At 40.5% G+C, this 144,179-nt stretch overlaps 2 protein-coding genes across 2 annotated transcripts in view; both read left to right on the plus strand.

Annotated features, from left to right (window-relative positions):
* Positions 1-1,131: 1,131 nt before the first annotated feature.
* On the plus strand, positions 1,132-116,781 carry LOC307118062 (solute carrier family 24 member 2; the record flags this gene model as incomplete). Its single annotated transcript, XM_079803416.1, has 11 exons — positions 1,132-1,971; positions 61,013-61,051; positions 71,023-71,131; positions 74,889-74,903; positions 89,612-89,662; positions 94,053-94,133; positions 96,756-96,838; positions 113,644-113,778; positions 113,880-113,969; positions 115,359-115,525; positions 116,532-116,781. The coding sequence occupies 11 exons, from the start codon at positions 1,132-1,134 to the stop codon at positions 116,779-116,781; spliced, it is 1,860 nt and encodes a 619-aa protein (XP_079659542.1).
* A 24,615-nt stretch (positions 116,782-141,396) lies between these two features.
* arhgef40 (Rho guanine nucleotide exchange factor (GEF) 40) overlaps positions 141,397-144,179 on the plus strand; it is a gene marked incomplete at its 5' end in the record, with an annotated part of 69,062 nt that continues 66,279 nt past the window's right edge. Inside the window, one exon of the mRNA XM_079803429.1 lies at positions 141,397-141,633. Coding sequence (XP_079659555.1) covers positions 141,397-141,633 — 237 coding nt within the window. The remainder of the gene's footprint in view (positions 141,634-144,179) is intronic.

Below are 144,179 nucleotides of genomic sequence, written 5' to 3' on the forward strand. Positions count from 1 at the left end.
AGTAAGGGGTTTGGAGAAATACGTATGTTTATTTATTTATCTACATATGTCCAAATATCAGTATACAACAAATTAAACCAACTCCCATTTTTAATTGTTGTAAGGCTATACTTATTAATACAACTATTAATAATATTAATAATAATACTATGTATTATATAAAACAAAATTAAGGCAGACTTAGAACAGCTAACTAATCATACTTACCAACTGACTGAACACATCCAGTTTCTGTCCTGCACTTTCTCCTGCACTATATTTTCTGGATTTTTCTATTTTTTAAACAACTCTTAGCCCTTCATTTATATGTTTTCCAGCTACTAAGCCCATAATTGCTTCAATACAATTTATGGGCTAAGTCACTTTAATATGATTAAAAGAAAATATGACATACATGTAAATATAAGACCTTTTTTTAATCAGACTACATGACTTTCATTCATTCTAGTATTCTAATTGCATGATCATTGAGAAAGGAATAGTGCTGATATAGCCTAGTGAGGAAGAGGAGACTTTGAAATGTGTTGCAACACCGGCAGGAGTAGATCTGAAATGAGAGATCCATAGTGTTTAGAAGCATTGCTATGTGGCACTCTAATAATTTAATGCCTTCAAAAAAACATTTGTATAGATAATAAGGAAAACATGTTTTGTGGCAGTCAGATTTGCCAGTAGTATCGCTGTTGCTGAATTTGAGCTCTTATTTAGGTCTTATTTTTGGTTATATAAGATGCATGCTGTGAAACTGCTGCGTAGGGCATGAGAGGGATGCAGACATGCTTTTGACATTGTGCTGTTTCACTGTGACCTTGAAAATGCAGACGCAGCTGTGAGTAAGAGCAAGTCAGCAATCGCAGATGCTCACAGATTCACACGTGCACACACACACACACACCATTTACTTAGTGCCCTCGTACATGCTTAGGGCACGGACACTGACCTGGCTGCATAGATCTTGTTGGATTTGTGTGGTGTGTGATTAACCCCCACCCCACCCTTTCTCTGTGATTATTTTTCTCAGGCTAATATGAGGAAGCCTCTGGTGTGCTGAAGGACATCTGGATTCCACAGATTTATTGTCTAACCGTAGCGTAACAAGAGCACATGAGCGTTGAAACAGAGAGAATGGCCATGGCCTCCGACGTGCAGCACTGTCAGGTTGTCTGTGCCCGCCAGCGCTTGTGGAGAAAACTCAGGCCTGCGCGGGTGATCAGCCTCCTCATCAGTCTCGTAGCAATAAGTGCAGTGGCCTCCTCGTGGCACTCTACTGCTCAGTGGGAGGGGCTACAGAGCCACGCCCCACACAGAACACTGCTATCCACACACCTGGGTTACCTCAGTAACCTCACGGAGGACACACCAATAGCCATGCGCTCGTCCGCAGAGTTAAATGAGAGCCAAGGGGACTATCCGACTGACCTGTTCAGCCTGGAGGACCGCCGGCGCGGTGCTGTTGTTTTACACATGTTCGGCATGATCTACATGTTCATTGCCCTCGCCATCGTTTGCGATGAGTTTTTTGTCCCCGCACTCACAGTTATCACAGAGAAACTCAAGATCTCAGATGACGTGGCGGGCGCCACCTTCATGGCGGCCGGGGGCTCGGCTCCTGAGCTCTTCACCTCTGTCATCGGCGTATTTATTTCCCACAGTAACGTGGGCATCGGAACCATAGTCGGCTCCGCTGTGTTCAACATCTTGTTCGTCATTGGAATGTGTGCTGTGTTCTCGAAAGAGATCCTGAACCTGACGTGGTGGCCTCTTTTCAGGGACGTCACCTTCTACATAATCGGCCTCATTATGCTCATAGTTTTCTTCCTGGATAACTACATCACGTACTTGGAGAGTATCAGCATGCTGCTTGTCTACGCCACCTATGTGGTCTTCATGAAGTTCAATGGGACGGTAGAGACTCTTGTCAAGGGCATCACAAACAGAAACCAGGTGGTGGAAGTGGAAGCCCAGCCAAAGGTGAGTTGACATTCCTTGCTCTCTTGATCTCTTCCTTGCTCTGACTGTCCAACCACTGTAGACTCCCCTTTTTGAATCTGGGACTGGTTGAGAAGATTGAGTAATTTGGCCTCTGGTCTGATTGTAGAGAGTGATTTCTGGCCAGGATTACTGCAGTAATAGGAGATATAACAATGACCTAGCTGGGTTCCCATAATCAAAAAGACAAACATTTGAAGACGAGAAAAATACGAATGATTATTGTAGCATAGTTAGTAGTTCATGGACGAAGGAGGCGGGGACCGGCGAACATTTGACTAATTAATATATAAATAATCACATCACGGACAACTGCTGCACTCACATAACCAAAACATAACATAAATAGTCCAGACATGGTCCTCTCTCGTCCTTCACTGTCGTCGCTCCTCCTTTTATGCTTCTGGAAATCTACTGTATCCCCGCTAGAAATTTTACATTCCCAGAACGTCCCTGCTGGTGTCAAGGACGTCGCCTAGTAACGTTCCCAGAAAGTTCTGAAATGGTTGAAATGTGGAGTTCTTTTAAGGGTTCGGGGACGTTATTTGGCAGACCTTTACATAACATTCAGGATGTTCTCGGAACGTTTAGGGGACCATATTTTATTTGGACATTTGATGGTGGAGGGATGCAGAAAAAAACTGTCAAGGAACACAGAAGAGTCGGCTAAGTATTTATAGGCCTACTCTTATTCTGATTGGGTTGATCATTTGAGCGTCCTCCTCCTGAACTTTGTTAATTAACATTTGGTTAATAAGTGGACATGAATGGAAACATTATTTTACCGGACAGCAGGATTGTGGGGAAGAGCAGAACATAGAGTGGTCGGCATGCACAAGAGATCCTGAGGATGATGAAGAGACATATAAATTCTAAATACACAATTCTGGACCCGAGTCAGCACTCTAATGTTGCCAGGCAACAGGTAGAAGTTGTCTTTATGGGATACACTCAGACACGTATGCATATATTCATGCATGACTGTGAATATAGTTTTCCTGCAGTTTCCTGTGTTTTGGTTGTCCATGTAGGCATAAGCTCTTCATTTGTGATACGGTAGCCATGGATGCAGCTGAAATAATCCTACAGGCTTTATGTAGCGTAATCCATTGTCTCCGCTACTGCAACGAGGCCTCGACTAACAATAATCATGATCTAATACCTCAGTTGAACCTTGAGCCTAATCCCTAACCACTGCAGCTTTCAAAGAATCTTCGAGCACCAGACGAGAAGATTCACAATTTCTAAAGGAACTTCCATTAAAATAGTCTGCTATGCAGGTTGCTTTATTAATCACAAATGTCATTTGGTGTTTAAGCAATGTGCCAGCAAATTTACAGAAAATGTTGCTCCCTGCAATCTAAGAAGTATCGCGGAATCGCACAAAATCGCACTTCCGGTAGCATGCCGGCAGGTGCATTTGGCATTGTGATTTCGGCTTTTTATCTGAAGAATGTTGCCATGTGGTGCCTATCGGTTTCGGATGGAGCATTATTTGTTACATCTTTTACATCTGCACTCGTCCAGGCCCTTCATCTCAAAACACAATCCCGATGCCGGAAAATTCATTATCATCCTATGTCTGTTATTGTCAGGTGACATTCACACATGTCCAGGTCCTAATGGGTAGTTTGTCCTGGCTCGAACAAAGGTCGAGTTTTGCTAGTGCTTGGCAGAACGAAATATTGCTGTTGTGCAGGTATGAGTATCAAGCAGAGATATGGAGCCAAATATTATCATCAGGTTTAATAACATACCTTACCTTTGTATGGATGACAGCGTGGTTGGGATGCGTGCTGAGTTGGCTACAGGGTCCAGTTTGGAGAGGGGAGTTAGTCATGGCGGGCTATCGGGGAGTGGTGTGGAGAATTTGTTGTGGATCGGAAGCAAGCTGAGGACACAGAGGGATCAGCGGTTGAAGAGACTTTTTACTGCATCAAGTGGTTTGGACGATTTGTTTGAAGACTATTTTAATGTAAAAGGTTTACATTTGTGCTGGGCCTGTTGCGATAATTAAATAACCGTCCGATCACGGTTCTTTGATCTAACTGCGGTTGTTTCATACAACCTTGATTATTATGCTATTTTATAGGCCTATGGCACAAGGGGGAGTTATATATACCAAAAGAAATAGACAAGCACCAATTAAGTTTTCGTGCACTATATTCAAAGCCATTCCATAGCTTATGTGAGTGACAGAAGAATATTTACATCGTTAAATTAAAGTTCATGGTCTTTCCTCCGCTGCTTCTGTCAATCATTCTCTGTTCAGCATTCAAACAACGCATCCCATTCTGTTACGACCGTCAGCAGCAAGGTAAAGCTCTCTCCAAAATGATATATTCCCATTATAATACTTGATATGATATTACTTTATCTTGTTGGGTCATGTCATATTACCGGGTGTCTATGTAAGATCACACAACACCAGGACTACTAATTGACATCAAATGCACAATAACTGGAATTTAAAACTGCGGAGAAACAAATGATCAATTAATCTGTTGGACAGATACATTAGGATTTGTGCGCTCTACATTTCTTCTCTTTGAGCCGTGAACTTTTCAATACGCACTTGCGCAGCTCTGCGCACTGAGACACGATGTTGCTTTAAAGGGTTAGTTCACCCAAAAAAGAAAATTCAGTTATTAATTACTTACCCTCATGTCGTTCAACACCCGTAAGACCTCCGTTCATCTTCGGAACACAAGTGAAGATATTTTAGTTGAAATCCGATGACTCAGAAAACATTGGCACAATGTTCTTTACACTCTCAAGACCCATAAAAGGTAATAAAGACGTCGTTACAAAGTCCATCTCACTACAGTGGTTCAACAATAACTTTCTGAAGCGACGAGAATAGTTTTTGTGCGCAAAAAAATTATATAGTGATGACTGATTTCAAAACATTGCATCATGAAGCTTCAAAGCGTTATGAATCAGTGAGTTGATTCAGCAGTTTGGATCGCCAAAGCGACGTGATTTCAGCAGTTTGGCGGTTTGACACGCGATCCGAATCATGATTCGACTCGCTGATTCATAACGCTTCGAAGCTTCATGAAGTATTCAGTATTATTATCTTACGCCAACAAAACCTACAAAAAATTAAATTAATTAAAATTAATGAATGAAGCACAACAAAAATGGTATGACAAAGCCTCAAAAATGGTATGACAAAGCCCTAAAACAGACAATTAATCGTCATAAATGCCAAAGCCCTTAAAACTGGCAGTTAATCTTCCACCATTATTTTTTAGACAATTAATCGTCAGCCAAATTTATAATCATGAAAGCCCTAATTTGTGCATTAAATGTAAGGTGTTTATTACCAAAGAATGATGAATAATGGTGGTTACTTAAGAATGATAAAGTGGGGATTTTTGGCTTAATAGAAATATGGTTCAAATCATCAGTAAGTGATACAGTGAAATTACCCAAAATGAGTTGATGTGAGCAATGTGGAGCGTTAAATACTCTCATTTAATTTCTGTTTCATTCATTCTGGAGGCCCTCATGCAGAAGGTTCACAAGGGAGAGATTCACATGCGTCTCATTTTGGAGACTGCATCCTCAGGAAGTCCCATTTGAAGGCTGCACTCGTCATCGAGGTGATCTCACTTAAGAAAAGTAACCGTTAGATTGCAAAGAAAGAAAGAAATTACTGTTTTAAACCTCACAATGATGAAGTCAATTTTATTATGGTTACTTTACTTAAATAAGACATCCTTGTTGACGTATACAGCCTTCAAATGCGACCTATGGAGGATACATAGAAGTAGGCCTATTAATAACATTTAATAGAAGTATTAAACATATGACGTTCCAGGAAATCCCTTTTATGGACATCAGATATCACTACATCTGAATAACATGCAGATATTGGGTATTTTTATAAGAATGATGTATAGGCTATCTTTAATCCAATGCTAATTGACATAGCCTGTGACATAGAATTTTATAAAAAAATATTTTTTCTGTCTCACATGGGACTACAATAGTTATTTCAAACATGATATTAATCTCATAAATTGCCATGTTTGACGCTATGCTAAGCAAACATACAAGCTGTTGCCAAGAGCGATTGTTTTAATACTAATTTTCAAAAGTAATTCCATGTAGGATCATTTGAATATTTTAAGAAGGGCAAAAACAAAGAAGGGAAAGTGAGAGGTCCGATCAAATAATATTACAGTAGAAAAAATTGAAAAATGCACTCAAGTACTGTAACAAAAGTATTTGTAAATAGTTTCTTTCCACCTCTGGCAATATGGAAGGATCACAACAGACAAGGAAGGGGTGTTTGTATCGGACATTAATTTTAATGTGTTATGCTGCCTTCACGTGCTATCAGAATTTTTTTTAAATTCCCACTTCTGAATTTGTGATTGCGATCTTAATGGAAGGGCGTTCATGTGCAATTTTTACCTAGGAAGCTTGTATTTATGAAAATTCCGAGAATCCACTTGAAGGCAGCATTAGATATTAATATTGAACATGAACATATTGTTCTTGGACTTGTTAATACCTATGACTAAGCCAATGTTTGGAGTTTGTTATCGCCCACCAAGTCAAAAAGATTTTTACGAGGGACTGTAAAAATAAATAATATTGTTTTAAATAATTGTAATACTTTGATAAAAGAATGTATTATTATAGGTGATTTGAATACTGATATACATACAGAATAGGGAATAATTATGATGGTCTGCAGTCGTTATATAAATTATTTAATTTAACCCAAATTATAAACAAATCTACTAAAGTTTTGGGAAGGTGAGGAAAGCATCATAGATCTTATTCTGTTGTCTGATGTAAAGTATATATTTTCAAAAAGAAGTTAATAGAATATGGCATTAGCGATAACTATATTTTCTTCTATAAGGAAACATAGTAAATTAAAATGTAGTACTCATAAAACAGTATGGACTTTACAGATACATCATTCAAATATTAGTATTTAAAGATCAACTTAAGAGAGTTAAAGACCCCCTGTGGTTAAAAAAACAAAAAAGTTTGTAATGTTGTTTATGTCTATATGGTGTTTTTAATAGGCTTTAAGACAAACTATGTGCAAATTCATAAGTCAACATAATTGTTGAGTATGTTCTCCTTAACTACCTTGTAACCAATCACGTGAATGTGCGGGTAGACTTTAGCATATCTCTCAAGAGAAGCCAGGTTATCCCTATATATTTTTCTGTTAATATGAAAAATCAGGTACTTTTAGCAATATAGCAGGTGAATTATGTTTATTATGATGTTATGGTGAACTATATGCCTTTCTCCACTGACACTCTAAGTTGTTCAAAGCATTTCTAAGCATACTGATTTTTAGAAGGCAGACTGAGATGGCAAACGGGAACATGGTTTGTGTAGCATTAGCAACACATTATTTGCTATTTGACAACGTAGTCCAGCCAAAGGCTAATCATATTATTTAATGTTATGTGTCCGACATTGTAGAGAGTGATTCATAAAACGCATTACCATTCTGATACATTAACTTGTAGGCAAGCCTGTATGAGTGCATGGAGGAGGGGCTTATTTACATATTCATGGTTCCGCGAAGAGGTCGACCGATAGTGGATTTTACCGATAACTAGGTTGGACCACACTTGCCGATAACCGATTAATCGACCGATAGTTCTTTTTAATGGATACTGGATTAAAAACATAAAAAGTGAAACAGTGCTGAACTTTATTATAAGAAATAAAAGAACAGTACTGATCCATGAAAATGTGCTAACTTAAAAACATATAAATATGAATATTAAAATGAGACGTTCTAACAGAACAAATTCTACTGAAAATAATTTAAACATTAAATATTACAGGTCAAATTTGTTTCTTTAGCTATAACCTAGATACATGCATGTACATTTTCATTGGTAACACTATGCAAGTCCCTATGCAACATGTATTAGCTTACATGAACTATAAGCATTATGCAATATACATTTTTACAACATGTATTAATATGAGCAATACAATTGTACCTTGATCATTCATGTTAGTTCATTCATAGTGCATAAACCATGGTTACCAGGTAAATTACAAATTCAAACTCAATTTAATGTTGAAATTAACATACTAACAATTAACAATACTTCCACAGCAGTTATTAAACTTACTTAATGTTACAAATGGAATGTTATTGTAAAGTGTTACCATTTCATACAAAACCAAACAGTCAGCTTTTTTAGAAGGCGATTATCTAATAAAAAACATGCGCTTCTGCTTTATTTATGTTTCTGTCGGCAGCATGTTAATACAGTTTGCTTTCTCACAACACTAATTTTATATATGCAACATTTGGGTCGGACTTGCATGTGTTTTTATCACATTGTTTTAACTGCTTGAGGTACTACTAATGTTAGCGTCCTCTCAGCCTCGTCGACTGCTGTTCTTTACCTGTTAATGCAGCATCTAGTCAACAAATGAATTACTTTATAATGATTTGGCAACAAGTACTGTAGTGTTCTGTATTCATACCGTTTCGTTGTCGTGTTTTAAACGTGCATCTGATGTGTGAGAGCTCTCTGTGCAGCGCCGCCTCACGTGGTAATATAAACAACACGAGGCGTCACTCATAGTTGTTATTTCGCCTCTAGAGGCCGCTCTCGTGCTATATAATGCCAGCAGACCCTTCTCAGAGCTCTCGTACTGTGTAATAACAGCGCACCCTTCTCCAGCCGCTCCAGCAACGGACACAACCCGGAAAAACTATCGGTGTGGATTTTTGCAGATAACCGATTGTTCCACCAATCAACTATCGGTGCCGATTAATTTGGAGGTGACCTCTATTTACGTGTATATTGAATGAAACAAGGGTGTAGAGTTACATTCAAGCTATTTTAAGGCATGAATAAAGACAAAAAAAAATGTTCACAGTAAAACATTTAAATATGTAATTTTGGTGATCAAAGATGAGTTTTAAGGGATATAATTAAATACTTTAAATGGAATGGCATACATAATACCTCAATAGTTGATGATGCTTGGAAACATTTTAAAGTTGTATCTATTAAAGTAGTGGATAGGATTGCCCCCCCTTAGACAGGTGACCTTGGATGAATCAGCAGGAATAAGGGTCTTTTGATTTATATGAGAACAAGAGGATTATGAAAAATGTAAAGCACTTAGAAATGTAGGTCAGAAGACTACAAAGGAGGCAAAACGTAATTTTATAAAGGAACAAATTCAAGTAAATAACAACGATCCTAAATCTTTGTGGAAAGTACTGAACAGGTTCCAATCAATTACCGTTCGGTCTACATTCTTATTGTGGTTTTAAACATTTTAGAAAAGATTGTGTATAAACAGGTGTATCAGTATGTATGCAAGAATGGTTTAATTTATGATTTTCAATCAGGTTTTAGAAGATCTTATTTGACTGATACTTCTTTACTTTATTTAACATATTTTATAAGAGAGCAGATTGATGGAGGTAAAATGTGTGGAATGGTACTCTTGGATCTCCAAAAAGCTTTTGACATAGTAAGTTATTCAATACTGTTAGATAAATTAAGTGTCATGGGCTTTTCAATATGGTGATAGCCTGGTTGAACTCTTATTTAACTGAGAGAGTTGAAAGGGTAGAAATTGATGAGATTCTGTCTGAGGAAACAATTATTACTAATGGAGTTCCCCATGGAAGTGTCTTTGGCCCCCTTTTATTCCTCATATACATAAATGTTATACAAGCAGTTTGTGATTGTAATTTGTTTTTATATGCTGATGACTCTGCTTTACTGGTTTCAGACAAGGGTGTCGGCAAAATAAGTTATATTAGGTGAGGAGCTATGTAAGGTAAGAGACTGGCTCTCTGAAAATAAACTCTTATTGCTTTTAGGTAAAACAGAATCCATATTATTTGGGTCTAAAAGTAAACTGAACAAGGTTCCCTAACATGTCTATCAAGGTAGGGGATTGTGTAATATCAAACAGAACTACTGTAGTTATCTTGGATGTGTCCTTGACAATAATTTAAGTGGTGCAAGTAAGGCTATGAAAACATTAGGTAAGACTAATGCTATGACAAAATTAGTTTTAGGTTTTAGTAGTTTTACATGTTGCATGTTGATGTATCCCTTTTTTGACATCTTGATTGGTTACCAATAGAAAGCACATCTTAAACTAAAAATGGTACACAAGATAATCAATAAAAGAGCTCCTTCATATTTGAATACATATTTATCTAGGGTGAGTGAGAAACATTGTTTTAAGACTAGGCAACGTCTTATGGATATTACATTATATCGTTTTAAAACTATGTATGGTCGTATTACAATATTCAGGGGCTCAAGAGTGGAATAAGTTGCTTCTGGATATTAGACGTATTTCAAAAATAGTTGGTTTTAGTTTGAAAGTCAAAAGTTGGTTATTAGGATGTTTTAGTGATGAATTTGTATTAGTGTATTGTGTGGATGTTTAATTTTGATAGATGGAAACGTATTGTAGCTTTGTATTTATAATAGCATGCAATGCCAGTCACTAGGAGTGAGGTTTGTGCTTTACATCAAGGACCACAATGGAAACAAGTTTTTAACTTTATTGTGCTATATCCTTGGCAAATTAGTGTATTTCACTACTTTTTTGTCTAATAAATCCTATCAAATCAAATAATTTCTGTTGATCTAAAGTTAGAATTTAGCTCAAGGTTTTGCTTGCTCAGTAAGACACATCTAATCACTTTAATTTGAACACTCTGCACACATTTTTGCACATTTAACTCAAAACATCCACAGATTCAGCAAACTGGTTTTGGGATCAATGCTGCAATTATTGCAAACAGCATCCTTGCATTTACCTCTAGTACATCACATGGCCTCAACAGCAGTTTACATACTCCCACAGGATTGTGATGTCTGGTAACATAACACTTGCCATATATGTCCTTGCATAATATAAATAATATACATATTATTAAATACAGCATAAATGCCCACTGTTATGATTGGCTACCATATTTGCATGGGAAATTATCCATGTCCTTTTTAAATACGCATATGGAACTGTGTTTGTTCTTGGCAGTGGCACAACCCTTCTTGCAGCAGCTTAAATGCAGAATCATGTGCATCATACTGTGTTTAGTTTAGAGTTGTAACAGCTAAAAGTATCACATTCCCAATTGCCAACACCAAATTTAGCAGAAAAAGAGTCATTTTATCCCTTAGCCATGCTGTAATGAGATTTTGATGAGGCTCAAATAATTCTTACACTGCCATTATTTTTTTGTAATCACGCACACTTTGTATGCGCAGGTCACACATGCGCAATGGATTTGTTTTGCACTAATCGATTGTTCCACAAGATGGGAAAACTTGCCTGGACAGAATATATTTTATATTTATATTTTTCCTTATAGACCTTATGTAGCCCCACCACTTTTCAGCGCTGTGTTCTGTCTAATGGTTTGTCATTTTAGAATCTTCCCGGTCTACTGACATTTGTTACGACATTCACTTCATAAAAACAATCATAAAAACACTCATGATAACTTTCTTTAACACTAAAATAAGTAAATCCACTTCACCAGCTAATTACTCGACTACAACAGTGATGCCATAAAAATATACAGAGCTACAGCAAAAACGGAAGTTCAAACTAGAGGTCTTCACGGGTCCAAAAATTTGTACCCGAACCCATAAAAATGTGGTACACGGAACCGACCAGAACCAAGAAATGCCATAAATGTACTACCCGGAACCGACGCGGACCCTGTCTGTTATTTGAAAGCTGGATCCATGTACACAGACCAGACTGGACCGGATCATATTCCACAGAAAATTGTTATTAACAAGTAAATAAATAAGTCGTGAAAATTTGTCTTACCTACTCAACTTTTTGTCTTGCCTCTAGTAAGCAGTCTTCTCCCTTGTACCTGTCTGTGATGCATACAATCCTCCTTGGCGAGAATTTTATTCCTCTCTTGCCGAGCATGCTTAATCCACTCATTATTTCATCTTCAAAAGTTCACTTGCTGTCACGGTGACGGATGACAAATGCATCTTTTGCAGTTTTGCATTTTTTTGTATCTCGAGTCAACTCACATAAGATAACTTCAACTGTTTGTCCTTTTGAAATGTAATAACGATTGCTCGTTCAGAGCCATGGCCACGGACGGTAGCATTACTTATTTAAAATCATCTCTGAGCCGAGTCTGACCAAACATTTTTGATAAAACAAGAAGGTTAATTCATTATATTATTATGAAGTGCGCACGCTTGAGACTGCACATGCATTAGCTGGAACAACCTGAAATGTAGCCTATGCTTTTTAATGCAATTTGGGCATGCTTGTGTTTTTTTTCACCTTATTTCCCGGCTCACACTTTTCTCATCATAATTGCACAAGTTGCATGTTTAAAAAAACCTCTCAGGTTACGTAACCTATGTTCCCCGAGAACAGGGAACGAGACACTGCGTCAAACTACGCTTTGGGATATAACGTCACAGCGTGACAGGTGTCTGAAATCACTATCGTATCACCGTAATCCTATTGATCGGCGACAGCCCATGATGTGATCAATGTTCGACCTGGAAGTATATAAGGGCGCCTTGCAAACACACATTCACCTTATCGTCTGAAGGGACTGTTTGGCAGGCAGGCCCCAAACCATGGCAAAGAGATGCAGTGTCTCGTTCCCTGTTCTCAGGGAACATAGGTTACATATGTAACCTGAGAGTGTTCCCTTTCGAAGGGAACTCGCACTGCGTCGAATGACGCTCTGGGAACGATATACCCACACTGCCATGCTGAAGGGAGTGCATGCCCACTGGCAGTGACAACTGTCAGAACAAGCAACTTCACTTGAAATGCCTGAAACCACTCCCCCTCAGGTCACACTGGGCTGTCAGTGACAGCACTCCCTACGGCAATAGCCCAAGCTATAAGCTTCAAGAGAAACCTTTATGCACCTCACATGAAGTCCTACTGCTCAAAGGCCTGGGACCAACCACTTCATTAGCAGGGGTCCCTTTAAGGGAATGTGGCTATGGAACCCGAAGGAACCCTAGCCAAATCACTACCCGGGGAACATATTCACCGGAATGCCACCAGGGAGGCCTGACCTGGTGCCCCTTATATTGGACACTTCGGTTTGGCCAACCCTGTCTGTTCAGAAACCGAGCCTCCGGACACTGCCTCAGTGAGGCATCCAGACTGATGGACTGAAAAACTGGCAGTCCTCCTCAGATCGAATCTCAGAGACGGGTATCCCAGAGAGCAATACTCAGCGTAGCGCTTTACAACCCTTTCTAGCGAGGGAAGTCTAACTGCTCAATCCAAGGGACTACAAAGTACCTATGTTCAAAGCACTAAGGAATCCGGAGAGGCCTGTGGATTGATTGTACAGAGAGGTCTCACAAGAGGCCTGCAACCGTCTGATCAGACTCAGTCTCTGTGTTCTCACAAAAAACCCTCAGCAAGGGGAGCACCTGAGCCTGACCTGGTAGGTAAATCCAGCTTTAGGCTACAATACCATAGGTTCCATTCTGCAGGGAACCGGTAATAGAAAGTGCCCAATCTCGGGAACTCGCCTTCAAGGAGGCCTAGAGAGGCCTACTACCTGATAGCAAGTTTTCAAGGAGGCCTGGTGAGGCCTACTACCTGATAGCAATTCATGCCGGCTGCCAGAGCATCCAAACTCGGGAACTCGCCTTCAAGGAGGCCTAGTGAGTCCTACTACCTAATAACAAGCTTTCAGGGAGGCCTTGTGAGGCCTACTACCTGCCAGCAATGCATGCTAATCGTCAAGTAACTGAGTTCTCTCTCAGGGAGGCCTACAACCTGATAGCCAACCAGGTTAGCTGTTCAGATGCCATACAACGGAACTTACCTTCAGGGAGGCCTGGTGAGGCCTACTACCCGATAGCAAGTCATGTTAGCTGCCTGAGCATCCAGACTCGGGAACTCGCCTTCAGAGAGGCCTAGCAAGGCCTTCTATCTGATAGCCAGCCTTCAGGGAGGCCTGGTGAGGCCTACTACCTGCTTGAAATAAATGCTAACTGTCAAAGTGACTGAGACTTGGAGCTCATCTCTAGAGAGGCCTAGTGAGGCCTACTACCTGATAGCAATTTATGCCAATTTGTCAGAGTGACAAAATAGGACCCTGGGGGCTCGCCTTCAAGGAGGCCTGGTGAGGCCTACTACCTGATAGCCAGTCAGGCTAGCTGTCCAGATACCACAAATCGGAACTCGCCTTCAGGGAGGCCTGGTGAAGCCTACTACCTGATAGCAAGTCATGCTAGCTACCAGAGTATCCAAACTCTGGAACTCACCTTCAGGGCAGCCTAATGAGGCCTACTACCTGGTAGCAAGTTACAACTGGCTGCTATGAACCCAGCCAAATCACTACCCGGGGAACATATTCTCCGGAATGCCACCAGGGAGGCCTGACCTGGTGCCCCTTATATTGGACACTTCGGTTTGGCCAACCCTGTCTGTTCAGAAACAGAGCCTCCGGACACTGCCTCGGTGAGGCATCCAGACTGAGGAATTGAAAAACTGGCAGACTTCCTGGGGCTCAGTCTCAGGATGGCCTTGAAACAGCCAACTGCCTGACAGTAAGACCACTGGCTGACTAATAAACACCCACACTGATGGGGACTCGTCCTCAGGGAAGGCTCGCAGAGCCTACTAGCTGATAACACAACTACTGTCCTTAGGAAGCATATCACACCAACACAAAAATTGGGGCCACCCACAGGAGGCCTTTCAAGGCTAGCTACCTGGTTGCAGCTGCTATGCATGTCCCCCAGACAGAAAAAAAGGGCGGACCTTGGCCGAACGACTCTCACATGAGAGGAGGCTGACATTAGAGATGGTAGATAAACCCAAATTCACGTAGTGAAGGGCCAGAGGTCACAGTGCCTCAGCAAAGCACGTTCATCATCCCTAATATAGCCTAGGCCAGCTAAACCAGCATAAACCCATCTGAAGCTCCAGCGTCAGTCTCTTGTAAACACACTCTAGAAGAGACAAACTACTCTACCCTGAGGTGGCTAAGGGAACCGAAGACAACACAGTAAAACAACACCAAGCAGCAGCAAGCACTCCATTCTCCCAGAAGGACGCTCTGCCGCTTAGTACTCTGCTAACATTCCAGTGGAAATGAGCGACGGCCTCAAATTACTCTCATCATGAGAGGAAGCCTAAGTTTACACACACATCCAAAAATGCCCGCCCCGTGAATCTTCAAAGGTGAAAGCCAAAACATACTCATTTAAAAAGCCCAAAACTGGTGCTTTATTCTGCCACCTAACAGGGGAAAACTTCAGGGCCCAAACTTCTCCCTACCTTCTAACAGTGACATAAATCCATACTCTATACAGGGAACAAAGGTATGTACAGTAGAGCAAAGACTCACCACACAGTTCTCATATGGCCGTGGTGTCTACCGCCCTTGCATGCCTGAAAGGGGTGCTTTCACTGATCAAGCCAAGGCGGGCCGTCAAATATCTTTCCACCCAGCCCCAGGCCTGATGTAAGAAGAGCCTGGGGAAATTATGAAGAAGAATGATGAGGGTCAGGTTTTCAGCTCACCCCCAGGGAGGAGATCCATCACCGACGTTAACTGCGCTTGTGATGGATCACCCCCCTCAAATCCTTCTTCTTCTGGGAGTCCCACCACTTTTCCGACCTACTCCTTCTCTGAGGGGGCACACAAGAGGCGATACTGGCACTCTGACCCTGTCTCTAGCCCTTGGACCGGGATGGGCCAGGCCCTCCGGCCTGCCTGGGTGCGGATCCGGATCTCAGCGGTACGCAGGTTAAGCCACAGAGAGCCAGATCTGTGGTGCGGCGCATCCTTCAGCAGATCTGCCTGGTACGCCTGAAACACTGCCATGGTGTGCAAAGCAGCACCAGCCTGACCTGCTGCCGTGTATGCCCTGCCATTAAAGCACAACGTAGTTTTTAGAAGTTCGGGGAGAAATCGGTCATTCAATCTAACACAAGCGATCTCTCCTCTAACATGTCGACATGGCAGCAGCAGCCTGCCTGCAGCGCTTTCCATAACAACCATCAGCTCAGCATACATGGGCAGGGTGGCTGAGAGGATTCAGGATATTTATTTACCACTCTCACCTGCCATCCCTAAGAGCACTCGCTGATAAGTCTCGTCAGCCGCCAGATTGTCTGAGAGGATTACACCCCTCTCGCAACGATCGGTGAGCTTCATTTGGGAAACCCATGATGCACGTCAGTGCTCTGCCTTGGCATGAGAAGGACCCGCATCACCAGTTGCAGATGCCGAACCTTCATACCTCAAAAAGAGAGCCAGACGAGAGCGGAGCGATCTCAGATTGAAAAACGCTCACAATTCACTCAAACAGCTCCATAAGAACTGACTGTGCATGCTCTTGATCCCAGGCAGTAAACACATGGCTCTTGTGCATTAAATAATGAATTTGTGTTACCTTGACTTGAAGCGCTTCAGACAGAACAGTCCCTGAAGACGAAAAGATGAATGTGTGTTTGCTTGGCGCCCTTATATACAGTAATTCCGGGTCGTACATGGATGACATAATTCCCAAAGCATCGTTTGACGCAGGGCAAGTTCCCTTCAAAAGGGAACACTTACAGCGCTGACTGACTCTGATCACAGCCTGGTGTCCAATCGACTCGGGTATTACACACAATGTTAAACAGCGTTAAACGGGTCGGGCCTCGGGTCCTCCTTGTAGACCTCTAGTTCAAACACAAAATTCTAAAGATGGCTGTGCGCTTGTTTCTCTGCTGCATAAGGTTTATAGTGGAAACAACTTATATATGGTCATAAGAGTAAGACTACTAAAACTATTTTTTGTACATTCAAAATAAATATTTTGCTTTTGTAAAACAAAGAAAACAAACAGGATGCACTTTCTGCTGTCTCTGTGAACTATTTTCTGGAGTGCGTCACAAAAATGAACCGAATCTCCTAAACATGAGAACTACACCTATAAAACCCTTTTTCATACATTTTGCTTATTTGACGTTAAATGCATTAAGTCACTCTGGAATATAAGTCTTATAGTCCATAAAATACAGTTTATCAAATTAGTCATGGACCTCCTGGCTATTGGTTGAAGACCCCTAGGAGCCCGCAGACCCCACATTGAAAACCTCTGCGCTAGCGTACACATAAAAAAACGAAGTATACTTTGGGCTTAAGTCAGCCAGGAGGAGTCTTGCGGTGCTGGATCTAAAAGGAGACAGCAAGCGGGGATTGTTGGATTGTGGAATCTTGTTCATTGTGTCATTCTGTTCACAAGGGATTAAACAATGTTGAATGTCAGCGAAGCCCTGCTGGGTTAAGCTGAACAAAATGTGTCCCGTTAAAAGAAAGAATAAAATCTTTGGGGATATCAAAGGCTCCTCTGACTTCTCAAATCTGCTGTTTCAGAAATGGTGTCTTCAGTCATACAGGGTTAGAAAGGTTTGTCTGGAGGTAGGGAATCTCTGTTTGTTGATGTCAAACGATAATATTATAGACGTAATAAGTGCAGTAGAACAGATGCGCCCTGGTAGTTTAGGCTGATTTGTCAAGGATGGCCACCGCTGTCTTTTTTCAACGCTAATTGCTTTGACAACAGACAGGTCTCTATAGTGATATGAAGTGAGGTGAAGTTTTTGTGAAAAAGAGCCTAACTAAAAGGAAGGAAAAACACTTCTGGTGCTTTAGGAAGCTGTTTGTTCGTACCATGTTCTTTACAATGTGTAACATGACTCAAGAATGTCTCGGGTCAGCACTGGGCCATGGTGCTGACTTTGCGATTTTGCGATTTCAGTCCCAGAAACATAAAGCCCCCTCACTTTGTGGACTTTGCCATTGACTTGAAAATACTTGTGTTGTAATTCAAGGAAGTATCTTTTTCTACAGCATTATTATGCTCTAGTTAACTTAACTTGATTATTTACACATGAATTTACACTTTTTTATTTTTTACATGAATCACTCAAAATGTAAATCGCATTAATGTTGATGTTTCTTTGTAACATGAATGATGTATAACCTAATTTACAAAGCTGTCATGTAGGGAAGACTGAGTGTTGTAACAAAATGAAACAACACCAGTTTAAGCACATTTAACCACATAAATTAACTATTTTAATATTTGAAGACATTGGATGGGGAAATTAAAGAAATGACTCACCTTTTTTATCACTCCCATTAGCAGTTCTAAGACTGGTTCATAAATGTGGATGTTGAAACGCAAAATGTAAATATCCTTAAAAGAAGATACAAATTTTCTAGAGAAAACTATATATTTCTAGAACACGCTTAAGTATTATGTATTACTATTTTTGAAAAATTGATCTTTAAGATATTTCATCTTTTAATGCATTTTATAGTGAGAGAAAAGCATCCTTTTTGGCAGAATGCAATGCATTATCATGCACAACTGTTCTTCTTAAGCTTGAGAGAGTGAGAGCTAGAATGATTTGCGGTGTGTTTAGTGTGGGTGTTCAGAGGTGAAATGCGATCATATGCAGGGTATTTAGAGAGTCTTCTATTCTGTAATGGTTCAGGTAAAGGACCTTTATGTGAGATTTGTTACTGACGCTTATCCCCAAGGATTTAGTCTTACCTTGTGACAAGAGATGGAAATTAGTTTTGGAGGTATGAGCTATAAAGCTGCCCAGTAAATCTGGATTTATCTCGAGTGCATAAATATAATATAGACTAGGGGGGAAAATACTATGTTTCTGATATTCATTCGTCAGCTTCCTTTACAACAGTGAATGTCAATAGAGAGTGGTGGATTTCTGGTATGTCTCTTCTCTGATTATTTTTTTTTAGTCCAATGTAAATTAACATAACTGTGTAGAAGCATAAATTAATTTTAGTGTTTACACTATTTCCTGGGTTAAAGGTTAACGGAAATGCATTTAGCTTCCATAAAACTTCCATAATACTAATATAGTATTTTTCATATGAACATAATATTTGTTCCATTATATTTTCATATAGCCTCACAATACAATAATAATTTACTATACAGAACATAAAACATATTTTATTTATCTTTTATGTTGTTTGGTTAGTATTATTTATAATCTTCTATAAATCATTGCACAAGATGTTATAATCACCATGAAATCAAAATTCAATCATCTAATCAATTCCACAGAGACAAAATTAAGTCCCATCCTAAATCTTTCTTGTTCCAGAAGCTGTTTCACTCGAAAACATGTCACAACAGGGTAAAAAAGACTATCACAAATTCATTTAATGGATTCCCCTGACTTTCTATAGGTCAATTGCAGGGGTAATTATGGATACATGCATCTTTACTTTATTCGCCTCTCGCCAGCAATGCATATAATCAGAATTGACTGTATTTATTTTTTATTTTTTTATACCAAAGTCTCTTGGCTGTGGGAACATCTGATTGAACGTGATCATTTTACATTCACTTAACCCTTAAATGTATGAATGTTTTGTCATTCATTATTAAATATTCATGTCTTTAGCGATCCGGATCTATATCTAAAACAGATGGATCTCTACCTGTCGCTATGATATAAAAATTCTCCTGATATTAGAGTAACAATTGCAGAAGAATAAAATAAAGCATATTTTGTTACCTTTTGTAGCTTGGACGGGTTCAGTTTGAGCAGATGTTTTATTCCATCATCACTGTCAGCGTTGCTGATGATACATCCTATTCTTTTGTTTTCTGCCTGTGGTAACTGTGAGTGAAACGTCACTTCATCTTTGTGTATCAGATATTCCACCTTGTGGAATACATGTGAGTTATATTTATTCATGCATCAAAGATTCAATTATTGTTGTGCAGAAAAAAATATACTTACACTGTTACACACCTCAGGTCGTTAGCGACCCTATTTTTTTTTTTTACAAAAAATGAATGGGAAAACAGGCATTCTTTTATAATTGTATTATTTATTTTTAGCTATATTGTTTACAATGAATTGATTGAGGAATACTAAGTCAATTTATGTCTAAATGAATTAGGGATGGGCAACAGTGGTCGAGTAATCGAGTACTCGAACGTGACAGCGATCATGAGAACGTTGATCGCCCTGACTTTAAAAAAAAATATTTGTCTCTTTTTTATTGGTTATTGCATCATTTTGCACGGTACCTGAGGTCTGATTGGTTAGCGTTATACAGCACGCCTCCAGACCACGGCAAAATAAAGTGAAAGGCATGCACTGTGATGTCTGGAATCACTGTGATCATTAACTGTTTAGTGCAAGATGTGCAGCACCAATCTGGCATAACCTACATAGCATTATAATGAGAACACGATGGAAATAGAATGCTGTAAATTATCTTTGCTTATGCCGCATTCCAGGCACCCCATAACACGTGTTTTTTCAACCTTCTACCCATGAAAGTGGACTGGAACGGCAGCCAAACCCGTGACTTCCCACCCGTGAACTCGTACTAGATCGATGTACTCCCAGTTACGAGTTTTGACGTCACATTGCCCGCGAAGCAACAATGGCAGCCCCCTTCGGATGCAGTGTTTATGAAACAAATATACAAATAACGTAAAATAAAAGGTATAACAGCTTTTCTTGCGATCTGCGCTGTTTTTCTCCTCTGTTTCCCTCAAATAAGCAAGGAGTAAGCACCTTTGGCGATAGAAATTATTGTAAATGAGCATACACCCCCTACGGTCCGCCATGCTTTGTTTACATCTAACTACCCTACAATTCCTTGCGCTCAGGCAGTTTGGCGTGACTTTGCCTGGAACACTACAAAGTCGTGAGTCGTGGTTTGAAGTTGTAATTTACGGGCTCAAAAACCTGCCTGGAACGCAGCATTAGTTCCCCGTGTATCAGCTGTTAAAGGAAATACACAGAGAAACTAGCGAGAACACTCCGACTAGCGTGTGAAGTTCATGTGCGCATTCGTGTCCTTTTCTGCAGATGCACGTTGTAAGATTACTTTTATGTTTTCTATATCTGATTAATCTAATATAAAACGCGTTTGGTTGAGCTTAATAAGCTAGCAAAGCGCTGCCGTTATACCAGCTGTTGTTCATTCTCTTCAGTTTCAGCTCAAATGCATAATGCTCGACAATATGGTTTAGAGACGGTCATATTCTTTTTAGATAGGCTATTTCTTTCTCAGAATCATTGATATTAGTTATGCAGCAGTGCTATACTATGAGGCGCCACGTAGGATTTAAATCAAACTTCGCTTATCAATACATACATAACACACGTGCATATACACCTATAAATTACTCGCATATACATGTATACTATTGGATGTTCAAAATACATATATGAAATACACGTGCACACTAATATGAAATCCACACCAATACATATTATGTTAGTAATGAATGCATACACACTCGTGAATAACTTGCATATACATATAAACTTGACGCACGCATAGACCTATAAATACTCGCATATACATATTAAACTTCCATGCATATACACCTATAAACACTCGCATATACATATAAACTTCCATGCATATACACCTATAAACACTCGCATATACATATAAACTTCCATGCATATACACCTATAAATACTCGCATATACATATAAACTTCCATGCATATACACCTATAAACACTCGCACATACATATACACTCACTGCACGCAGACACACCTATACACACTCGCACATACATATAAACTTCCATGCATATACACCTATAAACACTCGCACATAGCCTACATATGAACTCGATGCACGCATACACATCCATAAAACATACAGAATAAAACGTGGATGCATGCTTTAGTTGTGTATATATGTATATGCGAGTGATTTCATATGTAGATGTGCGTGAACTTTTCAGTGCAAACGGAAGGCATTTCAGTGTAAAAGGAAGTCATTAATAGGGTCTTCCTCATGCAGATCGACATGAATTTCAGAGTGACCTTAATAGCTGTTACGAAGTGTTTTATTTGCTTGTTCGAGGTGCAATGAAGACGATATCAGGCCTCTTAAGTTTTGAACTGAGTTCAGAGTGAGATTTTGGCGACGGCAGCAGGGGATTGGGTGGGGACGAGGTTCTGATCTGAAAAATGACACTAATTTGTATAAATAAATAAATAAATAATGATATTTTTTTTTATTTAATTTAACATTTCTGTGTGTGTGTGTGTGTGTGTGTGTGTGTGTGTGTGTGTGTGTGTGTGTGTGTGCATAGTATTAATTCTTGCATTTCTCTATTTCCAAGAAATATGTCAGGGAAGAGGCAAATTAATAATCCATAATAATTTGGAATATTTCTTTTCAGAATTTACTGTGTTGTAAATATAATTTATTCTGAAGCAATAGTCTCACCAGTGTTCAATCAGCTTTGAGATATTTAAATCTGCATATCTTTGATATTTTTACCTTTTATGAAGTGCATTTTCCCATAATTTTATATAGCCTATGATTCAGCTTTCATTTTTATATTCTTAAATTTGATCTATAAATAAGACACTGTAGGGCTGTTGCCAATCAAATTAAATCATTAACACTGAAAAATGTTATGAGATTGTTTTAAATATTTTTGAATATACAATTAAGAATATTTTTGAATATACAATTAAGAAATGTTGGAAAGAAAACACTAAACTAAACCACCAGTAGGTGGCAGAATGTAAACGTTGTTGTTGCGGGAATATCTAAATCTTACCCGGATACAGCAATGCTATTTTCTGATTGGCTGTTCGGTAGCTGTATTTTCTATTTGATTGGCTGGTGCGTGGCAGGGACTTCTGAACTCACTTGATTCCTCTCTAATAGCAGCGCAATTTGGTGGGCATTATCCTGGAAATTTCTCTGCGTGAGAAATACAAGGAGTGGCGTGTGAGCAGGTTGAAATGCGTGTGTGAGACTTGAGAGCCCTGCGATATATACGGCAGATGATGTTGGCCTGTTATTGATGCTTTGTACAGCAGGCGCCGATGGCCGAAACAAAGTGCGCAATTCAGTTTCTGATTCTGACTGCAGTTGAGCAGAAGGCGACACATTCGATTCAACTGAATTAGCAATTGATAATAATAGTGGGCGAAGCAAGCACATTTCGCAAAATGCCAATTGCTTCAGTTGTAGCACGATCCCTCTCCATGATTGCAAAGTTGCAAATGCGGTAAATAGGCAGGTTACAAATGACTTCCTTTTACACTGAAATGACTTCCTTTTACACTGAAATGACTTCCTTTTACACTGAAATGCCTTCCGTTTGCACTGAAAAGTTCACGCACATCTACATATGAAATCACTCGCATATATACATATATACACAACTAAAGCATGCATCCACGTTTTATTCTGTATGTGTGCGCGAGTGTTTTATGGATGTGTATGCGTGCATCGAGTTTATATGTATGTGCGAGTGTTTATAGGTGTATATGCATGGAAGTTTATATGTATGTGCGAGTGTGTATAGGTGTGTCTGCGTGCAGTGAGTGTATATGTATGTGCGAGTGTTTATAGGTGTATATGCATGGAAGTTTATATGTAAATGCGAGTATTTATAGGTGTAAATGCATGGAAGTTTATATGTATATGCGAGTATTTATAGGTGCATATGCTTGGAAGTTTATATGTATATGCGAGTGTTTATAGGTGTATATGCATGGAAGTTTAATATGTATATGCGAGTATTTATAGGTCTATGCGTGCGTCAAGTTTATATGTATATGCAAGTTATTCACGAGTGTGTATGCATTCATTACTAACATAATATGTATTGGTGTGGATTTCATATTAGTGTGCACGTGTATTTCATATATGTATTTTGAACATCCAATAGTATACATGTATATGCGAGTAATTTATAGGTGTATATGCACGTGTGTTATGTATGTATTGATAAGCGAAGTTTGATTTAAATCCTACGTGGCGCCTCATACTATACTGTTCTCGTATTTTTTAACAGTAGACCTAGTTTATTTAAAGTTGTTTTTCGTTATGAGTTCGAAAACGCGCAGTGATGTCTGTTAACACTTCGATCATGAATAATATAATGAAGTGCATGATGTGCAGAGTCAATCTGTTAAAGCATTATAATGAGAACACGATTTTAATAAAATGTTTTTTCTGCGTGCTTTCGTTGTCCGTGTATCAGCATTGTTGGGAAGAGCGCATTCAAAATGTTCCGTTTCAAACCATAGCCTGTAAAATCTAGCACGCTGAAGTTCACATGCGCATTCATGTCCTTTTGTGTTGATTTAAGTTAATAATAGGTTCATATTAATCTGATATAGGGTGCGTTTGGTTGAGTTTATTAACCAGCTATAGCAAGCTCTGCAGGGTGGTGTTATTTCACATTTTCAGCTCAAATGCAATGCTCGATATTATTGACTTGGTTATTTGAGACAGTCATTTTATAAAGATGTTTCTTTTTCAAAGACATTTATGCATCATAATCTAGCAGTTATTTTTTGTTTTATATGTTCATGTTTTCATATACCTGTTTTCATGTCACGTTTGTATTTGTCAACAAACATTTTCATAACAGTATTTTCATTGTCTCAATGACGGACATGCCCCGCCCCCTGCACATGCCCCACCCCCGAGTACTTGTTTTTGAGACCTATCGATGATCGAAATGAGAAATTGACAAAAATGCCCATCCCTAAAATGAATGAGGAGGTATGTATGCGTTTAAGGGTTATATTACCCATAAACTGTTGTAGCCCCATGAATTGTTTCAGTAGCATGAACTCAATGGATGAAAAAGAGTGTCTTCCTGTCTCTGAAACTGTATCCACTGGTTTCACTGTTGTGCAGTGTCACTTTAGAAAGATGAGTTCAAACACTATTGGATCAATTTGCTATTATTTCTTCACTCCCTGTTGTTTCAAAGAATAGTGCAACGGCAAGCACTTATAAATGCCACGTCCATTTGGGGAGGTGCGCACACACTCTCCCTTCGTTGTTAATGTAAGAATGGATATTTATGTAAATATGCTGGCCCCACCGCCAGAATAATCTAACTAGTCCATTACTGTCATTGATCCGCTGAAATGCTTGTCAAAAGCTGTACTATATTTAACTTGACATGGTGTCTTAAAAATGTGCCCCTATTGCCGTGAGATGCCTTCGGGCAACAAACTTCAGTCTTGTAGTGTGAGCTTGGCTTTATATAGCACTATCACACAAGAGACCTGACTTACAATTGATTCCAACAGAGTTTGATGCTGGTGTGCTGCTAATCTGATGGTGCAGAGCTTTAAAAAGCATTGCAGTATATGTAGTATATGTAGTACATGTAGTACAGACTGTATGTAGTACAGACTGTTTTGTTATTTACTTTTTAGTACTGCAATATAAGAATATTATATATGTAATATTATATATAATATATAGTCAACATTGCTGTATATGGGTTGTTGACGTGACATGGCATTTTCAATGTCACACAAGATACATTTTTTTATAATTAGTAGTGTCATCATTTAAAATGCAGTAAATAGTTAAATATTTCTTTGTCTTACATGGACCTGTTGATATAAAAACTTTGTCTTTAGATGTTTTAAATTATTAAGCCAAATCTCAAAATTGTCCTATGGTGTGACTGTCTCAAACATGGATCAATAAATTACAACTTTTCTAAAATTAAAAAGAAAAGCATAAAAATAAAACAAATAAAACAAATACCTCAGGCATAATTTTACAAATGTCTATTTTAGTAAATGACAATAATTCTTTTGCATCCATATATATCTAAAAGCGTGGGAACTTGATACATTTTGTCACTGAAAACCATGTCCTCCGGTGTGACACCATATCCCGAGTTTAATTAGTTGAAGGACCCCATTAAAGGTCATGTTACTGTGACATGTGCACATGGTAAGCTTTTGTCTCAGAATTGTTCAAATACTGTATTTACTTTTTTGGAACCACTATAAAAGTTTTTTTAAGTTCTGTTGTCCTTTGGTGCAACACCCCTACATTCTTAATTCTTTCTATGTCACACCATAGGACACATTTCAGTAAAAACGTTAAAAAAACAGTGAAAGAATTGACAAAGTTAGTGACCCGTTATATTTTCTCAAACATCAGACTTCACTCTACATAACACTACATAATTTTTCTTCAAAAGTGGTGTTACTGCTTATTTGTCAACTACCCATATACTCATATAATGTTTTTCATCCTGAAATTGCTTTTTAGACAGGCAGCTCAGTGGATTTTGGATAGAGCTTGTGTGTTTCACACTTTTATACATGTTTATTCTATAAAATTGAATACATTTTTACATATTTTGAAGCAGTTTTTGCTTTTTGATGTGGCAGAGATTATCAATGAGGTTTTAATCTTCATATTCCCTTCCTTATGCTCAAACAGCAGAGAATTAATCTCTATCCAACTATCCTCACGTACCCACCTTTGCTTCCCACACACAACACACACGTTTTAGCTTTTCTTAACACAAAAGAAGATTGCCTTAGAGGACTTGAAAGTCAAATGGACCACTTTTAGAATATTTTGGCAGTTTAAATCATTCACTTTCATTATATCAGAAAGACCAGCTTGGGTATTCTGCCTAACATCTCTATTTTATTTATTAGTTTGTTTGTTTATTTGTTTACTTATTTAATTTGGAGAAAAAAAAGTGACTTGGAACCGAAACAACACAAGGCTGGAAAGATCCAAACATCAAATGCAGTATATGTGCAGTACATACATGCATTTGGCAGACATTTTTTATCTTAAGCTTACTTTGCTTTCAAGATATACATTTTATTATTATGTGTTTACATTTACCTTTATGTGATCAACTCCATGACCTTGATGTTGTTTTTGTTGTTCTCTTCAAGCTTCAAGAACGTTAACATATTCATAGCCCATCTCGCTAATGCAGAGTGAAAACTGTCACACCATGAAATGCTGCAAGGGAAGGTGTGATGTGTTTGCTAGGGATTTTGTGATCATTTTTAATCTCTCTAATCTCCTTATTAACTAGCTTTGATCTATCTCTTCTCATTATTTTGAGAGGACTTGTGACACCTGGGTCAGTGTGGGTGGGCAAACAGGTTATGATTAGCCTTCACTTGACAGAATATTTTAAGGCCTGTTTTAGTACCACATTGTTTAATATTCTGGCTTCCATACCAGGAATCTATCTATAAAGAGCAAGAGGTGTAACTAAACGAGCCAATGCACATTGGCATGCAATGATTGCACCAGGTGCTCATGCCACGCCGTGCGGGTATAAATGAGACTTTTGCTTCGGAGCCGAGTGGTAGATGGTAACGCCAGATATCACTCACTACTTCGCAGTCCTGACTGAAGACGGAAGCCACCTTTCGGAAGCAATCTCTTCAGTCGGTGTTGGTGTGACGGCACAGCTGCTGGTCATGTGGTTTTCGGATCGTCTCTCTTTGTTGTTTGTCAGAGCAACCACAAAGGCTGTTCTCACAGCTGGTTCGGTGCGCTAGGTGGAGCGCCTTCGTGTGAGAGAGCACGCACGTCAGGCTGCACCCACCCCCTGACTTTTTCGCTGCGACCCTTCCCCCTGCGTGCTTCAGCACCAAGGAGAGCGTCCTTCTGAAAGAGCAAACACAGATATAGCTTGCGTCTTTTTCAAGATGACATTCTATCTGTGTGTTTCTGGATGCGGTGGTTACCTGTCACCGAGGGATGGTCACCAGCGGGAACATGACCATCTCTGAGTTGCGGTCTAGACTCCATCTCGCAAGGGGTGGAGTCCCCGTGCCTCTGCCTCGAACTAACCCTCCACAGAGGGTTACTTCAGGCAGTAGCGTGGGTGATTTGAGGGTTACGGTGAGCGCGCTTCCCCCAGGGAACCAACCCCCAGGGAACCCTCATCCCTCTCGCACTCCGCAGCCAGTTGAGCTGCCGTTGGAACGCAGTGGGCCATCCACGAGATGTGCACCATCTGTATCCTTCAGGGCTCCTCTCAAGGACCAGATGTCCATCGCTGCATCGGAGGGATGGTCAGATTTTTTCTGGAGATGACGTGTCGGCGCAGGGGGCTCCTTTGGGAAGATTCGCTATGCCCGATACTGATCCAGAGATGATGGCCATGCTTCCCCACCCCTGTTCCTTTCTTCCTGGAGGTACACAAGGAGCTCACTAGGTCGTGGACGGTACCTTTTACTGCCCGAAACCGGCCCAGGATCCTCCTCCCTCACCACCCTCAATGGCGGACCTGCAAAGGGATACACGCAGGTTCCTCCCGTGAAATGGGCCGTTGCTATGCAACTGTGCCCTAACTCCACATCCAGCCCCTCCCGGGCCTGTAGGTACTCGTCCGATCTGATCGTAAAGGCCTACCAGGCTTGTGGAGTGGCAGGCTCCGCCTTACACGCTATGGTGTTGTTGCAGGTTCATCAGGTCCAGGCACTGAAGACCCTGCACGAGGGTGGTCATGATCCCGCAGTTCTCCTAGAACAGAGAACCGCAACGGACCTCGCGCTTCATGCGACGAAGGCTACGGCGCGGGCTGTGGGTCGTGCATTGTCCACTATAGTGGTCCAGGAACGCCATCTCTGGCTGTGTCTGGTGGACATGAGGGAGGCAGACAAGATCAGGTTCCTTATATCCCCCGTCTCCCAGACCGGCCTCTTCGGCGATGGGGTCCAGAACTTTGCCCAGCAGTTCTCGGCCGCACAGAAGCAGACTGAGGCCATCAGTCACATCCTGCCACGGCGGTCAGCTGCTGTCTCCATCCCACCGCCGGCAGCACCTCAGTCTTCTCGTCGCCGAGGGCGGCCGCCTGCGTCTGCCTCCGCTCCCGCGTCGCAGCAGCAGCCTCCACCCAAGCAACGTCATGGAGCCGTGCACAAGCAGGCCGCCCTGCCAGTCCAGGCTCCTGCCAAGAGGGGTGGCAAGGCTAAGGGCAAGCGGCCCTGAGACGGGCGACCCGGAGATGGGGAGGACTGCTCTTCTGGAGACGGTGACCGCACCGCTCCATCCCTCCTCCGGGGACCACCCGGAGGAGGGATGGAGGAGAATCTTGTGTTCCGTTTTGTTTCTGTTCCGCCGATGTTCCCAAATTTTCAATAAAAGAGCAGTTTCCTCCTAGCCTGGTTAAAACCAGACCATTCTCAGTTGTAACTGAGTTATGGTCTGGCAAAGCTTCATAGACAAATCATTTCCAAAGGGGTGTCACCAACGGGCGTCGCTCAAATGCCTCTCGGCGCAATTGGATAGACCTCAAACCAATCAGAGCGATGAGGGAGATGACGTATGCAGAGCGACGGAGAAACATCTGAGACTCTGGCCGTTTCTCAATATGCGTTCTTGTCTGTACTTGTGTTCTCAAATAGGAAATGTCCCCGGTTTCCATTTCAGAAATCTGGTCACTTTACCTAAACCACATATTAATGTTTAATATATTATTTTTAAAATGTAAACGAAAAGAGGCATGGTGTTTTATACTTCGTTTTATTATAAATATATAAGATAATCAATGTAGGCCTAGCTATGCGTTGCCTGAACCACATTCGTGTGGCTATTATTATGTTTAATTATTATTATAGTTTTTTTTATTAAATGAGGCAGTGGTGTTTTTTATGACATATTTCGTACGCGAACTTCTGACTTGCTTCCGTGACTTACCAAGTTTGACTCCGGAGAATGAACTCCCGAGGACGGGAGGAAACTAGTCCGCCTAGTCTGCTATGGACAAGCAGCGTTCTTGACAGTATCACTCAGTATATATTTGTATATGTAGTGCAGGCAATGCATATTATCTTCAATGCATGTTTATAACAAAACGAAATATAAAAAACCCAGCCTCTTTTCGTTTACATTTAAACACACACACACACACACACACACACACACACACACACACACACACACACACACACACACACACACACACACACACACACACACACACACACACACACACACACACACACACACACACACACACACACACACACACACACACACACACACACACACACACACACACACACACACAATATAGGCTATGATTATCACTGTAATAAATTAAATATGACACAAAACACAACCCAGTCTCTTTTTGTTAAATGTCAGTTTATGTGTGATCATCAATAGCAATCATAAAAGTATAAGTAAAAGGTATAAGAAGCTATACAATAAATAAAGCAATTCAGTCAAAGTCAGCGCTAGGACACTACAACGGTAAAGTTTAATATCTTAAAAATATAAAGTTATGAAACTTCACTTTGCCCTCAGACAAAACGATGTGTCTAGGAACAAATTATAGATTAATGAGAGCAAAGATCAGCCGTTAGATCTACACAAGACGAGACGGTTTAACCACTACAGAGACATCAGAGCCAGCGGCAGACGGCAGAAGGACTGGCCGAGGAAAGGCGCCTCTCGGCGGGCTCAATGATCGATTGAGCGCCGCTGAACCACTGGCGCTCACAACTCCGAAAACGGCAGATAAAATTTTTAAAAAGGCGCTCTCTTTATAAATAAACCACATATTTGAGCTTTAAACAACTACATTCACTCCTGAAAAGGACTTAAAACTATATTTTGTAAAACATTAACACTACCAGAGGACTCTCGCTAAGACCCATTCGTTTAGCCACCAAAGGGCCAAGCTGGTATCAGACTTTTGCCGAATCCAGTCGGTAAGACAGCGATAACATCCTTTTTAGATATGAAGGCTTCGAGTGTTGTTCTTTGCTCGGGTTTTAACGAAAAGGAAAAGTTTAAATCGCTTAAAACAGACGCGATAGCTGATTCGAACGAGTGATGCTCCACAGCAGCTGCAAATCTGCTTCAATGTCGCTGCGCTGTCGTCATCGTGTAAAGCCCGCCCCAACATTTCTAATTGGTGCCGCGATTTCTAGGGTTTAGAAATGGGTTTGAATGGACTCTTTGCCAGACTACTTGCAGAGCAAATCTAAATTTGCCGGAAGTTGTCTGGGTTTTCCCAGGCTAGTTTCCTCCATCTCCGGGTCCTCAGCGGGCTCGGAGAGTTGTGGCCGGTCAAACATCGGATCACACTCATCCTCCCCCTTCGCCAGCGGGCAGCAGTGGACGACCTCCTCATGTTCCTCCTGCCCACCTGCCCACCTGCCCACCTGTGGAATCAGGTAAGTGTTGCACAGCACACTCACACCTCGCTGCGGGCCGCCTCCACGCGACAGCCGCCCCCAGCCCGGTACCTGCATTCCACCTCGCTACGCCGGTGGTCCCGTTTGTACGGTCTCTGCGAGCCTGGCTAGAGCTCCACTGTCCATCTCGCTGGCTCATTCGGACCATCAGGCTCGGCTATGCGATTCAGTTTGCCCAGCGCCCCCCCCCCCCCCCCCCCCCACCCCCACCCCACACACACACAGGTTCAAGGGCGTCCGCTTCACCTCTGTGAATGCCGCAGATGCCCATGTCCTGCGTGCGGAGATCGATGTCCTACTGGCAAAGGACGCGAGAGAGCCGCTCCCTCCAGCTGTAATGAAGAACGGCTTCTACAGCCCGTACTTCATTGTACCCAAGAAAACCGGTGGGTTATGGCCAATCTTGGACCTGCGAGTCCTGAATCGGAGCCTCCACAAGCTACCGTTCAAGATGCTCATGCAGAAACGCATTTTTGAATGCATCCATCCCCAATATTGGTTTGCAGCGATCGACCTGAAGGATGCGTACTTTGTCTCGATTCTTCCTCGACACAGGCCGTTTCTGCGCTTTGCTTTCGAGGGTCGAGCATATCAGTACAGAGTCCTGCCCTGCGGGCTGTCCCTGTCCCCCCGTGTCTTTACGAAAGTCACAGAGGGGGCCCTTGTGCCCATGAGAGAACAGGGCGTTCGCATCCTCAACTATCTCGACGACTGGCTCATTCTAGCACAGTCCAGGGATCAGTTGTACGAACACAGGGACCTGGTGCTCAGACACCTCAGCCAGTTGGGTCTTTGGGTCAACTGGGAAAAGAGCAAACTCGCCCCCGTGCAGAGGATCTCTTTTCTTGGTATGTAGTTGGATTCAGTCGAATGGACAGCGTGCCTCACAGAGGAGCGTGTCCAGTCGAGGCTGAACTGCCTGAACATGTTTCAAGGCAGGATGGTGGTTCCACTGAAACAGTTTCAGAGGCTCCTGGGGCAAATGGCAGCCACTGCGGCAGTAACACCGCTCGGCCTGCTTCATATGAGTCCGCTTCAGCATTGGCTACACAGCCGAGTCCCGAGATGAGCATGGCAACGCGGCACTCACCGGGTGAGCATCACACCGGCCTGCCACCAGTCCTTCAGTCCATGGTCAGACCCCTCGTTCCTTCGTGCCGGAGTGTCCAGGGACGCTGTGGTTTTCACGGATGCCTCTGCCATGTGCTGGGGAGCCATGTTAAATGGGCATGCAGTGTCAGGGGTTTGGACGGGCCCACAACTGCATTGGCATTTCAATTGCCTTGAGTCGATAGCAGTGCATCTTGCTCTGAGCCACCTCAAAGGGCGGTTACGGGGCAAAGATGTACTGGTCCGCACGGACAACACTGCAACCGTTGCATATATCAACCGACAAGGTGGTCTGCGCTCCCATCACATGTCGCAACTCGCCCACCATCTCCTCCTCTGGAGTCAGAAGTGTCTGAGGCCGCTGCGGGCCATTCATGTCCCTGGTGTGCACAACCGTGTGGCCGACTATCTTTCACGAGCTGCGTTCCCAGGCGAGTGGCGACTCCACCCCCAGGTGGTTCATCTTTTGGAGACAGTTCGGGGTGGCATAGGTCGACCTGTTTGCCTCCCCAGAAACATCCCACTGCCAGTGGTTCAATTCGCTGACCGAGGGTACACTCGGCACGAATGCCCTTGCGCACAGCTGGCCCCAGGGGCTGCGCAAATATGCGTTTCCCCCAGTGAGCCTACGTGCACAGACTCTGTGCAAGGTCAGGGAGGATGAGGAGCAGGTCCTGCTGGTGGCGCCGTACTGGCCCAACCGGACCTGGTTCCCAGAACTTATGCTCCTCGTGACAGCCCCTCCTCGGCCAATTCCTCTGAGGAAGGACCTTCTGACTCAGAGACGGGGCACCCTTTGGCACCCGCATCCAGACCTGTGGAATCTTCATGTCTGGCCCCTGGATGGGACGCGGAGGTTCTAGGTGACTTACCCCAAGAGGTAGTTAACACCATCATTTCAGCACGAGCACCGTCTACAAGACAGGCTTACGCCTTGAAGTGGAACCTGTTCGTCGAGTGGTGTTCTTCTCGCTGAGAAGACCCCCGAAGATGTTCGATCGCATCTGTGCTTTCCTTCCTGCAACAGGGGTTGAAGCGTAGGCTGTCGCCCTCCACCCTCAAGGTTTATGTTGCTGCAATATCCGCCTATCACAACCACGTAGAAGGTAAGACGGTTGGCAAGCACGACCTGGTCGTCAGGTTCCTTAGGGGGGCTAGACGGTTAAATCCTCCTCGCCCCCCCACCCATACCCTTTTGGGATCTTGCTCTGGTGCTCCGAGCACTTCAGAATGCCCCATTTGAGCCTTTGCCGTCAGCAGAGCTAAAGATTTTGTCTATGAAGACTTTGCTCTTAGCTGCATTAGCCTCCATCAAGAGGGTAGGGGACCTGCCGGCATTGTCGGTCGACGAATCGTGCCTAGAGTTCGGGCCGGGGGATACCCACATGGTACTGAGACCCCGGCCTGGCTATGTGCCCAAGGTTCCTACCACTCCCTTCAGGGACCAGGTGGTGAACCTGCAAGAACTGCCCCCAGAGGAGGCAGACCCAGCCCTAGCTTTGCTCTGTCCCGTCCGCGCTCTGCGGATCTACGTGGATAGAACTCAGAGCTTCAGAACCTCAGATCAGCTCTTTGTCTGTCACAGAGGCCAGCAGAAGGGAAAGGATGTCTCCAAGCAGAGGATGGGCCACTGTATAGTGGATGCCATCACCTTGGCTTACCAAGCACAAGGTGTGCCCTGTCCGCTCAGGGTGCGAGCACACTCTACTAGAAGTGTTGCATCCTCCTGGGCGCTGGCACGTGGCGGCTCACTGACAGACATCTGTAGAGCTGCGGGCTGGGCGACAACCTATACATTCGCTAGATTCTATAGCTTAGGTGTAGAGCCGGTCTCCTCCTGTGTTCTCACCTCAAACGGGTAGAAGCACTGAGAGGCCCTAGCTCTTGTCGGCTTGCTGCACTCCGGCACTCTTATTCTCCAGAAGTAAACTCTGTGAATCCTCCACCACCCTCGGTGCCGGATGTGGCAGAACGTCTGGCATCAGGCCCCTTGCCGCTGAATCCTTGAGAACCGGTATTGGGCTCGGGTTATATGAGTGACCCTGCGGGGATCCCATATATCTTCCACAGTCGCTCCTTTGGGAAGCCTGTGTCTTTCCCTTGGGAGAGCCTTCCCGTCAGTGGGACTGAGCCCCCTCCTCCGTTGCAGGCTACGGCTCAGCATTGTACTCCACATAACTCCTTCGGGGTACAATGTGGGCTCTGCAGAAGCAGAGTGAAAAAAGGTGAAAGCAGAGTGCCATTCTCTAGGGCACGCTTTCCCAGTGTTATCCAATAATCAGTGAGTGGGTCATGCGGAACAGCAGTGAGGGACTTCCCGGTGGCACAGGGCACTGGAAGGGGGCAGAGGCCATGGCGCTTTGGTAGGGGCAATCACCTGTGTCTCATTTATACCCGCACGGCGTGGCATGAGCACCTGGTGCAATCATTGCATGCCAAAGTGCATTGGCTCGTTTAGTTACACTCGAAGTAGATTGGCTCTCGTGAGCGAGATTCCTATTCGTCTGCGTGGCGTCTCCGTTCTCTCCTTCAGGGAACGAGGGTTACATACATAACCGAGACGTTCTCAGGTTATTTCAGTTTAGGATAGGAGCAGGATTAGGTTGAAGGTTTGGGTAATTTTTTCTTCAATAAGGTTACTTTCTATAAACTTTAGGGACTAAGGGGTTTTGATTGTATCACCCCTTGAATGCTAAAAATAACACTTCCTGTTCATATGAGCCCAGTGAAAGCTTAACCCTGGAACCACACAACGACCCTCAGTTCATTGTTGCTTGTGTTGGTGTATGTGTGTGTGTGTGTGTGTCCTGGTAAACCCTTCATTATGGGGACAAAATGTCCCCACAAATATGGCAATATCCGAAATCCTTGTCCTTGTGGAGACATTTTTGTTCCCCATGAGGAAAAGTGATGCTCACTGTTGGCTCTGGACTTAATTACCATGCCTCCAGATCATTGTGCTGGTTTCAGCGTTCATCAGCATTATATGAGTGTCTGAATAGTAAATGCAAATGTGAAATAGAGTTGCATATCAATCTCTCTCTTAAATAAAAATAGCTTATTGCAATCATGCATCCAAGAGAAAAATATCTGAGATTCTGCAAGGAGTTTACTTTTGGCAATTTCAAAGGATATGGTGCAAAATAGAAAATCCTTAAAAACATCTTTTTTAAAAATTAAAATACATGGTCAGTAATGGAAATTGTTTAGCTTACAGAAAATGTTACTTATGTCAAAAATATATTACATATTTAATTTTTTTCTTGCAATAACTTAGGTAACGGATTTTTTAATTAAAAAAAATATATATTTTCTTAAAGGCATAGTTCAACCAAAAATGAAAATTCTGTCATCATTTGCTCACCCTTAAGTTGTTCCAAACTTATATGAATTAATTTCTTCTGCTGAACACAAAGGAAGCAGATCTCGTCAGCCATTGACTACCATAGTATTTTTTCCCCCCACTATGGTCAATAGCTGTAGAGATCTGCTTGGTTACAAACATTCTTCCAGATATCTTCCTTTGTGTTGAGCACAACAAATACATTTATACATGTTTGGAACAACTTGAGTGTGACTAAATCAGGGATAGGGAACGTTGATCTTGGAGAGCCACTGCCCTGCAGAGTTTAGTTCTAACCCTAATCAAACACCTGAATAAGCTAATCAAGGTCTTCAGGATTACTAATGCTGCATCCCAATTCGACCTAAAAGTATGTACTCTTTTTGTGAAGAACTACTTTTGAGTGTGTAGCAAAAGAGTATGCAAGCTTTGGGACATACTACTTCGTCATCTTTAACGGACTCTGTTGCTTAGTTACGTGCGTCCCGTCACTGTTTAAACTGCCTTGTCAATCATCGTCACAGTTAAAATCCTCCACATTCAATTTAATTTCCTACCATATCGGAGAGAAATGTAGTAGCATGTTGATCTGCCATTCGTGGGTCTTTAATGCAGTGACTCTCCTCATGTGTTTGCAGTTTAAATATAATGATGTGTTTAAAAGTTAAAGGCCAAACATATCATTACAAAAGTTCATAATGCTGTTGCAGGTGAAATACACTCACCTAAAGGATTATTAGGAACACCATACTAATACTGTGTTTGACCCCCTTTCGCCTTCAGAACTGCCTTAATTATATGTGGCATTGATTCAACAAGGTGCTGAAAGCATTCTTTAGAAATGTTGGCCCATATTGATAGGATCGCATCTTGCAGTTGATGGAGATTTGTGGGATGCACATCCAGGGCACGAAGCTCCCGTTCCACCACATCCCAAAGATGCTCTATTGGGTTGAGATCTGGTGACTGTGGGGGCCATTTTAGTACAGTGAACTCATTGTCATGTTCAAGAAACCAATTTGAAATGATTCGAGCTTTGTGACATGGTGCATTATCCTGCTGGAAGTAGCCATCAGACGATGGGTACATGGTGGTCATAAAGGGATGGACATGGTCAGAAACAATGCTCAGGTAGGCCGTGGCATTTAAACGATGCCCAATTGGCACTAAGGGGCCTAAAGTGTGCCAAGAAAACATCCCCCACACCATTACACCACCACCACCAGCCTGCAAAGTGGTAACAAGGCATGATGGATCCATGTTCTCATGGCTCTCTGTTTATGCCAAATTCTAACTCTACCATCTGAATGTCTCAACAGAAATCGAGACTCATCAGACCAGGCAACATTTTTCCAGTTTTCAACTGTCCAATTTTGGTGAGCATGTGCATATTGTAGCCTCTTTTTCCTATTTTTAGTGGAGATGAGTGGTTCCCGGTGGGGTCTTCTGCTGTTGTAGCCCATCCGCCTCAAGGTTGTGCTTGTTGTGGCTTCACAAATGCTTTGCTGCATACCTCGGTTGTAACGAGTGGTTATTTCAGTCAAAGTTGCTCTTCAATCAGCTTGAATCAGTCGGCCCATTCTACTCTGACCTATAGCATCAACAAGGCATTTTCACCCACAGGACTGCCGCATACTGGATGTTTTTCCCTTTTCACACCATTCTTTGTAAACCCTAGAAATGGTTGTGCATGAAAATCCCAGTAACTGAGCAGATTGTGAGATACTCAGACCGGCCCGTCTGGCACCAACAACCATGCCACGCTCAAAATTGCTTAAATCACCTTCCTTTCCCATTCTGACATTCAGTTTGGAGTTCAGGAGATTGTCTTGACCAGGACCACACCCCTAAATGCATTGAAGCAACTGCCATGTGATTGGTTGATTAGATAATTGCATTAATGATAAATTGAACAGATGTTCCTAATAATCCTTTAGGTGAGTGTATAATGTGGATAACATTGAAGAAATATCTTTTCGTCAGGTTAAATACTGATAATTGATTACTAAAGCCCCTTAATCTAAACCTCTCTACTTAACCGTCGGACTCGCACATCCGTCATGTTTGTAGTTTTTTTTAACACTTTATTCACGTTTGTAGTTCTAATCGAATCCTCATCCAACTTGCAATGGGTTGTGGGCAATATCAACGTTAGAGTGTGCGTCCGCACTTCGAATTCTGACAGGAAATAGTAGACCATCCGGGTATCTTTGGAATACTCTTTTCAACATACTATGATTTGGGACATACTAATTATATTTTCGAATACTATTTAGGATGGCTGGTATGCAAATTGGCATGCAGCAAAAAGTTACAGGCAGGTGAGCGTTTTTTCAGGGCTGGAGCTAATCTCTGCAGGGCAGTGGCTCTCCAGGATCAACGTTCCCTACCCCTGGACTAAACGTGTCAGGTTTGGGGGAGATGAAAGGAGCGAGGACTCAATAATGCAGATAAATAGGTTTTAATAATAATAAAATAAAACAAGACAAACAAAAACTTCAATGACGATCCAGCCCAAGACTGCAAACAAAAGGAGAATAAATAGGGAGCAAACAAAAGAGGGTAACGAGGGAAGACAGGTGGGGCAAATTAACCATTAATCCGGAAACAAGGTTGGTGGGGTTTGAGAGCACATGGCACAAAAAAACACATGACAAGCTAGTAAACACAAATCACAAGCCATGTGCCCAAACAAAACATGACATGAAACCGCAGCCAATGAGAACACTCATAAGCCGTGTGTTCACACAAAACATAACAACATGAAAGCACGCAGCCAGTGAAAAAACACCAGCCACGTGCTACAGACAAAACATAACATGAAAGCACACGGCCAATCTGCACGAATTTCGTGCTACACAGAACACAACACACATGGACAGAAGAGCGCACGCTCACGTGACAAGACAGAGCACAAGAGAACGAGTGAATGCTCATTCCGTGCACTCACGACAGAAGACAAACACGCGGAGCATGAATGTTTGGAACCCAACACAAAACCAAAACCAAACCATACCGAAGTGCTGGGATCCGAACACCACGCTCCGTACACAAAACTCACAAGGACAGAAGAGCACACCCGCTCACACAAGACAAACAATACAGGAGTGTCAGGGCTCTGTCACAAAATCAAGAGTAAGCTAGACCGAATGATGACAAAATTTTCATTTTGAAACTATGCCTTTAACGCATGTTAAGCAAAATTTCAAAACTTTCTCTTCCTTCTCTTTCACAATCTAATCAGTAACTGATTAATTATATAAAGTTTTTTGTTGTTGCTTGATAAGCCGTTTCACTGGAAAATCATCACAATATGGATGTCATTTGCAATTTCTGGTTCATATTGAATTTAATAATCATCTTGTAACAGGATTGCATGCAAAATGTGGGACACTGCTAAATACATATTTAGTGATTATAATTATTTCCTCGTAATTTGTTTTTCAGTATAATAAATAATGCCAGTTCAACAGGCTATGATAAGACTAACAACTTTGTATGATTTTATTTTTTGGATACAGTAAAGAAGGTCAGAGGTGTTCATCTCGGGCTGTATGCCGCTGTGTGCATATAATTACCTGTGTGCATGTATGTAAGCAGATCCCGTTAGTGTGTATTTGATCCTGAGTGGCAAGGTCACTTGTGATGAGGACTGTAGGTGAGGAGCTGCGAGAGAGATGGAAGCAGAAACCCGAGTCTCAATCGATCTAAGCTATTTTAAAAGATTAGAGAATTAGCCAATGTTGAAGCCAGAACAGCGAGATGGGACTTTCCTTACTGAAGCATCATCATCTGTCTGTGTGTGATGCTCTTGTTTGTCGCAGATACTGCTGTTGTGGGAAGCAGAAGAATCTGGAGATATACACTCACCTAAAGGATTATTAGGAACACTTGTTCCATTTCTCATTAATGCAATTATCTAATCAAGCAATCACATGGCAGTTGATTCAATGCATTTAGGGGTGTGGTCCTTGTCAAGACAATCTCCTGAACTCCAAACTGAATGTCAGAATGGGAAAGAAAGGTGATTTAAACAATTTTGAGCGTGGCATGGTTGTTGGTGCCAGACGGGCCGGTCTGAGTATTTCACAATCTGCTCAGTTACTGGAATTTTCACGCACAACCATTTCTAGGGTTTACAAAGAATGGTGTGAAAAGGGAAAAACATCCAGTATGTTGCAGTCCTGTGGGCGAAAATGCCTTGTTGATGCTAGAGGTCAGAGGAGAATGGGCTGACTGATTCAAGCTGATAGAAGAGCAACTTTGACTGAAATAACCACTCGTTACAACCGAGGTATGCAGCAAAGCATTTGTGAAGCCACAACACGCACAACCTTGAGGCGGATGGGCTACAACAGCAGAAGACCCCACCGGGTACCACTCATCTCCACTACAAATAGGAAAAAGAGGCTACAATATGCACAAGCTCACCAAAATTGGACAGTTGAAGACTGGAAAAATGTTGCCTGGTCTGATGAGTCTCAATTTCTGTTGAGACATTCAGATGGTAGAGTCAGAATTTGGCATAAACAGAATGAGAACATGGATCCATCCTGCCTTGTTACCACTGTGCAGGCTGGTGGTGGTGGTGTAATGGTGTGGGGGATGTTTTCTTGGCACACTTTAGGCCCCTTAGTGCCAATTAGGCATCGTTTAAATGCCACGGCCTACCTGAGCATTGTTTCTGACCATGTCCATCCCTTTATGACCACCATGTACCCATCCTCTGATGGCTACTTCCAGCAGGGTAATGCACCATGTCACAAAGCTCGAATCATTTCAAATTGGTTTCTTGAACATGACAATGAGTTCACTGTACTAAAATGGCCCCCACAGTCACCAGATCTCAACCCAATAGAGCATCTTTGGGATGTGGTGGAACGGGAGCTTCGTGCCCTGGATGTGCATCCCACAAATCTCCATCAACTGCAAGATGCGATCCTATCAATATGGGCCAACATTTCTAAAGAATGCTTTCAGCACCTTGTTGAATCAATGCCACATATAATTAAGGCAGTTCTGAAGGTGAAAGGGGGTCAAACACAGTATTAGTATGGTGTTCCTAATAATCCTTTAGGTGAGTGTATATGTCTACATTTGAAATGACTTTTCTGTCAATATAAAATTAAGCAACATCATGATGGTTTGAATTAACTTTTTATTTTGGCTATTAGGTTTCCTAAAGGGCTTGACAGTATAGACTAATTTCAAAATCTCAAAAAATAATTCCACCCAAAAATGTATGTTCTAAAAGTCAAGTTAAGTCAAATGTATCTGTATAGCGGTTTTCAAAGAGGGTTTTACAAATTTGTTTCAAATCAGCTATACAGAAAATCATGATGTTTATAATAGTTAATACCTTAACGCCTTATAGTCACAGATTAGAGATGGGTGATAACAGGTACTGCAGTTCACATTTGGCGATGATACAAGAAATCAAGCAGTTGAGATTTAGTATTTATTGTATATATTGATTTATGTGCTTTATGTCAATAACATTAGACAAATGCTGTCATTAAAACAAAATGGGGACAGTTTACTCAGTACATAATGTGCAATTATGATCTCACCAAATGTAATTAAATTAATGACTCATGAATTAAAAAGGAGCCATTTCTTAAGTTCTGAAATTTGCCCAATTCTTGCCTGTTAGGTTCTTTTAGATTACAGTGTAATAGTATAATAGTATAATTTAGTTTTTTCCCCCTGAATTAACATTAATATGTATGTGTGTGTGTGTGTGTGTGTGTGTGTGTGTGTGTGTGTGTGTGTGTGTGTGTGTGTGTGTGTGTGTGTGTGTGTGTGTGTGTGTGTGTGTGTGTGTGTGTGTGTCTGCATACAGTGGTCATAGTGTTCGAGTCTGTACTTTGTAGAATAAAGCAGGTCTGATTGCAATCAGTCACTATGATGAGGCTTGTGAAAGGCTAATTATCATAATGACTGAATTTGCTCTATCAATGTTCATTCAGCATCCTGCGCTCATAATCACAACCTTCACCAATTCTGTTTTGTTGGCCCTCATACCATCTCCAAGGTGACCTTGACACACGGAAACTACAGTACTGTCACTTGACCTCCTTAGTCAACATGAAATTGACCCCATTTAATTACTGTCAATGCAGAGTCTTAGTCAGTTAGATGTAGCTATTGTACAATTGATGTCTGTTATTTTGGCTTTTTTGCAAGATATGCTCATTTTGCTGATATCATACAATAGCAGAAGTAACAGTCTGCACCAGGGTTTATATTAAAGGGGACCAATTATGCCCTTTTACAAAGTCTAGAATAGACCCTTTTCACATTTCCGGGTTTCTCAGAGCGGAAGTCATCATAGTTGGGTTAACTTTTATAGCGGTGAATGAGAGTATACATTAAATATATTTTGTGTGTCCCCATTTGCTCAAATAGCAAAAGAAAAACTCCACAATGGTGATTTCACAACTTTCAAAAAGAGTGAAAAAATAGAGTGAGATTGAAAAGAGTGAAAGATGTTAATTTTTACTATCACTCCAATAGACGCTGTATTAGAAACACCCTCACAGCAGCGGTAACTTGCTTTTTGTAATTTGATGCATAAGTAATATAATACAAAGTATTAGTGTTATAAATGTACTTAAATGAAAATACATAAAAACTTTGCAGGATTTACGTATTGATGACCGTTAAAACGCGTCTTCACAGTCTGTGAAAAGGGTCTATTTGTTTTTAGGGTCTACTACAATAGGTTTTTATGCTTGAATGTTCAAAAATCACAATATCAGTATTTTAATAGATGTATTTACAATTATATCAAACAGAAACAAAGCACAAACAATTGCTTGACCAGCCACAACAGAAGCATATTACAAAATTATTTATTTTTATATTTATATTTTCAAAAGTATTGGGACACCCCTCCAAATCATTGAATTCAGGTACTCCAATTAGGGCTGTCGCGGTAACCGCAATATTGTAAAACCGCGCTATTGACAAGCCAACCGCAGAGGAAGGAAAGCAACCGCAGAAACCGCGGCAACCGCAGTGTTCAGTTTTTTTTTTTTTTTTGGCCTTCTTTTACAATTCCTCATGTGCATTTGATGTTAAATAAATTAATAATGATACAAGAGTACCCAACCCGCGGCTGAGTTTACGGATCTGCTGTCTGGCGAAAGCTACGTTACAGTGTCTTCTGTCAAACCCGTCCTGAAACTCCTGACAGAAGATATGCTTAAACCATCAAGCGAGGATACCACCTTAACATCGGACATAAAGCACAAAATGTGTAGTGTTCTACAGGGGAAGTATGAACCAGCTGCCTTACAAAAACTTTTGGCAAAGGCCAGTTTTTTAGATCCTCGATATAGGGACAATTTTATCAATGACACGGAGACAAAATCCGCACTCATCGAAGAGATGGTGGGAGTGGAGGACGAAGAGACCGCTGCCAGTGTGTCAGTGGTTGGAGACGAAGGGCAAGTGGAGGTGCCACCTGCAGCAAAGAAAAAAAAACTATTGGAGACCTACTGAAGTCACGGACAACCTCCGCGCCAGCGATCATACCCAAGAGAGTGCGAGCAGATAACGAGCTCAGTCGCTATCTGCATGAGGAGTGCATCGACTCCAAAGCGAATCCACTCTCCTGGTGGCGCGATAATCAGTTTAGATTTCCGTTGCTGTCCAATTTGTGCAACGAGCACACCGTCAGAAAGAGTTTTCAGTGCCGCGGGGAATCGTTACCCCATGCGATCCTACCTGAAACCACATAAGGTTAATATGTTGGTTTTCTTAGCGCGAAACAAGGACATGATAACCCAGGTCTAAATCACTTTCGTTAACGCTTAAGTAAAATTTAGTTTATTCTCTGTATTTTCACATGGTTTTGTTTTCAAACGTTGTTTTCATGTGATAGCCTACTTTAGAATTCTTTCGTTTTTCAACATGGAACATGCATTTTCTTATGTGATACATTAAAATTATTTGATTTCTTTTATTTTTTAAATGGGAAAAGGCATGTTCTTGTTGCTGTTTTGCATTTAACAATAAACAAAAATGTTTTAAAACGTGTCTCTTTGTTAGTTAAAAAGCAACAATTTATGCAACATAATAACTCAACAACAGAGCTTTTTATGCAGTAAAAAAAAAACGGCGGTAATACCGCAGACCGCGCTATTGAGCCACCCATAATAACCGCAAGGTAAATTTCATAACCGCGACAGCCCTAACTCCATTCACTTCCATGGCCACAGGTGTATAAAATCAAGCACCTATAGGCATGCAGACTGCTTCTACAAACATTTGTGAAAGAATGGGTCGCTTTCAGGAGCTCAGTGAATTCAAGTGTGGTATAGTGGTTGCCACCTGTGCAATAAGTCCATTCGTGAAATTTCCTCACTACTAAATATTCCATGGTCAACTGTTAGTGGTATTATAACAAAGTGGAAGCAATTGGGAACAACAGCAACTGAGCCACAAAGTGGTAGGCCACGTGAAATCACAGAGTGAGGTCAGCTCATGCTGAGGTGCACAGTGTGCAGAAGTCGCCAGCTTCGTCTATAGCTACAGACCTCCAAACTTTGTGTGGCCTTCAGATTTGATCAAGAACAGTGCGTAGAGAGCTTCATGGAATGGGTCACCAAGTGCAATGCAAAGCGTTGGATGCAGTGGTGTAAAGCACGCCACCACTGGACTCTAAAGCAGTGCAGACGTGTTCTCTGGAGTGACGGATCACGCTTCTCTGTCTGGCAATCTGATAGTTCCAGTGTCTTGCCCCTAGTTCCAGTGAAAGGAACTCTTAATGCTTCAAGACATTTTGGAAAATTTCATGCTCCCAACTTTGTGGGAACAGTTTGGGGATGGCCCTTTCCTGTTCCAACATGACGGCACACCAGTGCACAAAGCAAGGTCCATAAAGACATGGATGAGGGAGTTTGGTGTGGAGGAACTTGACTGGCCTGCACAGAGTCCTGACATCAACCCGATAGAACACCTTTGGGATGAATTAGAGCAGAGACTGCCAATAAACACACTCCTAAACCTTGTGAAAAAGCCTTCCCAGAAGAGTTGAAGCTGTTATAGTTGCAAAGGGTGGACCAACTCCATATTAAACCCTACGGAATTAAGAATGTGATGTAAAAAGTTCATGTGCATGTAATGGCAGGCGTCCCAAAACGTTTGGCATGTACTTGCTCTGCAGCAGCAGCAATAATCTACAACAACAGCAATAATCATCAACAGCAGTAATTCAGTGGCAGCGTAGCAGATCTACTCCACCAAGACCAAATACATTAACATTTTCATATCCATTGCCATGCTAAAAATGTTCATGCTTAAACAGCAACATTTCACACTAAAGAAAGTTGAACATGTAAAAAGCATAAAATGACCCGATAACCGAACTAGGAGACCAAAGACATAAGGGCCGTTTCTACCGATTTTTAGCATTATACATCTCCAAATTCACCTGTCGATTGCCGTAACATTTTCACAGTGAGGCGAGATCTCACAAAGACTTGCAAGATCAAACGTGACTTGAAGAAAAACAAATGAAGGGTGATCGACATTGACAGCTTTGGACAGGGCCTAAGTAATAGGCTTAATCTTAGATCTGTACTGCCTTCAATTAGTCAACTCACATCTTATCAGCTTCACATTTGATTCCCATCTTCAAATCTTACTCTGAGCTGCTTAGAGAAAGCAAAACTAAGTTGCCTGTTTAGTTGAAAACCCTGAGAATAGCTGTACTAATTGGCTAATTAATGGGCCTCGTTTACACATATTCCAAACCAGAATAAAACTATCAAGGTGTATAAGCAACAGTAGCACTGATTTGATGTTTTGTTGATTAAAGAGGCATTTTATATTAGTGCGTTATTTTAGAATGTTACACTTAATTGAGGAGGCTTTTCCTTTTTTCTGTTAAGTGTTGGAGATTGATGATTTGGCTCCTCTGTGATTTGTGCTTTGGGGCCCGTGCGGTCCCCAAATCCCCTGTAGGTGATGAGAGTGGCTGCTTTTGTAATTAGTTCTGCTTGCAGGAAATTGGGTCACTAATTAACAAGAGGGGAAGGCTGTCTTTCTTATTTATTTATTTTGCATTTCAATTATGCATTTTATTTGTTTATGTTTTTATTGCTTATGCATTTTATTTATTTATTTGTGGAGTTATATTTGAAATATAATTAAGATGCTGAACAAAAAACAACTGTAATGTTCTCAGCACTGTGAATGCAAAAATATTTAAATTACAATCAAATAAAAGTATGGAAATGGATGCTGATTTAACAGACTCGCAGTGCAAGTTGGTTTCGGGTTGGTGATGAGTAAACTAGGTGTGCAGAGACGTGAGGTACAAATTGATTTCTTCCAGGGCGCTCTCTTGGAGCTAATTTCGCCTTAAGAGCTAATTTTAGAGTCTTTCCCATCATGATTGAGGCTTCAATGGTTCTGCATTACCTGCTGAACTGATCCCACTGATGTTAATGTCTACTGCACATGACCTTTCAGCTCGATTCGCTGCGTTGCTGTCTGTTGGATTGGGAACACTGGAACAGAACTCACAGAGCTTTACATCAGTTTTAGGGATGTTCCGATCAACATTTTTTGCCACCGATACTGATTCCGATATCTGGGATTCAGCATCGGCCGATACTGATCACCGATCCGATACTAAAATAAAAAAGTTTTGAATTACCTAATAAACAGTATGCCTCACTGTGTGGAAGAGACTGGGATCATTCTTTTGTGAAAAGCATCAGGCAGGCTTGACTTATTCGAATCGAATATTTTAGCAATCGAGTATTCTACCAATTTTTCCATCGAGTAAGCGGATACAAAGTACTTTTTCTTTATTAAAGAGCAATACTAAATATACAAGAGAAATAAGACGGGTATCTTAAAGTGAACAACTAATTTATTAATTTTAAGTTTTATTGCTGAAATTGCATAATGCAAAAATACATTTAAAACTACTATTAACTATTTTATTTACTATTAAATCTACAACCTATAAATCAAAATAATAGTAATATAAATGCCTAAACATTGCATTTATGTTGTGCAACTTAACTTTTATGTTTCAGCTTCAGCTCAGGTATGACACAAGCCTTTACTGTCTTTGGAAGGCTTTGTGGCTTTTGTAAGAAGCAAAAAAATATTGGACAGGAAGGAAACTTGGAACAAGAACAAGAGTAGAGATGGGCATACAAGAGATGCGCGGATCAGCTCTAACATCACCGAATCCGCTGTTAAAAACAAACCATCACCCGCACCTGTGATTTTCTCTGATTTAGATATCCGCACCCGATCGTCACATTACAATTATTCACATTTTCAGTGTTATGCGCAATGCTATCATAACATAAGCTACACTGAAGTAGGTTGCTTTAAAAAAACTTATTTGGCGAAATTACATTTCTTAAATAACCTAAACCATGGTTGACAACCTATGCAGCACACGGAGGAGTAACTGCTGGAGCGTGAGGAAACACGAGATATGTGTTTGTGTTTAATTCAGATAAAGTTTGTTGCACAGATCTAGGCTACATTTTGAGCTAATCATTCATCATAGTAACACAGCTTGTTTTATTAAAGCTACACTATGTAACTTTTCCGTCCACTAGAGGTCGCCTGTTCAAAACAAAGGCGTAGTTTGATGACGCCACGTTTGAGCGCAGAATCTCGGGACATGTGGTCTTCACCTCACAGCCGGTGGGAAACAGTCAGGATAGGACTCGGGCAGAAATCATGTTCATGGATGCGATTATTAACATTACTGTAGTCTGAAGCAGAGCAGGACCGAGTGTTGTGGAGCTGAGCAAGGCCGCAGGAGCGATTGAAGAGCGGGACTGTTATTATGGCATAGTCGCTGTCGGGACTTTTATTATGACACGGTTGCCGGCGGCACTTCCTCTTCTCCAGTGCTGAGTGTGAGGTAACGCAGCTCTGTTTATCGTATTAGATATATCTGAGTGTGTTGAAAAGGAAGTTATGACGTTCGCTCGGCGGCTGCTATGACACTTGTTCACACTGCAGTGAGAGTAAAGTGTTTCACTGAATAAAACCGGAGACCGAGGGTGACGCAGATATGATGCAATCGACAGGCGACTCCCTCACGCGCATAGCTCACACGTCCCGGCTCCTTGGTTAAAATAGCAATTTTCTCACGATTTACAAATAGTTGAAAACATTTGGGATATTCTAAGTACTCAACTGAACAAAATATATAACACTGGCCTAGTGATTTCTGGATGTTTTACTGCAAAAATCCTACATAGTTCACCTTTAAGTTAGGAGCTATAAATAGCCTGTGATTAAAGTGTGAGATTTAAATTACGCGAATCAATGAAAGCACGCAGTTCTGAAAGCACGAGCGCTGCGCATCACGCGCACACAACAGTTACAGCTCGTTCTGCTATTTGTTGCGCTTAGCTTTGACAACATTTTAATGGTGTATTTCGGTGATATAAGTATATAAAGTCCAATTAAACATATCACATACACATCACAATGACGGTGATGCATGTGCAAACTCCATTGATGCTGGTTATGTGTTTCGAGCGCTGGTATCTCTTCAGCTGGCTCGCAAAGTTCCGTGAACTGCCACAAATGAAGCTTATAAGGTTGGAGCGGTTGGAGTTAAAAATCTTAATTTGTGTTCTACTGAAGAAACAAAGTCACTTATATCTTGGATGCCCTGGGGGTAAGCAGATAAACATCAAATTTTCATTTTTGGGTGAACTATCCCTTTAATCAGCGTGTTCTTCAAATCCCAAGCGGCGCCGCTCGTCAATGCCAAAATAATTGAGAAAACCAAAAAAATCTGACTAGGTGGGCTTTATGTTCACACAGAAGCTGCTGAGGCTGAGCGTCAATTTTAGCAGTGCGACTCAACGTCAAGTGCGAGATATGTAAGTAGTAAACTAAACATTTCATTTTTGACAGCTGCTTCTTTAAGTCAGAAATGTTAAACAAATGACAAAAAATTTCAGGCAAATTAATAAACTTTTGTCTAATTTCGCCATTTTGAATTGAAAATAGGCCTGTAATGTGATTCATAAATGTAATTAACGAACAGCTTTAGGAGGGGAAGAGACAGGGCAAGATAAAAACAAAGAGAAAAAGAGAGATGTGGAGATAAGAAGACAAATAATCTACTGCCCACTGACATCGTTTTCAAGCTATTGTTTTATAATTTCATCTTAAATAACATAAAATGCTTAAAATGCACATATGTAGATCATAGAAATAAAAATTTTCTTGGGGAAGCATGTCCCCAAACCACCCTAACTACCTCACATTTGGGATCTCAGTGATTATAAAACCCTGTCTACATTCCTGGGTATGATTAAGGGATGTACAATATGGTCATGCAGAATAAGGCATTAATATTTGCTTTATAGTAATAATAAACAGCCAATATCCGAGTAATGTGCATGCTAATAAGCTAGTTAATAGTGAGAATTGGACCCTAAACTAAAGTGTTAAAAAAAAATTCAAACCCTCACTGGGGGCTGAGCCCCCCTAAAATGAAAATCCTAGAATCGGCCCTTAGATCAAGTATAATAATGGGAACATTTAATCATCTTGGAAAGAGTTTTATCGTTATTTTATCGTGTGGACTGTCGTAACTGAACGCGCAGAGTTCGAATGCTGAAAGGAGAATGACTGACAGCCGCAGCCGAGGGAAGCATTCACTTGAATTGAATTAATTAATTGACTTAAATATTCATATGTACCTCACATTAAACTATGGAAAAGCTTCAGAAAACTTGGAATATAGTACATGAAAACTTGATGGTGCTTTTTAATGTTTTTGTGCCTTTTGTGGAGCTTAACAATAACACAGAATATTATACGCACAATATCGGATTTGGATCTGTCTCCTCTGACCGTTACCCGATCCAGCAAAAATGGCAGTATCGGAGCCGATACCCGATCTGAGTGTCGGATTGGAGCATCCCTAATCAGTTTACTGCATATGCTGACCAGAACTGCTTCAAGATATACCATCTGACAATAAATCAGTTCTTGATTGAACTGGATTAGAATAGATTGAACTACATTGATCCAGAAAGGGCTGGGAGTGACTGGTTTATTGGAAAGTGTTGTTTAAAGTTGGGTATTGACACATTTCATAATTTAATTAAATTTCGATTCACAAAATTTCGATTCAGTTTGATTCAGATTTGATTGTGATTCAGGTCGATTCAATATTGATTAGTTGGGGTATGTATCAGGTATAGTAGACTGCATGGCAATTTACATAACTTTTTAATGACAATGATATTTCTACTCGTTTTTTGAAATATATTTAAATGGTGACTGTAAAAACATGACCTTTTTTCAAATGTTCATTAAATATTGAAGAACAGGTTATGTAAAAAATATGAATGAATATAGTGCATTGAATGAATATGAATAGAGTGCATTTAGGAATATGCTCCTCTCTAGAAATGTATTTTCTGGCTAACTATCATGTTTATCAAATGGCTGAGATTCACTGGGGCAACTCTACTTGGCACATTGATTATTTATTTATTTACTTTCAATGACGCACGTATTTTCAGATGTATTTAAATATAAGATATTCTCTAATCTATAATAACAATAAACATATTTCATGTTTCTATCAATGTTCTCTATAATATCAAGACAGGCACATGAAAGGTCAATGAACAACATTTTTGAATTGTCTGTGGCACAAACAAGTTCATTCAACAGAATCTCTGCTTGGAGATAATTACCTGTTTGATTTTGGCCAAATTAAAGATACATTGTGTAGGAATCTGCATATGTGGCACACAAACCTTTCACTGTAAAAAAAAAATCAGGTCTCCAACTGAACATTTTCTAGTGACTGATCACATCTACATTTTTTAGTTGGCCAAATTGAATTTCTGTGAATTAAATTGCAACAATTCACAGAAATTCAATTTGGCCAACTGAAAAATTTAGATGTGATCGGTCACTAGAAAATGTTCAGTTGGAGACCTGAATTTTTTTTACAGTGTTTAAATACAGTTGTCCTCAAGTTAAAGAAAACTGTAGAATGTTTTGGATGGCTACCTCTTAGTTTAGTGCTTTGAAAATCAATAATTATAAAACACATTTAAAGATGGATCCAGTTTTAAGGGAAAGAGAAGCTAATGTGCATTCTGAAAATCTAAATAATTTAGATAATGTATCTACCCCGCTGAAAAATACAGCATTGCTGGTACATAAGGTATGTTTTGCACGCTGGGACCAGGATGGGGGGTGCTGGTTTGCGGGTGGACCAGCATATGTTGTCTTTTGTGTAGGGCTGCACGATATGAGGAAAAGCTGCGATGTGATGATCACTTTTTTGAAATATTTTAAATGTATAGTATTGAAGTAGTATTGGTAATAATAATAAAAAAAATAAAAAATAAAAAAAATAAAAAAAAACACACACCTTGGGCGCCCCTTGTGATGGGCGGCGCCCCTAGCATTTGCCTATTCCGCCTATGCCACGGGCCGGCCCTGCTTATAAAATGCAATTCAATGTGGAAGTAATCCAAGTATTCATAATACATTACTCAGATTGGCGCATGTAATAAACTGTATTCCCTTATTCATCGTGTCAGGCTGTCTGTTGCGATGTGTTCATCGCGCGAGTTCATATCGCGATGACGATGAAAATTCGATGTATCGTTCAGCCCTACTTTTGTGTGCTGTAGTGGTATGATCCCAGCAAGAGTCAAGACCACAACAAAAACTTGCTTATGTGTTACATATCACATTTCGTAGTGTGTGTTCGTAGTTAAATAAAGACCAAGACAATTTCCCAGATACATTTTTATAAAATTATTTAATGAAGAAAAACGCATGTTGATGGTTTCATGTTTACACAGTAAAATCCCCAGTGTTAAACAAACACTCAGTTTTTATATAGTCCCAATATAAAAGTAACAAAGAAACAATGTTGATGTTGGTGAAATAAAGTGGATTTACTCTACAAGTGATGACTGAGCACTAGTGATGACACCTGCGGTTAACAAGCAGAATCACTGAATATAAGAGGAACAACAAGAACAGGAAAAAAAAGAGAAGAGATGAGCAGAAACGCAACAACTGCAACTGATTTACAGCCCCACAGCCTTAGATTAAATCAGCTGCAAATAAAATCAATATCTCACCAGAGGGTGATTAAACAACTCTAAAAGCAGCATTACCATATTCACTTATTACAAACAAGGCTTTATTTCTTTATGGTACATGTACAAATGTTTTTGAAGCCATTTAGTTGGGCACTTGGCCACTGACTAAATTAATTCTCTTTCAGCAATTGTTGAAAGTGCATGCTATCACTTTTGTTGACAATATTTTATGCTCTTGACATGCCTTTTACTATGTGCACTTTTTGAAATCAGTGACTGACTGGATTTTCACACATGTGAGTTCCATGAAGGTCTTTAAAAGCAGCAACGTTTAGTTTTGAACTTTCATTATCAAGTTATTTTTAACTGTCCCTTTGAACTCTTTTCATAATAATACAACCCCAAATCAGAAAAAGTTGGGACCGTATGGAAAAGGCAAATAAATAAAAAAAGAATTGATTTCTAAATTTACTTTGACTTGTATTTCATTGCAGACAATATGAACACAAAATATTTCATGTTTTGTCTGGTCAACTTCATGTCATTTGTAAATATGCATCCTTTCCTGTCATTCAGACCTGCAACACATTTCAAAAAAAGTTGGGACAGGAGCAATTTAGGGTTAGTAATGAGGTAAAATGGTTAAATAATGATGTGATTTGAAACAGGTGATGTCAACAGGTGATTGTAATTATGATTTGGTACAAAAGCAGCATCCAAGAAAGGTCTAATCCTTTAGGAGCAAAGATGGGCCAAGGATCGCCAGTTTGCCAACAAATACGTGAGAAAATTATTGAAATGTTTAAAAACAATGTTACTCAAAGAAAGATAGGAAGAGATTTGGATATTTCACATTCAACAGTGCATAACATAATTAAAAGATTCAAGGAATCTGGAGGAATTTCAGTGCATAAAGGACAAGGGCGCAAGCCTAAGCTGAACAACCGTGATTGATCTCCGATCCCTCAGGCGGCACTGCATCAAGAATCGTCATTCATCTATAAGCGATATCACCACATGGGCTCAGGACTACTTTGGCAAACCTTTGTCAAGTACCACAATAAGTAGTTACATCCACAAATGCCAGTTAAAACTGTACTGTGCCAAAAGGAAGCCCTATGTTAACAGTGTCCAGAAGCGCTGTCGACTTCTCTGGGCTCGGAGGCATCTGGGATGGACCATCACACAGTGGAAACGTGTACTGTGGTCAGATGAATCAGTATTTCAGGTATTTTTTGGGAGGAATGGACGCCGTGTGCTCCGGACCAAAGAAGAAAAGGATCATCCAGACTGTTACCAGCAACAAGTCCAAAAGCCAGGGTCTGTCATGGTATGGGGTTGTGTCAGTGCCCTTGGCAAAGGTAACTTGGACTTCTGTGAAGGCACCATTAATGCTGAAAAGTACATAGAGATTTTGGAGCATAATATGCTGCCTTCAAGAAGACATCTTTTACTTACTGTCTTCAGTCCCTAAACGTCTTTTAAGTGTTGTGAAAAGGAATGGCAACATTACAAAGTGGTAAATGCTTTACTGTCCCAACTTTTTTTTAAATGTGCTGCAGGTCTGAATGACAGGAAAGGATGCATATTTACAAATGACATGAAGATGACCAGACAAAACATGAAATATTTTGTGTTCATATTGTCTGCAATGAAATACAAGTCAAAGTAAATTTAGAAATCACTTCTTTTTTTATTTATTTGCGTTTTCCATACTGTCCCAACTTTTTCTGATTTGGGGTTGTAGTAATTGAACAAAATGCTTATGATTATGCTTTGATTAGGCATTTTTCTTGTTTTCTCTAAATGTTTTTGTTTTGTTCACAAGCTCTTTTTAACTGATTTGAGTAAAGATCTTTTGAAACAGCAGGCAATTCCTTTGATGCTTTGAAACGTTTGACCAGTGACATTGATTAATTGTGTAATCATAACTAAAACAATTACAATTTTCAGCTCTACTTTCAGCAGAGGGAGCAAAAGAAATTACAAAGTGATATATATATATATATATATATATATATATATATATATATATATATATATATATATATATATATATATATATATATATATATATATATATATATATATATATATATATATATATATATATATATATATATATATATATATATATATATATATATATATAATATTGTTTTTCCTTTACATCCTTAATGTGTATATAGAAATATGCAAGCAAAAACAATGCTTGTCCCCAAAACACTGCTTGCATACATACAGCTGGCCCCCTCACACTCAACCCAGCAAGACCATGGTGAACCAGCTTCATATACCAGCACTATACCAGCATAAACCAGCCTGGACTAGCATGGAATCCATGCTGGTTTATGCTGGATTTTTCAGCAGGGTCGAATATATGATAATATTGACTCCCTTTTCTTAATCAATGGTTAAAAAGTTTGAAATGCGATGTTTATCATTTTATAAAACTTTTTGTTTTGAAGATGTTACCATAGACACAAAAAACACCACATTGCTACCTAAACATGTAGTTCTTTCGTAATATAAGAATTCTCTTAAATAATTTCAACTGTTGATTCTATTTTTATTTTTATTTTTTCAGAATTTAAGCCTATTAATTATCCTGTCATCACATGAGGTTATGATGTTGTTTTTACTCAATGAGCTGCAAAAATCTGGAAAAAGCCCACCGGCAACTATAGTTGCCGCAGTGTATAGTCATTTTCCTTTTGTAAGTATTTTTCCATGTTTTATATCTCAATAACACGCAAGAAAACAACCAAATAAAGGATTTCAAGAGAAAAAAAAGGTATTAACTTCCTTCCTGTCACATGAGACTGCCAACTTCCTACCCCTACTTCCAGGAAGCATAATGAAGGCAAATCCATCCATCCATCCATCCATCCATCCATCCATCATCTTCCGCTTATCCGGGGCCGGGTCGCAGGGGCAACAGTCTAAGCAGAGACGCCCACACTTCCCTCTGTCTAGCCACTTCTTCCAGCTCTTCCGGGGGAACCCCGAGGCGTTCCCAGGCCAGCCGGGAGACACAATCCCTCCAGCGTGTCCTAGGTCTTCCCCGGGGGCCTCCTCCCGGTGGGACGTGCCTGGAACACCTCCCTGGGAAGGCGTCCAGGAGGCATCCGAAATAGATGCCTGAGCCACCTCAGCTGGCTCCTCTCGATGTGGAGGAGCAACGGCTCTACTCTGAGCTCCTCCCGAGTGACCGAGCTTCTCACCCTATCTCTAAGGGAGAAACTCTTATGAAGGCAAACCCACAAACCCCTTATAAAGGCAAACCCTCCCAAACAAAGGTTATTTTCATGTTACTAATAAGTATTTTTTGTTGACATTATATATATATATATATATACATAATCGTGAAGGTCTCTAGAATCATCCAAACAAAACAATTCTTACAAGAGATCTATAGTTTTTTTGTACACTTAGTCAAAAGCCCAAGCGGCAACTATAGTTGCCGGTGGGCAAATGACTTGTAAGTACATATAATGGGGAAATGGGGTATACTGTGTTAAAAGGTTAATAAATCAAGATTTTTGGTCTTAAGTGCTTTTTGCTTTCATAATATCCCACCTAAAACATAACTTAACCCTTTAACCCTCTGGGGGTCTTCGGTCATTTCTGACCCAAATTTATATATTTTTTTATGTTAAAAATCGTAGCTTCATCGGAATGGTCCGAAACTTGGTGACTTTATTGGTACTTGGTATATGAACACCCAAAAAAATTGGGGACAGGATTTGAAAAGTCTAAGTGGTCGTAAAAAAAAAAGTCACACTCTTTTAGTCACAATAGTCAGGTCTTCAGGTCAAAAATGACCCCCATAGGAAATGAATGGGAAATTGGCAAAAATATGAAAATACAGAGTTTTTTGTGCATACAATCTACAAATCAGCCAGGATGCAGAAAAAAGCACTCAACAGTGAAGGGGTGAATCTCTAAAACATCAAGAGTGCAAAACAGACAAAAAAACTCACACACACAAGACAAGGCAAGGCAAGGCAAGTTTATTTGTATAGCACATTTCATACACAGTGGCAATTCAAAGTGCTTTACACAGAAATGAAGTTAAAATAGTTATAAGTGAATAAAATAAAAATATATATAGTATAATAGTTATAATAGGAATTAAAAGGAAATTAAAAGGAAATAAAAATAAAGATGAAATCCCCTATCTGGGGTGGAAGAAAATGGAGAGTCAGGTTTACTTTAAAAATATTTGTCAGGTAACTGTGCGTTTAGACAGTACCCTTACAGACAAATCTTCTTGGCCTAACTTGAGGGCGTTCTCTAGATGTTTTACCCGTTAGAGCAGATCTAAACGGGTCTTCCTCGCACCGGAGGGAGTACTCAAAAAATATTTGTCAGGTAACTGTGCATTTAAACATTACCCTTACAGACAAATCTTCCTGGACAGGAACACCAGGGCTATCTCTACTTTGTTCGACCGTCAGAGCGGATCTACACGGTCCTTCCTCTTACCACCAAGGCTATACAGATCTATCCGTCAGAGCAGATCTAAACGGATCGTCCTTGCACGGAGGGATTTCGATTTATCGCTCCCCCGTCTCTCAACCTCTTCCACCCAGACAGCCTTAACAAAATAAAAAATAATAAAAAAATAAAAAAATAAAAAAAAAACACACACACACACAAAAACACAATTAGCTTTTGGAATGGCACGCGTTAATTTGTGTCAGCGTGTGTTTTTGTGTGTATACGTGTGTGTGTGTGTTCTTTTGTCTGTTTTGCACTCTTGATGTTTTAGAGATTAATCAGTTTATTGTGGGGAAAGCTGGCTTACCCCCCTTCTGCTTAATCTCACGCCGCGTTTGGTGCCTCCGCTTTGGGCTAGATGCAGTACTGGGGGTCGGGGATGTTGAAGGCCGAGCTTTGGCGTGTGTGAGGTTTATCTCTGAAGATGTGGCTCTGCCGATGTTAAGCAGAAACTCCCGACTGTATGCACATTTAAGAACAGATAGACGCGACGAGGACGTACAAAAACACTGACTCACAAGATAGAAAACACGAAAACACCGTTCTGTCGGGAGAGAGAGAGGCCGCAGTGTGTGCACGAATAATAAATAATTAGATACACATAAGAAATCACTGATCACAGATCAGAAGGAACTGAAAAAAGACTTCTGTTTTCATTTTTACATCCAAACACTGAGAAACTGCCAGCATTCACTCGTTCACAACCCATGATCTCTCGAGCGCTTGCATGGGCGTGCCAGATTCTCTGGGCGGAGGAAAGGGAGGTAACCGTTCCTGCTTGGACGTCAAACCAGGAGACTTCAGGATTGGCTCGTCTGGCCTGTCATTTTCTCAAAGGCAGAGAAAGACAGCCAGAACTCGGTTTTACACCGATCAACATTTCTATCCACTTGGGACAATATTCAGGCTAGGGGAACTCATATTAATGTTGAAATACCTCATAAAATGAAAATTTCATGCCATGGGACCTTTAACAAAGAAATTCACCCTCTGCAGCAGCTCAGGCAGCTCTTTGTTAAGAACTGAAATGTGTATTTATTTATTTTTCTTTTATTTATTTTATACAATATGACTGGTACAAAGCTTTGCAACGGAGATCTTGTCATTCTGAGGTGATGTTGCTTCTCGAAAAGGGAAGACGGAGCTTACCTGCGGCTCGTCGGTTAATTTTATGTTTTTTCGTGCTGGCATGTCAGTCAATGGCGGCTTTCCCTTGACTACTATTGTCCACTTCACAGCAACACAGTATGCTTTTTGATATAAATTCAAGCTCTTTCTGGATTAAATGAGGTCTGAGCATCTGACGTTTAGGCATGTTAAAGGGATAGTTCACCCAAACATGAAAATTCTGTCATCGTTTACTCACCCTCAAGTTGTTTCAAACCTGTATGAGTTTCTTTGTTCTGCTGAACACAAAAGAAGATATTTTGAAGAACGTTTGTAACCAATCAGACCCCCAGATTTTTTCCCCTACTATGGTAGTCAATGGTTGCTCTATCTGCTTGATTACAAGCATTCTTCAAAATATCTTATTGTTTCAATTGTTTGACCAGAGGTCTTACAACATTAGACTTTATGCTGCAGCGTCCCAATAAAGATTCTAGAGCGGGTTTTTATAGGCCGATTCAGTGCAACTCCAAAAAGAAGGACAAATGAGTGTCCGGCTTGAGGCTGCGCCGGATGCCGAACAGGGAGCTTAAAATTCGGACTCAGGACACAGCTGAGATTGCATTACAGCGTAGAATTCAAACAACACGTGGCATGCGCAAGAGAGTTTAACAATGCCCACCACATGGATCATAGATCAGATACAGACCGGAGTGAGCGGTTATGGGCATATTTCATATCTAGTGCTCTAAACATGAATCAGCACTGTGTATGCGCACATATAATAATATCTTCAAATTAAATCTATGTGCAAATAAGGACACTGATAGCCGTACGTCTGATAATGAATGTGATGACACAAGGGATTATACTGATACACAGAAGACAATGATATAGACCGAAAATTCAAAGATAAATGGGCAAAAAAGGAACTATATCTTTATTATTTCTGTGTTAAACTGACGTGTCATTTGTTCAGAGACTAGTATTATTGATTGTTGTCTCCCCACAGCATCATTTTGTGGGGCTTTGCAAACCTGTATTAATTGAAGTGTGGAATTTTTTATATTCACTCATGGCAGTAAAATAGGGCATTCTAAGTCAATCTGCTGCAGTATTTCCTCTCTCTCAATCAGTAGAAAATATGGTTAACACCCGGTCATGCATGGGGAAAATAATATGTCATATACCGCGAAAACGGTATAATTTAGAAAAATACTGTGATATAAATTTTTGGTCATACCACCCAGCACTATTTATACATGACAACTGCTCTCTCTGGGTCAGCAGCAGCGCCAAAGCAGATCTGAGTGTTCACTGTGATCCTACTCATCAAAAATAGACAGAGGCGAATTGCTGTCATTTAGGAATAAGATCATGTGGGTGTTTGAATCGAGATTGCGGTCATTTAATGATTAATCGTGCAATTATTGTGCTGTTTTTGTGCTGAATTTGTATCACTTTTGGAGGCTATTGGGAGGATAAAAGATAGAAATCCCTTCAATTTCCCTTAAAAATCTAACCAATTTGGATTGGAACGCTGTGCCCTCGAAATTCCCTCCCCGAACTCTGTCCATTAAGTTACAGAGGCCAGGTCAGAGGACAGAACACACCCTCTATGAGGTTAGAGGTGACACCACACAATTGGTGAGGTCAGAGGTCAAAACACAAATTCAGTAGGATCTAAGGTCACAGCTTCGGAAGTGTCAAAATACACAGTGAGGTCAGAACACAATTAGTAAGGTCATATTTCATAAGACACAGTGAGGTCACAATACACGTTTGCTAAGGTCAGAGGTCAAAATACACTCTAAAAAAATTATGCTATATGGCACTAAAGGGGGTTCTTGGCTCGTTATCATAAGTAGTGCTGGGCGGTATACCGGTTCATACCGAATACCGGTATTTATTTATTTTATGATATGAATTTTGATGATACCGCAATACCGGTATATGTCGCTTAAACAACGTTCGGAACGCGGCGCAGCGCGTCATTGTTTGAGAGGGGACCCATTTCATTGATGCGCTGTAGAAAGAGCAGTCAGAGCACAGTTGAGATCGCATTACAGCACAAACTATGGCTGAATCCTATACTCTCATTCACTATTCCCTACGTTATCACATTTGAAGGAGTGAATGAAAACGTGCGTGAAGTTGGACAGCGTTGTGTGTACATCGGCTGTACACTCGTTATTGCGGTGCAATGGGATAGAATGAGTCCACTCAATAACGTCCAATAGGGTTTCGGACACCACTACAAAGCGCTGTCCCCTCCAAATAATGCCCTATTTGAGGTTATGGGGCGATTTTGGATTCAGCCCTTGATTACAGTGGAGATTTCAAACTACACGCGGCGCGCGAGAGAGAGCGGTTTCTGCGCGGAGCGCCGTGATGGGTTTAACAACGCTCACCACATGGATGATATATCACTGACCGGAGCGAGCGCGTTTACATTTTTTATGGACAAGTTTCATATACTATAGTGCTCTAGTCTAGACATGAACCAGAAGCGTGTATGCGTGCATATTTCATAACGTCTTATTAAAATGAAATGCACTGATTACACTGATACAACCGTATGTCTAATCACGAACGCGCTGACACAATGGATTATTCTGCTACACAAAAGACAATGATGTAAATGAATAAATAAACTGACAATTCAAAGAAGAATGGGCCAAAAAGTAACTGCTTTATTCTCTCTTTGTTGTGTGTCATTCGTTCAGAAAGTGCTCTCTTAAATGTATTGCAATTATCCGCATTTCTCCTCGTTTTTGCAGTTTGTTGTTATATAGGATTAGATTTTTAAAATGCTTAAGGTGCCCTCAACTCAACTTTTAATATTCAGGTGTCTGTAAGTATGACTCTGAGTGTGTTGCAGGTCTTTGTTTTATTAGTTGTTGTCTCTCCACAGCATCATTTTGTGAGGCTTTGTTAACCTGTATTAACTCTAGTGTGGAGTTTTTCTACAATATTCACTCATCATGACAGTAAAACAGGGTATTCTAGTCAATCTCCTGCAGTATTTCCTCTCTTAATCAGTAGAAAATGTGATTAACACCCTGTCATGCATAGGGGAAAAAATACCGTCATATACCGTGAAACCAATATAATTTAGAAAAATACCGTGATATACATTTTTGGTCATACCGCCCAGCACTAATCATAAGGGAACCACTTTGTGCTGTATAGCACCAATCTTGGTGCTTCAGTGGTTCTTCAGCGGTTCTTCGCCGGTTCTGTGGCTGAGGTGCTATATAGCACCACTACCATGTACAGAACATGTTAAGATATAGTGCTATATAGCACCAAAAGTGGTTCCCCTATGATTACGACCAAGAACTACTTTTAGTGCCATATAGCACCATTTCTTTTAGAGTGTATACACTCAGTGATAGACAGGTAATAGAATCAAAGCACACTAGGAGGTCAGAGGTGAAACTGCACACTTGCGATATCAGAGGTCAAAACACATTCCGCAGGGTCAGAAGTCACAAAATATACTGTGAGGTTAAAACACTCTCAGTGAAGTCAGAGGTCAAAACACCCTCTTTGAGGTCAGAGGTCAACACACTCTTTGAGTTAAGAGGTCAAACACTCTCTGTGAAGTCAAAACACACTGTTGGTGAGGTCAGAGCACACACTCTTGGTAAGGTCAGAGGTCAAACATACTCTGCAAGCTCTGTCCCAGCTTTGACTGTCAGTTGATGTGTTGTTAGTGTGTGTGTGCCTCTATGGAGTCTGATGTCAGTGTGCTGTCTGCTGGTCCTGTCTTACTGTACTGTTGTCTCTTCTCTTTCTTTCTTTCCTTCTCTTTTTGTTCGTCTCTTGACTTTGAAGTTGAGCCCTACTGAAGTGGAGGATGAAAGCAAACTGTCGGTAAGTATTGTCCATGTGTACGTGTCTGTGCATTTGTCCGTTTATGAGTGTTTGTGCTGTGATGCAGGGGCGCCGTTAAGGCGGGGTGGGTGGATTTAGAACGATTCTAAGGGTCAGACAGGGTGCGCTATCGGTGCCAGCTTCAGTGTACATTGATTCACACAAACATGTTCTGAAAACATTCAGTGATGGAAGGACCTAAATATGACCAAAAAGGTCCTGCAAACATTATGGGAATGTAGTGTAGAAGCTACTGCACTGAACAAGATATGTTGCAGCACAGTTCTGAAAGAAACGTCCCCATCTGACTAACAGGGAACCGTATAGGAACGCTCTGTTAATGTCCCAAATATCCCCGTTGTAACATTCTTATGTGAACATAAAATAACGTCCCCCTAAAGTCAAGGAACCTTGAACTGCAGCACTTTCATAACCAAAAGAGGATATTTTAGGAACATCCCTAATGTTCTATAAAGGTTCAGGATTTTCGTCACCTTTAGAGAACTATTAGGGAACGTTGCACAAGGTCGAGAGTACGTCCCCTCTTACGTGGGTGTCCACAAAAATGACATGTCTTGTTGCTTTTATGTTAGTTAGACAGACCAGACAAACAATAAAGGTTCTTTGGCGGAGTGTATGGTTCCATGAAGAACCTTTAATATCCAAAGAACCTTTCCATTGCACAAAAGGTTCTTTGTAGTGCAGAAAGGTTCTTTAGAACAGGGGTTTTCAGACTGTGGGTCTCAGAGTGGGAAGAGGTGGGTAGCACAGTCACTTGGCTGCAGTTAAATTTAGGTTTCAGTGAATGACACACACACAACAAACAAAGTTTAGTCTGGGGTTGCACAATATGCCAATATAAATTGCCATATTGCTTAGTCAGTGCGATTTTCAAATTGCAAAGGCTGCAATTTAATGTATAAATATATCAGCATTGTGTTTCATGAAGCGCACGTGTGTGACTTCTTGTGATAACAGTTCCCTTTCAGTCGGTCACGTTCGACGTACGTCAGAACTGACCAACGAATTGGGATCTATTTTAAAAGACCAATCTACTTCGAGTGTATTAGAAACGAGCCAATGGATAATGGCATGCGGTTCACGCATTCCACGCACATCCACCGCCCCGCGGGTATAAATATGGAAGTGGAAGTACCGCATATCGCTTTCAACTTCGGAGCCGAACACTGCTGTTATCAGCCTCTCTGGGTTTTCTACGAAGAGTGTTTATTTACGAGTCTGCTCGAGGAAGGAACTCCAGAACTGCTTCTTCAGTGCAGGTGTCACGGCGTGTTACAGTGAATTGCCGCCAACGAGAAACAACAGCTGTTCCCCTTTGAGGGAACTCGCACTGCGTCGTCCGTTTTTGATGAGGCCGGCCAAGCTCGCGAGCCCCATGGGCCCGCCGCTGTCGAGGCAGTGCGGGGTCGTAGAACATGGGGCTCGCAAATAGATCTCTCAACGGGATGTGGGACTGCTGCGGCACTTTCCCTGTCCTCGACTGAGGATTCAGATGTTCTCCCACCCCGTGTGGAAGCTTGCGATGCGGCTTCTTCCCGCGGGGCGGAGGACTCGATGCTTCAGCTGTCTGGCTCAGAGGAGTCAGACGTGTTGAGCATCTAGGCGGGTGATGTGGAGCCTGAGCCATCGTTTCACTCACCCACTCAAGAGGAGCTAGTGGAGGTTTTGACCCACGCTGTGGCCAAATTAAGAATTGACTGGCCACAAGAAGAGCCTGAAATCCAGCCGCCCAGTAAACTGGATGAACGGTTCTTCAGGCGCAGGTCTCAACCTCCATGCCGGGGCCTACCGTTTTTCCCGGACTTGCACAATGAGTTGAGCCCATGCCATCGGCTGCTCTATGGCTGGTTTGGTGTGTGTGGAGAGACATCTTTGGTTAAATCTGTCGGGGATGAAGGAGAGAGAGAAACACTTTCTCATGGATTCCCCGATTTCACCTTCTGGCCTCTTCGGCGGCGCGGTAAACACCGTCGTCGAGAGGTTTCAGGAGGTGAAAAAGCAGTTGGCGGCTTCCAGCAATACCTCCCTCGTCGGTCCAGCTCCTCGGGGAAGGCTGCCTTAAAGGGGCAGCCTCGGCCATCTGCTAGCTCCTCGCACCGGCAGGTGCAAAAGGAGAGTGTTGCCTCCCGCGCCCCTCCCAAGGGAGCCTGGTAAAGGAGGCAGTGCTCTCGCGGTAAGCCTTCCGAGCCGAAGGTCGATCTGAGGACCGTCCTTCAGGCAAAGAAGGCTTCCGCCAAGCGGTCCTAGCTGCGGCCGGACCGCTGAGAGCTGTCCCCCCCGGGGCGGAGCGCTGAGACTCAACACGAAGAAGAGCGTGTTGACGCCCTCCCAGAGGACTACGTTCCTGGGGGTCGTATGGGACTCCACGACGATGCGGGCACAAATGTCTCCCGCGTGCGTGGAGTCCATACTGGCGATGGTCTCCAGAGTGAAGCTAGGCCGCAGCCTCACTGTGAAGCAGTTTCAGAGACTGCTGGGGCTCATGGCAGCAGCGTCCAACGTCATACCTTTTGGCCTGCTGCACATGAGACCCCTACAGTGGTGGCTGAGAGCCAAGGGGTTTTCCCTGAGGGGAAATCCGTTCCGTATGATCAGGGTAACACGCAAATGCCTTTGTTCCCTCGTCATATGGAGGAAACCTTGGTTCCTGTCCCAGGGACCAGTGTTGGGAGCATCGTGTTGCCAGAAAACCATTTCAACAGATGCCTCCCTCACTGGCTGGGGCGCGGTCATGGACGGCCGCTTTGCGAGAGGTCTGTGGGAGACCCAGCATTCTTCCTGGCACATCAACTGCCTGGAAATGCTGGCGGTCTACAAAGCTCTGAGGAGCTTTTTCCCGGACCTCCGCGGCCACCATATCCTGATACGCTCAGACAACACTTCAGTTGTCGCGTATCTGAATCATCCGGGGGGTCTGAGGTCACGCCCTCTATGCAGACTGGCACACCAGATCCTCCTGTGGTCCCAGGGGAAACTGTCGTCTCAGAACGATGTACGTCCCCGGGGACCAAAACCAGGGAGCAGACGTCCTGTCGAGGCAGGGGCTGAGGCCCGGGGAGTGGCGACTCCACCCAGAGGTGGTGGAGGCCATGTGCGAAAGATTCGGCCCAGTAGAAGTGGACCTATTTGCGTCTCGCGAGACGTCCCACTGTCCACTGTGGTTTTCTCTCAGGCATCCAGCTCCGTTAGGGCTGGATGCCATGATGCAGACGTGGCCAAGGATCGCTCTGCTCCTGGGAGTTTTGGAGCGGGTCCGCCGGGAGGGGATCAGCCTACTTCTTGTGGCACCCCGCTGGCCGGCCCGAGTATGGTTCTCGGACATCAAGCACTGCTAGACGGCCCTACATGGCAGGTCCCTCTGAGGAGGGATCTGCTCTCGCAGGCAGGGGGCACAATATTTCAGCCCCGGCCGGAGCTATGGAACCTCTGGGTCTGGCCCCTGAGGGGGCACGGTACCTAGAGGCTGGCCTGTCGGCAGATGTGGTTGAGACCCTACTCAGCTCCAGGGCTCCTTCCACAAGGAGACTGTACAGCCTCAAGTGGAATGTGTTCTCCACTTGGTGTAGAGAGCGGTTCGCTCCAGAGTCCCAACCTGGGACCTGGCGGTGGTACTCGAGGGGTTGGCCGAGGCCCCCTTCGAGCACTGGAGTCGGCTGAGGCGAAGAACCTGACCCTTAAGGTGGCCTTTCTCCTTGCTATTACCTCTCTCAAGAGAGTGGGGGATCTCCAGGCCTTGGCTGTTACACCAACCTGCCTGGAGTTTGCCCCCGGCGGAGTTAAGGCCATCTTACACCCTAGACCGGGATATGTACCCAAAGTGCCATCTCATGTGGCACGGTCTTTGGTTCTTCATGCCTTTCATCCTACTCCCCACCTGACGGCGGAAGAGAGAAGACTTCACCTGCTCTGCCCCGTCAGAGCCTTAAGAATTTACTTTGAGAGGTCTTCCCAGTGGAGAAAGTCAGACCAGTTGTTGGTGTGCTTTGGCTCACCTAAGAAAGGGCTGCCTGCATCTACACAGACAATCAGTATTTGGATTGTCCAGGCTATAGCCGCGGCTTATAAGGTGCGCAACTTGCCTTCACCTATGGCCGTGAGGGCTCATTCCACCAGGGGCATGGCCTCCTCGGTAGCCCTCCTTTCTGGCGTCTCGCTTCAAGAGGTTTGCGAGGTGGCCGGGTCGGCCACCCCGCACACCTTCATAAGATTTTACAGTCTGCATCTCCCGGCGACGCCTGGTGCCAGAGTGCTCGCGTCCTAAGTGTGCCTGGTCTCCCAGCTTCACACTAGGACAGGTGTGATTTCGGTGTGGCATAGTGGGTAGTTCGTTCCCAGAGTGTCGTCACTCGACGACGCAGTGCGAGTTCCCTCGAAGGGGAACGTCTCGGGTTACGACTGTAACCCTTGTTCCCCGAGAAGGGAACGAGACACTGCGTCTCATCGCCACACCTATCACGGGCAGAGCACTCGCTTCATCGCAAATAAGCTATTGTGTGTGTGTATCAGCGTCCCTTTGTATCTTCCGGGTATGCCGTCATCTACTACGTCATGACGCAGCACCAATCAGATTGGCTTGATTTCATTCATGCTTCAGACGCGCTACGCCGGGGGCGTCCCAGAGTGCCGTCACTCGACGACGCAGTGTCTTGTTCCCTTCTCGGGGAACAGGGGTTACAATCGTAACCTGAGACTTTTTCACAGCTCGCTGGGCGTTCCATTGAGTGCTCACAGCGGGCTTGCACTTACGAACCGCTGTGAGCCGCGGCCACCTTCCCTGTGCGCTTCAGTGCTAAAAGAGCAGTTTCTCCTTTCTAAAAGAGCTACACGGTTTGACCCTGCCTCTTTTTCAAGATGTCATTCAAACCGCGTGTTTCTGGGTGCCGTCGTAATCTATCCCCAGTTGACGGACATGATCGCTGTCTCACGTGTTTGGGTGTTCAGCACGCTAAGGCGGCTTTCGTGGATGAGTCATGTCCGCACTGCGCAAACTTAACCATCGCAGTATTACGGTCTAGGCTCCAATACCTCAAACGGGCTGGAGTCCCATTGCGCATCCCCCGATCTAGTGGTCCTCCCGCTGCAAAGCAGAGGGCTGCTACTTTGGCTGATGCCTTTGGTGGAGACCTGAGGGTCACTGTGAGGGCACTCCCGCCGGGTCAACAGGCTCCTTGGGCCCCTCCCCTCTCCGCTGCGCCGGTAGAGCTTCCGGAAGAGCGTCCTGGTCCTTCCCATGGGGGGCCAGCCGTTACTTTTGGGGCTCCGACTGAGGACATGATTTCGATTGCTGCATCGGAGGATGAGCTAATAGACTCTGGAGATGAGGATTCGGCTCCGTTGCACCCTTCGGGTGTGGTAACGGTGCCCGAGTCTGATCCAGAGCTCACAGCTATGCTTTCCCGGGCCACCGCGAGTGTCGGGCTCGAGTGGAACCCTCCACCGTATCCTGAACCCTCGCGGCTGGATGATTGGTATCTCGGGACGGCCCGTGCTAGTTCTCAGCACCCCGCCCCAGTGCCATTCTTTCTGGAGGTGCATCAGGAGCTCACAAAGTCGTGGTCAGCGCCCTACAGCGCTCGTGACCGATCGACTGACTCCTCCATCCTCACAACCCTCGATGGTGGCACGGGCAAGGGTTATGTGGAGGCCCCCCCAGTGGAGCGGGCGGTAGCGATGCAACTGTGTCCAAAGACCGCTACCAACTGGCGGGGTCATCCGCGTCTCCCCTCCCGGCGTGTAGGTTGTCGTCCGGTCTAACGGGCAGAGCCTACACAGCCTGTGGAGAGGCCGCGTCATCTTTGGATGCCATGGCGCTCCTGCAGGTCAACTAGGCCAAAGCGCTCAAGGAATTGCACGAGGGTAATTCCGACCCAGGGGTTATGCAGGAACTGCGTACTGCGATGGACCTGTGGCTGACCCTGGCAGATATGCGTGAGACCGACAAAGTGCGGTTCCTCAACGCCCCTGTCTGCCAGGCCGGCCTCTTCGGCGAACCGCATGCCAATGTCCATTGGCTCGTTTCTAATACACTCAAAGTAGATTGGTCTCTGGAAATAGATCCCAATTCGTCGGTCAGTTCCGATGTACGTCTCCGTTCACTCCCTCAGGGAACGAGGGTTACATACATAACCGAGACGTTTTCAGCGTCTCAGAGCAACTTCATTATTAATAGGGTTTGAAATTAACACCACCAACCGCCAAATGGTAAAACTCAATTGTGACGCTGTCATATCACTAGCCAATTTGGCGGGTCACTTACTATGTTTACTCACTTTTTATATATGAGCGTGCTTATACGTGCTGTTTGTGAATGTGCAGGATTCCTGTCTGTGAGACACACACAGCGCATCAGAATCAAGTTCTCTTTTGCTCTTGAACAAACAATAAAGCTTGGAACATACTCTGCAAGAACAAAGAAATTTGTTCGTTTTCTCGAGGTGGCAAGAACAAGAACAAAGTTTGTTCTGGCCAGGACATTCCATACTTCACAAGAAAAGCAGGTGCCGAACATCTCCGTTTCTCTGCATTACCCCCGCTCACTTTAAAATTCTGACCAATCACACAATAGTTCTCGGACACCCACAAGAAAAAAGTTCTGCTCAGACGATGTGTCGAGAACAAGCTGCGAGAACTCCCAAACCAGGGCTCCGAGAACAAAATTTTATAATTTTGTTCTCGCAGCCCTGGGAGCGAGAACTTTTTTCTCTGTTCTTGCGGAGTATGTTGCAGCCTTGACACACAGAATTATGCCAAAGTGCCTGTTTTGTCGAGTATCCTCATTAGAACAGTCTAAAATTAGTTAAATAACGTCTTAACTGAACTTAAAGAATTGAGAGAAAATTAGATGCGTGTGACAGCGCGTCAGATCTGCGTTCGTTATTCAATTTCTGTATATTTCCATCCTGTTAACAGACCACAGGTAAATATGACATTTATTATAATGGGTTTATGTGAGGATTGTTTTAAATTTACTTAAATTAAAAGTTACTTTTTAAAAGCCTAATAAATGTTGAAATTGATATAGCTTTCAGTTATACTGTAATGTTGAATGTCTCATTAATGTTTAAAAAAAAAATCACATTCATATAGTAAATGAAGAAATTAAACCATATTAGTATTGTCATTTAATATTCTTTTTTTTTTTTTTTTTGTCATATCAACATTTTGGTTAAGATTAAGCTTACAGTAGGCTGCTTTTTCATTTGTTTTAAATTTGTTCTGCCATGTCTGTGTAAATCAGGCGAGGCAGCAGAAACCGCTCGGTTACTCTTCACATTATTTCAACATAGCCATTAGGCGAATATTTTAATTGTTATGAACATTTTAATAATGTACCCTTACTTTGTATTGCAATTAAACTTGTATGTCATTCATACTATGACAAGGGAAATAAAAACTGCTCTAAAGAGAATTGACGCCTCCCACCCCCACCCCGCATTGCTTTAAAATTATTTTGGTGGGTCTTGCGATAGATATACAGGTGTCCATATCTCAATAAATTAGAATGTCGTGGAAAAGTTATTTTATTGCAGTAATGCAACTTAAAAGGTGAAACTAATATATTATATAGACTCATTACATGCAAAGTGAGATATTTCAAGCCTTTATCAAAATCTCAGAAAATATTGTGAAAAGGCTCAGTATCGTAGGCTCAAAGTGTCACATTCTAATACGCGAATTAATCCAAAACACCTGCAAAGGGTTCCTGAGCCTTTAAATTGTCTCTCCGTCTGGTTCAGTAGAATTCACAATCATGGGGAAGACTGCTGACCTGACAGTTGTGCAGAAAACCATCATTGACACCCACCACAAGGAGGGAAAGCCTCAAAAGGGAATTGCAAAAGTGCTGTATCAAAGCACATTAATAGAAAGTAATGAGTCTGTCTATATAATACATTAGTTTCACCTTTTAAGTTGAATTACTGAAATAAATGAACTTTTATTGAGATGCACCTGTACTTGTCTAGGTGGGTCGTGGGATGGAAAAGTTTGGGAACCCCTGCTTTAGACTATAAAATGGTTAGAAAAAAATGGTTCTTTAAAGAACCTTTCACAAAACGGTTCTTCAGGGAACCAAAAAGGGTTCTTTTATGGCATCGCCGTGAAAACCCCTTTTTGGTTCTTCCTGGCACCTTTATTTTTAAGAGTATGGATGGATGGATGGATGGATGGATGGATGGATGGATGGATGGATAGATAGATTTGACATTTGCCAACACTGTTCCCTGATCATCAGAGCAATTTACTGAGTGTTTGTCTCAGCACAACACACACACACACTCCTGACACCTGTATGCTTGTGTTAATCAGCAGCTGACTCTTCTGATTGCACTGACATGTTGCTATAGCATCAGCTGCTCTGAAGACCTGCCTTTAACCCTTGCCCCCCAATCACCCTGACCGCACCCATCTTTGACCTCTGAAAGGTCAGGACGTCCAGCCTCATATTTGGTCAAATATGCTGCTTCCATAAGATGAGCCATGGATATACTGTCTCTATGGCGACCATGCTGTCACTCTGAAGCCTTTATTGTGATACAACACTGGTTGTTTCAAAGCAGCTTTACAGTGATAACAGGAAAATGATTTAATGATACAAACAGAGCTCTCCTTCAGCAGCTCTAAAGGAAAATAGTGTCATTGTCCAGCTGAAGTCAGGTCAGTGTTGATTCAGTTCTTTTGTCAAGATAATCAATTATTAAATGAATTAATTTAATCTATAACGCAGTTCTGCAGAAAACATTGATGTCATCATTCAGCTCAATTCAGTTATCATCCTATAGCAGGGTTCCTCAAAGTCGATCATGGACGGCCACTGTCCTGCAGAGTTTAGCTCCAACCCTCCTGTGTTTGAGGAACCCTGTCCTATAGTGTCAGTGCAGTCAACTGCTGCTAGGATCCTGACTGAAGTCAGGAGAAATTAGCATCCTTATGCTCTCATATCATATGCATTGTGTGGTCAAGGCTCCTTAGTATCTGTATGTGTTTTTAACTTTATATACTCCCAAGCGTCACCTCCCAAGTTGGACTTTTGGCTGTCCCATAGACAGTTTGCTTGCAAACTGTAGGGGACAGGGCTTTCTCATCCTCTGCTTCTAGACTCTGGAATGCACTTCCTTCTCATATTAAAGGGTTAGTTCACCCAAAAAGGAAAATTCTGTCATTAATTACTCACCTTCATATCGTTCCAAACCCATAAGACCTTAATTCATCTTTAGAACACAAATTAAGATATTTTTGATGAAATCCGAGAGGTTTCTGAACCACACATAGGCAGCAACATCATTGCAACTTTCAAGATCCAGAATGGTAGTAAAGACATTGTTAAAATAGTCCCATTGAACACCAGCTCACCATTGGCCGACACTGTTCACTTGAGCACCACGATGCATGGTTGTGATGCTGACACAGGAGCTGGCCAATGATGAGGCGCCGTAGAACCCAGAAGCACTACACTGTGTTTATTATGTAAATAGAGTTGGAGATTGACACAGACTATATCAAATTGTTGAATTAAGTCGAATTACTAGAACAAATTGTTGAATTAATGTTGAACCACTGTATTCACATGGATTATTTTAACAGCGTCTTTACTATCTTTCTGGGCCTTGAAAGTTGCAATGATGCCTATGTGTGGTTCAGAAACCTCTCGGATTTTCTTAATTTGTGTTCCAAAGATGAACGAAGGTCTTACAGTTTTTGAACGACATGAGGGTGAGTAATTAATAACAGAATTTTCATTTTTGGGTGAACTAACCCTTTAAAGGTGCATGGAATTTGTGCATTTTAAATTTAATCTAAAAATATATATTTTTTTCGTTTTTTTTGTATTGCTTTTAACTTTTTTGTACAATTTTCTATGCTTTGAGAAGCTGTTTTAAAGGCGCTATATAAAAAAGTTTATCATATTATTCTATACAGTGATGTCACTGATGTTTCTCTTCCTATCACAGGCCAAACCACGGCTGCAGAGAGGAGGAAGCTCCGCCTCTTTACACAACAGCCTAATGAGGAACAGCATCTTTCAGCTGATGATCCACACACTTGACCCTCTCAGTGAAGGTAAAACACTCACACACACTCCATCTACATTAATTAAGAGCAGGATTATGCTCTGAATTGCAGAATTAATTAATTATTTCAACAAGTGATTCTCTAACTAACTAACTAACTAAATAAATAAATAAATAAGAAAAATAAATTACATTAAATTAGTTACAAATTAAATAAATGAAAAAAGTATGCCTATATTTGGCATCAAGATATTTTCATGATAATTAAAGGGTTATTTCACCCAAAAATGAAAATTCTGTCATTAATTACTCACCCTCATGTCGTTCCAAACCCGTAAGACATTCGTTCATCTTCAGAACATAAATGAAGATATTTTTCATGAAATCCGAGAGCTTTCTGACCCCTCCATAGACAGCAATTTAATGAACACTTTCAAGGCCCAGCAAGGTTGTAAAAACATCAGTAAAATAGTCCATGTGACTCCAGTGGATCAACTTTAATTTTATAAAGCAACAAGAATACTTTTTGTGCGCAAAAACAGTGCAGCTCCCACGTCATCATCACATCATCACACAGGTGTCGTAGTGCTCACGTGAACAGCATAGAACTTGAAAGCACTGCACTGTTGCGTAAATTGTGTAGGAGACTGACACAGGCTAGAATGAAATTGTTGAATAAAGTCATTATTTAGTAGCCTGACGTCGTCATACTCAATTCTAGTCAGAATACGAGTCTGATACTGCTCCGTTGGGCTGTGATTATGGGGTGTGTTTCAACCTAACCAGGAAAGACCTCAATTGGATAGACCTACAACCAATCAGAGCAACGGAGCAACGCATAACGTTAGTTGTCAAATGTCAACAGAACTCAACTGCACTGTGTTGCCATGTCCGCGGGTTGAAGCGACCCCAATTATGAGATATACAGACCCAGGAATGCGACTTTTAGCTGCCAGCCCTGCCAAAATAACACATATTTTACCCCCCAAATGCTTTTTTCCCGGAGAACCCCCCCTGGAAAGCTATTGGGCTTGTTTTTGGCTGGTTTTGAGGAACGTTATCAATTGGGCGGGTTTTGTTGTAAAAACTTGGCAACCCTGTACCTGCACGCACGCTGGAATAAGTAGCCTAACGTTAGAAGAAAAAGATGAGTGTAAATGATCTTTGCCGGTGTTGTAAAAAAAGATTTTAAGGATACACAGAGTACTTACCAACACGATCATCATTTCTGAGAGAAATAGTAAAGGTGAATGCATATACGAACAAGTTCTCTGTTTAGGATTAGAACAAACTCAACCCAAGCGGCTTTTGATGACGTGGATGATTACGTTACTGTTTATCATCTGTCCATCATCGTCTAAAGCCCGCCCTGACAATTTCATTGGTCCGAACAGTTTCTGTTCGGGCATAATTACTTCTCTACGGATCAAGTCCAGACCGAACTGCCCGAGTAAAAATGTTGTGGGCGGGGCTAAGTTCAGCTGGCATCCAGGCTAATTATTTAGTTTATTTTGCAAACAAAAAGTATTCTCGTCGCTTCATAAAATTAAGGTTGAACCACTGGAGTCACATGGACTATTTTACTTATTTTACATTTCTGGGCCTTGAAAGTGTTAATTAAATTGCTGTCTATGGAGAGGTCAGAGAGCTCGCGGATTTCATCCAAAATATCTTCATTTGTGTTCTGAAGATGAACAAAGGTCTTACGGGTTTGGAATGACATGACGTTGTGCTGGGCGGTAAACCAGTTTGTACTGAATACCGGTGTTTATTTTTGTTATGATATGAATTTTGCAGTCACATTAGAAAAATGTTGTCCATTGTCAATAGTGTAGCGATATTTGTCACTTTCAAACCAAGCAACTTTCTGTTGAACACGAGCAACTTGAACACAAGCAATATGTGGAACTTTTTCACGCTCACACAAAATTCCTAATCACGTAAATATCTAATGACAGACATTACTGGATTTCAAAAGCAAAATTTCATAGAGCAACAGTAAAAGTGAATACACTCTAAGAGTGGATTTGTTGCTGTGGAGGCGGTTAGTATCATTTAGATACTATTATCGTTTTTTTTGTAACATTTACAATTAGTTCAGTTAAAATTGTTACAATTTCAATTTCAGTTAAAGTTTGTGTAATTTTTTGTTAGTCTTTTTTCTTTATAATATCCATTGATTTTTAGATTTAGTTGTTTTACTTTATCAATTTAAACTAAAAGTTAGTTGATTTGGCAACTAACTGAGATAAAATATAATACATTTTATTTCAGTTAATCAGTTTTTTTATGGTTTTAGTTATAGTTAACTATCATAACCTTGTGATGTCACAAGGTTGCGACAGTATTAAGCAAGTTGTTTTTGCATCTTGGTTTCAATAAATGCTCTTTTACTTTTGTAAGTTAAAAGTTATGAAATTTACAGTATGTTTGGTGTGATAATTTAATTTCCAATTCTATACAATGGATGTCATAACATTGTGAAGCCGGTCAACCCAGTAAGGTATGCAGGTATGCCAAAAAATAATTGTTAACAGAGAAAAATACTCCCACAAAAATGACACCAGTATCGCCTAACCAGAATGTACCTAACACTTTGTTCGCATGTGTTCACACATGGGTTAGGCTGATATATCACACTTCTGCTGTTGTTAATGCATTCACAGAATTGTCAGCTTTTGTCATTCTAAAATATTCAAAGTAAATTCTGTGTCCTGAAGTAAAACCTGCTATAAAGGGTTTGTTCTCCCAAAAATTAAAATTCTGTCATCATTTACACACACATGCATTTCTTTGTTCCCTGGAAAGCAAAAAACATGAAAAATGTCTCAGTGTCACGGTTAATGGAATCCCATGGTATTGGACCCCACTGTCTTTCATTATTTTGACCATAGACTGGCAAATTGGTTACACACTTACATAGGTATGTAACATGAAGTAAGACTGAATTGCTGACAACTCGTTTTCGGTAGTTCAGAATCGATTCTTTCTTTGTAGGAGGCAATAACTTTATTTGTCATGCACTTTGATCTTTAAAACTTTGCAGACCTACATTCAAAACAGAATCGATTCTTTCTTTTAGGAGGCAATAACTTAATTTGTCATGCACTTTGATCTACTGTATATTACACACTGCATTAAAGGTAATATTCAAAAGCGCATAATAGGGTCCCTTAAAAAATAAGTTGAATAAAGTGAACTGTTGGCTTGAACAAAAGCATATACCATTGATTAACAACCTCATAGCTCACAGTAGGTTGGTCTTTAAATGGTTTTGAATGTTATCATTAAAAAAACTTTTCGTTTTGGAGAATTTAGTTTTTACTTCCAGTTTACTTTCAGTTTTTACTTCCAGAACCGGAACTGTTCCGCTCTATAAGTTGGTGGCACTAGGGGAGGAGCATTCTCATTTTAGAAAGCATTTTGATTGGACCAAATGAGTGAGTGCAGGATGAGTCATCAGTTTTCTGGTTAGCTTAATGCTTATTCAATAAGTGTTTATTAAGTTTTTGAGTACACTTTCATGTTGATGAGTTCAAATCTAAAAGACGACCTAAAAGCCACAGAACTCAAATTTTGACTTAATGGGGTCTTTAAAAGCTTTCAGCTCTTAAATGAAACATTATATTTTAAAAATGTCAATAAATTTTACATTTTTAATGAGGATTTTTATAGTAGTACATCTCATCTTTTTATTCACTCATGGCTTTGCACTAAATACTGTTTTTCCTGCTTATATTCTTTTTCATCTCTTTCTCTGTCTCTCTCTCTCTCTTTCTGTTTTTCTCTCTCTGCTGTTTCCTCAGAATTTGCTGACTCTGGTGAGTTATTCTCTAAATCTCATTGTCATCAAAGTCACAGCTGACCACTCACGTCACCCCAAAAACACACACACAAACACGTGTCCCTGCTTGTCCCTGTTGTCTGTAGTGCTGTTTATTCAATTTTCTCTCAGTATTCAGAGATGGATACTGGATACTGTTTGTTTCTTTAAAGTTTCCATGTGTTTTTGCTTGCTAGAGCTCCATTTCATGTAAACCATAACCTTAATATCTCCATAACACCATAGCAAAATTAACACCTTTTGTGTTTCTCATTGACATGTGTATGAATAATGACTTTAACGTTTAATAGCTCACAACGACCTTAACTGTTATTATATGCATTTTTTCTAGACACAAAAACAAAAACCCAGCCGATTCATTATATAACATGTTTTATTTTAGCTGTTTTTTTTTTCAGCCTAGCACTGTTTACAGTTTCTCCTGCTTTTGTGTAGTTGCTGTAATCCAATTTTTATTAGCAAAAAAGTTTAGAATTTTTTATTGAATTAGTCAGATTACTGTTTCCCACTTTAAGATACCTTACCTGGGTTACGCATATTTCTCACACTGGCAGAGACGCAAAAAAAAAAAGAGTTACACATTTATTTATTTATTCATTTATTTAGCGCTTTTCATTATACAGATTGTTCCAAGGCAGTTTTACATTAAACCATAATGTTAGTTTATAGTATCTTAATGCCTTATAGTTGCATTTAGTAGATAAGAGCTGTGCATTAATATAGTTTACAATTTGCAATGATATAAACAGTCAGTTGAGTTTTGCAATATAGTATATATACCCTATGTGAGTATACTGTATGTATGCGAATAAAGTTGGATATAATAATATATATATCCCACTTAATATTTTGTTATGTGTTGTGTATGTTTCATGTCTCTGCCTGTGAGAATTAAAAAGATGACGTCACTACCAGTGTGGCCAGAGTAAAAAGGACAGCTGTAGAACACGTCAACAACTTCTTTTGTCTGAAGGAGACATGGGCAGGCATACCAGAAGCAGGGCAAAGAGACATAGTGTCTCGTTCCCCTTCTCAGGGAACCATGGTTACATTCATAACCCAAGACATTCCCTTTCGAATGCATCCTAAGACGCTTTGGGGAATAAATACCCACTCTGCCATGCTGAAGGAATGAATACCGTAACAGCTGACATAAAGTCAATAACTCCACGGAGCTAGGTCCGGAGTCACAATTCCCTGCCCTATACGGTAAGCACCAGCGGCTGTCATGACTCTGCACCCTAGGGCCAGAAACCCCGGAGCTCAGCGTAACAACCCTCTTTAGCGAAAGGAAGCCTAACTACGCTCTACACTAAGGACTACTTACCAAGGAGGCTCACAAAAGAGCCAGACAACTCGATACTGCTATCCAAACGGAGCTCTGGGGAGTGGAGGCCTCAGCAGAATGACTCTCTAGAGCAAGAGGAGGCCTAACAACACTCCACCTTAAAGACAGTTCCACCAAGGAGGCTCACTGAGAGACATACTACTCAATGTCACTGTCTATAGCGGAATGATGCTGAAGTCAGAACGAATGGAGGACCTTGCCCATAACAAAGAAGGTTATACTCCATGCTGATCCTAAATGACCAATGGGCTAGCTACAACCATCTGTAATATGATTTAGTCTGTAGACTCCAGCAATCTCAGAGGTGCCGTACAACAGGAGGGGTTTGTCCAAGGTGAACAGACCAGTTGCTGTTGGAGTGCAGAGACCAGAAGAACTCCAAGCCTTTCTTGATTGGCAGATCACAATAAAGTATAAGTGGACTTGGCAAAAGTGATAGTTGCAGCATTATAAATGTTCAACTGAGACTCCAGCAACAAACCAAGCTCTTTCATAGGGAATCGGTAACAACCATGAAGATTGCCATCAAGGAGAGCCAGCTGAGTGCTAGCTACAACCACTCAGAAACAAATGTCTTTACCTTACAACAAAGAAGGGTTTTCAAACTAGGGAAAAAACCCACTTACTGTCAGGTTCTTGAGATCGAAAGAGCTCATCCCAGGGACTGGAGGACCAAACAAAGCTTCTTACCTGTCTCGCGACTGAGTGTGTTGTCTTTGATTCAGAGGCACATACTTCCTGAAACGCTTGGCTGTGTGATCATCTTCAGGCGTACATAAACAAACGTATCCTGAAGACAAAAGGAATTGTTGATGTTACAGGCACCCTTTTATACTTTCAATGGTCAAATTATTGTTGTGTTTAGACACGTGCTGCAGACACCAGTCATGCTGCAGGCGTTCCCCAAAGCGCCCTAGGACGCAATGCGAGTTCACATTCAAAAGGGAACAAAATGAATGAGATCAGATCTTCACGTTAGATGTAGTTCTGTGGATCATAATAGATAAATCATTCACCTGGTATAGAAAGCACTGATTCAGTACTCAGAATTATGCAAATTTCTAAATTAATACTATTTGCATAACATTTACATGAACGTGTTTTTTTTAGCTTGGCAGCTAAAATATGCCAGGAATACATGGTGCAATTGTATGGCTTGAATAAAATCATTCAAAATTAATTTAGCGAAAACATTTTCAGTGAAATGTAAACTTCCTATTTGAAAACTTTACTAAAAGATATTATATCACCGATCTTTATTCCATTTTGTAATGTAATTTGTCAATCTGCCCATGCTTATATACTGTCTGCAACACATTTATTAATTTTTGGTTTAAATATGACCATTTAAATAGGGACCCATTTCATAGAAAAACCTTGCTAGAGATTTGCTTAAAATTTAAAACATTTAAAGGCCAAATCAGTAGTTGAGCATTATTAGTTGCTCATTTTCAATATTTGTATAAGGTTTTCACTTCCACGTATGCATAACAGTATATTTGGGTTAACCATATGAACGCTAGCAGTGAATAATGCATTACTAAGTCATTAATTATTGTAATTTAATTATTTTTCCCTTGAAAAAGTAAAGTTTTTTAAAATTAAGTAAAATTAATCTTCTGTAATTTAATTACAGTTACTTCTGATGTAATTGCATTAAATACTGTATAGACTATTCTCCCTTTAAATTCTTTGGACAGTTCAAGAATAAATGTGTGCAATTTTATATTATTTCTTTGAAAGAATTAAAAGAAAAATGTCATGTTTATCCTTGTATTGTTCAAACAGTCAAGGCTGATTTGGTATTCAGAAAGTAATAACAAATAATGCAATACTTTTTAGAAAGAGTATCTAGTACAATAATGTAATTACACTGTTGAAGATGTAATTAGGAACTAGTAATTAATTTCTTTTTTAGAGTACCTCTTTTTTTAATGTAACTCTACACCCTTGCTTCATTTAGTATACGCGGATTCATAAATATGCAAATTAGCCCCGTCCCCACTCATTGGCCAGCTCATAAATACACTCGGCCAACTTACTGAGGTAAACGCTGCTCAGTGGTATCGCTCTTTACAAAGTCGGACACAAAACGGTATTTAATATAATTAGCCTTTTACATTATCAAACAGCTAATAATGTGTTAATGTGTTAAAGCATGTTCCTGTTCCCCATCTTAGGCCTAGTCTACACATACACAGGTATTTTTATAACTGGAGTTTCTTTTCCTCCGTTTTAAAAAACAATCGCGTCCACATAAGCACGGTTTAAAAAAAAATCTCCGTCCACATGAAAACGCAAAACCGCGCTATGATTGGCTGCCTGATTTCGACATGGGTCCCATCCACGGCACCGATGCACTGAGGGATGCCATGGGCTCAGTGAAACCCTTCTACAATTTCACTTTGGACTCAGTGACAGGTAATTGTACACAGGGGCAGGGCCCAAGTGGACTGAAGCTTCACACACTTGCCTTACTATGTTGTATTATTGCATTCTGGCACCTCTGTTCTGCAATACAATGCATGTATCTGTATACATGTGATAAGCGCTATTAGTCCGCCATTGCATAGACTCCACTCATGTAAACAATGATAACGGTGCAAAAACTGACGTCAAACAAAGGAGAGAACGGCACACATTTCGACTTAACAAGCCGAAATCTCCGGTTTCACCATCTACACGACAACGCTGTAACCGGAGTTTCTAAAAAAACTTCACCCTGGCCGGAGTTTTCAAAAAAGTCCGGTTTCAGTATCCAGATACTGCGTTTGCATGTGGACAAACAGCCAAACCGTGTAGAAAAAGCTGCGGTTTTGAAAATACCCGTGTTCGTGTGGACAAGGCCTTATTCTGCCTTCAGTATCAGTCAACACTTTGAACAACTCAGAACATCAGTGGAGAAAGGCAAATTCATAGTTCATCATAACACTATACCTAAATCACCCACCTAAATCAACACTATCGAGAAATTTCCTCACTACTAAATATTCTATGGTCAACTGTTAGTGGTATTATAACAAAGTGGAAGCAATTGGGAACAACAGGCCATGTAAAATCACAGAGCGGGGTCAGTGCATGCTGAGGCGCACAGTGCGTGGAAGATGCCAACTTTCTGCAGAGTCAATATCTACAGCTACAAACTTCTTGTGGCCTTCAGATTAGCTCAAGAACAGTGCGTAGAGAGCGTCATGGAATGGGTTTCCATGGCTGAGCAGCTGCATCCAAGCCTTACATCACCAAGTGCAATACAAAGCATCAGATGCAGTGGTGTAAAGCACACCACCACTGGACTCTAGAGCAGTGGAGACGTGTTCTCTGGTGTGACAAATCACGCTTCTCTGTCTGGCAATCCAATGGACAAGTTTGGCCTGCAGAGAGTCCAGACCTCAACCCGATAGAACACCTTTGGGATGAATTAGAGCGGAGACTGCGAGCCAGGCCTTCTCATCCAACATCAGTGCTCACTCCTAAACCTTGTGGAAAGCCTTCCCAGAAGAGTTGAAGCTGTTATTGCTGCAAAGGGTGGGCCAACTCCATATTAAACCCCACGGATTAAGAATGGGATGTCATTAAAGTCCATGTACATGTAAAGGCAGACGTCCCAAAACGTATGGCAATATACTATAGCATATTTTGTGACGTAAGAAACACTAGTGATTTCAAACCGCGTTTTTGAGACTTTGGTTCACTGCAGTTTTAAGGAGAAAATACTCAGCAATGGTGTTGACTTGTGAATTTGCACATGCTTTGTCTTAAAGCATATTAAAAACACCACATAGATATACATATAAATATTAAAAACTTAATTTTCACCACAGGGGGTCTTTAAAACACAAATATATTTAAAACAAAATAATGAAAGAGAAGCGTGTTATGAGCTTTTCTGTTAGTGAAATTTGTAGATAAAACTAATTTTCTGTTTTGCAACTTTGAATAAAAAAGCATACATTTATAAATACTGCATCTTAAATACAGATACAGTCCGGGTAACTGATGTGACTGTAACAGAACTGCTCCGAGACACAAAGGCTGAGAATCCAAACGCATCTTTATTCTAGAATAATCCACAAACATAGTCAAAAACAGGCAAGAGGTTATAACAGGTAATCAGTCCAATCAGGCAAACTAGACTGGAGAGACAGGCAAACGGGTAATCCACGGAACAGGCAAGAAATCCAAAACCAAGAGACAAGAAACCAGGGAAAATGCTCAGAAAAGCAGTATATAACAAACAAGACTTTGCAATGAATGATAGTCATGACCAGGCTATTATAGTGTGAGCAAACAAGGTAATGGGGTGCAGGTGGATGTAATCAATGAGTGCTGTTGAGTCCGGGCAAAGGATTATGGGAGATGTAGTCCTTGATGGAGTGACAGTCCAGGGTGGAGTGCCCTCAGGTGGTAATCAGGGGCACTCTCACTGGTGATTGTGACATAGCCCCCCCTCAAAGGAGCGGCTTCCAGACGCTCCTAAACTGTCCAGGAGGGAGATGGAGCGGAGGTGGAACCAGGGGGCGGGATGGAGGGCCAGGCCCGTGGAGCGGAAGAGGGCCTGGAGACTCAGGCAGAGCAGGCAGCCAGGACGGAACAGGCTGAACAGATAACCAGGGTGGCTCGGGCCGGGCAGACAGCCAGAGCAGAGAAGGATGGACAGATGACCACCACCACGTAAAACCCCAGCACAGCCCTCCTGGCCATGTCAGGACTCGGGACCTCCAGACTCGGAACCACCAGACTCGGAAGCACCAGACTCGGAACCACCAGACTCGGGATCACTGGAACTGGGACCACCGGACTCGGGACCACTGGAACTGGGACCACCAAACTCGAAACAGGAAATGTCACTGGGGTCTGGATGGAGACCAGGACTGGACTAGACTGTGGAATGGCGGCCATGACGGGAAGAGGCTCTGGATTGGCGGCCATGACAGGACGAGGCTCTGGAATGGCGGCCATGACGGGACTGCTACATTCGTCCTCTGCGACTCCCACAGTGAATGCAGAGCCGCTTACCTGAAGTGCATAATTAAGGAACTCGTTTGGATTGTAACGGTTTATTGAGCTTTATTTTAGAATAATCCACAAACGTAGTCAAAAACAGGCAAGGTAATAACAGGTAATCAGTCCAATCAGGCAAACAAGACAGGAGAGACAGGCAAATGGGTAATCCACGGAACAGCCAAGAAATCCAGAACAAAGAGACAAGAAACCAGGGAAAACGCTCAGAAATGCAGTATACAACAAACAATACTTTGCAATGAATAATAGACATGACCAGGCTATTATAGTGTGAGCTAACAAGGTAATGGGGTGCAGGTGGATGTAATCAATGAGTGCTGTTGAGTCCGGGCAAAATATTATCGGAGATCCTTGGTAGTCCTTGATGGAGTGACAGTCCGGGGTGGACTGCCCTCCTGCTAACTAGTTAGTGACCTAGTTAAGGCGACTATTCCTGCCGTCATGGCAAACAGAAAAATAAACACTGACTCGCCTGAAGTTACAATTGATCATTGACTTATATTTGAAAGTCATGAACATTTACAGCAGTGAATTACATTGCAACTAAGTTTTATCCATCAAGTTTTATATATCTTTAATTCACATAGGTAGAAATGAACAATGTCAAAAGTTTATGCTACCTCATTGATTAATACATAAAGAAAATGTTATGAATATTGGACAATGAAACTGGAACACTGGCTAATATAGTGTTGGAGGTTTCACGCCTATATGTGCGGCCTGGTTTCCAATCTTGATTTTGCATTATATCAGTAAGAGCAGAGTGTGAAGGTTGAATGAGCAGAGCAATAGCTCATCTGTAGGGGAGAGTGGGGCACAACCTAACACTTTTTGACTTTCTCAGTTTGTGTAAATCCACTTGGGGTTCAGAGTATTATTTTTTCCCACATTAATTTCACACGTCTAATACAATTATGTGGTTTTGTTTCATTAATACAGTGTATACTTTTTTTCCTTGATATACCCCGAAAGAATGGAAGTGTGACAACATGCAGGCCCAATGCTAAGCACCCTCAAACGCAAGCAAAAGCACCCTCAGTTGATACAGTAAGAATATTGGCGAAACAGATTTGGCAGATTTGCACATTTGTGTCCAAGCTCTGGAGAGCGTCAAATGCATCTATTTACTGCGTGTTTTTGCAGCGGTGAGTAATGTGGGCAATCACAGTTGATCTCTTGAATGCGATCAGGGGTGTTTAAGTTAGTCAGAATCTCACCACTCAAAACGCAAGAGTTTTTATACAGTGCTTAATTGAGTTAATGCAGGCTCGTGAAACCTCTCATTATCAAACGCGATGCAAGAGATTTATTGTTGACATTTTATAACGTAACTTTGTGAGATCGCGATGAACTGACAAAGCAACAGCATTTTAGTGATCGTATAGCGATCTTGGCTCACTTTCGAGGCTACAGTAATGTTGCTAAGAGGGCCGATGGCCAAAGTTTCGGAAGTGACATCTAAATATAAATGCCACTCTGCACGAGACAGAAATATCCTCCTGACACAGATGCCTCTGTAGAGGACATTATTTAGCGAATTTCTCTGGCAACATACAGTTCTAAGTCTGGATATTCTTATGAAATATGAGACATTTTTATAAAAATATTATTACACGTCTTTTTACATGACATATTGTCCCAAAATACATTAATATGCAAATTAGATACAGTGTAGCTACATTGCATAGTATAGGAATGGCATTTATGGCCATGTTTACACACATATTGCATAAAGTAAGATGGTATATCAAATTATTCTGTTATCTTTCATAACATTAAGAATCATCTTTATATAAAGTTTGGAATAAAAAAAAAGCTTGAAGCATAAAAATTGATTGGTGAATGAAAAAAAAACATTGTTTTTGTCTATTCTTGTATTTTAATTTACTCATTAAATAATTCTGGTGTCCTCTACTGAGCAGAGGATATAGCATTTAACATAGGATTTTTTTTTTTTTTTTTTTTTATATCCATTTGTTTTTTATGCTCCAAACAAAAAACAAATCGAATTAAATAAGCATTAAAGCAATGTAAAGGCAGATTAATAGATTAATAGACAAACATTTGTAGTATGTTTACAATATACAATACAGTACAATAATTCTAATTATTGGTAAAAGTGATGACTTGTAAATAAATCATCATACATTTCTCACTGTACAATGCTATGGTTGCTTACCCTACATCTGCACTTTACTAGAGCACCCTCAATAATTTCAGAAGCACCCTCAGTGATTTGATTCTGGAACCGGTCCTGTAACATGCCCCATAGGTGGGGTACATTGTAACGTGAGGGGCACATTGTAACATGACAATATGACAGCTTAAAATGTTATCTGATATAATCAAAAAAATACACAAGACAAACTAAAATATTTTGTCAATATAAAACGATATAATACTTTTCATATAAAATAAGGGAATTTTTTAATAATTAAAAATAAACAGATTTTTGAGTTTGACAATAAACACGCCGCAAAACACAGTTATACAGCATAGTTCAAAACATAATAATTTCTGAACATTGACTCAATCTTTATTCACCTTTTTCTCATGGTTTCTCAATAGAATTCATAAAAGTATAGAATAGAATAGCATAATTGTAATAGGGGCACATTGTAACACAGTGTGACAACATGCCCCATCTGCACAAATGGGATTTAAACTCAGTGTCTTCTGCTGGTTAGATCAGCATTAAAGAACAATTTTTATATAACAGATATAAGATTAAAATAATATCAGATTTGTCTAATTGTAAATAACACAAAAAACAGAGATTAAAATTTTTCTTCAGTAAGAAATGTACTTTTGCTATGGTTAAATAAATGTTCAGTGATATCTTCCAAAGATTTTTTTTAATTTTGCCACATTTTTTCTCTATATAGTGTTGATATGGCAACTAGTAAATACACTAAGATTCGTCATGCTGGCTTGTGTGGAAAGTTTTTTAAAGCATGTGTGTTACAACTAGCCCCGCGTTAAATTGTGCCCCGCTCACCCCTACATCCACACAACATAATGGACATATCAGACATGTTAGAGTTTAAAAGATGACAAATTGTTGGTGCGCATCTTGCTGGCTCATCTGTGACCAGGACAGCAAGTGTTTGTGGTGTATCGAGAGCTGTGGTATCCAGGGTAATGTCGGAATACCACCACGTAAGACGAACCACATCCAAGAGGAGTAACTGTAGGCGGAAACTGTCTGAAAGAGATGTTCATGTACCAAGTCAGATTATATCCAAAAAACATAAAAGCACAGCTGACCAACTCACTGCAGAATAAATGCACACCTCAACTTTCCTGTTTCCACCAAAATTGCTTGTCGGTAGCTCCACAGAGTCAATATTCATGGTTGGGCTGCTATAGGCAGCGTGAAGCACGGGGTGGATCAGTGATGGTTTGGGCTGTAAATATCATGGCATTCCATACTGAGCTTGATGGGTGCACTACCAAGGACTACTAAACCATTCTGGAGGGCCATGTGCACCTAATGGTTCAAACATTGTACCCTGAAGGGGGTGTCAGAGGAATGGCTCAAAAATGCCTCTGCCTACCATGAAGGACTTGTATCTGTCATTCCCAAGATGAATTGATGCTATATTGACCGCAAAAGGAGGCTATAGACCATACTAATAAATTATTGTGGTTTAAAACCAGGTGTCAGGTTTCAGTATCATTGTCCAACACCTGTCCTTGCGACAATAGTATTATTTTGTAGTTTTTTTCTTGCATTTTAGTTACGAAAAACAAAGTTGTGTCACTCGCAGCATCACAAACAAGTTTGGCAAAACGGCATCTATTATAAACACAGCAACAGATCGTGATTGTGTTCATAATATATTTGTTTTGGTGGCTTAATGTGACGCGTATTCCTTATGTGTGCCGGCACATAGAGTTCTGGAGTAAAACACACACACCCTCCAAATGAATTGATTAATTGCATAAGTTCATTAACTGATATTGAACACATCATAAATGACTACTGCCTGATTTTCCACATGTACACGTAATTCATCCCTCTTCATTACAACACAGACTGCCACAGCTCTCACAACCTTTCACGCTCTTCAGACATTACAAACGGTATGCAGCGGATTCGTCTGTGTGTGCATGTGTTTTTCACTGTCTGACCTCTTGCACAGCAGTTTGTATTGATTATTGAGCTCGACCCCCATGCCGGACCAACAGTTTCTCTATTTTTGGAATGATCTGTCTGCTCCATCAAACAGACACGCATACATTCAAGACGCTGTTATCTGTCAAACAGCCCTTCCAGCTGATTGCATACGGACATGCACAAACATTCACACATGCCAATAACCATCTGATAGGTTATTTTATGTGACCTTCATTATGTAATGTGAGCACACGCACACACACGCATGCAGTCGCACACCCTTTCCCAGCCGAATCGATGTTAAAAGCTTTGTGCCGCTGGGATGAACGGTCAACAGCTGCAGAGGTCGTTCTGCAAGGTCGCCAGACTCATTGCTTAACAAGAACATGTTTACATCATCTATAAAGATCTTACAGATAGGGTCCAAAAATCTGAAACCATATAGAAAATCTGAGATTTAAAATCTAACATAAACCTGAAAATAAATAGAATGCTTTAGGATGAAACAAAAATTTTATACCATATATACATGCTATAATAAAATTAAGTAGTAAAAAGGTGTTACATTAACTATAGCATTTTTTTTTAACCCCATTGTATACTATATGAAAATTCTACATCTAAAATTCTACATTTTATATGTTTGTCATCAGTAAAATATTAAAGTCCCCTTCTGATCAGTCATGTATAATATATTAATCATTATCAAAGTACTGTTAGTGTTTTGAAATACGTCTAGGAATTCAATCAATTTAATTAGCTAAGTCAAACTTGGCCTTGTTCCTAATTCTTGAACAATTGTTTGACTTCTAACATCATGTATATGCCGGAAATGGCTAAAGACGTTACGACACATTGGTTTGAGACTGTGAAGTGTTGAAGCTAAAGATCATCACAGAATGATCACTAACCACCGGCCAATCAGAAGTAAGATCGAGGCTACCCTTCAGCAAAAGAAAAATCAAATAGTTTCGAATGAAAATAGACTTATGACTTGCTTTTAAGAATAGCAAATAATTGTGTACATAATTTTAGTATATCTGTCACACATAGCCAGACTGTTGTAAGTCTGGACTAGTTTGCAGCTTATTCTTAACCCTAGACAGGAAGGATTGGTCTTTTCTGTTAGTTTCTGTGAATATTAAACCGGAAAAGACCATTTAAATATAAATCCTGCTGCAACATAAAATGTCATAGACGTAAGACTGTTTAGACAAGATTTCTTTGGCCTGTTTTGGACAGATTATGAAGTGTTTACTGTAAAATAGCCTAGTGTCACATCAATAAAGTTCTGCTCAGATGCTATGTTTTGTGTACAATAAAACAATTGAAATAAAAAAATGAAACAATTTTGTTTCATATTGATGTTTAAATATTATAGCCTAATGTAATTTTTTTATTATTTTAAAATTATTTATTTAATATATGTTGATTTATGAAAAGTGACAAAATCAAATGATTCAGAATTTTTTTTGCCATTGAAATGACTGGGAAAAAGTGTCCCAATCAACCTGAATTAACCCTATACTCTTTGAAATCAAAATTGCATTGCATTATGTTTTAAATCCCAAATATTTTACTTATAACATTCATCATTACCAATTATACAGTTATTTGTATTTATTGAATACTGATTTGTATTCAATGTCACAATATTACTGTTTTTTTAGCATGAGACTTCTTTCAAAAACATTAAAAATAGTAGTCAAATCTTTTGATAATTTAAAATATAATAGGTCTTTGTAATGTGCCTTTGTTAACTATATTCTAAATAAACTAAAACAAAATATATTTATTTTGTCCTGTTGCTTCGCTCTCTCAGTCACATACCTGACTCAAAGACTCATTCATGCAGGTCATTGTGCAGCTCATTATGGGTTCTTTTGTCTCTCAGGTGTGATTCACAGCATTGTTCATGATCATTCATGCCTCTTCGCATACAGCCTTTGTAAAGAAAAAGTGTCTTACAAAATTTAAATCAGTGTATTGTTTTATGTGAATGAGTAGGCTCAATGATTCTCACATCAGTTTGAGGCAAAAACTCTAGGCAACAACACCATTAGTCAAAAGTCTTGTGGACACATCCATTGTGTGTTTTGAGGCCTTAATTAAGTGTCTTAAATTTTTTTATTTTTCAAAAAACATTCATAAACGTTGTTCTCTCAAAAATACAAGCATGTACATGCATGTTGCTCACATATTATGGTAGCCCAGTTTGTGCTGAACACAGTGTAATGATACTTTTACCATTCGTGTGTTTATAAGCAACTGAAAAAAGCACAAATGTCAGAGTATGTCAAAACTTCTAAAGGGCCCCTAAACAGCTCAGACTTCAGAGGGTTGGAGCCCTGGCACTACCCACCAAACCCTGCCTTAACACTTCCTCTTTGGTATGCATATATGGCAGCGGGTCGGGTGGTGGTTGCCTGCATATGGCGATTCCTCCTTCTGACAGGGAGTCCAGGTTCTAAAGTTGGTATGTCATAGTTCCGAAGAAGGATGGGAGGTTGCGTCCGATTTTAGATCTGCGGCACTTAAACCTTTCTTTAAGGAGGTTTAGTTTCAAGATGCTCACTATTCCCACCATCGTGAGTCAGATTTTGTTTGTCACAATAGATCTGAAGGACGCATACTTCCATGTGTCAATCATTCCTTCTCACAGGAGGTTCCTAAGGTTCGCTTTCCATTTGGCCTAGCTCTCTCGCCTCACACATTCATCAAGTGCATGGATGCAGCTCTCGTCTCGCTGAGGCACCATGGCATTCGTGTGCTGATTATCTCAACGACTCATTATCTCATTCTAGCCCAGTCTCGAGACCTGGAAGTTCGGCAACGAGATATCATCCTTGGCCACATTCAGAGCTTGGGGTTGAGACTTAACACAAAGAAGAGTGTTGACGCCTACCAAGAGAACCAAGTTCCTGGGAGTGGTATGGGACTCGACTACGATGTGGGAACAGTTGTCTCCTGGACATATCGAGTCCATCCTGTTGATGGTGTCCAGCTTAAAGCTAGGCCGTCCCATCACAGTTAAGCAGTTCCAAAGGCTGCTGGAGCTTATGGCAGCTCAGTCCAATGTAATACCTTTTGGCCTTCTGCACATGAGACCCCTACAGTGGTGGTTGAAAGCCAAGGGGTGTGGACCCAGTTACCTGCCCTGTGGCTTCAGTGCTGGAGTTCCTCCAGGATTGCTTCTCTGCTGGTCTTACCCCATTCACACTTAAGGTGTACGTGGCTGCCATTGCAGCTTTCCACACTCCTTTAAGTGATGGGCCACTGGGGAGGCACCAATTGGTTGTACGGTTCCTTTGTGGCACATGGTGGATGAGGCTTGTCCTAGTCCTGCGACTTGTCCTAGAGTCCTGACCTGGGAGGATCTGGCAGTGGCGCTTGAAGGGCTATCCTTGGGCCCCTTCAAACCTCTGGAGTCAGCGTCAGTTAAAAATCTGACATTCAAGGTGGATTTCTCTTGGCTGTCACATCCCTCAAGAGGGTAGGAGACCTCCAGGCCCTTTCTATCATTCCATCATGCCTGGAGTTTGCTCCTGGAGGAGTCAAAGCCATCTTGCACTCTAGACCAGGCTATGTTCTTTAAGGTGCCTTCCAGTGTGGCGCGATCTACAGTGCTTCAGGCCTTCCATCCTCCACCACACGGAAGAGAAGAGGCTTCATCTGCTCTGCCCTGTCAGGACATTGAGCACATACATTAAGGTCAGCTCAGTTGTTTTGGGTCACCCAGGAAGAGGCTCCCCACCTCTAAACAAACCATTACTAATTAGATTGTTCAGGCTATTGCTTTGGCCTATCAGGTAGGCGATTTGCCTTCACCGTTGGCCTTGAAGGCCCACTTTACTAGAGGCATGGCGTCTTCGACAGGGAAAAAGGGTTACAGACATAAACCCAAGACGTTTTCACTACTACTTTCCAGTTTTGTGGTCCACATGTAAGACAGAAAGTACATTTTAGTACAAGGCATTTTTTTCTCTTCTTTGTTGTCTTGAGGTTTTTTTTTTTGCACTTATGCCTGTGAGGTCGGCATAGAGAAATATTTTGATTTTAGCCACCTTACCTTCTCATCCTCACTGACACTTATATATATTTATATATATGTGTGTGTGCGTGTGTGTATTTGTGTGCTTGTCTACATGTGCAAGCGTTTATTTCCTTACCCTTGTCTCTGTGTGTGATATTGTAGAGCTGGGGACTTATGGCAAGCTAAAATATTATCACTCAATGACCGAGGAAGGTAAGAATCTTTCTGTCAACCCTAATTTTTCTCTCTTTCTGCTTCGCCTCTCTACTCATGATGCCATTTGTTCATATGAGTGCGTGAGAGAGTTTTCTTTCCCATTTTTTCCCTTTCATGACCCTCTTGCCGAGATTTCACTAACATAAGTGCAAATCGTGGTTTTCATTCTTAATTTATTATCATTTTATATTTTCATGGTTATTTTTCTTTCAGCACATTAATATTTTTATTTTGTTTTGGTTCATTGTTTGTTCTGAAAAAAGATTGTTTTGTTTGAAAGGTATTTATTTTTGTGATTTAAGTGCATGACAGAATGTGCAGGTAAACATGATCAGAAAACATTTTAAGTAAAACATTTAGAGTTATAGATATTGAGCCTGTAAAGTAAAAAAATAAATAAATGGAACCATTATCAAAAATAAATCTTAAAAGAAGTTTGCATTCTGTATGTGTTTCGTTGAATATCATATTTGATACATCTGGCTTTTATGGCTCTATAGAATGATGTAGTGAGAATAGAGTGCTCAAAATCAAGGAATAAAAAAAGCTCAGTTTTATTCAGAGGCCCAAACTGAGCAAAAATAGGCAAAAATAATATACGCTTGTAATGTAAATCAGTAAGATCTTCTTAACAGTATAACACAGACTACTTACATAAAATGCATAAAATATCAGCTGTCACTGGATTATCTGCCAATAATATGTCTAGGTGAGATGATATTTAAATGCTTAGTTTTATGATCAAAGCTCTTTAGTTTCAAAACATATAATGCAATACAATACAATGATCGAGAGATGAACAAATAAACATTCTTCAAAAGCGTGGTGGATCATATTTGATACTCACATTTGAACATGATTTTTCTAAAAAATGATGTATGCACAGTGGATAAGTATATGGATAAGTTTCTTCAATTCAGTAAATGTTCATCTTGACATTTTACTCACAATACAAAAGTTATTCTTATGTTTACCTTATGTTTACAGCAAAACAGGCACTTGAACCACGAAGTGAAGGTGGGTGTTTTTACAATTAGACTAAAAGGCATTTTACTAGCTAAAAAAACTATAAACTAGCAATCAATTGATAATTAAGAGGTTTCAATTGAAATATATTTGTAGTCTTTTTTTGTGGCTTTAAGTTCACGTCTTTTAGCTTTGAGGTCAAGTATTAGTTTTGAGCATGCAACTAAATGTTAACAAAACTAACCTCTTCAGGAAAAAAGATGAAAAATATTTATGATTCATCCAGTACTACATATTTCTGACCAATCAAGTGCTTACCCTCCCTCCCTCTGTTTCAATAAATATGTCAATGCATGAAAAAAACGATGTTTTTTTAATTGGTGTCTTTAAAAAAAATGCAGTTATTACAATGGTTGGTTTTCGATAAGACAGCTGCATTACTCGTCACTGTATGTGACTGCTCGGCAATCCGTGAGAGTCAGATAACGTGCCTGGATGCATTCAGACACACACAGAAATAGATGCTAAGAAACATACGTCACAGTGTTGAGACGAAGAGGGGTGAGTCATTCTATAACTAGAGTTATGCAATACCAGCAGCGCAGGGATAATGCAATAATAACAGGCCCTCTCTCTCACTCTCTCTCTCTCACGTCTCACTAATGCAATAATGTCAGTTCTTAGACATCTGTTATGGCTGAATTGCTTAAGTCTCTTTGAGGATCCATAACATCTAAGGCAACAGAATGACAAATCACAGTGCGTGTGTGTGTGTGTGTGTGTGTGTGTGTGTGTGTGTGTGTGTGTGTGTGTGTGTGTGTGTGTGTGTGTGTGTGTGTGTGTGTGTGTGTGTGTGTGTGTGATACAGGATTCTAATTTTAGTTCTCTCCTCCGCACTAAACCGATTTTGATGTTGTAATATTCAGCAATGGAAGGTACATGAGTCAATATTTTATCTGACTCTATTTAGAGTAACCCAACAACAATATATTATTAATGCAGATAATATATTATTGAATAAATAAAAGGCCATTTAAGTGTACTTAAAGAGACTACATTTTCATGACTGTGTTTCTTAACACACTTAAGTACACCTTTATAGTGCACTTTGTAATAATGTCCAATAAAAGGTTTTAATTTAAAGTACATTTTAAATAATTGTTTTAATGATCTTTTGTCATGCTTTAAAGAAGTACACTTATTTTAAGATGTTGACTAACCTAGTAAAGCACATGTAAAGTACATAATTATAATTTTAACTGTAGTGTTATTTGATATTACATTTAATGTTAAAATGTATTAAATCTACTAAATTGCTTCATCATTACAAATGTGTAACTACAAATATATTTAAATATGTGACATACAATTTTCAATAGAAATGGATTAAGTATATTTTGGTTTACCATAAATGCTTCTCAATATATTCAGCAGTACATTTGAACCATATTTCAAAGACAAAAGAAGTAATTATGAAATGTCAATTAAAGATGTACTGGTCAAAAAAGTTCAACTAATTGCATTTAATGTAAATTTAATCTGTAAAAAAATTATTTATTTCAATTAACATTAAATTAAATCTCCCCAAACATTACTTTCAGTTCACACTTAAGTATTATTCTTTCAAAGTATTTTATTTCCATAATACATCTTTTTTTAAATGTGCTAAAGCATACTTCTTTTTCACATGGTAATACTTGCCATGATTTTGATAAACCCAACTAACCTCCATTGTTTAGAGAAACTGGAGACTATGCTGACTACAGAACACTAACAATACTTTAGAAAACCCACCTAGATCCTGCCTACATTACAATCTAGTCCTACAACACCACATGCCCAAACAACATACAAACCTACTTAAACATAGTTCAAATAAAGTTCAGCACAGACCCTAAAATTCCAAAGCCACTCTATTCTAGTCAGTGTTAGTGATATGTAGATTGTTGATTGGGGTCACAACACTGCCCTCTGATCGAGCCAGACAGCACATTCTGTCTATCAGCCTATCAGAGTCAATGAATCCTCAGGAAGGTCAAAGACATTTAGTGATCAGGATGTTTGCCATTAGTAAACTAACCCTCCTATGCTTTAACACAAGCTTAAGCACATGCAGTTTCATTCATGCACAGAATGAGACAGGAACTTACTGCTACTGTCTGTCTGACATCCCTGAGTTTTTACTTCCACATTGATGGATCCTGAAAAAGCTATGCAACTGTATTGCTGTTTTCTTCATGATTCCAGTACTGCTCTAGCCACGCTGAGTTATAGACTTTGTCTATAAGCAGCTGTGTTTAACGTGCTCTTGGTTTGAAGGTTACATTAAAGGTCAAATGGTATTTTGAATGTTTTTCAAGCTATACGTTACAAGAGGCTGTGCTAAATAGTGAAAATAGTCTTTTGAAGGAAGTTACTGTACATGACGTACATGTACATGCCTGGACATGTACTAGAGTCACTATATCCCCCATATAATGTCACTATCTAACAATAAGAACAAAAAAATGCAAATTAAAATATTAAGAACACACGTTTTCTTTAAAACATTATATTCTTCAATTAAATAATCTAGTCCAAACTAAGGTTGAACTAGCAATAACTATTTGGTCTCTGTAAGTGCTGCACAGTGATATCCTTTGTGGACAAAAGTACACTTTAGCACACCTAAAAAGAGTACTTATTATGAAAAAATACTTTAAAAGAATCTACTTAAGTGTGAACAGAATGTAATGTTTTCAACATTTGAAATGAATTGTATTGATAAAATGTATTATAGTTTAAATTTATAATAAATTAAAATAGCTGAACTTTAGAGGGCTTTTTGACCCACTTTTTAAGCAGGATATTTATATGTAATTTCATAATGAAATATGGCTAAAGTGTACTACTGAATGTACTGACAAGCATTTATGGTAAACTAAAATATACTTGTTTGACATGTATTTCAATATATATATAAACTTGTACATTTGTAATGATTAAGTTGCAATTTAGTGGCTTCAAAATATATTAACTTTAAATGTAATATTGAATAACACACTATCTTTAGTTATCGTTATGTTCAATTCAAAATACATTTTTTAAAGTGTGACAAAAGATTATTAAAACACAATAAATAACAAAAAGTAAAATATTTACTTTACCATTATTACCTTTTAAAAGTGTACCTAAGTGTGTTAAGAAACATTAAGTGCACTTATTTTTCATAAGGGATACACAGGAGGTGTCCTGTTGTATGTTACTATATCAGGTATTTTAACATGGCTGAATAATGGCCAATCAGCATCCAGGACCTTTTTTGAAGATTAATAAAAAAATACAGTTTGTTTTATATCCAGTGAGTGAAATGAAACATGCTTACTTAGCTGAGAAAATGTCCTGGGAAAATCACTCTCTCTCTTTCTGGACTATTTTTCAGGAAAATTTCGTGAGAAGGCGTCTATCCTTCACAAAATTGCCAAAAAGAAATGCCAGGTGGAGGACTCAAATGGAGTTGCTGGTAAGTGGTACAGTTGGAAAAATAACATGCATTAATAAATTCAAGACTGATTCAAACCGACTACAACATTAGGTTACAGTGTTAAGTAATGGAAGATATTCCTGGTAAATTATGTACTGAGCCTAGCTCTGTTAAATTTGCCATTGCATGGTAAATCCATTGCTGAAGTGAACAAGACTCAGCTTTTTCGAACAAATTTCCAATTAGCTTCTTAAGGTAACAGCTGCTTGTGCACTTTATAGAAACAAAAGAAAGTATCATAATATATTTAAATCTCATAATATCGTTTGTGTGTTGAAGACACATATGGACTATTCATTTCAAGTGGGGAATTATGCTAACAGTTCCATATTAGCATATTAGCATCAAAAGCAGGGTGGTTGAGGGCTGCTTCTTTGATGTGACCACAGCCTGTGTTCAGAATATCTTTAACCCTTTCAAATCCATCTACTGCACTTTCTCCATCTTTTCTTTTTTTATCTGGCCAATATTGATATAACAAAACATATTTTACACATACCTTTGCTACACTGTGCTAATCTTTGAAGTATCTTAAATAACTATATAAATACAATATTATGTAAAGGTACAGTATGTGAGAGTTTGAACAGTTATGGAAAATACAGTATTTAGGAAGTTCTATCTTACATATCTATCTATCTATCTATCTATCTATCTATCTATCTATCTATCTATCTATCTATCTATCTATCTATCTATCTATCTATCTATCTATCTATCTATCTATCTATCTATCTATCTATCTATCTCTATCTATCTATCTATCTATCTATCTATCTATCTATCTATCTATCTATCTATCTATCTATCTATCTATCTATCTATCTATCTATCTATCTATCTATCTATCTATCTATCTATCTACAGTGGGGAGAACAAGTATTTGATACACTGCCGATTTTGCAGGTTTTCCCACTTACAAAGCATGTAGAAGTCTGTAATTTTTATCATAGGTACACTTCAACTGTGAGAGACGGAATCTAAAAAAATCCAGAAAATCTCCTTGTATGATTTTTAAATAATTAATTTGCATTTTATTGCATGACATAAGTATTTGATCACCTACCAACCAGTAAGAATTCCGGCTCTCACAGACCTGTTAGTTTTTCTTTGAGTTTTAGTTTTAGTACTTTAGTTTTTCCCTCCTGTTCTCCACTCATTACCTGTATTTACTGCACCTGTTTGAACTTGTTACCTGTATAAAAGACACCTGTCCACACACTCAATCAAACAGACTCCAACCTCTCCACAATGGCCAAAACTAGAGAGCTGTTTAAGGACATTAGGGATAAAATTGTAGACCTGCACAAGGCTAGGATTGGCTACAGGATAATAGGCAAGCAGCTTGTTTAGAAGGCAACAACTTTTGGCGCAATTATTAGAAAATGGAAGAAGTTCAAGATGATGGTCAATCTCCCTCGGTCTGGGGCACCATGCAACATCACACCTCGTGGAGCATCAATGATCATGAGGAAGGTGAGGGATCAGCCCAGAACTACACGGCAGGACCTGGTCAATGACCTGCAGAGAGCTGGGACCACAGTCTCAAAGAAAACCATTAGTAACACACAACGCCGTCACGGATTAAAATCCTGCAGCGCACGCAAGGTCCCCCCTGCTCAACCCAGCGCATGTCCAGGCCCGTCTGAAGTTTGCCAATGACCATCTGGATGATCCAGAGGAGGAATGGGAGAAGGTCATGTGGTCTGATGAGACAAAAATAGAGCTTTTTGGTCTAAACTCCACTCGCCGAGTTTGGAGGAAAAAGAAGGATGACTACAACCCTAAGAACACCATCCCAACCATGAAGCATGGAGGTGGAAACATCATTCTTTGGGGATGCTTTTCTGCAAAGGGGACAGGACATGTATCGAGAGATCTTGGCCAACAACCTCCTTCCCTCAGTTAGAGCATTGAAGATGGGTCGTGGCTGGGTCTTCCAGCATGACAACGACCCGAAGCACACAGCCAGGGCAACTAAGGAGTGGCTCCGTAAGAAGCATCTCAAGGTCCTGGAGTGGCCTAGCCAGTCTCCAGACCTGAACCCAATAGAAAATCTTTGGAGGGAGCTGAATGTCCTGATTGCCCAGCAACAGCCCCGAAACCTGAAGGATCTGGAGAAGGTCTGTATGGAGGAGTGGGCCAAAATCCCTGCTGCAGTGTGTGCAAACCTGGTCAAGAACTACAGGAAACGTATGATCTCTGTAATTGCAAACAAAGGTTTCTGTACCAAATATTAAGTTCTGCTTTTCTGTTGTATCAAATACTTATGTCATGCAATAAAATGCTAATTAATTACTTAAAAATCATACAATGTGATTTTCTGGATTTTTGTTTTAGATTCCGTCACTCACAGTTGAAGAGTACCTATGATAAAAAATTACAGACTTCTACATGCTTTGTAAGTAGGCAAGCCTGCAAAATCGGTAGTGTATCAAATACTTGTTCTCCCCACTGGATATATATGTCTACAGTACTACAAAAGACTACAGTACGTTAGACCTGCCTAGGTTTTATTTTGGGATTTTTTGCATACATCATTTATTTGATTTATTTGGGCAGACACACTTTTTTCACACTTTTGTCCTGTTTGTGTTATAGATAAAAATCTGCCAAACAGCTCCAGCGTGGAGGTGGACATGACTCCACCCATGAATGGCACCGTTGGACAGGATGGCGATGCGGTGAGTTGTTGTCATGCAACGGGAGTATTATAATTAACTAAAAATAAAGCCATAAAAAATAATGTTACTTGAAATAGAATAAACATTAACAGAAATCAGACATGTTCACAAGTCCCTGCAGTCCAAGTCAAGTCAAGTCTCAAGTCTTTGAGGTCCAAGTCCAAGTCAAGTTTCAAGTCGCTGAGGTCCAAGTCAAGTCAAGTCAAGTCTCAAGTCTTTAGAGTCCAAGTCAATTCTCAAGTCAAGTCTTTGTTTTATTTTTAGCAATATTTTTTTCAACTAGTTGTTATAATTAACAGTATATTGAAGTATCAAAACAGATTACTTTTACTTTAAAATTGCATAATAAAGCACACAAAATACTACTTAAATCATTACTATTACTTTCCAACTTTGTACAAAATTATACCATTTAGAACCACCACAAAGGGAAAAAAGGTGCTGTGTATTTTGAGCTATTTGAGTTGCTGTAGTTTGCTGTAGATCTCAAGCAATGCTGGATAATGTAGGCTTCCAGTGAGCGCCGACAGTAACAAAACCTGTGTATCACAAGCGTTACAGTAAACGACACAATGAACAACATTTCCATCTGCGTGTCTCATTCGTGGAAATGAGCCGGACAGGGTCATAAATTGCGTATGAAAGTGTTTGTGCAATCCAGATGCAAATTAACATGGGAAATCTGGATTATATGCATATGTTAGCAAATAGCCTACTTTCGGGAAAAAACATGAAAAGGATGTGTACTTCTTGAAAATGGACCGCAAGCAAGCCTCTGCTGCTGTGAACACTGCAGCTTCCCTTGGGATTCATAGATTGATTTTCAATTAAATGACAGAGTTTTGTAAGGTAAGGCTTGACTAAATTGTTACTATTTGTTGTTATTTTATTTAACAGCAGTTTTCTAATGGTGATGAATTTGCATGCCTTCAGATGCGTCACACGCTCGCTGGCTTGGTGTGTTTAGAAATGTTTTGTGATATTCGCTGCTACATCACATATTTGTGAATGAATGAATAGTAAAAGGTGGCGTTTCGTGCTGTCATGTGGGGTAGTAAATAGAGAACATAATTGGGAATGCTGTGCCAAGACTTGCATTTTTTCCACAAATCTCAGTCTTCAAGTCCATGTCAAGTCCAAGTCAAATCTCGAGTCAAGTCTCAGGTCAGTTGTTCGCGAGTCCAAGTCAAGTCACAAGTAATTTTTTTTGCGACTTAAGTGCGACTCGAGTCCAAGTCGCAGACTCGAGTTTCCATCTCTGACTGAAATACAATAAAAAAATGAATTTCTACTAGTCGCCAAGGCAACATTTCTTATTTTTATTTACTTGTACTTGATGCACTAAAATAACTAAACTAAAACTGAATAAATAAAAAAAATCTATGTAAACGTATTTAACTCTTTTCCCACCATTGACATGATTTGTCTGTTATTTATGACACCCCCACCACTGACAATCCAAGAAAAAATAAATATACTAAAATGCATTTGAAATGCATTTATTTTATGCTAACCACACTACAAATACATTTACATATTTATGTACTTAATATAAATACCCTGCAATTGTACTGTTGGTATGCTAAATTGGTCATTTTTACTTAATGCACTTTAGTTATCCATAAATAGTGAGGTCCAACTAAAGATATACTTAAGCATTTGATTGTGCTAAAGTGGAACTATTGCAAGTATACTTTAGGTGTACTTTAAATATATTGCATTTAAAGACTGATATTATGCAGCGATCATACTATCCTTACTAATAGTGATATTAAAACATATTTTAGGCTTAATATTAAGAAATGTGCATTGTGCAATAAAGAAGTACTGCAAATACATTTTAATTATAATATTTCTATCAGTAATTCACAAGTGATATGTCAGTAAATATGTTGACAACAAATTCTGGTGGCCATGAAAGTTTTGTGAATATGATGAAATATGCCAGTGCTGGCTCGCTACTTAAAAATAATTAGCTGGCAGGGAAAGTGTTCAAAAACAATAACTTATAAAAATGACAAAAATACAACAAAATAAAAAATTGACTAAAATAAAATGTAAAATATGCAAATATAAATTAGTCAAAACTATAATAGTATCTCAATGATACTAAAATAACACTGACTCACACACACACTACTGTACACTTACTACACACAGTGATTTCAGCACAAAAAAAGGACAAAAAAGTGCGTTGCGCTGACTTTGGAAACAGAAGTGAAGGCCAAGTCACGGCAGGACCGAAAAAAACCTCACGCTTATTATGACACATTTAGCCAACTCCCTCCCGCTGTACTATGTCTCCTCATCTCTCTCACACATGCACGCTGTCCTGTGTTTAGAAGATGAAGCGTTCTCATCCTCTGCCCCCTGTTGGCACGGCAACATGCCAGCAGAACAGACGGCACAGCATGCATGCAGGCTGAGAGAGAGACCCTCTCAATGTCACCGTGACAACCCGGTCACAAGAGAACCATCACTCATAGACTGTGCACACACATGCTATAGATCGGTGTGAGGCTGGCGTCTGTCAACACGAACATAACATGGGTTTTAAGATCAGCTTTCTTGAAGCATTGCCATAAGCAAGTCAGGTTAAATGTGTTTTTATAGCACTTTTTTCAATACTATGGAAGCTTATATAAAAAAAATTGTATCACTAGTTTTTATCTCACAATTCTGACCTTTTTCTCAGAATTCTTTTAAAATTTCACAATTCTGACTTTTTCTCAGAAGTCTGAGAAAAAAAGTCTGGTATTATGGTGTAAATTCAAGTAACATGTTACTTTATTTGTAATCTTATGGTTTTCACAACTTTCCAGTTAAGAAAAAAAGCGAAAATCAGATCTGACATAGAAAGTAGTTAAAAGAGTACATACTGAACAAAAAAATATTTTCACCCTCACTGTCTCGTTTTGTTTGTGTTGCTTTGAATATGGTGTCTTTTCTGAAGGTCTAGACATATTTTTGTTGTACTGTAGAGGAGAAAGGAAAAGAGGAGCCACCGAGTCCTGCAAACCCTTACCTCTCTGCTCATGTGCTCTGCAAATGCTACATTATTGATGAAGAGAAGGATTCATTCTTTAAGGATTGTTTTATGTCTGGACAAATTGTCCTGGACGTTTCTAAAAAAAGAGAACGAAGGAAAGGAGATAAGAGAGAACGAGAGAGGAGCCTGCAAAGAGAGTCCTGTAAACCCTCGACTCTCAGTGCATGTGTGGGAAATCAAATGTACATTATTGATGAAGAGGAGGATTCATTCTTTTAGCATTCTTTAGGTTGGGAATGTACTGGAATTTACTAAAAAATTGTTATTAATAATTTCTGTAATTTCACTAGCTGCCGGGAGCATTCATTGTTTTTAAACTATAATTGTCATGTGATTAATAGTGTTAATGGCAGGGTCTTTGTGGTGTAACGAGAGCTATGGTATCCAGGGTAACACCACCACATAGGACGAACCACATTGAACAGGAGTAACTGTAGACGCAAATAGAAGCTGTCTAAAAGAGATGTCCAGGTACTAACCCAGATTATATCCAAAAAAACATAAAACCAAAGCTGCCCAACTCACTGTTGAATTAAAGGGGTCAAATGATGCTAAAATAATGTTTCAAGAATGTCTAAGTTAATACTTGTTCAAAACAATCACTTTAGCAAACTAATTTCTGTTTAAATTTGATAAATAAAATAATACATTTTTGTTCAATAAACGTGCTGTCATTAAAATGTGTTATATAAATTGTAAATATTAAACTATTTTAAAAAGTAAAGACTCTGAAACCATTGAAGGAGATCCAATAATAATTTAGTATACATTTACTGTAGTAACATAATTATATGTAATTATATGATATATTTAATGTTATATTTTCAAATATGATGGTTTCATTATAAATATGGTGATTATCTCTAAGGTGGACATCCAACTTAAAGGGGGGGTGAAACACAAATTTTCAGTCAATCTCATGTCAATCTTGAGTACCTATAGAGTAGTATTGCATCTTTCATATCTCCGAAAAGTCTTTAGTTTTATTATATTTATAAAAGAAAGATACGCTGTACAGAGTCTTTCCGAAAAAAGCTGAGCGGCTGGGGGTGTATTGTTCGGGCGGAGCTAAAGAATGACGAGCGCGCAGCTATTGCGTTGAGCTATGCATGTTTACATAGAAAAACAATGGAATCGATAGCTAACAACACAAAGACATTTGAAGCATTTTTACTCACCGCCTGCTACCAACACACGACCATGAACCTTAATCGCTGGGATTACTCCATCTTTCAGCATTAGGCGAGCTACAAATCCGGAGTTGAACTGTACCTTGTTTATAAACCACCGTCGCCAAAATTCAGGGAACAAACAAACACTTGCACAACTCTGTTGCTGCTCCGTAAAAACATGATTGTCTTGCCATGACAACCAAAAACACACATCTTTGGTGATTGTTGATTTCGTGAAGTCCTGCGACTGCAGCGCAACCGGCTTCCCTAAAGCGTTTGCTCTCTCGCTCTAGTCGCGTGGGCACCCTTCCAGGAGAAGAGCCCGTACGGCCCGTACAAGGACATTCCGCCCCATCTGACGTCACATATACCCATACTCGAAAAAAAAACGTTCCGAAACTTAAGAGAAACCGGAAGGAGTATTTTTGGCACAGAAATGCTCAATCAAACGTCCAACTTTTTTTTTTTTACTCTGTCCATGTTTAGGATGGAAATTCAAGTCTTTAACAGTGTAAAAAGCTCAGTATGCATGAAACAGCATTTCATCCCTCCTTTAATTTATGATATTTACCATCTGAATCTAAGCATGTCAAATGGAACAGTCAGCCATCTGTTTATTGTGTTATTGATTGTATATTGTGATTATTGTGCCTTTAGCCCCAGCAGCAGGGTCACCTTTTACCCCAAATACCATACTTTTACGTATTGTTCTGTTATTGAAAAACTTTTGCTGAGCATCCTTTCTATGTGGAATTTGCATGTTCTTCCCGTTTCAGCGTGGGTTTCCCCCACAGTCCAAAGACATGCAGGTTAGGTAAATTGGACAGACAAAATTGCCTGTGTGTTATTGTGTTTCTGTGTGAGAGCCCTGTGATATACTGGCTATCTGTCCAGGGTGCTTTCCCCTGCCCCTGGCCAGAGAAACTGGGATAGGCTCCAGCCCTATGACCCTAGAAGGTCATATAAGGAAAATATACAGTGCATCCGAAAAGTATTCACAGCGCCAGATTTTGTTATGTTACAGCCTTATTTTAAAATATATTTAAAATTGTTTAATATATACAAATATTTTTCCCTCAATTCTACAAACAATACCCCATAATGACAACGTGAAATAAGTTTGTTTGAAATCTTTGCAAATGTATTACAAATAAAAAATGAAATAATCACAAGTACATAAGTATTCACAGCCTTTGCCATGACACTTAAAAATTTAACTCAGGTGCATTCTGTTTCCACTGATCATCCTTGAGATGATTGGATATGATTTGGAAAGGCACACACCTGTCTATACAAGGTCCCACAGTTAACAGTGCATGTCAGAGCACAAACCAAGCCATGAAGTCCAAGGAATTTTCTGTAGACCTCTGAGACAGGATTGTATCAAGGCACAGATCTGGGGAAGGGTACAGAACATTTCTTCAGCACTGAAGGTCCCAATGAGCATAGTGGCCTCCATCATCCGTAAATGGAAGAAGTTTGGAACTACCAGGACTCTTCCTAGAGCTTAGGGCCTTAGTCAGGGAGGTGACCAAGAATGCGATGGTCACTCTAACAGAGTTCCAGTGTTTCTCGGTGGAGAGAGGAGAACCTTCCAGAAGAACAACCATCTCTGCAGCACTCTATCAATCAGGACTGTATGGTAGAGTGGCCAGACAGAAGCCACTCCCCAGTAAAAGGCACATGACAGTCAAGTCAAGTCAACTTTATTTATATAGCGCTTTTTATAATGCAGATTGTTTCAAAGCAGCTTCACAGTATTAAACTGTGTTATAATAATAATAATAGTAATAATAATTATTATTATTATTATTGATTATTATAATAAATAGGAAAATAATGCAACATAATTTTATTCGGCCGTACAGCAGCTCCAGAGAAAATGGTGATGTCATCTAGCTCATTTCAATTATCATACAGTGACAATGTGGGCAGATTTATATGTGGGCAGAATATGACATAACGATTAAACAATTATTAAAAAACAATTATTAAATAGGAATATTCGAAAGATTGTAGTTGTCACACCAGAGACGGTTTGATTGAGGATGCTGTGTCTGTGAGGCAATTGCAGGGGAGTCTAATTGACATGGTCTCTGCAGACACTTCATGGTCATACGTTGGTCATGTCTGGGCACAGGTTCACCATCTGACAGCCTGCCTGGAGTTTGCCAAAAGTCACCTGAAAGACTCTCAGACCATCAGAAACAAAATTCTCTGGTCTGATGAAACAAAGATTGAACTTTGGCCTGAATAGCAAGCATCATGTCTGGAGAAGACCAGGCACCGCTCATCACCTAGCCAATACCATCCCTACAGTGAAGCATGGTGGTGGCAGCATCATGCTGTGGGGATGTTTTTCAGTGGCAGGAACTGGGAGACTAGACATGATCGAGGGAAAGATGAATGCAGCAATGTACAGAGACATTCTTGATGAAAACCTGCTCCAGAGCGCCCTGGACCTCAGACTGGGGTGAAGGTTCATCTTCAACAGGACAACAACCCTAAGCACACAGCCAAGATAACAAAGAAGTGGCTACGGGACAACTCGGTGAATGTCCTTGCGTGGCCCAGCCAGAGCCCAGAATTGAACCCGATTGAAAATCTCTGGAGAGATCTGAAAATGGCTGTGCGCCAACGCTCCCCATCCATCCTGATGGAGCTTGAGAGATCCTGCAAAGAAGAATGGGAGAAACTGACCAAAAATAGGTGTGCCAAGCTTGTAGCATCATGCTCAAAAAGACTTGAGGCTGTAGTTAGTGCCGAAGGTGCTTCAACAAAGTATTGATCAAAGGCAGTGAATACTTATGTACAAGTAATTTTTTTTTATTATTATTTTTTTTTATAAATTTGCTAAGATTTCAAACAAACTTCTTTCACGTTGTCATTGTGGGGTATTGTTTGTAGAATCGATGGGAATTTTTTTAATCCATTTTGGAATAAGGCAGTAACATAACAAAATGTGGAAAAAGTGAAGCGCTGTGAATACTTTCCGGATGCACTGTATATATATATATATATATATATATATATATATATATATATATATATATATATATATATATATATATATATATATATATATATATATATATATATATATATATATATATATATATATATATGTGTGCGTGTGTGTGTTGTAGCAAATGAGCACAAAAGGGAAAAATATATAAGTAATTATAAAGAGTTCATAATTAGTTTTACCTGGATATCAGCATTTGAACATTCATTAACCTGACTTACAGAGTGATACTAAGTTACTACAACAGTTTGATTGTGGGTAAAATGGAGCCAATGTTCTTTTCTATATGTATTGCAAGTTTGTAGTAGTTTCTGGACCACATGGCTGGTGATGAGGAGTTTTCTCTCTCCTCTCTGGAATGCCTTTGAAGTTTGAGAGAGTGGTGGAGCATCTCCTAGACAGCATCCACAAGGACAGCTAGGGTGATAACGATCTTCTGTAGCGACCGTTATCTGCAGACATTTTGGAGTCAAGCTGGTGATTTAGTGTGAACAAACGCAAAGGGGAAGAATTTTACAACGCCTAAAGCACAATCAAGCATCTTGATCACATCCAAATGCTACAGTAATAACATAATAAAATTATCTGAAAAAAATAATAATACCACATTTGGTAGTGAAAGTGTAAGACATCTATATTGTCAACATTACCTCTGTGTCGTCTTCTTCTGTTCTTGTGACAGAAGACCAGACCATAACCGTTTACAGTATAAGCATACTAAATCCCCAGATTGATCTGTTGTATTCCTGCACTCAAGATGGCCGTCCAGTTAAAGGGTATGCAAAGGATTTCCTGGAACTTGCTTCTACTGTTTACCTGAATAATTATGATATGCTCATGTCCCCTGATCCCAGTCCAGTGTCAGCTCAAGCCCCTGACCAGAGTCCAGTGATGGCTCTAGCCCCTGATCAGAGTACAGTAATGACTCCAGCCCCTGAATACGGTACAGTGATGCCTCCGGCCCTTGACCACAGCTTGTTTTCAGCTCCAGACCCTTAGTACAGCCCATTGATGGCTCTAGCCCCTGACCACAGTCTAGTAATGGCGCCAGCCCCTGATCAGAGTCCAGTGAAGGCTTCAGCTCCTGACCACGGTACAGTGATGGCTCCAGTCCCTGAGTTCAGTCCAGAGTCCGCTCCAGCCCCAGAGTTTAATTACAGGCCCATTCCAGCCCCTGATAACAGCCCCTGACCAGAGTCCAGTGAAGGCTTCAGCTCCTGACCAGTCTAGCGATTCCTCCAGCCCCTGAGCATAGTACAAAGATGGCTCCAGCCCCAGAATTCAGTAACAAGTCTGCTCAAGCCCCAGAGTTTAGTATCGAACCCAATCCAGCCCCAGATTCTGCATCGGATCCCACTCTAACCGCTGAATCTACATTGGAGCCCACTTTATCCCCTAATTCTGCATTGGAGCCCGCTCTCACCTGTGTGTTAACCCCTAGGAGTCTGAGCTGTTTTGGGGCCCTTTAGAAGTTCTCTGACATTGGTGCATTTTTCAGTTGCTTATAAACATATTAATGGCAAAAGTGTAATTACACTGTATTCAGCACAAACTGGGCTACCATAATATGTGAGCAACATTTATGTACATGAATAATAATGTCACTCATGAGAAACAAAGACCTGCATAATAATGAGCTGCATAATAAATGAGCTTTAGGTAGGCCTACTAGATTTTAGGTTTACTAGATAAGTACAGTAACAGTAAAAAAAAAAAAAAAGTCTGGGGGGGGAAATCTAAATGTTTTTAACTTAAAGTTTTTACTTAAAGCAAGCTAAATTATCTGCCAAAAAAGAAACAAGATTTCAATCAGAAAGGTTTTTGAAAGAAGAGCTAAAAAAAAACAGTAATATTGTGACAATTGGTAATGATGAATGTTATAAGTAAAATATTTGGGATTATGCAATGCAATTATGATTTCAAATAGTATATGGTGACTTTAGGTTGATTGGGACACTTTTTCCCAGTCATTTCAATAACAAATATTTTCTGAATCATTTGTAAACGATCAAATACACAAAATACTCAAATATAATTTCGAGCTTCAGTCAGAAACACGTGAAATGCATGAGCCAGCGCTAAGGCTATTGTCTGCTATATTGGTATCAAATATACTAATATATGTATTATACCAGTCTGTTATATTAAATAAAATATATTAAAAACATTGATTAAAATTAAGATACAATTTTTACAAAATGAAATTCAGTTTAAAGAAAGCAATTAACTTTCTAAAAAATAAACAAAAAAAACAACAAAGGGTATAATATTTAAACATCAATATGAAGCAAAATTCGTTTTAAAAACATTGATTAAAATGAAGATACAATTTATACAAAACAAACTTCACTGTAAAAAAGGCAATTAATACTCAAATATCATTTCCATCTTAAGTTCATTTATGAGACGCGTGCAATGCAGCGCTAAGGCTATTGTCTGTTATATTGACTTAATAAGAAGCAACTATATTAAAAACATTGATTAAAATTAAGATACAATTTATAAAAAACTAAAACAGGCCAAATAAATCTTGTCTAAACAGTCTTGCGTCATGTTGCATCAGGATTTATATTTAAACAGTCTTTTTGCGTTTGATATTCACAGATGCTAACTGAGCCTTTTAAACTTAGCCTACCTTACAATGAGCTCTGAATCAGCTTTCCGTGAGGAGAATTATTCCAGGATTATTACTCAAAGCGATGTATCTGAACCATAGCTTCACTAGTTGTGTTTGCATGAGCTGATGTGTGTGTTGGTAATGAGGCAATAATGAGTTGACTGATATCTCCCACTTTTCACACAGATTACATAAACACCGAATATTTGTTTTCATTTTGATTTACATGATTTAAAACCTGACATTTCAACGTTTCTTTAGACATTTGTCTCATGCTTGTGTGTCAAGTTCTCACTAAGCTAGAGGTCATTTTCTGAAGAGAATCAGATTAGACATCATTGAGAGAGAGGCTGAAGATCGCAAATCAAGTTTGTTTCCCTTATTTTGCAAAGAGCACAACAATTTGTTTTTATTGTGACTGTACACAAAAAAATAGAAACTTAACAGATTATAATGATGTATAACACTTACCTGAATGATAAAAAAATGACGAGTTATTTGAGTCTCTTTGGCACTGATAAGAAAAAAAGCAAGCCAATCACGCCGGTGCGACGGCCGACTCGAGAGGGTTAACTCTATATTTTCCTCCAGTCCTTGAGTCCGTACGAGAATTCCCCCAAGACCAAGAGTCTGCTCCAGAGTATGCTCTAAACCATCAGTCAGCTCAAGAACCCACTCACACTCTAGAGTTCAGCTTAGAGTCCATTCCAGAGCTCAGCCCAGTGCCTGCTCTTGTCCCAGAGCTCAGCCCAGAGCCTGCTCTTGTCCCAGAGCTCAGCACAGTACCTACTCTACCACCAGAGTCCTCAACCAACATGGCCACCAAATTAGAGTTTTCCACTATCCTGGATGTTGCCTGGGACTACTTATGTCATGGCCATTATACTAGGACCCACCATGGTACCTACCACCATGGCCCCCTGAGCTACCTTCACAGGCATGGCTCCCTGAACTACGTCACCTCCCTGGTTTCCTAGGTTGCCGGTATCATTCTGAAGGCTTTCTGATCTGGCCGTATCTCTCTGTTCACCTACTTGTCACCTGCCACAGCTCCTGGACTCCCGACCATCCTCCATGGCTGGATTCTGTTTTGCGCGAGGTCGCTGGAAGGGGAGGGGGGGGGGAGGTACTGTCATGATCTCCAATCACCATGCCTATCACCAGAGCACACTACGCCTCCCATAATCCTTTCTTGCTATCACCTGTACACACTCCACAATCACCACACCTGTCTACCATCAGCCTCATCAGTTCCTCCATAAAAGCCAGCACCAAACACACATGCTTTGTATGGTCTGGTCAATGAATAGGACGGCTTACATCTATGTGGTCTACGACTAAGGCTCCCTGTATCTATTTATGCTACTTACCTGTGAATACTTACCTGTGTTGTTCCCTATGGAGCTTCTTACCTTACTACACACCTTGGATTACTTACCTGTCATCATCCAGTCTTCAGTGTCCTTCAGTCATTTGCCACATTAGTCACACCAGCCAGCATCTGCAAGACAAAGAACGGCTATTCATTCAGATAAGAGTCTCAAGTCCATCATTGAACTCATTTACTCACCTGCTTGCATCACTTGCATCTCTGACATACCTGCAAATGAAGACCTTGTTGTGAATGTAACCTCTATGTTGTCTTGTTCTTGTGACAAATATAAGCATAATATTATATAAACATTATACACAAAATATATAAACATATTATAAAAAAAAAATACATGCACCCCCTGGGGGTCCCAGAACCCAGTTTGAAAAACCTGGTTTATAGTACTTTTGTAGCAACTATCCTTCGCCTACTTTTTCACAGTCACCTGCGCTGCATTCTTTTCTTTATCTCAGTTGCCTCGTCTCTCCTGTCATTTTCCTGTTTTTTCCTGTATTTGAAATGCTCCGTCCCTCTCTTGCAGTTTCCCCTCTGCGTCTGTCAGGAGGCTGCACTGCTCTATTCACACCTGCAGGAGTGTTCATGAGTGTGCTGTCCTGATAATTATTCTGCTCCTGCAGGACGCCATCCCATGACACACAGACACACACAAACACTTCAGCTGAAGGTGACATAAAAAACTCAAAAGGATCTCAACAAGCAGCTATTTTTACTTGAAGAAAGGTCACATTTGTACCAAAGTGAAAGGAAAAGTTGGTGTTATTTATCAAGACTCTATACAGCCAGAAGCACAGCTGTAAACTAAATAATATTTACTGTCCATTTGTAAAAAACATTTTTATGGAATTCTTAAAGTGTTAGTTCACCCAAAAATGAAAATTCTGTCATTAATTACTTACCCTCATGTCGTTCGACACCCGTAAGACCTTTGTTCATCTTCGGAACACAAATTAAGATATTTTTGTTGAAATCCGATGGCTCAGAAAGGCTTCAGATAGGCCTCCATTGGCAGCAATGTAATTTGCACTCACAAGACCCATAAAAGGTACTAAAGAGTCATTACAAAATCCATCTCACTACAGTGGTACAAAATCAAATTTTGATTTTTTTGTTTGCGCACTAAAACTATTCCCGTCACTTGATAAAATTATTGTAGAACCACTGTAGTGAGATGGACTTTGTAACAACGTCTTTAGTACCTTTTATGTGTCTTGTGAGTGAAAATTACATTGCTGCCAATGGAGGCCTTTCTGAGCCATCGGATTTCAACAAAAATATCTTAATTTGTGTTCCGAAGATGAACAAAGGTCTTACACAGTGACTATTCACACAGTGAGATTTGACTGCAATTGTGGAGGACAAGATTTTATAATTAAAATAAAAAAATATAAACCAAATAAAATTCACATTTTATTTGCAAAATATACTTTTGAAAATAGTCTGTTAGCACAATCCACATTTTAGTCCGCGTGAGTCCATGCAAAAAAAAAAGGTTAAATTACATACAGTATTTGCACATTCATGTATTTCATATCTCAGAGCTGTTAAATCTGCATTTAACTAGTCTCAGCCTCAGACGTCGCACCCACAGACTGTTGGCTGCATATATATATACATACATTAATGCCTCAGTGGCTGTTTATATGGGCCATGATACATAAGCCATCCACCATATTGGAACGGTCAAAGCTGGTCCGTGAACATTTGAGAGCAAGCTGACTGAACGTCTGCAACCATAATTAGACGTAATTAGACATTATTAGATGTATGATTACCTATATGTGCAACAGAAGATGATTTTGTTAAACTAACATAATTCAACAAGAAGAAGGTGAAAAGATAAACTGACAATAGAAATACTTCTAAAGAATGTATTAATCTTAGTTAATGTTCCTTTCAACAATACTATATTATTAAAATCAAAAGTTGTAACCATATTGTTTAATGGACTTGAGCTAACATGAACTAACAATGTATTTTAACTGAAGTTAAAGAATAATAACTTCTGTAACAAATGTAGTTATTGTTAACGTTAGTTAATGCATTATTGTAAAGTGGGCCATGACTTTTGTTCTTTATAATTGTTTTGCTCTTTAATTTATTTAATCAATTTTTTGTATTGCTTTATTGTATTTATATGTTCAGAGTTCTTTTTGTTATAAGAAAAAAGTTATTCAACCTGTTATGACAACTCTTTTTTGCAACTTATTTCATCATTGTGATAATACGAAACGTGAACCGCTTCAGCAATTATCACAACATGAAAATTTGATACCGTCACATTCCTATATGTTAGTCAACACATCAAAATAAGTACTTTTTTGAAGCACGGCAAAAAAATATTAAAACTTTGATTACAAAATGTACTTTAAAATAAAAATTGTATTTGACATTATTACAAAGTGAACATTTATAAAGTGCACTAGTGTACATTGTCGTGAAAGTGTACTCTTTGAGTGTATTTAAGTGGCCTTTTTTCATTAATATTGTATTATATGTAAAAAAATTTGAATATGTTGGAATTTTAATTTTTGAAAGACACTACAAGTGCACATTCAATTTCAGAAGGGCGACAATTAGCCATTGTACACGGTGTCATTATATGCCAAAGTGATTAATAATCTTGTTAAATTAAGCAGTCTAAAGATCTTAAAATGAAACTTTTGCACATATATCCACATCAAATTAATTAAATTAAATTTGTAGCTATTTATAGCTAGAGTAATACATGACTGTGACTTTTATTTGACCAAATATTGGTCCTAGAACAACATTTTTACCAAGCAATCAGAAATATCTTTCGTAATTGGTAATTTTGCTTTGATTTTAAGGGTAGTCAGTACTTAAGATTGGGACTATGTTTTTTTGACATGAATAGTGTTTAACCCTTTCATGCATGAATTATGGAAAACATCTAGATTTTTTAAAGATTCTTTTTATTACTTTAATATGATGCTAAAATTGAAATCCATTTTAATTTTTACAAAATTCAGTTTTATGTGGACACCATGCAACAAAGGCGTAAAATGGGACAAAAAGCCTCAGATTACAATATGGAATATTGTGCTTTTATTATATCATTTTATGCTATGCATAACAGCTCAGATATTTAAAACATTAATATTACAATATAACAACGATAAAACACATAGTGTAGGAACTATAATGCTAGTTACATATATGTGGAAACCTAATAGCAATATGGGTTGGGCTTTGCTGGCACACACTCCTCATCATTGCGGTCACTGTCACACACACTGTCCTCTGGGATATTCTCTGTTATTCTGAACTGAGTGCTTGACCTGTGCTGTCCCTGTTTGGTAGGCAAAAGGCAAATTTGTCTCAGTATGTACCTTTTTACCTTATGTAAAAGTTTTTCACAGATATGCCTGGGGCATTTGGCACATGGCTATTGCTGTCAGCCATCTTGGATTAATGATGTCATCAAGCAATGAATATTTGGGATACAAGACAGTAGCCACTGTTAACATTTTGCTGTCAATCTACTGACACTGCCCTCAAGTGGTTTGGAGAGAATTACCAAGATAAATGAACCCTAAATGGAGTTAAATTAACTGTCCCTAAATGTGGACACCATGCATGAAAGAACACCGCTATGTCCTACTAGGCAAAATCACGGTCATCAATACAGGTCTGTTTGACCTCTGTTAGTCGAAGATTTCTGTAAGCATTGGATTTTATTTCAGATTCATCACGCTTCACTACAAACTCTCCTCCTTCAGGAAAACTCATCACCATAGTAACCACTCCAGTGCCCTTAAAAGGGAAAACACACACATTTCTTACATTAATTGTCAAACACACGTACACTCGACATACTCAGTGCACCTGTTTTTGACTAGCCTTAAAAGAGAAATGTGGTGAAAGAGAAAGAACGAGAACACGAGAGACAGAAGGAGCTTCCCAATAAGTTCACGCTTTTGTTTTTGCTCCGTCTCAGTGACTTCCATCACAGTGGTTATGGTGAGGAGGCTGACAGTGCGTCTCTGAGGGTCTCCGTTCTGCTCACTGTAACACACTTTCAAATGCCTGGCTGTTGATTTCTGAGGGTGATGGGGCAGTTGGGTTTATAGCAGCGTTATGTTAGTGCTTTTACTATTATAGTTTTTATTAATATTATGAATTAGGATTTTTTTCCATTTTCACTTTAATTTTAGTAAATATTTTAACCCTTAAATGCATTGATGTTTCTCCAATCATTAATAGCCTAAATATCTGGGTTTTTAGCGACCCTGATCTACATCGATCAGGCATAACATTATGACCTAATATTGTGTTGGCATTGGACTTTTGATGTCATGATGTCACTTTTGATAGATACTGACCACTGCAGATCGGAAACACCCCAGAAGAGCTGCAGTTTTGGAGATGCTCTGACCCAGGCGTCTAGCCATCACAATTTGGCCCTTGTCAAACTCGCTCAAATCTCATGTCAAACTCTCATTTTTCCTGCTTCTAACACATCAACTTTGAGGACAATATATCCTCTTGTTTCCTAATATAGCCCACCCACTAACAGGTGCCGTGATGAAGTGATAATCAGTGTTATTCATGTTATTCGGTCATAATGTTTTGCCTGATTGGTGTATATCTAAAATGGATGGATCTTTAACTGCCGCAGTGGACCCTTTTCACATTTCCAGGGTTCTCCGAGTCAGGGTTAACTTCTACAGATAGTTATGTGACGTTCCGTTTCGTCATTGGACTGATTTCACACACGTGCTTCAGACACAATCATGCAGAGGTGTTCCCAACTTCCTAAAGGGTCAATGCTATGATGCAGTGCGAGTTCCCTTCTCAGGGAACAAGTGTTACAGTCATAACCGAGACTTTTTCTGCTTACAGTAATGAATGAAACATCCCGTCATCATTGTGTATCAGACATTGCCACTTTGAGGAATAAATGGGAACTGCACGTATTGCGCCATCAATTATTGTTTTAAAAATATATTCATACCTCGGTTAGCGGCTCTATACAATTTTAACAACAACAAAAAAATAAGTAGAAAACATTATTTTATATATCATATATTTATTCATTTTGTTGTGTTTCAGTGTTATTTTAGTATCATTGAAATACTATTATAGTTTGTATTCATATTTTAAATATTTTTATATTTTCCATTTTCGTTTTAATTTAAGTTAAAGTTTTAATCATTTAGTTGTGTTTTTGACATTTTTATTAGTTATTGTTTTTTAGTGTCATTTTTTTTACATTTTGTTTAGTTTTAGTTTAGTTATTTACAATTAAACTTAATGAAAATGAGAAATGTTGCCTTGAAATATTTTAATAATTTATTTTATTTCAAGTAATGCAAATGTTTTTATGGTTTTAGTTAACTATAATAACCCTTGTTTATAGCTGTCTTTAAATATGGCATGTTCTGGCAGGACTGCCTCCATCCCGTAGGATTTACACAACCTTTAATTGAAGAAGCAGGGACCCAATCGAATGTGTTAGAGTTGTTTGTGTGTGTGCGTGTTGGAGATAATTAGAAATGCTCACATTTCACACATTTCTCTCCAATCAGGGTGAAGAAGATGAGGAGGAGGATCAGCCTCTTAGCCTGTCATGGCCAGATACCTGCCGCAAGCGTTTCACGTATGTCATAATCCTTCCCATAGTCTTCCCTTTGTGGATAACTCTGCCAGACGTCAGGAAGTCTGTGAGTACTTTTTGACTAGTTTTGTTGCAATTACAAGCTGGGAAACGGATGTAACTGTGAGATGTTTCTTGTGTGTGTGCGTGTGTGTGTTTTTTCCGTAGAGTTCAAAGAAGTTTTTTCCTGTTACATTTCTGGGGGCGATTTGCTGGATCGCAGCATTCTCCTACTTGATGGTCTGGTGGGCTCATCAGGTAAGACTGCTGCAGCCGACAAAGTGCACTTCCGCATATTGTTAAAAAAGTACTTATTACGTAAATAATATACTTTAAAAGAATATACTTAAGTGTGAACTGAATGTAATGTTTTCTGACATGTTTATTACAATTAAATGAAAATGTATTATAGTTTACATTTTAATTAAGCGCAATTAGCTGAACTTCAGAGTTCTTTTTTGACTTAAGTACATCTTTACATAAACGTACATTTTCATAATTTCTTCTATTGTCTTTGTAATATGTTTAAAGTGTACTGCTGAATGTACTTGACAAGCATTTATGGTAAGCTAAAATATATTTTAATGTCAGTTCTATTGAAACTTGTATGTCATGTAATTAAATATATTTTCAGTTACACATTTTTAGCACGTTTCAATTGATAACATTTAAAATATATTAATATATTTTATTTTATTAATCAAAATAAGTCTACTTCTTTAAAGCAAAACAAAAAAATATTAAAACAGAATGACTTAAAAGGCATTTTAAAGTAAAACATTTAATTTGACCTTATTAAAAGTGTACTTAAAGGGATAGTTCACCCAAAAATGAAAATTAGCCCATAATTTACTCACCCCCAAGTCATCCTAGGTGTATATGACATTCTTCTTTGCATCTGTCCGTCAAAAAACATGCTCCACGCGGCTCCGGGGTGTTAATAAGGCCTTCTGAAGCGAATCGACGCGTTTTGTATAAGAAAAATATTCATATTTAAAACTTTATCAAGTAAACTTTCGACCAACCGCCTTCCATGGAAAAGTGTTGAATGTTTAAAGTGAAACTCAAGATGCGTACGTGACGTCATGACGAGCGGACCTGGTCGCGTTAGTCTTTCGATCGGCAGGGGAACTTTCAACAATTTTTTCCATAAATTGAACAGGGAAGGCAGTCAGTCATAAGTTTACTTGATAAAGTTTTAAATATGGATATTTTTCTTACACAAACGCATCGATTCGCTTCAGAAGGCCTTTATTAACACCCTGGAGCCGTGTGGAGCATGTTATTTGACGGACAGATGCACTTTTTATGGACTTCAAAACAGAGCAACTATTATTCAAATTCTAATGCTTGGATTAGCCTGGACTTTTGTAATATAACTCCGATTGTATTTGTCTGAAAGAAGAATTTCATATACACCTAGGATGACTTGAGGGTGAGTAAATCATGGGCTAATTTTCATTTTTGGGTGAACTATCCCTTTAAGCGTGTTAAAGGAAGAAAAGAAAAACATAGTCATAGAAGTGTGCTCTCTTGGATCTCAAGTGGCAGTGTGTTACTAATGTTGAGCTATATTTGAGCCCAAATATTTCTGTGCCAAGTTATTTTCTTCACTAGTCTGGTTATTTTGTGCTAATATCTCTGCAGGTTGGAGAGACTATAGGAATTACAGAAGAGATCATGGGCCTGACAATTCTAGCAGCTGGAACCTCCATCCCTGACCTTATTACCAGTGTCATTGTGGCCCGCAAGGGTCTGGGCGACATGGCCGTGTCCAGCTCTGTGGGCTCTAACATATTCGACATTACTGTGGGGTATGATTTTTCTTTTTTCTTCTTCTTTTTAAAAAAATAAATACTATTTAGCAAGGGTGCATTAAATTGATCAAAAGTGACAGTAAAACCATTTATAATATGCAAAGTTTGTTTGACACGGGCCAAATTGTGATGGCTAGACGACTGGGACAGGGTCATGGCTCATTGATGCACGTGGGGAGCGAAGGCTGGATATAGGCTCATATATTAGGAACCAAATGAAGGTATTTTCCTCAAAGTTGATGTGTTTGAAGCAGGAAAAATGGGCAAGCGTAAGGATTTGAGCGAGTTTGACAAGAGCCAAATTCTGATGGCTAGACGACTGGGTCAGAGCATCTCCAAAACTGCAGCTCTTGTATATATATATATATATATCCTTACTAGTTCAGGGAAGGAGGCGGGAACCGGCGAACGTTCAACAAAACTTTAATCCTAAAATAAACAAACACAAAATTAAAGTAAAGCGGCAGCCCCTCATGGACGACTGGCCTTGCTCTGTTCACACAGCTCTCGGCCCACATACTCTCGTCGCCCCTCGCAGTCCGCTCGATAAATCGAGACTCATCACATGCAATGTTTTTCCAATCTTCTAGTGTCCAATTTTGCTGCTTCAAGTTCAATGTTTGACGTGTACCTGCATACCTCTTTGTTACAAGTGGTTATTTGAGTTACTGTTACTTTTATCAGCTTGAACCAGTCTGGCCATGCTTCTCTGACCTCAGGCATTTTCACCCACAGATCTGCCGCTCACTGAATATTTTCTTTTTCGGATCATTTTTTGTAAACCCTAGAGATAGTTGTGTGTGAAAATTCAGTAGATCAGCAGTTTCTGAAATACTACATATATTTCAGAGCAGTTTCAGAGTAGTTATTTATGCGTTTCTATTCCAGGATGCTGTATTAAGCATCAAAGCTTAATACACTTGGTTTTGTAACAAAGTTAAGGTTTTGTTCTCCACATTTAGGATGTTCAGAGCCCTAAACATCCATTTCTTTTTTCTCCCAGGTTACCGTTCCCATGGCTTCTGTTCTCCCTTTTAAACAGTATGAGCCCAGTAAGGGTGAGTAGTAACGGCCTGTTCTGTGCCATCGTGCTACTCTTCCTCATGCTCATCTTCGTCATCATCTCCATTGCTGCCTGTAAGTGGAAAATGAGCAAACTGCTGGGCTTCATCATGTTCCTGCTCTATATCGTCTTCCTGGTGGTCAGCGTCCTGTTGGAGGACAAGGTCATCGCCTGCCCCATCTCTATCTAACGTCTGGTCTCATTTACACACACACACACGCACACGCACACGCACACACACACACACACACACACACACACACACACACACACACACACACACACACACACACACACACACACACACACACACACACACACACACACACACACACACACACACACACACACACACACACACACACACACACACACATCATGAAGCTAAAATCATGTACCTGCTGACTTTACCTCACCTCTGTAGTGATTTATTTACTTATGACCTTATGACAAATAGTTTCCGGCATGTGTTATGGGGTTTTACACACTTAAAAAAATAATGTAATATTAGTATTTTTCTTGTTTTCCAATAAAAAATATATAAATATCCTTTAAGAAGATAACTGATACAGAAAACTGAACTGAACTGTACTTTTCAGATAATATATCTATTATATTTAAAAATAATATATGTTTATTTTTGGTAGATTTTCTTTTCTTGTTTTAAGAATAAACTTTAAAAAATTGTTACATTTTTCTTAAAACAAAAAAATATATATATTACCCGCTATTTGTTGCTCCACTCATTGAAGTACGGGGAGATGATCTTAAAACTAGGGCTGTAACGGTATACCAAACTGAAATTGGTTCATAACTGAGTACACACTCTTGTACAAAATCATGTTAACTGGATGAGATTCATCAACATAGTGTTAAAACCTCAGATTTTATAGATTTATTAATTTTCAAACAACAAGCATGTTCAGTTTGCACAGTGGTTCGAGAGCCAAAGAGCAACACGGATGGAGCTCTCCGAATGATCTCTAATTATTTCTTCACTGGCACGTCAGTGTTTTAATCACTCTGTAGGAGGCACTTAGGATTTATGACCAGACAGACGCTGTGATTATAACAGCCAGCGTTTGGTCATTTCTCAGTCTCTGTAGGCCGTTTGTTCATACTGTGAATGTGCTGCACTATTGACTTATAGCTGGTCTGGAGAAATCATTCCATGATATGAGTGATATATTCTTCAAAATTGTTTTCACTTTGCATGATCTAAATGCCATTGTTCATTTTCAGATTTTTTTAATAAAACATTTTTTTTATTATATCGGTATGCTAAACACACATGTTGAGAACATGAGAAAACTTTCTTGTGGTGGTGGTAGTAAATAGAAGTACAGTGAATGCTGCATGTTTGACAATTCCTGTATGTTTTAATGGGTACTTATTTATATATTCTGTTTATTTACATAATAGTATCCAGCCAGCAGACCCATTCAGCTATATAATATAGCACATGAACACACAAAAAATTTATTTTTTTTTTTTTTTTATGAAATGCAATTTATTTTAATCACAATTGTATGCAAAATTAAACTAGCTCCAAAACTGAAGAAGTCTGTAAACCATTACCTCCCTAGCTTTAATAAAATGACAGACAAAGATTGACTGATAATGTATTTTAGATGCAGTGGAGGTATTTATTCATTGTATGTTGAAGCAAAACACCTTCAGAAACAGAAACTGTTAATTAGTTTCAGTTCTGCACTTTTGTTTCAGTTCATGGTGAAAGGGTGTAAAATGTATTGGCTGCCACTTGTTTCCATTGGGAAAAAGTGGCAAAGAATATCTTAACGGTTTTTTTTTCTGGATCCAGGATGTCATGCTGGATTTTTTTTTACTGATTATTTATAAGATATTAATTTATGCATTTATATATTTGTATGTTTTTTTTTTCTTTACATATTGCCTGTGTGTCAAGAGGCCAAAGTAGCCAGATCTACATTGAATTTTGAACATATTGTTTAACCTGGCATGTCATCCTTCCTCTGTAGACACTGTTTCTATCAGTTTATTCCAGGGAACCACAAATGAGCAAAACTGCATGTTGCTTCCCCAAGCATACAAAAAAAATAAATTATTATTCACTCATTTATAGAAAAATCGCGTTAAATAATAGTATAAACGCGATAGGAATGTGTAGATGCTTATAGTCTGTAGTTACGTGTAAAAAAAAAAAAACAACCTAGAAAAATAATAGCACTCCCAGCTGCTGAAACGACGTAGCACAATCCCTGTATTTGGACTGGAAATCAGCCCATTCCGAGATGGTAAAGTAGGCAAAAAGTTCAGATGCATGCATGAAAATGTGTAGCCTAATTCAAGATGTGCTCATTGCTTTACTGTAATGTTCAAAGACCAAATGTTTGCATAATGGTTTGCTTAACAAATAGTCCTTCGGTAACGAAAGAGTAATGTGCTAGCACTGTCTTAAGTTATTCTAGATGAGTAAAAACACAAGAATTTATGAGTACCGCGATCCATGTTACCACTAGGACTCTTTGTAATCTATATGTACAGACACATAGGCTACTAACTACTTAATATAAGCGCAGAACTCACTGATCAAGAAAATTCACATAACACATAGGCTACTGTACACTAGCATAAAACTTCTTCCAAATATTGATTTTCTTTGTGGAGGCAGGCGTTTCATTTGTATTTTGAAAAAGAAATGTCTTGACACAAGTCATATTTACCTTAGCAAATACTGCCCTCTAGCGTGCCCTCTTTATTTTTGTACGATTCAAACAGACCTAAACAAAGTTATTTATGTCCCTTCTCGTTCAGTGTTTACTCCACCAACGCCTAGGCCTATTCTTTGTGAGCAGACAAACACATGCACTGAAATGCTTAATTCTCTTGTTTGTTTGTTTTTTGAAGAAAATACAATATCCTTGTCAGCCCAATATTTTATGGGGATCATTTATTCCTTTAGCAGAAACTACCTTACTTTGCAATGCGGAAGTGAGCTATTTTCTCTTAGTAGTAGCCTACAATGAACAGTAACTATTTGCGCTACAAACCAGCGCGTTTATAATTTCGACAGTATATTAAAATAATATTGTAAGAAATACCAGTTTGCAATATCAAGCCTCATAACGAGCTGACAAATGGCCGCTTTTGCATTAAAAATAAGGTCTTAGATTGCTGGATGTAGGCCTGTCTTTCCATTTCAGCGCTCCATGGGTTAAATCTGGAAAGAACTGTTAGGCTTTTCTTTTCTGAACCAATAAAGTGCATTTCAGCAAATGAAAGACTGACAGGGAATGTGTATTAAATATATGCATGTGGAGATATTGAGCTGAACTAATGCTATTTATTATATGAATAAACATAGAAAAAGTTTTTAATAATAATAAAAACATGATTAATATAAAATGAAATGTTACTGATTAAAGCAATGTAGCTGTTTAGGCATTTAAACATTTATGTTTTGTTTTCACGTTTACTCATTTCCCCCATAGCCTATTTTAAAACTCAAATTTACATTTCAGTTGTAGTTTTCTGTCCTAACTTGTTACACCATAATATTTATTAATTTTCCTCATTGACATCTGCCTTTTGTAATTATTTTGTATTTCATGTGTTTTGTCTTATAAGAGGGCTGTAGAAATACACACTATTCAAGTGCCCCTGCTTTATCCTGTTCCATGCTTTCTGGCAGGGTAAGTTTATTTTTGTTTTGTGTCAAACATAGCATCATTGATATGCACTTTGCATAATTATGTGTCTGTTTATTTAGCCTATTGTTTGTTTGTTCTGAATGAGACTGAAGCTGAATTCTTGGCCTGAATTTACACAAATCTGGAGTTCCTCTTCTTTAAAGGAGTGAAAATGCTAATTCTGTTCACTTGTTCTCTTTCTGGGCCCCTATCTCTGTCTCCACTGTTGTCTTTCTTTTTTCATAAAACTGCACTTTTGTACTGAATCATGAGATTCACGCCTAGTTATAGACACGGCATGCCAACAATCACTCCATCACTCAGTGTTTAATGTTCCATTTCACATGAGTCATTTCGAATGTACATATATACAGATCAGAATATATTAAAATCAGAATATAGAGAAACTGTTTATGTAAATGCAAAGTATGTAATAAAAGAAATAAAGGCAAATATAAGGGCAGATTTTCTGTGGTGAATGAAGTTTTTCCATGAAATCAGCAACTGCAAAGATGTGAAATAAAGTTGAAACTCACCCACCAACAGGACTCTTTTTTCTTTATTCTACAAATAAAATATATGGTCCCACTTTACATCAAGTGTCTTACAGTTTTTCAATTGCTAAGACACTAAACCCCATTCGCTGAACCAAATTCTCAAAGGCCTCAACCTATTTGGACTCTTTTTTTCTTTATTCTACAAATAAAATATATGGTCCCACTTTACATTGTGTCTTACAGTTTTTCAATTGCTAAGACACTAAACCCCATTCGCTGAACCAAATTCTCAAAGGCCTCAACCTATTTGGACTCTTTTTTTCTTTATTCTACAAATAAAATATATGGTCCCACTTTACATTGTGTCTTACAGTTTTTCAATTGCTAAGACACTAAACCCCATTCGCTGAACCAAATTCTCAAAGGCCTCAACCTATTTGGACTCTTTTTTTCTTTATTCTACAAATAAAATATATGGTCCCACTTTACATCAAGTGTCTTACAGTTATTCAATTGCTAAGACACTAAACCCCATTCGCTGAACCAAATTCTCAAAGGCCTCAACCTATTTGGACTCTTTTTTTCTTTATTCTACAAATAAAATATATGGTCCCACTTTACATCAAGTGTCTTACAGTTTTTCAATTGCTAAGACACTAAACCCCATTCACTGAACCAAATTCTCAAAGGCCTCAACCTATTTGTCGAATAAATCACTCTTTCTGCAAAACCTTACACAAAGTTCAGGCAGTTAGACACCATTAAAAAGTTAAACACAACTACAACACAGCTGTCATCATTTACAATGGCTCAAATTTGATTCTAATTGACTTTTTTCATTTGGACTACTGTAGTTTTACAGAATGAAAGTGCTGAATACATAATTTCAATACTATACTTGCAAGTATGATTTCTCGTTTTCATGCAAAAATTGCATAAAAAAGAACTGTATCCTTATTTTTCAACGCGGAAGTAGGCTAAGCTATTTTATGTGAATGTGCGAGTCTTCTGATTCATTAGCCATTATAGGGAAATAACGAGAAAAATAACAAAGTGTAGAGTAGCCTATGGATGCGCATGAATTAATAAAGATCTATTTGTTCAAAATGATGAAGACAATTAGAGTATGGATGCACATGAATTAATAAAATAATATCTATTTACTTATTGGGGCAGTGCGTTTTACTAGTCCATCAAACAACTGTGGTGAGTTGGATTAGTCAACAGAGTCCATCAAACAACTGTGGTAAATTGGATTAATCAACAAACACGGTAAGCCATGTCATCTTCTCCTGTTATTGTCACTTGCACTGCCTGTTACATGTTTAGCATTTCCTTCTCTGTCAGCGAACAGGGCGTCACATGTGATAAATGCAAGGAGATAGTCAGGCTGACAGAGAAGATTTCAGAATTAGAGACACGCATCCAGACTTTATCTGAGCATAGTGAGAATGTAAAAGTTTTAAACACTGCTTTGGATGCGACTAGCTTAGTGAACTAGTGTACACTGTTCGGTTCCGGCTGTAGAGCCCGTGCAGCAGGGCAACTGGGTGACTGTGAGACGGCATAGTTTTGGCTCTTCCATTCCGATTAGAACATCAAACAGATTCTCCCCGCTCAGTGATGCACCTGTTGAGAATCCTGTTGAAAGTGCCCTAGTTATTGGCGGTTCTATTACACGGAACGTGAAAATAGAGACACCAGCCACCATAGTCACATGTTTACCGGGAGTCATGTAGAAACAGGTGCGTTTTTAGAAGAGACTTAAAAGTGGTCAAGGAAGGGGCTAACCTAATTTCTGGAGGCAGATTGTTCCACAACCGAGGCCCAGCCACAGAAAACGCTCTATCCCCTCTGCGTTTAAGTCTGGAATTTGGGACTGAAAGAAGGTTCTGGTTGCTGGATCTCAAACTTCTGGAAGGAGTATGAGGTTGCAGCAATTCAGATAAATATATGGGGGCTAAATCATGTGAAGATTTATAAACAAATAGCAAGATTTTAAAATCAGTTCTGAATTTAATAGGCAGCCAGTGAAGGGTCCTCAAAATTGGAGTGATGTGGGTGCTTTTACGACTATTATGAAGGAATCTAGCAGCAGCGTTCTGAACTAATTGAACACAGGCAATTTGGGACATAGAAATACCGCAGTAGAGTGAATTGCAGTAGACTAGACGTGAGGTGATGAAAGCATGAACAGCCATCTCTAGGGTTTTAGGATTTAGGAAAGGTTTGATTTTAGACAGCAGACAGAGATGGTGAAAACTAGATCCGATTACAAACGAGATGTGTTTGTCAAATTTTAAAGACTCATCTAGCAGAATGACCAGGTTCCGTACACGTGAAGATCTAAATGCAGATAGTATACCCAGATAAGGGCTGGTGGCCCGAGAGTTTTCAGTGGGCCCAAAAATTATAACTTCAGTTTTGTTCTCATTTACACACACAACATTTTGAGCTACCCAGTATTTAACCTCATCTAAGCAAATTAATATGGAAGTACAGGCAGAAGGATAATTTTTCTTAATTGGTAAGTATATTTGGGTATTGTCTGCATACATTATCACTAGTGGAGGAAAAAGGAAATGTCTTACAAATGTAATTTTGATGATGAAAATAACTTTTAACTACATTAATCCCAATGTAAGGTTTAGAAACAATGGTTAAAACTGACTAATATCTTACTGCAGTTGACAAATGGATTTGTTTCTGGGTGCATCTTCCAGTGCTTGAACAAAAATATATAAACAGACATCTTATCATTAGCAGTTGGCTGTGTTCTACATAGAGTTTCCTAGTGTAAATCACTCTTTTATCAGTCACTTTACTAATTCCAATGTTCCTCATTTTAAACTAACGTTACAACATTATGATACATGAGAGGAAACATTGAAATATGTGCAAATTCGCTAATCGCGATTAGCATCTCATTTCATCATCTTTAATGAAGCAGTATGTTACACAGACACTGCAGGTTGTAACGTTACGTCTGTTACTCTCATGTGTACACAGAGCATTTATTTAAGTCAATGAACACCATTAACACAAGATTTGTTTATCTGCATTTTTTAAATAGCTTATTCCATAAACTATATTAACATGCTAATCCGCTTATTTTAATTGCATACCTTTTAAACTAGAAATCATTATTATTCAATGTTTTTGAACAACTAAGCAAAATAAAGTCACGAGGTTCTGGAGAAACGTTAATTGCTAAAGTCTATTAACCTTTTTTTAATTAATTGTAATTCTTTTTAAAAAATCAGTAGGAAGAAATGATTTGATGACTCACTCAAAGACTTCACTTTTTGAATCAGCATTTTTAAACAAATCTCTTGAATGAATGATTCAATGACAGAGACATTTTTTAACAGTCAGTTTATCCCAACTTTAAACGTTTATCCCAGTACTTCTGTGATCATTTGAATTATTGTAATACAGAAATAATGAAACTGTGTGGTTAAAAATAAATTTGTGAAGCGGTTTCATACATGGCAACTGCTCTCTCTTTGTCAGTGGCAGGGCAAATGCAGATTTGAATCGCTGTGATTGTACTTGTCAAAAGTTATTAAACTTTTGACAAATTATATACGACAAACTCGACATGGCCATATCGCTGTATTTTAGGAATTGGTTTAGGTGCTGAAGGTTATTCTAACTTTAAGAAGTTAGCTATATCTATCTCTTATCTTAAGAAAAAAGAAAACAACAAGAAATGTTTTGGGAATACAAAATAAGAAGAAATTTGTCTGATCAGTTTCAGTCTTTTTTCTTCTTATTTACCAGGACTACGTAACGTCTCGGTTACGGATGTAACCCTCGTTCCCTGAGGAGGGAACGGAGACGTAACGTTAGTGACTAACGAATGGGGGTTTCGCTTAGAAGCCTATCAACTTCGAGTTTTGAGAAAACGCCCAATGGCGTGCCAATGCCATGGGGCATGCGGAATTTGCATACGTAGCTCCGCCTCACTGCGTGAGTATATAAGGAAGTACGAGGCAATATCGCATTATGTTACCTGCTTGAGGAGCCAAGACTGAACTCCTGCGTTCCAGGCAACACAGCTGATGTGGCAAGGGGACGTTACGTCTCCGTTCCCTCCTCAGGGAACGAGGGTTACATCCGTAACCGAGACGTTCCCTTTCGTTCAGTCACTACGACGTAACGTTAGTGACTAACGAATGGGGGTCCCAATATAATCCCGCCACTCAGCCGTCTTCCAGCGCCCTGCGTAAGTGTGAGTTCCCTGTCGTAAGACTAGTACGGACGAAGGACTCCCACTTAACACAGGATTACCAAGGTACACTGGGAAGCATATCCCAGTGAGGGAATGCCAAGATGCCTACCCGTGGGGAGGACTTAAGAGACACATATGACCCGGAGAGGGTTGCATATGGAAGATCTCTAGGGTACCAGCCGAAGGTGGATTTTTAACCCTAGGGGTGGCGGGGACACGCCAAGGGAAGAAACCCGCTCACTGCGGAGACTTACGGTGAAATACACATGTGGGGGTCGCCAGAGGGAACCATGCACATGGGGCACCTGGCCGGACATGAGGGTCTGGGCTCGAGAGGGCAGACTGAACTGATGTCGGCGTCGACAGTGCTGGAGGAGCTCAGGGCTCTCGGGGAGCTCACCTGAGGAAAATATTGCACGTATCCAGTCCGTGGAGTGGAGTGGCGAGCAAGCGAAGACACCTGAACCTGGTCCTTACCGGCCCCTCGGGGGAGCGAGTACATAGTCGGACACTGGCTCCACTCGGAGATTATAGAATCTGGCGAATGTGTTGGGTGTCGCCCAGCCTGCAGCTCTGCAGATGTCTGCTAGCGAGGCGCCATGCGCTAGAGCCCAAGAGGAAGCCACACTCCGGGTGGAGTGTGCCCTCACACCAAGGGGACATGGTCGGCCTTGCTGCTGGTAAGCCAAAGCAATGGTGTCCACTATCCAGTGAGACAGCCTTTGCTTTGAGAGAGCACTTCCCTTCCGCTCTCCACCATAACAGACAAAGAGCTGGTCTGAGGTCCTGAAACACTGCGTCATGTCTACGTAGGCGCGGAGAGCGCGTACTGGACAGAGCAATGCCAAGGCTGGGTCTGCCTCCTCCAAAGGCAGCGCTTGCAGGTTCACCACCTGGTCCTTGAACGGAGTGGTGGGAACCTTGGGCACATATCCAGGCCGGGGTCTCAGGATCACGTGAGAGTTAGCCGGCCCGAACTCCAGGCACGCTTCGTCAACCGAAAATGCCTGCAGGTCCCCGACCCTCTTGACTGAGGCCAATGCGGTCAGCAGAGCCGTCTTCATAGACAGAAACTTAATATCGACCGACCGCAAAGGCTCAAAGGGAGGTCTCTGCAGAGCAGTTAACACTACTGCGAGGTCCCAAGAGGGTACGAGAGGAGAGCGAGGAGGATTCAGTCTCCTAGCTCCCCTCAGGAACCTGATGACCAGGTCGTGCTGACTTACCTTTTTGTTCTCCAAGAGATCGTGGTGGGCAGATATTGCGGCCACATATACCTTGAGGGTGGAGGGAGACAGCCTTCGCTCCAGCCCCTCTTGGAGAAACTGAAGCACGGACCCGATCGGACATTTCCAGGGGTCTTCTTGGCGGGAAGAGCACCAGGTGACGAAGAGGTTCCACTTCAACGCATAGGCATGCCGAGTGGACTCTGCCCTAGCGGAAGTGATGGTGGCGACCACCGTAGGTGGTAGGCCACTCAAACCTGCCGGGTCCCGTCTAGGAGCCACACGTGGAGGTTCCAAAGGTCGGGACGCGGGTGCCAATGGGTGCCCCGTCTCTGAGTAAGGAGGTCCGGTCTCAGAGGAATAGGCCAGGGAGGGGCTGTCGCAAGGAGAATGAGTTCGGGGAACCAGGTCCGGCCGTGCCAGTACGGGGCGACCAAAAGGACCTGCTCCTTGTCCTCCCTGATTTTGCACAGAAGCTGTGCGAGTAGGCTCACTGGGGGAAACGCATATTTGCGTAGGCCCCGCGGCCAGCTGTGCGCCAGTGCATCCGTGCCGAGCGTGCCCTCGGTCAGGGAATAATACAGGCTGCAGTGGGAAGAGTCGTGGGAGGCAAACAGGTCTACCTGTGCGTCGCCGAACTGTTCCCAAATCAGCTGAACCTTCCGGGGATGGAGTCTCCATTCTCCCGGGAGAGGCTGAAACCGCGAGAGCTCGTCGGCTGCGTGGTTCAGGACTCCCGGAATATGGACAGCACGAAGGGACCTCAGGCGCTTCTGACTCCATAAGACGAGATGGCGGGCGAGTTGAGACATGCGGCGGGAGCGTAGACCGCCCTGGTGGTTGATGTACGCTACTACGGCCGTGTTGTCTGTCCGGACAAGCACATGTTGACCCTTCAGCAACGCTCGGAAGCGGTGCAGGGCGAACCGTACTGCCAGCAACTCGAGGCAATTGACATGCAGGAGACGCTGGGGTCCTGTCCAGGAGCCCGCGGCTGCTTGTCCATTGCACATGGCACCCCAGCCCGTGGCAGAGGCATCCGTCGATACGACAACATGCCTGGAAACTCGTTCTAAGGGCACACCGGCCCGTAGAAAGCTGAGGTTCGACCACGGGGTGAGTGTCTGTAAGCAGGCCCGAGTCACTTGGACCCGGAGCGTGCCAGACTGCCATGCCCATCTCGGGACTCGATCGCGAAGCCAGTGCTGAAGCGGTCTCATATGAAGCAATCCGAGCGGCGTTACCGCGGCTGCAGATGCCATATGCCCCAGGAGCCTCTGAAAAAGTTTCAGTGGAACCGCATTCTTGCTCTCGATTTGTCGGAGGCAAGTCAGCAGAGACTGCGCGCGCTCGCTCGAAAGCTGCGCGTACATGGCGACCGAGTCGATCTCCATACCGAGAAAAGAGATCCTCTGCACGGGGCAAAGTTTGCTCTTCTCCCAGTTGACCCGAAGGCCCAGACGGGTTAAGTGGTGGAGAACCAGATCTCTGTGTCCGCAAACCTGCTCTCGAGAGTGGCCTAGTATGAGCCAGTCGTCGAGGTAGTTCAGGATGCGGACCCCGTGCTGCCAAAGGGGCGCAAGGGCTGCCTCGGCGATCTTCGTGAAGACGCGAGGGGACAGAGATAACCCGAATGGGAGAACTGCGTACTGGTATGCCCGCCCCTCGAAAGCAAACCGTAGGAACGGTCTGTGTCGAGGAAGGATGGAGACATGGAAGTAGGCGTCCTTCAGGTCAATCGCTGCAAACCAATCGTACGGACGAACGCATTCGAAAAGGCGTTTCGCAGTCAACATCTCGAACGGAAGCCGGTGAAGGGATCGGTTCAAGATGCGAAGGTCCAGGATTGGCCGTAACCCACCGGTTTTCTTGGGTACAATGAAGTAGGGGCTGTAGAACCCCGACCTCATTTCGGCTGGAGGGACAGGCTCGATCGCACCCTTCGCCAGTAGAGTGGCAATCTCCGCACGCATGACGGGGGCATGGGCCCCGGTCATGGTATAGCGGACTCCCCTGTAACGGGGAGGAGCCTGCGCGAACTGAATCGCGTAGCCGAGCCTGATGGTCCGGGCAGCCCAGCGGGACAGCCCCGGAAGCTGAAGCCAGGCTTCCAGAGACTGCACCAACGGGGTCATCCGGACGACAGACGTACCCTGGGTGGGGCAGCGAGGCAGCGTTACCGGCGCGGACAGGGGAGGCTGTTGGGCGTCCCCGGGTCGGAGCACGGTTAACGGCTGCGCCCTGACAGAGGAGACCAGGGAAGGACTCGCGTTCCACTGGGGTCTGCTCTGCCAGGGGGCTGGCGACAGAGAGGGATGCGAGTGGCGAGACCCGAGGGTGGCGCGCACTGTCATCACCGGTCTCTGGGTGCTCAGAGACAGGAACATGAGTTCTTCCCAAGCGCTGCTAGCCCGGGGGCCAGCAGCGGAAGGATTTTCCCCCGGCCCTTCACCGGGGGAAGGAGAGGCCCTGCGACCATCCCCTGGGAAGAACTGGAACCCATCTCTGAGTTGTCCACCTCCATCCTGGCGTTTAACCAGTCTGGGGAGCGGACTGGGCGACATCCTCAACCACCTCCACGGCGCGGCCCAGGTGAAGGCTGCTGCTGGGGCCGGGCGGGAAGAGGGAGGGCGCCCTCGGCGGCGAGCGGACTGAGGCGACTGGGCCGGCGACTGGTGCAGCAGCTGGCCGCCGGGGCAGTACGTGTTGCAGCCTCAGTCTGCTCTGGGGCGGCCGAGAACTGTTGGGCGCAGTTCTCAGCCGCGCCGCCGAAGAGGCCAGCCTGGGATATGGGTGAGTTGAGGAGGCGGGCCCGCTCAACGTCCTCCACATCACCAGGTAAGGCCTGGTGTTCTCCCGGACCACAGCTGTGGACATCGCCCGACCCAGGGAGCGTGTGGCCACCTTCACCGCCCGGGGGCGGGGTCAGTTGCGGCACGCAGCTCAATGAAGAGCCCTGGGTCGGCTCCACCCTTGTGCATGTGCAAAGGGGCGGCGGCCTGCCCGTAGCACTGCGGGACCACGCCACCGAAGTAGACGAGCCCACAGGCTTTGGGGGGGGTGCTTAGGACAGCCACACCACGCCACGTCAAAGCCCTCTGTGGACACCGTAGTGCGCAACAGAGAGTTCAACAGTGGGGGGAGGGGGCCCCAGTGTACCCTAGGCCGCGGCCCCATCAAGGGCAGAGAAGGCGGAGGAGGCCACCAAACGGTCGCGAGAAGCACGGGGACTTCCGGGACCGCGTGATCTCCTCATGCACCCCGGGAGCGAAAGGCATTGGGGGCGGGGCCCAACAGCTGTCGGGTGCCGCCCCCAAAAACCAATCGCGCAACCACGAGCACCCACGACTGGGCGGAGTTCCACACCAGCGCGAGACTCGCGGCTGCCCGAGATAACATGGCTGTCAACTTTAGGTCAGATCAGGCAGTGCTGACACACCCGGAGGCGGAGCACAACCTAATCGTCATCCCCAAAGGACTCCAGCCCACCTTGGGATGCGGCGATCGACATCTCACTGCTATCCGGAGCGTGAACTGAACGAACAGGGCGTCAGAGACGGGCCGTAGATTCAATCCAACACTCGCGGAAGCGATGTATAAGAGGGGGGTGTGGCCCGAGGAATGAACGTCGGGGTTCTTAATACCACAGCACCGCCCTCAGGTCACCCTGGCCACCAGCCAAAGTACCATCTCACTCGGGGACGGTAGATTGGGGTGTGGCAGAGGGGACTCTCTCTCCTCACGGAGATCATTGAGTCTCGACCGTGACATCGCGATGGTCACGCCCCCGTAATGGAAACGTGACACATCCGCAAACACTGCCCGTGCGCGCTGAAGCCCAAACACGCTCGAGCAGTGAATGCGTCCTCAGACAGCAGCGGAAAATCGATCGCACCCGGAAGTGCACGGGCGAGCCGTCTTGAAAAAGACGTGCCACGCGCAAGCTCTTTTTGTGAGAGGAAAACCTTGCAGTCGATGCCGAAGCGCCCAGGGAAACACACACCAGCTGTCAGGCGGACCACTGCACAGATCAGCAGGCAGGAAGTATGCGATCACTGGAACGCGCCGTCACACCAACACCGACTGGAAAGCTGCTCGTCTCGAAGAAGCTGACAGAGTCTCAGAAGGCTGTAGGAGTGAAGAGGTAGGTACTCTTGGCTCCGAAAGCAGAAACATAATGCGATATTGCCTCGTACTTCCTTATATACTCACGCAGTGAGGCGGAGCTACGTATGCAAATTCCGCATGCCCCATGGCATTGGCACGCCATTGGGCGTTTTCTCAAAACTCGAAGTTGATAGGCTTCTAAGCGAAACCCCCATTCGTTAGTCACTAACGTTACGTCGTAGTGACTGAACGAAAGGGAACTACGTATACAACACTTTTTTTTCCCTTTCTTTCTTTTTTCCAGAACAGACATCTAGCAAATATTCACAAAATTGTTTGGGTGTTGACAGGCCCGTCGCAAGGGGGGTGCGAGGCCCTGTGCGAACATGATGTGCGAGGCCCAGGGGTATATTAACGGGGGTCTACTGTTGCTATAGTGATGAAAAATGTGTTGTTTATGCGCTGTAAAAAAACACAACTTGAAAAAAGTTGAAATGACTGACTTTGTTGTGTTGGTTCAGCAAAAATCCACAGGCCATGTGAGATGAAAACAAAACCAACTCAACATTTTTAATTAATTTTAGATCTTCAGCTACTGGTCTGCTTAATGCACTATTCCAGTACATTGAATGTCTTAAAATAAATTAGACATGCAAATCACAAAATAAAGCATTTCACTTTTATTTTTGAACACAAGTTGCAAAGCAATTGTATAGCCCCAAACCACATATCAGAAATGTACAACAAAATGTGGCAAATCGACAAATAAAAGTTCACTTCCAACAGGCCACTTCCTTGATTTTCCCCCTTTGCAACATTTTTTCCAACATTTACTTTTGGAACATGCAAAAAACTTCCTAAGAATAAAACTAATACAAAACCAAAGCATTTTCTTTCTTTCTTTTATGTAAGACAGAGATTGCAATCTTCACTAAAGGTCACTTCCCTGATTTTCTTCACCCTTTGCAACACTTATTAAAAGATTACAATTTTTCCAACATTTACTTTTGAAACATGCAACAAACTTCATAAGAAAGCCAAAAAAAAACTAAGTATTTTATTATTTCTTTTTTTGTAAGAGAGATTGCAATCTTCACAAAAGTTCACAAAGATTTTTTTTTCACTCTTTGCAACACTTCTTAAAATATTCAAATTTTTCCAAAACTAAAATGTACTTTTGGAACATGCAACAAACTTCCTGAATAAAACAAGACTGCAATCAAATGATTGCAGAAGGTTTTCTTGTTGGTTTTACTTACATTTGCTTCAAGTTGGATTTACTTAAAAAGTATCATGCAAAAATGGTGCATATACAGTGAGGAAAATAAGTATTTGAACACCCTGCTATTTTGTAAGTTCTCCCACTTAGAAATCATGGAGGGGTCTGAAATTGTCATCGTAGGTGCATGTCCACTGTGAGAGACATAATCTAAAAAAAAAAAATCCAGAAATCACAATGTATGATTTTTTTAACTATTTATTTGTATGATACAGCTGCAAATAAGTATTTGAACACCTGAGGAAATCAATGTTAATATTTGGTAAAGTAGCCTTTGTTTGCAATTACAGAGGTCAAACGTCTCCTGTAGTTTTTCACCAGGTTTGCACACACTGCAGGATGGATTTTGGCCCACTCCTCCACACAGATCTTCTCTAGATCAGTCAGGTTTCTGGCCTGTCGCTGAGAAAAACAGAGTCTGAGCTCCCTCCAAAGATTCTCTATTGGGTTTAGGTCTGGAGACTGGCTAGGCCACGCCAGAACCTTGATATGCTTCTTACAGAGCCACTCCTTGGTTATCCTGGCTGTGTGCTTTGGGTCATTGTCATGTTGGAAGACCCAGCCTCGACCCATCTTCAAATGCTCTAACTGAGGGAAGGAGGTTTTTCCCCAAAATCTCGCAATACATGGCCCCGGTCATCCTCTCCTTGATACAGTGCAGTCGCCCTGTCCCATGTGCAGAAAAACACCCCCTAAGCATGATGCTACCACCCCCATGCTTCACAGTAGGGATGGTGTTCATCATTCTTCTTCCTCCAAACACGTTTAGTGGAATTATGACCAAAAAGTTATATTTTGGTCTCACCTGACCACATGACTTTCTCCCATGACTCCTCTGGATCATCCAAATGGTCATTGGCAAACTTAAGACGGGCCTGGACATGTGCTGGTTTAAGCAGGGGAACCTTCCGTGCCATGCATGATTTCAAACCATGACTTCTTAGTGTATTACCAACAGTAACCTTGGAAACGGTGGTCCCAGCTCTTTTCAGGTCATTGACCAGCTCCTCCCGTGTAGTTCTGGGCTGATTTCTCACCTTTCTTAGGATCATTGAGACCCCACGAGGTGAGATCTTGCATGGAGCCCCAGTCCGAGGAAGATTGACAGTCATGTTTAGCTTCTTCCATTTTCTAATGATTGCGCCAATAGTGGACCTTTTTTCACCAAGCTGCTTGGCAATTTCCCCGTAGCCCTTTCCAGCCTTGTGGAGGTGTACAATTTTGTCTCTAGTGTCTTTGGACAGCTCTTTGGTCTTGGCCATGTTAGTAGTTGGATTCTTACTGATTGTATGGGGTGGACAGGTGTCTTTATGCAGCTAACGACCTCAAACAGGTGCATCTAATTTAGGATAATAAATGGAGTGGAGGTGGACATTTTAAAGGCAGACTAACAGGTCTTTGAGGGTCAGAATTCTAGCTGATAGACAGGTGTTCAAATACTTATTTGCAGCTGTATCATACAAATAAATAGTTAAAAAATCATACATTGTGATTTCTGGATTTTTTTTTTAGATTATGTCTCTCACAGTGGACATGCACCTACGATGACAATTTCAGACTCCTCCATGATTTCTAAGTGGGAGAACTTGCAAAATAGCAGGGTGTTCAAATACTTATTTTCCTCACTGTTTATTTTAAGTAAATCCAACACATCATTTTTTTCAGTGCAGTTATAAAATGTTTTTTATTATGGAAAATCGCTGTACTTTTATACAATACAGTTATTTTCAGTTTTTTTTTCGCACAGGGTTTCTTTTTACTTATTTGCCACCTCAGCAGCCGGAATATTAACCTTTTTTCTTCTTCTTTTTTCTCATGGCATAAAAATGTTTCTAATCTTGGCTGATTTCTTCTCTCGTTCTATCTGTGCTTGCTCTTTCGTCCTTTTTTTCTACTGCAGGTTTCTGGTTGTTGGTTTGTCTGGTGGTTTGAGCTCAGCTCTCACACTCATATCTGTGCGCTAACTGTGGTTTCAGTAATAAGCACGAATAATCTTTACTTTAATAATGTTTAAAAGTATTAAAAAGTAAAGAGTAAATGAAGTAAATATAAACTATAAATCTATAAATGTGTAGATTTGTGCAAATTCCGTTACTACATCAAGCTTGTTACTTGTTAAGTGACTTTTTTTGTATGTGTTTGTTATATTTACTGTTTGTGTAGTGTTATAAGAGCCATGCCACACAGACATTGCATTCTCAAGTTTAAGGTGGCAATCCAAAACAGTGAATCTAAGCACCATACAAGCAGAAATGCTGTTGATGAGTTTTGTTTAAAACGGTGCAAACAGAAAGAGAAAGGGCGATCTTATTATATCTCTCTCCGACAAGAGACAAGAGAACACACCATTCAAGTAAGGCAGATGTGTGTCGACCTTCATATGTCAGGCAATGGCTACAAGAAAATAGTCACTCGCCTTAACTTGCCCATATCTACAGTCAGAGGAATCATTAAGAAGTTTTAAAAAACTGGAACAGTGACAAACAAGGCTGGAAGAGGTCCCAAGTTTATCTTGCCACAACACACAGTGAGGAGGATGGTAAGAGAAGTAAAACAATTTCCTAAGCTCACTGTCACAGAATTGCATCAAAGAGTGGCATCTTGGGGTCACAAAGTCTACAAAACAATCATCAGACGCTCTCTACATGCCAACAAGCTGTTTGGGAGGCATGAAAGGAAAAAGCCTTTTCTCACTAACACTCACAAACGTAAACATCTGGAGTTTGCTAAGGGGTACTGGGACTTCAACTGAGATTGTGTGCTTTGGTCAGATGAGACTAAAATTGAGCTTTTTGGCAACAAACACAAGTGGGTCTGGCGTAAAACAAAAGATGAGTATGCAGAAAAGCACCTCATGCCCACCGTAAAGTATGGTGGAGGATCTGTGATGCTGTGGGCCTGTTTCTCTTCCAAAGGCCCTGGGAACCTCGTCAGGGTGCATGGCATTATGAACGCTTTGAACTACCAGGAAATGTTAAATAAAAACCTGATGGGCTCTGCCAGAAAGCTGACGATGGGTCATCATTGGGTCTTTCAGCAGGATAATGATCCAAAACATGTGGCAAAATCTGCACAAAAATGGTTCAGCAGTCACAAACTCAAGGTCCTCCCATGGCCATCTCAGTCCCCAGACCTCAACCTAATCGAAAACCTGTGGGGCGAGCTAAAGAGGAGAGTGCATAAGAGAGGACCCAGGACACTGGATGATCTAGAAAGATTGTGCAAAGAAGACTGGTCAAAGATCCCTCTCTCTGTGTTCTCCAATCTTGTGAAATGTTATAGAAGGAGATTAAGTGCTGTCTTGTTGGCAAAAAGGGGTTGTACAAAGTATTAACATCAGTCAGGGGTGCCAATAATTGTGGGACACATGATTTCCAGTGTTTTTTTTTTTTAAATGTGTGATTTTTTTTTTTGCTACCAAAGTAATGTACTTAAATGAAGGGTTGGATTTTTCTCTTTTTTTGCATTTGGGTTCTATGTTGTAAAAAAAAAAAAGGAGAATATTTAGAAGTCCACGACCACATCTTAAACAGGGGTGCCAATAATTGTGGAGGGCACTGTGTGTGTGTGTGTGTGTGTGTGTGTGTGTGTGTGTGTGTGTGTGTGTGTGTGTGTGTGTGTGTGTGTGTGTGTGTGTGTGTGTGTGTGTGTGTGTGTACACACACAAGTGGCGTCACTGGTGTGGTACGGGTACATTTTTGCGGGTACATCATATGATAAGTTTACTATTTATATATTATATTTGCACTTTAAGTATACTACTATGTCTCTTTAGGTATTAGGTATTTAAGTAGGCCTATTCATTTCTTACTTGAAATATACCTTAAAGGGATAGTTCACCCAAAAATGAAAATTAGCCCATAATTTACTCATCCTCAAGTCATCCTAGGTGTATATGACATTCTTCTTTCAGACAAATAAAATCTGAGTTATATTACAAAAGTCCAGGCTAATCCAAGCATTAGAATTGGATTCAATTCTATGAATAAACTGTATATTTTACGTTTATAAAGCAACATTCTTGCCAAAAAATATCTTAAAAGTACATTACATGACATAAATCGGTAGTATTTGTATATAAGGCTGCCGGCGCGCGAGGTAACTTGTGTGATCGATGGCCGCTGTGGAATTTGTCCAATATGCGTTCTGAACCTTGTATATTCCTTAACGTTATAGTCAACAAACTATTTAATGTGATAAACAGTAATGTATAATATGAAATATTACTTACCGTGCGAATCCATCGAATGATGAAACTCGATTCAACTCTCACTGCGTGAAACCTATGCGTAAAACTGACTGCAAAGGCGCCAAAGAAACAGTATTCACGCGCATGCGCAGAGAACCAACCTTTTTTAAATAAACTTTATAAATAAACCACCGATTTGAGCTTTAAACAACTACATTCTCACCTGAAAAAGTCTTAAAATAGTAGTATTTTTAAATTATGCAGGGTTTATCGTCACGTCACTTTACCACGTGACCGCAGCGAGCAGGCTCCTGATTGGTTAATGCGGCGCGAATTGACGCCAAAACGCGTGCATGCACAAAAGCACCACTCGCAACGCGCAAGACGCTCAATTCGTGTCATTCGCGCGAACACACACACACACACACACACACACACACGCCCTTCCGCGCCGCGGGACCTCCAGACGCGCGTCAACGTGCCTTTCCATTGACTTAACATTGAAATCACTCGCGCCAGACGCTCTATTCGCGTTTGGTGTGAACGCAGCATAAGAGTTTATGATAAATTGCTTACACATGATAGTAGCCTATACATATATAATGTTATTTTGTTGAAATGCAGTTTATAAAATACAAATTAGGCTATTAAATCAAAATATATGTCCAGCGGCATGTGCTGCGGTAAAAGTCCCTGGCCGCTGGAGATGCCGCTGCACCGACATCTGCCGGTAAAAGTCCCTGGCCGCTGGAGATGCCGCTGCACCGACATCTGCCGGTAAAAGTCTCTGGCCGCTGGAGATGCCGCCGGAAGTGCCGCTTCGAGATGCCAGTGCCGCATTTTGCGCTGGCTGTTTCTCCTTTTTTTACATTTACATTTATGCATTTGGCAGACGCTTTTATCCAAAGTGGACTGAGTTACAGTGGCCTTATTACAGGGACAATCCCCCTGGAGCAACATGGAGAAAAGTGCCTTGTTCAAGGACACACTGGTGGTGACTGCTGGGATCGAACCAGCAACCTTCTGCATATCAGTTCCATGGTTTTAAGCCACTGGACCAACTTTTATACTAGATTTAATTAATTTACTTAGCTTGCTTCAAAACACATGTAATTCAATATTTTTTTTTTATTAAATTCAAAAACTAAATTTAAATGATTTAAGCAAGCTACATTTTATTAAGCTTAATTTAATAGGGGCAATAATCATTTTTTTCAGTGTGCTTAGAGCATTAAAAACAAATGAAACATTTTTTTTTGGACAATTTTTATTTCATTCATATGTTTTGATATGTTCTCTATAATTGACACCAGGATTCAGTTGTTAAACAAAATAAAATTACATGAAATTGCATAGGCAAAAACAATGGGATTTATTTTTAATTCACCAATCAATTTTTAGGTTTCAGGATTTTTTAAAACAAACTTTGTTTAAAGATGATTCTGAACTATGTTATGAAAGATATATGAAATGCATTGATATACCATTTAACTTTATGCACTCAAAAAAAAAATCTTGTCTAAACATAAGATTTATGTATTTTAATTGCATATACATTTTCCATGCATTTAGATTACATAATTGTAACATAAACAAATTAAAGGGTTAGTTCACCCAAATATGAAAATTCTGTCATTAATTACTTACCCTCATGTCGTTCGACACCCGTAAGACCTCCGTTCATCTTCGGAACACAAATTAAGATTAGTTGAAATCTGATGGCTCTGAAAGGCCTCCATTGGCACAATGCACGGTTCACTCTCAAGACCCTTAAAAGGTACTAAAGACGTCGTTACAAAGTCCATCTCACTACAGTGGTTCTAAAATAACTTTATGAATCGGCGAGAATAGTTTTTGTGCGCAAAAAAACCCTAAATAACGACTTATATAGTGATGACGATTTCAAAACACGGCCTCATGAAGCTTCGAAGCGTTATGAATCAGTGAGCCGAATCAGCAGTTTGGATCGCCAAATTTCAGCAGTTTGGCGGTTTGACACGCGATCCGAATCATGATTCGACTCACTGATTCATAACGCTTCGAAGCTTCATGAGGCCGTGTTTTGAAATCGTCATCACTATATAAGCCGTTATTTAGGGTTTTTTTGCGCACAAAAACTATTCTCGCCGATTCATAAAGTTATTGTAGAACCACTGTAGTGTGATGGACTTTGTAACGACATCTTTAGTACCTTTTAAGGGTCTTGAGAGTGAACCGTGCATTGTGTCAATGGAGGCCTTTCAGAGCCATCAGATTTCAACTAAAATATCTTAATTTGTGTTCCGAAGATGAACGGAGGTCTTATGGGTGTCGAACGACATGAGGGTAAGTTTTTGGGTGAACTAACCCTTTAATACATTTAATGTGATTATTATATGTAAGTCAAACATAAATGTAACAGGTAAGATTTATGTAATTGTATTGATAAACTGAATGTGATTCATATATGCCATGTTTTACGTAAATGAAACAGCTAAGATTTATGTAAAAGTGCACAGAAAAACGCCCATGTTAAATTAACACTTCGTAGTGTTCATGTGTGTGCTCACTACGGGGTTAAAGTACAATTGAAGCAGTGTCAAAATTAATTATATAATTGAGTGATGATTGAGCACAAAGATAAAGAAAGGCTATCCCGCCTGGTCTGAGCCAACATAAGGTCTACTGTGGCACAACTCACACAATTCTAATGATGGTTATGGGAAAATTATCACAACTCACAAAGAGTGCATCACACTCTGCTGTGTATGGGGCTGTGTAGCCACAGACCAATCACAGTTGATGATGACAAGTTTTACCTGTGTTTTTGTGTGCCGTTTACCTGGGGAAGTGATGGCACCAGGATGCACTATGGGACAACGACAAGTCGGTGGAGGGAGTGTGATGCTCTGGGCAATGTCCTGCTTGGAAATCAATGTTCTGTCCAGCCATCAATGTAAATTTGACACATACAACCTACCTAAACATTATTGCAGACCACACTCTCAAAAAATCTTGGAATTACCTAAATCTTGGATAATTTTTTCAGTGTTTAGGTAGTTTTCGTGATACCCAGATCCTGGGTCTGGCATAACAAACCAGGGTTGAGTTATTTATCACATGCAGGCTTTTTGCGACCTCTTCAGGAGAGAGCAGCCCAGTAAACACAGAATGTTCCCATATGGTTCCCGGTTGGTTATTTTTTGGGGGGGAACCAAATAAGAATTTTTTGGGAACCAAAAATTGTTAACTGCATCTCTTGGGTAAAATACAGGTTTGTGTAGGCCTACATTTTATTTTATTTATAAAGTCATTATTGTGCTGTATATTGTTTAACTTTATACAAAGCAACAGGGGGGTGCGATGTGAGTCCCCTAAACGAGTGTCGCGCCGGTCTTTTCGTGTGATGGCCTGATGCCTTGCTTTAAATTTAATCATTTTATTTAAAAGGATGCAGAATATAAATGCTTATGATGTTAAAATATGTTATCAGAACTGTACACTGATTGTTTATGGACAGGCTATGGAGTCAGTCACAGCATATTTCGACTACAAGTGAAACACAAGGCAGCCATCTGACTTAACCCTCTGAAAATGATACAAGCTCCGGCACAAGATCCAGCGGACGAAACTAAATGTTTAATTTTTACTTCTAATATTTGATAAATTACCTTAAATGTAGGCAAAATGTATTAAAAATGATATAAAACATGCTTTACACTCTAAAAAAAGACATGTAGTAACTTCTATTTAGAACCGTATCATCTTGAAGAACCCTTTATATGCTGAAATCAGTGTTGCCAGTTTGGGTCGACGATTTCCAGCCCTGTGATTTTATTGCCATACCAATCAAGGTTGATAAGCACCATTTTTATCTCCTTAAAACATAATGATGACAACAACAACAACAAAAATATAAATTTCCCAGGAAAAAGTCAAAACTGCAATCAAGGAATTAACTGATTACTTTAACCAACGGAAATAACACATGCATCATTTTTAATGTCATCAGTAAGAATAAGCCAAAAGTCCAAATGTGACATATATAAACAATCACACATTAATGCACACACCACAGCCAAAATGTGTCATTCATTGATACAGGCATACGATAGTCCGATAACAAAAAAATGTGCTTAGTGTGATGCGCTTTATAGGGGTGATGAAATGAGAAATCAACTTTCCCTTGAGCTTTTGATATATAAAAGGTCATAGTAATATAAGAATATTCTGTAAGTTTCAGAGCTGAAAACTTCCTTGTTAGTGAAAGAAAAGCTTTTATAGACACCAAGCTCAGCAGACGATCGATCTCAGAATGTGCCAGGCTATGACGTGAGAGTGTAGTGAGAGCACCGCCTCAACAGAAGAAGAACAACACCTGATTCTGTAGCCCCGCCCACCGACTCGTGCCACTAACATAACACAGGCCTTCATGGAGGTAAACCGGATAGAATTTCTAAACATACCGCATAAGCTTCATTCAGATTGCAATATTATGAATGCGTGGATGAACTTTTTAATGAATATCCAGCTCACGTGGGGAAGACATTGCGCGTCTGTTCTTTCATTTCACCGGATTCGTTTGTAAATAAGAGACTGGATTTGCAGACAGGATGAGATTACATGAATGAATGTAGCAACACTTTGTTTTTTATATGTGATAGTATTGCATTGTTACAGATCGTTTGATATCTATTGATTATGTGTACGTGTCTAACTGAACATTAGCACGCTGTCAAAGGCTGAAGAATCCTTTATTTGTGGTGTTGTTGCTTCATTGCGAATCGGGATCAGACTCTGACATGTATGGGCTAGGGATCGCAAAGCCCAACGTCCCGGGGCTATGTGTTTTCCAGACGGGCCACCAAAACGTAAGCCCGGCCTGCCGACTGGCTATCTTAAATAGTGAAATAACATTCCTTTCTTGATGTGCGTTCACTTTCTTGACTTGATATTTGAAGGAAAAATACAATCGCGGAAGTTTTGATCATGCAGTCTGCAACGTACTTGGCGTGTGTGTGTGTGTGTGTGTGTGTGTGTGTGTGTGTGTGTGTGTGTGTGTGTGTGTGTGTGTGTGTGTGTGTGATGCATGGTTCATGCTTACATCCACTGATTGTACGGGCCAAGTAATACAAAAATAACATTCCAATCAATTGCGGGTGGGTGAGAGATAAATCATTGTGTTTGTTTGATAAAGATATTTTGCGAGCCCTGTGGGACGAATCATTTCGTTTGCCGTTTCTCACAGGCTTTCAAAACAATTCCTTGTGTTGCCTACTCACAGGGGAGCTGAAGCTCATTAAATATGCAAAACTGTTATCCAATCGTAGCCGTAGGCGTTTACTTCCTAGTCTTCAGTGCGGCACGCCCATCAAAACCAAGTGTTTCTTGATAGAGCCTCAAAACCAGGGTAGAAAATAGTCTATTACTTATTCATTATGATGTTTTTGAATGTAAAAACCACGCAAATGTCATAAGACAACAGTATGACTTCCGGTTATGCCGAGGTGCTAAGAGGTCGCAACTTTTTAGCTCTACTGCTAGAACGTAATTAATCCTACAATACCAGCCAGAATTTTATTCAAAGTCAAGCAACACGTATATAAGAGCACAGTGAGTTAAAATGTCACGTAAAGGTGGAAAAAAAGACAAGAAGAAAGCCCGAAACGAAGACGAACACTCCGAGGGTGAAGAAATTAGCGACGCCATGGCATCTGTGGAAGACGTCATTGACGAAGGAGATGGTGAAGAAACGGTAACTTCGGGCGAAAACAACAATCAGGATATCATGAAAGCCATAATGTCCTTGAAAAGTGGCCTTTATAAGAAAATTGATGGTGTGCAAACAGCAATTACGGAGGTTAGAAAGGAAATACAGGCAGGGCCGGCTCTGTAAATCTGGGGGCCCTAAGCAGGATAATTTTGGGGCCCTGCCTTGCAGTGAATAATAGAGTATTGCACTGCAAACCAGCAACTGTATACAATCTAACACTTACATATTTCATCTGTATATCTTTTAACATGATTGCCTACAATTTTTTTACTGCTTATTAAAGTACACTCACTGAAACAGTAAAAGTAAAGATTATAGATTTGCAAATTTAAGGTCAATTTGTTGTAAACAAATAAATATGAATAATTTAGCATTAACAATATATAGCTAACTTACAACATTAGCCATAGTGGTATGCGGCTCGCTATGCTCTACTGAAGCAGCAGTAGAGTCACCTCCTCCAGCTGTTGAGATTACAATATAATTAATAATAAATACAGTATGCAGAGTAGATAAAACACATTAATTTTAAATTAATATTAAAGTACAATTAGACAACATAGTGAATTATGATTATAAAACAAAATTTTTTATTGGCAAGAGGAAAATTAGCTATGTTGAAGTTGCGCACAAAACTATTCAAAAGAAAGGCAGTGGGAAATATTTACTTGTGTCAGCCTCATGAAATGTTTCTCCACAACCACCAAAATATTTAAGAATGGCTCCTCCTGAGAAAGTGACATTTAGTTTTTTACAATTATGTTAAGGGTAAATTAAAAGAAATCCAATGTTAAATTATATTATTTAATTATTGGTTGATTAACTTTTACATACTGTTCATATTTTAAACCTTCACAGCATGGACTGCATTCACTGTAAAAAAAAAAATCAGGTGCCCAATTGAAAATTTTCTAGTGAGCGATCACATCTAAAATTTTCAGTTGGCCAAATTTAATTTCTTGAATTTTAATTGAATAATTCAATTTGGCCAACTGAAAAATTTAGATGTGATCGCTCACTAGAAAATTTTCAATTGGGGACCTGATTTTTTTTACAGTGTTCTTTACTAAAATTTACCACAAATCCATTTTGCTTTTAGGTTTCTTGTATCGATCATCATTCAAAAATGTTTCAGAGAGGACACTGTGTTTTCTTTAGGTTTAAATGGTCTGGGCGATTTAGCTTAACAATATATAAAATATTTCATAATAGTATATAGATTAATATTTATTAATAATCTTTAATGGCCTATTCAATTAAGACCATAAGAAAAAGCTTGTATTTAATCGCTTTATTTTAAACTTCATTTTGATTTTGACTGTCAAATGATTGCTCTTTCTCTTCCTATTACTTTCTTTCTCTCGAATGTTCTTAAACTATTTTTTTATTGTAATAAGCGTCTATTGAGACAAAGATTTTTCGTATTTTTCTTTCCCAGAACTAGTGTAGGTCATGTAACATTAACTGTTAAAAAGAAAATACATTCAAAGGAGGTGGGTCTGTCTCTACGCGGTCTGTAGCCCAGAGCTGGGGCCGACGGCTGGACCATAGCGCAAGCAATGTTGATTCAGCATAATCGACTAACGTTATGCTGCGTTCACACCAAACGCAAATGTCTGGAGCGAGTGATTTGATTTCAATGTTAAGTCAATGGAAAGGCGCGTTGACGCGTGTCTAGAGGTCCCGCGGCGCGGAAGGCGCTTTTCGCGCGGTGCGAATGACGCGAATTGAGCGTCTTGCATGATAAACTGCGGCGACGCTGGCGAGTGCAATCTGTAGTTAGGGGGGCCCCTAGTGGCGGCGGGGCCCTAAGCAGCCGCTTAGTTCGCTTATAGGGAGAGCCGGCTCTGAATACAGGAATGCACGGGGCGCATAGCGCACGCAGAACAACGGATCTCTGATGCTGAAGACAACGTGAATGGGCTGATATCCAAAGTGAACACATTGGAAAGCACCGTTAAATCTCTTTCAAACAAAGTGGAAGATCTGGAATGCAGAAGCCGGCGGAACAACGTGAGATTGGTGGGACTACCGGAGAAAGCAGAGGGCCTGGACACGGTTACTTTTCTGGAGAAATGGATACCAGAGGCTTTAGAAATGGAATCGCGGGAAACATTTTTAACTGAGCGGGCTCACCGAATCGGCACACTATTGTGTGTGCCTTTCTCTAAGTCCTTCCCCTCCCCCCTCACTCTCACTCTATCACTGTGTGTGTGGGTGTGTGTGTGACTTTCTCTTTTGATGATGATAATTTAACCCTTTCATACAGGCTATCACAAATAACTATCACTTGAAATAAAAACGTCATGTGATGTGTTTGCCAAGATAACGTATGATGCACATTAATGTCATAGGATAAACTATGCACACTACACAGCACACTGATATAATATAAATGTATTAAAACATAAATTTCACATGATTTTATAAAAGTGGCTATTTATAATAAACTTCCATAAAATGTAGACACGCATCTTACTCTTACCTGACACTGATATTAAAATCATCTTTGCTGTTTCTGTGATTTGGCTCCATTTATTAATTTATTAATTTTGTAATTTATTTTTTATATTGGACCACACATATTGATTTCAAATATATTCAAAATAATTTTTTCAGAGAGTGAAATAAAA

This window comes from Gobio gobio, assembly GCF_949357685.1.
Source record: "Gobio gobio genome assembly, chromosome: 2".
In the NCBI taxonomy this organism is placed as follows: domain Eukaryota; kingdom Metazoa; phylum Chordata; class Actinopteri; order Cypriniformes; family Gobionidae; genus Gobio; species Gobio gobio.